Here is a 139,147-nt window from a genome sequence, read left to right on the forward strand (position 1 = left end):
TTGAAAGGATTGGCTCACACCAACAGACAGACTGTGTTTCCCTCGGCTAAATTCAAGTACAAGCTAAATTTCGTCGCCCATTCAATTCAATATGGAAGCGAAAATACTTATATATCAATCGTAGTTGTGAAAGTATATCATAAAAGCGAGGGGGATTTATCCACCAAGGATGGCTAACAGATCGGGAGAAAAAGCAATGGCCATCGTTGTCCGTTCAAAACATTCTAAGACGATGCGCAAATTTCATGTACTAGGTCAGTATACTTTGGCAAGCTTTCCTTAGTGATTTTGCCACACTGATCATTAAAATAGCTGAGATCGTTTTGATACGATTTTGAGCATATGCAGGAATTATCATGGTATGGATACTTAACTGCGGATTCTCTGGGGATGGTTTTGGACTTGAAAATATAGAGGATCATTTGCTGCCAAATTTTTCTGGACCATTTTCTTTTAAGATATCGATGAAGTATTATTTTGACACTTGTTGATATTGATGGCAACCAAAGATACACTGTATAATCCATTTGTACAGCCTGAGTTAATTTGGTAGTGAAACTGCATAAGGAGTTGCTGAGAAACACAACCATATAACTGTCACTGGATAAGGTTAAATCTAATGATTTATTCATATTTCGACGGTTCTGGTCTCCGATGACGTTTTCATTGTTAAAGGAGAAAAATTTTCCAAATGTTCCATAATAGGCTGCTGTTGTGATTGAAATATATGTTAATGGCTTTGGCAGGAAGGCTACCATTGTGCAGCAATTACTGTCGTTATATTTCAACGAGGGACTGAATAAGATCACTTATAAAAACTGCTGAATTAGATATTACACAATTGTTTATCTCATTGTTGCCAAATCTAATTTAAAACGGCTGCTACGATGACACAATACACAGCAAAGATTTGATATAAAATGCGATTTGATGTTAGGGACGCTGTCCACACTACAACCTTAGCGATTCTTTTTCTATTTCTTGAAGTGATGAAATCTGAAAAGGTGAGGTAACTACTGTATTTAGTGGAATGTTGGTAACTTATGCTACTTTGATTGTTTGTGACTTGAGGAGCTGCAATCCATAAATAAAAACTAGATGGATATCCTTTCCAGCGAATATTACTTTCTGATGTCGAAATTTTCACATTGTATGTGTTTTTCGATCAGAAATGCGTTCCATATCGTATATGTCGTCTTCCTTCATAACCACTAGTTGTAACTAATGCACAAGAATGGTTCCTGTTATTACGTCTGTATTCATATTTTTCAGTTTATATTCAGATCACGTCCACGCCCTTGTCCTGTGACACGAAATTCGTCCAGTTGGGTATATAAAATTGTCAGAAATGTATTTTAATTTCCAACTCGAACCCAATACCCGTTGTTTAACACTTTTTTCATTTTAAAAGTGGGTGACGTTCTAAAGATTTGATTCAATACCATCACTTCGGTTTTAGGTATCACTTATTCTGGTGTACATCAGATAATACGATGATTCGATTGATTGCAATCTTTGACTATATCTTGTAAGAATTCAATCTGCTTGAGAGTATGTTAATATACAACATATGTTCACATTCTTTCATTCAAAACTCTTAAAGTTCCATGAAACTAGCTTTTGTTTCAGGAGTTTCATTGAAGAAAACTTGAATGTCTTGTTTTCGATTTCTTTCTCTAAGCATGGTTCAGAAGTTCGTTTCCTGTGTCTATTTGATTTACGAAACACACTGTATGATATGTTATATATTTTCCATATAATCTCATAAAGTGCTCCAGCTTTTTTTAAGTATATGATAATTGTATCCAATTAGTTATGCGTACATCACGTCTTCACCTCGCATTAATGGTATTTCCATTGTGATCAAAATACAAGCAATAAAGTCTATGCTAACACGCATTTCCTTATCTCTTTTCATGCAATTCATGTCAGAAGAAAACGTTACACTCTCCAAATATTACATATATTGATTGGCATTACATGTGATATCAAGCCCATCTGCGAACTTTTGCGACCCTGAGCTTTCATTGCATAAGGTTCCAGTAGATCAGGGTCTATGCTGTAGAAATTGTCAGTAGAATAAGCATAGTATACCCAATTCCGGCAGCATAGTATAATCCGGTAGATCTAGGTCTATCTGGCAGTTTGGCTCAGCTTGTACATAATTTTAATCTAAGTGCAAACATTTGTTATCTCGTTTATACTAACCGTACACCACTCACGTTATCAGAAGCGTCAATATGTCAAATTCAAAAACGAGGAAGTGTTTATCATTAGTGTAAAGGACAAACTTCACTAGTTCCGGTGTTTTGCTTAGCGGTGATGGTGCAGATTTGGGTAGAGTGTAGAAGCAATTTCACTTTCTGGATGCAGGGAAAAATAGTTGTATTAATGCAGCTGAAACGGATGTCACCTTTTATGTCACTGTGACAGGTATTGACTTATATTTTGTTACCTTTATCTACATTTCTACGAAATCCAGTTATCGTTTATGAAAAACCTCGTCGTTTAGAAACTATCCGAACTACAGTCTTTTTCGTTAGGGCCAGAGATGATATAGATGTTTAAAACTGGTCTCTAAGGTCAGGCGAAGTTTGTATTCAGGAGTAAAAATGTATAGTCATATATGGCTTCTTATGATTCCCTATTCATCACAGGTTTCTGCATAGGTGAATACGGGTTACAAAGGCGCTCCGTTGATTATTGCCAGTGGGCTGCACCATCTATGTATCTTTTTTGATCTAGGCGAGTTGCGCAACTTGCTATTATAGATTTCGTGTTTGAAGCGTTAACAGTTATTTTCAAGTTTAATTTATACAAACTGGCAAACTGAAGAGTCAGTCCTTTGTTTTACAGTCATATGTACGCTGTCGATCACTAGTATGTTTTATCGTGGCTCAAACAACAACCTAAGGTTGGTGATTGTTTCACCCAACGATGATTTAATTTGTAGGACAGATTATACTGAAAAAGGTAACGTAGTCTTGTGTGAAACATACATTTTGTAGACAATAACATATTCGCGTATTATGGAATTTTGCGAATGCTGAAAATATAACAATCAGAATTAAGCATTACTACTAGTACTACTAAAATTTATACTACTACTACAACTAATAATAATAATAATAATATTAATAATAATGCTAGCGATAATGATAAAATATTCGGTTGCATGGTATTTGTTAAAAATCCAAATAAATTTGTTTTAATTAAGAAATAAGATATAAGACAGGCTTTACCAGAGACATTAGAAAAATATACTTTAACTTCTCAGCAAACAGTATACCAACGACAGCCAGTAGACTTTCATAATTTCAACACTGTCTATTGAAAAGGGTTTGAATTTTCAAGTAGAAATATGATTGCAAGAAGGGTAAACCTGACCAGAGGATAGAAGTCCAGACTGATCTGTTCATACACTGATTGTGTGGGCAAGGTTATGATACCTGTACTCGTAACATGACTTTGTCACATAATCCTTTCATAATAAAATACTGACCAATTTGATATTCGAGTTTCAATCAAATGTCTTGGAGAAAGGTGAGAAACGATTGTGTGTTTTCAAAATATAGCACACTTGCAAACAATTTTATGAAAATCATCCTGGTAAAAGTAGGTACTACCACAGTGAAGCTGTTTTGGTGAAGAAGGCGAAGTCGCACCAATTTCTTTTAGATACGCTAAGCTGATATTGGAGAAGTTCAGTTAAGCTGAAGCGCAGCTGGCAGAACTTGGTACATGTACTCCAAGAATCTCAGGTTTAGGGAACACTTTGACAGCTGCCTCAGTATGTCCTTTGGTAAGGCACTTATCCCCATTTCCTTAGCTTGGTATTGTCAATAATGTGTTAAAAGTCCAGATAAAAATAGGGAAACATATAAGCAAAAATCCCTTGGTGTCTTGTTCTGATGAACACATAAACATGTAAATCTTACGACGGCATAGACATAAAATGTACCCGTCTGGTGAGGCACTTATATTGGGGTTATTGACAAACTTTGCAATCCAGCGTGAATTTTTTTTTTGTATGTTATGACTTGTATGAAACGAAACATGCGTCTGAGCGACGGGTTCCACTTAGCCGTATTAATTTGCTTTGACTGGAAAAATGTTGTTTTTGCTAAGGTATCATGAACACTGAATCCATAAGAGATACAGTCATTATACCTTTTATATATATGAATCAATTGTGGTTTTCCTGCTAGAGAACTGTTGCCATTTGAATGACATATATAACATATTAAATAAAGTCTACGTTTCTGTCCCTATATAAGTACAAGTTTGCAATAACAGCCATGTCCTGTTGAGTCCGGTCATTTGCGGAAGCATTAGACTGAATATCAGATCAGATGCAGGATCGGGGGTCAGCTAAAACAGAACATTTGAATATTCACAGTGTCTATATATCAGGTTTATATAAAAAAACTCAAAAACTAAAACTTAATGCTTCTCACCCTTTTTCACCAGTTAGAAAATCAAAATATATAAAATAACCATCATGCTAAAATTATAATGGGATTATACATATTCATATTTTCCAGCTATAAAGATTTGGTCTTTAAATTGTCCCTCTGTTTACCTAAAGAAGAATGCCTGAAATACACCCATGCAATTCTGCATTTGAGTGTTGTGTGATTACTATCGGTAAGAAGCCATAAAATCCACATGTGACAGTTAGTATTTAGCTAATTTAGTTATTAATTAATTACAGTCGATGCTACCATTCCTATGGGTGAACGTAAGAAGATACATGACTCAAAATGTTGATCGTTTGTCAAAATCCTAAGGTTACGATTTATTTCACGTTCCCAAAAGCACATCTAATGCGCACGATCTAGTATAATGATTTCGTATTAGTTTGTTCAAGAAACGTGAACTTTTTCCAGAGCATGTAATTGTTTTTTTCTGTTGTCTAACTTTAGCTACAGGAATATGGGAAGTTTAAACAATGAAACTAATAATAGTCGTTGATGTATGCTACTTAAGTATTTGACACATATTTAAAACGATCAGAGTAAGGATTAAATGACTTTCAATGATGTAACATTAGTTTAACATATAATACTACGGAGATTCAAGACTGGAAGGGCAAACTAAAACAATCTTGACAAACATTAATGCACTATGAAGAAAAGGAATAAATTGGTTTGTGTGTTTGAGTACACGTTTTGCGTTCAGTTATGACCATTCACACCCACCCACCCACACCCACACCCACCCACCCACCCACCCACACACACACACACACACACACACATATATATATATGGTACAGAAGTTGTTCAATAATTGTGATTTCACTAATATTGGGTGCGACTGCAAGTACTTCCTGAGCATCAAAGAAAAAACATTTGCTGCTCAAGCAGGAAGAACGATGGATCTTCAAACTTTGCCATTTAATATTCCACTTTCTATGTATGTCTCGGACAACTTTCGATTGTCCTCTCCTTGGATGAACAGTATTTAAAGTTGCTTTGGGGACTTATCTGCAATTGGAACTTATAATGTATGTCTCGGATGGACGGTACACTGTTCATGGTTTGTCACATATGCCCTTTACATCTGTCTCCCATTTACGTACTTCTGTCTCTACGTCTGTCCACGAAGCTGCTACTGATCAACATTGCACCATACAGATACCATCATCACTGAAACAAAAAGAGTACTTAATATCCAAAAATATGCAACAATGGTTTTAAGATTTAATTTTGTATTAATAAGCGACTTAGGAAATTAATTTGGAATTCTTCTTGATTAATATTTCTGCTAGAGGTAGCCAGACAAAGATGTTTCAGTTCATTGAATAATCAAAAGATAAATCCATATTGCTTTAGAAGGAATAGCAGAAGAAAACATCGGCTTACAAGTCTACTCCAGCTAATATGAAGTTATGATGTAGATTGTAAAGTCTATTTATAATGTTTAAAAACAGTATAGATCATGATCTTTGGTGAATTACGCGCTTGGAAATTATTGTTATACGATGATATTAGCTGGGGTCTACTTATAAGTGAATATGTACTATAAATGTTAAAACAAAGAGTGATAATACATCCTTTCAATTGTCGCTCTAAGCTTTATTACAATGGACTTGATAAAATATATGCTTCCACATGGTCCATAATAGAATCGATATGAAACTGCATGTTAGGGATGGTTTTTGTTTCTGTTATTTTTGGTGATCTTATTATTCTTTGCGACGTCATGTTTTATTTTTTCAGGAAGATCAGCCTAAGGTGGTATGGGGTGAGCGTCTTGTAGCATAATTGCTCAGCAATTGTAACCGTGGGGGTGTTGTACACTTATTGATTTTGGTTTGGAGGGCTCATTTATTTAATATTTAAATTATTTTGGTACGAGCCATTTCTTTCGCATAGATGTGATGGTATCATTTGGAGAGTTTTAATGCACTTTAATTTCCTTAGGAGGTGAGGTGACGGTTAGGATATAACAGACGATTCGACAATTATGCATTTGGCTACACTGTTTTCCACTGAATTCCGTCTTACGCTGGGCTGGATTGTTTTACGTTTATTTTGTACATTAAAAAATGAACCTTATAAGATATTAACAAAATTAAGCAATGAAAGGTTGCGTTTTGTAGTTATTATTAAGATCTCATCAATCTTTGTTAGATACATGAATAAATCTTAATTAATTTTCCTTACGAAATTGCCATTATTTCTTTCAAATAAAGTACGAGTGAACAAACCTGCTTTAGTCCAATCAGGTAATGCTAAGAAAATGTGGAACCACAGGCAAGGATAGTCTTTGGCGCCGCCTGCTCTATTTGTTTAACTTTTACTTCCTGCGCACAACGCCTAAGTTAACCTGCTCCGAGAAACCGGTCGAGAATCCCATACATATTCTTGAAAAGTGGCTTTCTGTAAAACAATATCATAAGATTACTTGTCTAACGTAGTCCTACATATTCATTTACGTTTCTAACACTATCATTATTCTGTTTAAAGCGTTGTTTGATATTGTTTCAAAACATCTGCTCTAGTTTTGACAGTTCGCCATTGTTCTGATTCATGTTTGGAAGAAAGCCATGCAATATATATTGGCGCTATACGTCACGTCTAAGTAATATGACATTTGAGGGCACAACGAGAAATCCTGTTATAGGCCTTTTCCATGTTTAAATATTAACATATTTAAATTGTAACCGACCAAACGTTTTGATTTCTATACCGCACCATGTTTTGATTACAATCTCAGACGTTCTTCTTGATATACTATACAGCAAACTACTTACTATCCGACGAAAAGCGTAGAAGTGTTTATTCACATTCTATACTTAAATACATACCAAAATACTATCACACCAACAGTTGAGGGTGCGAGTATTTATAGACACTATACCTACACAAACTTAACATACCATAACATACAATCAAGGGCAGTAGTGTTAATAGACACACCACACCCCTCCCCTACATAAAGTAATGTGAAAGTTGGTGTCCATCATAAATGTAATCTATCACATATCATGAAACAGCAATTCAAATGATAATGCAAAGCAAAACCTGATAATTTAATGATATATCAACAAAGGCAATGATATCACCTTGCCTAGTTTTTGGACCGTATTATTTCTGCAATCCAGAACATTCATATTCGCTTAATATCATCCTTATTTTTCTTGAACAAACTATTTTTCATAGCTTCGACAACACGGGTTGGAACGTCTGTTCTTTTTATTAGACCTCACGCAAGGTTATACTTTAATCAATGGCATACCGATATGCTCTAGAAATAATAAAAAGTTTTAAACATGTTTATTCCAAATGATTTAATATGTTAATATTATATTTGGTTATTTTGTTATAGTGACAGTCGTATTTTAGTATTTTGCCCGCATGTTTGTGAACTTCACCAAGAACTGCGAGTACATCAGTTGTATCAACAACGTGAGTGTTTGGGTTTTAGCCAGATCAATGTCAAACCGAGCTGATTAGCGATGGGTGGAAACATGCTGAAGGAAAGTTGAGCTGCCTACCATGAACGTTGAGAAAAGGGGATGATTTAAAATAGTTTATTATAGGTTGATAGCAAAATCAGAGGAACAATTTGAAACAGATTATGCAGTAAGTTGATATAGGAAAGTGTTTAATAAATGTTTTGTGTAATTGAAGAACACAAACAGTGGATAGTTTAGCTTTAAAATACTATCATACATAAGAGAGGGGCAATATGTTTAAAGTTTTAAATATGCTTTTAAAACATAGACATGTACATAAACAAGCATACCCAACTGCATATATCGGCAAAGTTCGGAGTATTATCTATCTTTCATAGGGAACTGTGTTGCCCTGAAACGTGCCAGTGAAGTTTGTTAACCAAAGAGGGGTGCACATGCCATACGTCTACACATTTCGTCCTCGCAAGCTTCGCATTACTACCTGTCACTGTACTAATATCTGTTTCAGAGACCACTTCCCCTACAGATACAGCCATCATCTACATTTTGCTGTAACTGTTATCTTCGTGATGGCACGAGATGTCTTCATACAAACCAGGAAGTCCTGGTTAACAACATGCTTCAAATAATGATCGATGGTACTTGTTTTACTCACATTTTCTCAGGTTGTCTTGAGAGCAGGTCACACATTATGACAATGCGTCTATCTGCCTGTCTGTCTGTCTGTGTATATATATATTCGTAAGATTTGCTATATGGCTGATCAATCCAGCACAATGGATTGGGGACCGCCTGTCGCAGATAAATCATATACATCAGCTCAACCTAAGAGAAAAAGACCTTTTTGATCAAAGATTTCTAAATCTGATATGACTGCACCAACTCTCAAAGCCACTGAGACACTAGCAGCAACAGTTGCTGCTAGCACTACCAAAGAAGCATCAGCAACAGCAGTACGACCTGGTCATGGAGATAGATTAAGACAGTTACTGTTGATGGTGTTCCGTTCATAAGTTCTTGTGTTTGTCAATAGAAAAAGCAAACATCAACTGCCCTTTTAGGGAATACCTGTTTGTGAGCGGTGAGTGTGTAAAGGTCTTATACAAAATATCAAGACATACAGAGACAAGTTTTCCTTTTCGGTATAATCTTATGAAAGCAGAATCAAGATGCAATTTCAAATTACAGAATAAAAAGTACATAATTTCCAGAAATTTCGAATGACTGTTTAATTACATATTTGTATATGGAGCCATTTATACCTTTATGTGTTTTTCTGTTTAATTTAGTACAGTGATTTTAAACAACAAATATATATATATATATATATATATATATATATATATATATATATATATATATATATATATATATATATATATATATATATATATATATATAAACTGTTACACTTTGAAAACATTCAACGTGTATAAAATGTATTAAATGTTATATACCGTTAATGGAATCTTAGAATTTTTAACGCCACTGTTATGGCGACATTCTCCGTTCTCGAAGCGATTGACAAAAACTCATATCGTCATAGCTGGGAGATTTTGTATATTCGCATCCATTTAAAATCTCGATTGCTTATCCAAGTGGCTCGGGCTACAACGTATCAAATGTTTGAATACAAGTCACAATGTTTCGATCTATTGTATCTGAAACATTTGTGAACTTCGATGACATATTAGGAGAAGACGAAGATCGTTAATTTACGCAAACAATTCTTCATTGTAATGACAGTATTATTTATATTACTCAAAATATATTTCAACAAAGTAAAACGTATCACACCATTAGTCTCAATGTACATTATGTGTTGAAGTTTACATGTCCAAGAAACAAATCTCATGTGCAAGTGTTAATCAAACAGTTGGCAAAATATTAGTCCGTTGAAATCATATGTATTTCTTATAGTCAGGTTGATACGACGTACCCCTAATCAGTGGAGATGACTTCCAGTATAAAAATGGAAGCAGTGGAGAAGAAGATTTGTCCTCCAGAAACAAATATGATTCCATGTAGTTCATACCATCATCGTGCCAAGAAAACACCATATAAGAAAGGGATAAAATTGACACTCTCGTTAATTAGCCAAATATTAAGATTTTTTATATATACTGCTGGCCAATTCCAATGCTCCGATACGAAAGCAAATTATTTAAAAGCACCTAAAATACCATATATACCGTATGTGAATTGTGTTTGAACGTTTTGAAAGGAACTATACTTTTTAGAAGATACAGAAGCAATGTTTAGACGACATCGTCACATTCTTCGTCAAATAATGAAAAATACAATATCCATAAATCAAAACAATCATATGTTTGTTCTAGGAACAACATTCCCATCGATGTTAATAGGACCCTTCGCTAAAAGTTATTGGACATTTGTTAACATCGATTGCTGACCTCGTTTAGGAGAAGTGATGAGATGAGGAAAAGAAGATGCAAATGATATGCGTTCTGGAAAGACATCACACTTGAACTTTTGGATCTTATGAATGGACTAAAATTAAGTTCTGTACATTCCAAACGATGAAAGGAACTCAGTTGATACGAAACAGCGCACACCTCATTTATTTCCGACTTCTGAACTCACACTTGCGACAAGAATTTCAATCGTTGAAGGCGACGATGGCTGCAAGAACAATCGATGTACACGTACATAAATCCATTCCACAAAACATTTCAAACATCGGACGAATGTAATACGCACCGATCGTCAGTGCTGAATATATTGTGTAGATGTTTGGATCACAAAATATCGTTGTTTCTAAAATCAGCTTTGGCAGTTCCTTTGACCTCTAAAACAGGTTTGGAGTTATTACGAGCTTTAAAACTGTTTTTCAAGCAAAGTGTTTGCCATGCTTTGCTGGCAAAACAGTCTAATACAGGCATATTCACTTTTCACCAATGAAAATCCTGAATCAAGAGGTAGTGTCTTTAAAGGTTTTCAACAAGCTTGAAAGAACTTATGTTGAAATAGAGTACACATCAAGATGTCGTCAAATACATTAACATGTTGCAACGTCTAGTTAAATATTGAAATCAATCGTACCAACGATATATCGGATGTGCAACAGAAGTTGTCACACCTGAACAAAAGTGATGCACTTGAGCCATTTTTTGGAACGTCACAAACCCATTTGAAAAGAAGAAATGTTAAGACAGTTTATTAGTTTTGCAATGGAAGAAAATACATTTTTGAGGAAGCTTATTAACCAAAATGGACGACGACATAGTTGTTTAGTGTGACTCAAACAGCGCGTGAACATTATTATCTTGTCTATAAAAATGAAATGTTTGAAAGGAAAAACACTAAAGTGAACATTTTGTTTGCCTTAGGTACAACTAGTGAATAAGAAAAAAGACGACGTATACGATATAAAAGACAATCTCGATCGAATAAAACGTAATGTCGAAAAATGTCGGCTTCAAGAAGTGAAAGCTAAATTGAAATGATAACCACCCGGTTTTGATTCTTGGTTTGACGCAAATCATTGACTATGAAAAGAATTATAAATATCCATCACGCTTTCGAACACTGTTATCATCATATTTTAAAAATTTCTCACTCCTAGACAAGCAACCCTAGGAAGTGTATTTGGAGAACTTGTATTCAGAAAACTTAAGTATGTTTCTGCTAAGTCTTTGTGATGTATTTGTATCATCAGAGAAGCGATTGGAAATGTCATTTTGGAAAAAAGAGTTTAACAATTGTAGACTAATGTTTCAGCAGTTGTATTGGTGATCATCTTCCCAATCCGACAATAATAACAATGCTTAGACAATTTTAACATATCCTAGAAATTAGATCACAGAGAAACAGTTCTGGTAACAACATATCCATCGTAATATAACCTATAGTACAACTATTGGTAGCAATAAGAACAAATAGTGGGCTGAGATCTCAGACACAATTTGTAAGCATTGTTTGCTGGCAATGAATCCTGCAAAGCATATCACAATACAATAATTTTAGTGCACAACACATGATCATTCCATATACAAGAAGCCGACCTGTACTTGAGACGACTTACTAAGCTCAAATTCATCTCAAAGCAGGGTAAATTAGGCTCAACGATCTTTATCACTTGCAAACATTAAATTTAGGAGACAGTGTCCAGGACTCTAAACATTAAGCATAAAAATATAAATGTTCGATTTCAAGTGTTAAAGCATATTGTATATCTCTGTAATGTAAAACAAAATGGATGCTATGGAGGCTATAAGACACAACATAGATTAAGACATGAATCATCAACTATTTTCTGAAATGTTGTTAAAATGGAATGAAGAGGCGTCAGTAATGTTGACAACCTCACCAAGCTGCTACTAACACCAAGAGACACACTTTTGTAGCTCAAGTTATGATAAATATTTCATACAATTCTTTGATTAACAATTTGGGGAGATGTGAATAAATATGTACTTTTAAATAGTGGCAATGAAATTCCCCAAACCAAAATTTGACAAAATAATATTCCTGGAAGGTTTGGCTAAATATGGCTTGGTTGTTGTTGACATCAAAATATAGTTTTGATCTGGAGGGTATTGATAATAAGTTTTGTCACTTCCAAAGTTGCAGAATATAAGTTTAAGCAAAGTGTGTGATATTGAATGTGCCATTTCTCGCTTGCTATGAAGGTTCGAGTAGCCGAAACACTCTTTATAAGATTAGCCTATTTTCCCAAAATTGTCGTATGAAGAGATATTGCGTCAGATTGAATTAATGAAAGTTATTTTATAACTATTTAATGTAGTCCTAAATCCAGACTTTTTATACCACATGCACTGCCTGGATTAGAAAAGAGGCAACTGACATACATCATCTCTTGGTTTTTGGCTTTGATCTTGAAGACATGTTGAATCACTGAAAGCACGATACTGTTAAGTTCAGATACATAGCAAGGCAAAGTCTCATGAAAATATCTACATTGCATCAAATGTTATATCTGTACAAAACAGATGTCACCAACTTATATTTTCCTTAGCTGTGACATTAAGTTTGCAACAGACGTTATTCTTAGGAATGTGAAACACTCTATCGTAACGAGATATAACTGGGTATTGTTTCATTAAAATATCTTCAGAGGTACAGACATTATACTGTAGACAATTTACAAGTCACAATGACATTATACACTTCTGTGAACCTAATCTTGCGGTAGGAGTGCCTGGCTATGGTAGCCTTCATATATACACGTACAACGTTTCTTTAAAATAGTTCTAGCTTTTAGAAGAATATGGGGTACAAGTCATTATTAACAGATGGAAAGACAGACAGAAGAGAACGAACTATAGCCTAATATAATATGCCGAAGTTAATGGAGGCCATACAAAATGCATCATAATTTTAACATGACACCAAAGTTATATGTCAACAGAAATGGATGTTCCTGTCTTGACAATAATCTTAAGATATGACCTTGAACAATATATGCAGCACATTGTTGTTTCTGGTCAAACGGCTATACATCTTGGCTACTATAACTGGTAGAGGAAAACCCTAGACAAATTACCTACCCTCGTGAAAATACGTCAAGCTTTCTCTCATACCCAAAACTCGAATCCACGTGAATAGACGTGAGATGGCGGTGATCGGTAAAGACAAGCGCTTCTGATCACCAAGAGCCCCTCTTGTGTATGCATGCATTCTTCTCAATATCAAAAACAGCTTCTAAGCTATAGCCTGGATACAACAATTGAGTTCCTTGACATTCAAGATAAAACCGTGAACGGGGGTCTATGAACCACTGTAGTTAATGAAGGACATGAGCATATTACGTTTCGTGTGTATTAATATGTACCTTTTATTTCAAGACCCATTAAGAAAGTCTATACATTGTCATGTGCCATAATACTGAGACAAATATTCATAAATTCAAACTTAATTTGTTAAATTGTACAGTTTTATAATATTACCTTTAACAGATTTTAAGTTACAGTCAAGACGCTACAAGTAAGCTTAAGATTACTCTGACTTTACTTTTGGGGATTTAGTCACTGGTGCAAGAGACCTCGTCAAAAATAATTCATTAGCATTACTTAAATAGCATCCCAATTACAGTCCAGCCATGAATAATAATTTTGATCTTGACAATTGGAGTAATGAAGCATATCATGTGTGCTACAGGTCTGTGGTCTTAAACTAAGTAATAGAAAAGAGCGAAGACCAAGAAGTGTTCTTAAAGTCAACAAATAATGTATTTTCCAAGAATATAAAGTGAAAATTTAAAAAGCACGTACAGTATTATAATTAAATCCCAATTAGTTCTCAATGATCTATCACAATTCAAACCTATAGAGTATTCCGAAAAAAATCCTGTAGTGTTCCAAATTAATTCAAATCTTGCATATATTGATATACTAATAGCATGGAATAGTGTTGATGTGCTAACACTCTTGATGCATCATAATTATATAATCCAAAACGTATCTAAATATGAATTTTAAAAAATCCTAAACTAGTCTGGACACTGTTTGCACGTTATTTTACGTGGCTCGTCATACTTACCAATTAATGAGCCAGTGTAACGTTCACAAGGACAAAGGCATAACTCAGGGTTAGACTTACAATATAAGCCTTTCTACATTCATATTTATATTAGGGTATATATCCTACCATCATAAATATCAGAAGAGGATGTTTTACGTTATCTTAACACATCAAATTGATAAAAACAGGATCTCAAACGGGTAATTCTTTAATATTGAAACGCGTTGAATAATGTCAAGCTTTTGCGAGTATTGGCGAGCAAAATGAGAACATTATTGACCCAATTTAGTAAATTCAGTATTAAATCAATACACATTTGAGATTCTTTCAATAACATAGTTTTTAGTTAGAGTAGAAAGAATGAGAATGAAGAGCACATAATTGTCGGCTTTACATCGTGACTCAGACGATGCGCCTTTCAATTATTACGCATGAAAATTAGTCACAAACAAAAATTGTAGAAGTATTGAACAATTATGTAACAAATAACACTTAGAAGCGTACATTTGAAACAAATGACAATTAAAAGAGCAGCTTTCATTTTAACTGACAAACAATTTGCCGCTAACAGGATGACTTTTGCAGAACCTGCCTGCCGCTGAAAACCCGATCGCCGCTTGGTTAAATTTGCTGGGTTAGTGGAATCATGATATCCATGAATTGTTATGTGTCTGTTTATAAGGTTTGCTCTGAAAATTTTATTAATTCCACATTTATCACAATTGCAGTATTTGATATTGCAGATAAAATCTCGTCCCAATTGTTCATAATTTCTCTAAAGAGAGTTTTACTGGATGCAGAACTGTCTTGGATGCAGACGCATTGCTGATAGTTAAGTGATGATTTGCATTCATTTGACTATAGTCATTAACTTATTATTAGTAATTAGTTATAAAATAAAGTAGTTCTAATGGAGGGGTTTATCAAAATTCCAACGTTCGCGGCCAAGCAGTAATAATAATACTACACAGGAATTTCAGAAGTTTGACCAACCAGGATAAAAATGTGACATGTTAACATCTTATGATATCAAGCATATTAAACTGCACGCATTACAAACTACAAACTATATGATAATTAATAATTCAGCTTTACTATTTATTATATACCTGTTTTGAGATGTACCTCTCACTCATATGTCAGTTTACTTTGAGCCATATTTTATTCTGGGTCACGTTGTTACAAATCAGACCACCAACATAAATTCCAGACACAAAACAACTGTCACTTGATCTAATTTTTGTGTTTGATAGCGCATATGAACATAATGATATAACATGTAGGACCTTTCAAATATTTTAGGAGTGAGCATTGACATGAGCTTACCCAGAGACCATATTCTGCCAGAAGCGGTATCGGGTAAAGAGAACGCTGTAAGGAACAATAGATGTGATGTCATGGCACAATTAAAAAATCAGGTACTCTGTCTTTTATTTTAATGTCATGTGAATTGTTTCATTTTGAACATGTTTGCAAGATGTCAAAATCCAGAATTTAGATTACATAATTGTTATTGCAAAGAGAGCTTTAAACGTATCCGAGCGACTATTACATCGATTGCAAATTTATATAGTCATGAGTAGGTCTATTCAAAGTCAAATCATGTTGCAATAGTTTTTGATTATACGTTTTATAGCTGAAAGGGAATTCAGTGATGTCATGACCATAACGCTATCCCATATTACATAAATTGTTTTCATGCAAAGTGCTTTAAACAGGCGTGATGAAGTTTACCCAGAATAGATAATTAGTCAAGAAGATGCAGATGAGGGTTTTATTTTATTTTCTCGTCTTCTGTAGAATTGGATATAGTTATAGTCCCATTAGGAAGAATTTACGCCTTCTTCACTTATATAATATTTACGGGCATCTATTTCTACTGGTCACATCTTTTCAATACACTTCCTTTTCATGTCTCTTATTTATTATAACTACATGTGACACATGATTATATGATTGTAGAATTTATACGAATGTTTCAAAATACCATATTGAAAACTCAACCTAAAGTGTGCAGAAAACACCTTTGTTTGATCCCGCTAATATTTTGAAAATTGATCCCAAGGAATTCCAGTTTGATTGTTGATTGTATGTATCCCTCCGTCAGCCATGCATCAACATCCTAGTTTACATTTATGTTTATATTTTCTCAGGCACCTTTACTCGTTGACTCAGATAAGCTGATCTTTACACTTGCAATGTCGATTACTAAACGTTTTAGCGAATCATATATCACTGTAATCTCTATTTCTTGGTTAATACTTGGTTTAATAATGGTTGATATTAAATCATTATCTAACAAACCTAAATTTATTATAATGGAACTTTCAGGCTTGACATACCCAAGTAGAAGGAGACTATACCTAACTGTCGCAGTTTTAGACATTACCTTACTGGGGGTGATAACAACATTTACAGTCTGTGTTAATGTTGTAAGAAGTAAGATTTTTTGGATGGACATGATAACAAAATGTATTTTGAAAATACCATATTTTTCAGAACCCTTATTTTCAGATTAGATTGTTTCACCATAACAGGAACTTCATTGCATTCCGTGGACCATCAAATAAAGAGGAATAAGTATGAGAGTACCTAAATCACGACAATAACTTCTGAATGGAACGTTTGTTCCTGAATGGGCAGAAAATGCAATGTTATTTTAATATAAGCAATTGTGAGGATGCCATTCTCATCCATGAAAGAATAAACAAAATAGTTCCATACAGACTGCCTGTTAGTTATTGATGATTCTAACTGAGAATCATTTCAGACAGATCTCATATTGATCATGAGTGTTTTTGTTTTGCATCGCATGAAAATATAACACAAATGCCTTAGTAACAATGATAAAAAGGAACCATGAATTATATTTATGATTCAAAATCCATACCACTACACGAGCGCTTGAAAAAAGTATGACTTACGTAAGTAAAATAATTTTGAGGAAAACAATATAATTAATATAATCGTTTTTACCAGTAAACAGAACTAGTCTGCTCAGATAACCAAAACAATATCTCTATCCTAAAGTTCAGTTTGGCACACAACGAAATTGCCATGTCGCCAAAGCTCTTATAAGGCATATAAATCTATTTAGCTGCTAAATTGTACCAGTTATTGCTATTTATGGTTCTGATCTATCTGTACACAGGCATTATGGCAAATACTTGCCTGGAACATGCTGGACAAATTACGTAGGTTAACAAATGTCAACTTTCACAATAAACCGGGAAGTGTCCCAAGGTCACTTGCTGAAACGAAACAATGCACGGCATGTGTGATGATAAAGATTAGGCTGATAACAGGCTAATCTGAATTTGTTTGCACCTAAAAGAATGGAAGGTTTGAAGACAAATTGATAATATCTAAATGCTTGTAGATCATACAAGCTTAGTACTCAATCAAATTTAAAAACTTAATATCAAATCCGGTGCACTTCCATTGGATACTTTGATTACAGCGACATAAAAAGCAATACCTTTGAACGACCTTACGTTGTTCACATATAGGTCATTAAACGTTGAAAAAGCTGATAATTGCATCTTCTACCATTCAGGCTGATGGGGACATTAACCCATCATTTTCAAAGGGGTCGACCAACAGTTTTCTTGTAGTTACGGCCACTGATTACATAAAGGTTATTTAAATGAATCTACTACTAAATTATGCATGAAATCTTAATTATGTTTCTGATTGCTGGATACAATATTAATTTTGGCACAGAGTAAGAGTGCACCAAATGTCCAGTACTGCTGAATCAAAAATGTACAAACATGTATAATTTGTTTAATTTGCGGATTCGATGGAAGCAGGTTCATGGACAATGTCAGGATTCATGTCATTCATTGTTTCTGTCTCAAACATATTGACAGCAGATTCGTTTCTATCAATTCACACATGGTGAACAGCAGATGCAAACTGAAATCTAACTCCTAATACTCCTTGCTAATTTACTTATATTGTCTGCACGTTCAGCCACTCATGCTTAGTATCGCCGTAAAGGAGACATTCCAAACATATATCCATGTATGATTAAACACGTACTTAGGTTTTAATTACAACGTTCACTCTAGCTTTCTAAGTCACCTTAAACTTGAACAAATATCAAGTTGTAAACTAAATGATGACCTATCAAATGTGTTTTTGTCCTAAATGTATTAGTCTGAAATGTTATTTATGGAGCTTTCAGAGACTTATATATTGTACAAGATGTTGCACAGTTGCAAATAATTTGTATACAAAGATTTGATCAACTACATTTTTATTGTCTTGCACACAATTATCCTATGTTTTACATAGAAGAATTAAAAGTAGAACACATTTATTGTAATTTATACATTTCAGGTCTATAGTTCATGTTATGCTGATGTCAATGCACCAGAACGGCTGCATAAATTCATCATTGGCAGGAAAGGAGAAAATATCAGAAGAATTGCACAAGACTGGCCAAAGGTAAGAGAATCTCGCACATCGTACCCTTATGATTTTATTTGCCAGTTTGCAAAATTAATGTGGGTCTTTTGGCTAATTCTTCTGGTTTATATGCTGTAACTTTGCCGCAAAGATTGTGGTTAAAGAACTTTTATGTGTAAATAAGGTTTATGACTAACACTGCTAGAATGCTAGCCATAACGTTTGAGGCAAACTTTGGGGCTATTGATGTATAACATCTAGAAGATTTGCCAGAAATTGTTATTGACAGCTTTCTAGCACCTGATAACCAGAAGGTCTGGCAAACCGTTTGTAGTAAAGATTCGGGCGATGCTGACCGGAACATCACTCTAAATGTAATTAAAGTCCATAAAAATATGAATCACTATTAAACAATGGAAAAGATAGAAATAACATCTATACATCACATGAAATTTATATTTAGTTATTAATGCAGTGTCGCATTTGTATCCACCATTGTTTTCCTGGGTGGGGCTGATATCCGCTGAAATGAAATAGTACTTCATCTGTGACATCACACCAACACACACAGAGACATATGATTGGCTAGAAGCGTTGGGAAAATGTTTATGTTTGCCCCGATATATATATATATATATATATATATATATATATATATATATATATATATATATATATATATATATCATTGATTTCTCTGACTGAAATAGGCCTTGTCAGAACAGACTAAAGAAAAAGATCTGCATGATAAACACTGATATAAGGCTCATATTCTCATTTCAATGCTTCTATTGGTCATCACTACTATTTGTGAATATCACGGTAGGCTGGCACAACCCCGATTTTCCTGAAAATCAAGAAATTTCGATGCATTCGATGCGCCATCGCCGAGATCAACCTACATGTAGATTTCCGTCTATGTAAAATGTGAATGCTGAACCTCTTGTTAGTATCCGAGCGCAGCTCCACAGAGCGACCACGTACGCCACGCACAACACTGAGAACCAAATACCTGTTTCAAGCTTCACCCACCCAAACACCCGTTAGTATCTTCTGAGTTTCGTTCTTGCCTGGCAGCAATGTCACAAGAGCCGCATTGACTTTCACCATAGCAGTTCCGAATGTTCCCGATTCTGTCTCAAATGTTTGTCCAAGTAACAGTGGCAACGCAACATCAGTGAAGCAGACAAGTATACCAATGAAGATAACATTTGGAGTTAATATAAATGATACATTACTGGCCTCACGTGCAAAGTTCTTCGACTATACGCTGAAATTATAATATAAGACGCCCCATGATCGATTCATATATACATTACAACAGGAATGTTCATCTATCGTATCACGGCTTTCGCTGACGCTTGATTTTGTCATCGGAATCTCTCTGCCGTCAGTGCCAATACCGATATAATATCGAGTTGATCAACGCTTTCTTTGGTGAGGTCACCGTTAGCGATCATTAGGTCAATCATCGTGCTGATTTTACACCTACGAAAGATAAACATGTAACATACATACCTGTTCAGAAGACCATTACTAAGCCCGATAAAATTGCGAAAAGTTCACCTATGACAGATACTTTTGTTGTTCTTCAGACAAGTCCAGACGTTGATGGCAGCTAAATATGCGGTGATCACGACATGATTTAATGGAGCTGCACCAATAATCTACATGAAATAAACATATAAATAGATCTGCCGCCGATTCAATTAAGCACAGTCATAATTATAATGGAAGAATACGATCCACCCGAGACAAAACAATTCGATTATGGAGACCCTACTTATCAGTCTCCTACTATCTCTGAAACATCGCAGATGACAAGGTTAAATATATTGGTCCATTAGAGAAATAAATCATGACAATGCTCAGAAATATGTCTGATGATGGCGATACTATTTATTTTATAAATACGGATACTTATTTTAAAACAAGTGATAGATCTGTATATTTTACTACTGACAACGGCAAAGTTATGATATTGAGAATTAATGGGTGACCTGCGGATTCTCGCATAAATCCAGCACGTTTAAGGGAACTTACTGAGTTATTTACGAATCCCAAGGCATGTTATGATTATTTTTAGAACTTCGGCCTTGATAAAGGTCCTGCAATCTCTTCACATGCTACAATCACTGGTGCCTCAGACACATCAACACCTACCCGGAGATTATAATGTTGTTAGAACAACATGGCAGCCCCCGATAGTACCTCGAATCACACATCGTTGTCGAGTAAGTCAATGTCCGCTTATATTCATATTTATGAGAGAATTATAACATCGTTGATAGGTCCTGAACACCAACGATATATCAGTGTTAATATTTGTCAGTAGATAGTCGAGAATAAACATACAGTGGTTGGATCGTGAATGTGGGTAATTTCTAAATACTATTTTGTTTAAATCTGATTCTGAACTAACCAACAAATATCATCAGTTAGAGAAAATGATTTATTTTAGACAGATGTTTATAATACGAATCATGAAAATCTGATATAGACCTCAGATTAATCCATCGGTTGTTCTATCAGATCTGTGAGTCAGTTCAAAATCATTGAAAAAAGAGTAGATTAAGAACTAACCCACAATCGAGATGAAGCATTTGCCTGTCTGTTTCGAGGATCGTCAGGTCCATGATTGATTAGCGCGTCAGAGTTGAGCACGGTCATCAAGAACATGCCCGCTCGAGGACCAGGACAACGATAAAAACGAGCGATAACATCCATAGAAGACACAGTTGTATCTGAATTAGTGCAAAAATCCATGCATATATCACGCTGATTGATGTTGTGATGATTGACGAGCATAAATAAAATCATTCAGCCCAGCCAGAAATTATCGACAGTAAATAAAGCCTGAACGCATTGATCGGAAACAATAAAAAGTCACCTTAGGGCGAATCAAGAATGACATCGATGAACATGATACAAACACAACAGAATTGACCACGAATACCGCACAAAATGAATCTGACCGTAACGTTGCCTATAACGCTGTTGTGAAAATCAAAGAACACGTCGATGTAACTGTCACTGCTGATTCAACAGTGTAAACTCATTGAGAGACTCCAGATTGATAGGCAATCAATTGTATGTGATTGCCCGTGCAATTGCACCTGTTATCGCAGACATTGACACGCTCAACATCAAGATTAGAATCGGCATACAGATCCCATACCGATGCGCAAGCAATTAAAGTCGGTCAACGACAAGTTCGTCGCTGTCCGTGAGGATATCTGAAAAACACCAAATACAGATGTAATAGGAACAAAATATATACCAAAACTAATCCTGACCAAGAAACGTTTATACTTGAAAATCACGTATTTGATTTTTCCGCTCAGCGATTGAGTCTCTACGGGACAATTGTAATCTGTGATATTGTTATAATATGTACAGTGCATTGATAATCACCATCATATATATCCGATGACAAGTATACCATTCGTATGTGTTTGCATTTGACGATGATATATACCTCATATATGTAGACCCTGACGACGAAGACATAGTTTTAATTATCATTATTCCCTTGAATTTCAAGAAGCACCCGCTTAACTGAACACAGTTAACCATCGACCGCTTGAGTGAACGTAACTTGAAATGACCCTCATCAATAAAGAACTTCAGTTAGTGGCGATACCAACAGGCAAATAAGTAGATCGCAGAACTCTGAGCGATCTCAGCCGAATAAGTGGCCAAGTAAAATAAATATAATAGCAGGATTACATTGTCAGTCCGTTGGTCGCTTACTTGATCGTTCCTGCCGTTGGAATCACAGTCTCGGTAGCGATTTCAGCGGCGTCAGTGTTAAACCTGATTGCACGTCCATGGATAATGAAACTTTACGAACATACACCATTAAGCAAGTCACTGTCGTCGGAGCTGTGTGACAACGAACTATACGATCAGCAATTTTAGAACTCAATCAAATCGATCATCAGAATCGTCGGGTTGATGAACGACCTCGATGATATAGTGAATCCCCAAAATGCAAACACATACATGCTTGGATCCCCGGTGATCCATGATTCACACAATTAAGCACGCACATGTCTCAAATCGAGCCTCGATTTGTGTCTGACAGAAAACGGTGCCAAATCATCAACATTAAGAGAACATATAAATGCAACCATGTTTACATCGAATAATCCATCAACTATCGATCATTCTCAGTCGCTGACAATTCGATTTTCAAATCTAGGACCGCATGACGTTATAGTCAAAGGATCGGTGCGACTAGTATTTAAATTACTCTTAATGCAGCGTCGACGGCCAAAACAAAAACCGCTGCTCAAACATGACGTGTCGTCAATGAAAGTTGCCAGGCCATAATAAAGCGATTTGTAGTTAAGTTAGAGGCCTTAGATGTGCAGTCGATCAACGGCTAAGACGTTATCTCGCTGTATCAAGACCTATGGATGACCTAGCATGTATATCATGTAATTGCACTGAAACCGCCGAGGCTATTAATCGACGTCGCCTTGGCACAACAGGTGCCTCCTCTACCGGAAATTTAACAGAGTCTGCTTAAGATGCATTAGGGAATCGATTCTGCTTTCAGCTTGACATTGAAGTACTTGCCGATCAAATGCCGTTCTATCAAAGAGGGCTAACAGACCATCTCTAGCTCGAGATCACGTTCAACACATATGTAAGTACGATCCTCAGCACAAATACAAACGCGAAATATACAATCACTGATATCGCATTGGAATTCAAGACTCTAAACTCTCTCATATCATATCGTCAAAGCTGTCGAACACGCACAACTATTATATGCATCTGATCTTGTTTCGCCACAGATTACAACCAAATAAATCTGAAACCACATTGAATATCAACCTGGTTGTGCTCTGCAAGTCATTAGTCGCCATCGAGGCGTTATTCGAAGTTAATTCAGGAACACCACCTGGTCAAAGTCGTTCAACAGATTCATGAGTCACGGCGATCATCAAATGAAATCCTAATCAATGTATCACCATTATAATGAGATTGAACGTACATTTATATCCAAGACCAACAAATGAATAAATCTGTTCCATGTGTCGATCGTAACCTTCTACACGAATCAATATGAGTTAGTCATTGATATGGGATCCACCGAAGATAATTCATTGCATGGTACTCGACAATGCATCAAAACGTTTGCAGATAGAAGCCATGTTACTCATCGAAAAGACTGTTGAGACTGCAGAAGATGAATGTGCTCTTTATATTTGATCATCGACGCACAGTTACAAATGTCTCGATGACGTCTCGAAGCATTAATCTACTAACACTGAGATAAATCTCTGATAACATAACGGAGGTAAATGGAAACAACTTCGATTGGGAATTCTCTTGACACGTAGATTTGACAATTTAACCGTTGATAATCTCTGGTTGGAGCCTTTACTATCTTGCGAATCAATGACCATGAATACCCGTTGATGAAATAACAAATTAATAATCATATTTGCTGATTGAACTCCAAATTGTGGAATAATCGTTGGTCGTCGATTATCTGAAAGTCCGTATTTATATGTAATTCAACCGATATATTCACCAATATATTTCTGATTTGCCAGATAATCAGCATTAATCGATGATCCGTGAAATAATTCCAGATACCACAGCGTATAATCATGCTCATACTTGAGTCCGTGATGAAGTGCATGTCATTCATCCAACCGGACTTGTTGATGACATTTTATCTGTGTTGGCAAAAATAAATACACGGCGGCGGTCGAGGATCCCGCAGAAACATTGCTGCTCATCGATAACAGTGCTAATATTGGACCAGTCCACAATGCCAGATCTGTTTTGAGCTCTCTCGCATTTACAACGAAGCACGGCAAAATATGTATGTGGGTAATAGCTGTTTCAAAATATTTTTCTGTAAAGACAGAGATTCGTTCGATATGGAAATGAAAGAAAATTATATTCTGACCTCAGAACAATGAGAAGAATTTTGTTTCTATCTGTGATTATGCCATCATTCCGCAATCATCACCAGAGCAAGACCTACTTTCGCACAGGCGAGATATTAATATCAATATCGCAAGTTCTAGTATTGGAATTAAATGCGCTCAAAATATTATACAAACGTCAACGATAGATTCAGTGTCACTGCTTGACTTCGCAATCAATGTTACAGCTGTCCTAACAATATTTATATTGTTTTCCCTTAAATTATTCAACATTTATAAGATGGTATTTACATTTATAGATCAATTACTCGCAGATAGGTTAGTCGCATATAAGTCTACGTAAGGTAAATCCAGGTCAGGCAGTGTAAACAAATGTAATCCTGAAGTCCGCGCCGGGCGAGAAAAGTTACATAACATTGTTGCTCACGGACAATGCCGAAATTATATTGGCCGTAAATTAACCCCTGCATTCAAAACAATTGTCATATATTGATATTTTGAAGTTCTCTATTTCATTGACTCTGCAGTAGTTGCAGCAACGACTTTATCAATCTGAACAATCATGCTGATACTGTAGTTCTAATTGCTAACGAGATTTGTCAAGATCAATAATACAGCTCAGTTATAAGCCGATCTTGAGCAAGATGCAGTTGCTGATATCGCAGTTGGTAATATCGCAGTTCGGACATGCTATAACTTCATTATGTACTGCAGTCATCACTGTCTCTCATATTAAACCAGTTAATAAACCTCTGGCGACGAGTCGGCTGCACAGGAAATATGTGAACCGGATGTTTCTACTTAGATAAGTGATCCATAACAAATATACAAAATGAACGAATTCAATCTTCAACACAGCCTACGATTTCAACATCTACAATTCTGCCGTCGATGACTGCATTGACAGAATCCCCACAACCAATTATTGTAGTACCAATAACTAGAGTACGAGTCACCACTCCACCAAAAAAAACACTCAACTAAGAAATATGAGGCCAATTCATCAGCGGCAGGTAAACTTTCTACAGATGAACCAGTGAAACATGCACAAGCAAAAAGGCGCATCGACTAAGAAATCTGCATCCAGTAAAAAGGTGGCAGGTAAAGACGACTCAACACCTAAAGAAAACCCATCTGTGTTCTCGATTGTCATGATCGGAATAGCATCACTGGAATTCATTATGTTAATGGCAAGGATGTCAGAACCTCGAAGGATCGTTAATATTGTTAGGTCACCTGCAATAATTAAATATAATTTTACCGTCAATGACAACGATGCAATCACTACAGTTTAGTAACTGCTTCCATATAATGAAACTATTAGTACCTTACAAGATCAGCTGATGGAAACCACAGTTGTAGATGGATTTGTCATATTATACTCGAATTTGACCAAACGAATATTTAAAACATCGGTAATTTCAGACGCCATGGACATCAAAGACATTGTTAGTGTATTTCTAGTCATGTTTCCAGCGATGATATAAAAGAGATATCTTGTTCGAGCTAGCTGGTATACATAAATCGCACCAAGAACTTTTCCTGCACGACAACGAGTCGTACACGACATTGATAGGCCCAGTTAAACAACACCGTTCAAGATATAATCATGAAAATGCTAGCGATTGACGTGATGAAAATCCATTACCGTAATTGGAACAACAACATCAATATCTCATTCAATAATACTGTCCAATGAGTGTCTAGCTCAACAGCAACAACAATAGTAGGGAGCCGCGCTAGAAGCTACACAACGGCAGTTAAAACAACCATTTGACCAATATAGCCGTAATTATATTGCACGACCTGATGCTTTTGTTAAAGGCGCTACTAGACAATCCATTACCTGTTGTATTTAACAGCCATAAGAGTAACTTACTAGTGACTGTGCTGTCAAGAAAGCACGAATCAATGTAAGAGTACCATTACAACACAGTGATTTCATAATGTTCGGGTGACGGTGTATCATTACTCACTATATCGGCGCTGCCGTGATCGACGTTTCAATTCTGATTGCCAATGATCAGTGATTCACAGAGGAATCATTGATCAACTAGTTACTCAGTTTCATAAATCTACAACAGATACTTCTTTCACAAATGAATGTCGCAAATAAATCTTACACAAGTAAATTGCTGCCGAAAACACTCAAAATATAATAAAAGATCAGGTCGATAATGTATTCTAATGCATCAACGGCAACTTCAATGCTAGGTAATAAAAAAAAAGAATAATAAAATCACTGATATTATTTCTGTCACATACAGGTCCGAAATCATATACATCCATGGAAGACTCGTTGGACAATCAAATCAACACTGCAATTAAAATTTCCTCAGAAATAATCGCTGTTCTTCCTGAAGGTCCAGGGACTCCTGCAACTACCAATTCTATTTCATTCGACAACATAATTACATTTGCACTGTTGTACGCGGCACGTCCTGGAGAAATAAGCAAACTTATAATTCGCGATCAAACTGATCTGCCATGAGTTAGTGGTTGTCTCAGAAAAGATCCTGCAGAATCTCGTCGATGATACCCGGTTGTTGACGTTGTTGGCATACCTTTGGAGTTTTGTGCAGGTCTTAATTTAGATAAGATCCTAGATGCAAACTCAAGATGAAATGTCTGCCAAAATACCTCTGCGACCCAATGATCATCATGCGAACGTGCTGTTAGATGTATCAGATAAATGTGCTTTAACGAAACCATCACAAAACAATGGATATGGATATGAGTACTGTGACATAAGGGTGAAAAGAGCTTTATATTTTGTATGATAGTGTTATTTGCATTATATATATATATATATATATATATATATATATATATATATATATATATATATATATATATATATATATATATATATATATATATATATATATATATATTATACATTATATATATAAAATGCAAATAACACTATTATACAGAATATAAAGCTTATATATATGTATATATATATATATATATATATATATATATATATATATATATATATATTGTGTGTGTGTGTATGTATGTGTGTATGTCTGTGTGTATGTGTGTCTGTGTGTGAAATTTGCAGTAGTATGTATTATCTAGATTTCTCAAGCGACATAGATTCTATCCAGTTGATGCTTATCCGGATAATACAATTTTTCGCAAAATCTAAATCTTTTAATGATGGAATGAAACATAGGTATAATGAAAGATCATTTTACGTGTGGCATTTTCGACAAAAGTTTAAAAAGGTTTTGAACTAGGTTAACTCGACTGACACATATTTCTTTCACATTTGTCCACAGTGACTAACCCTTTCACCTACACATTAACTATAATTATTAATTGATAATTGTTTATCTGGATTGAACAAGACCATGCGCTTGAGCTGACCGTCATAAAGTTGTAATAATATTTAATCAGCTTTGGGTTTCTGTTTAACAAATTTAATGATGTTATTAGCATCATTCTCTTAAAAGCAATGCCGTGTCATAGAAAGAACTTTTTCTCTTAGTATCTCGCACAGTCCTTTGCTTTATTATAATTGCTTCTGCATTATTTTACGTTATACGTTAATCAGATGCTTTAGTATTCATAACATTGGCGTCATGTTTAGTAAATTAGTTTAATTGATAGTTTTCATTGTAGTAAAAAAAATCGTGCGACGGTTATATGTTCATATAGATGAAATCGACAAACCCTGCACATTTGTATTTTAAGGTTCGATTTGAATTCTTGGAAGACCAGGGCAAAATCGAGGTAGTAGGACAACCGGAAGATGTGCAGGAGGCTGCTGCAGCTCTTCAGAAAAATGTTATGGACTTGGTGAGCAATACATTTATGTGATAACCTATTTCTAGCGTTTAATTTATCTACTCTAAATTATAAGCTTTACTTGGGTTTCACCTCAAGCGTAAATGGTGTAATCTGGATCCTAACCCTTCAAATTTTACTCCATCTTTGATCTGGGAAAATAATTAATAATTGCAATTACATCTGAACCCTGGATGGTGTAATATCATTAAATCTTAAAACGTTTGTTATTCTGAAATGTCAAAATTACATGGTATTTTGTTAGCTCAACTTGTAGATGTGGCCCGAAGAGTTATGTTATGGAACATTAAGCGTTGTCAATTCACATGACTATTAGCGAAAGATGTCACTGCTTTAAAATTGTTCCGAGGATTAGCATGAACTCTTACGCACAAACTAATGTTTGGTTTGTCCTAACGGAAACGTGTCCCCAAATAAGCATTGCTGTGGCCATCTTTAAGGTTTCATCGCCGCCTTTCTCTGAATTGATTGTTGTATTGATAGAGCTTTTTCAAAAATATTTCTTACTACAACTAGATGGTCCCGAATGAAAACGGTGTATTTTTAGACGTCCAATATCAAGCCCATACTGTCCAGTTGATAATCATCTTTATTGCTACCTTCCAGACACTGTTTCATGATTTTTGAGGCTCAGAATGTGTGTTTGATGATCCCGTAGCCGGGAGTGCATGTGACCTAAACATTCAACGACATACAGTTGAGAACAAGTTATCTGGCGTTTACTCGTCAATTTTTTACATTCCAAATAACTGCACAACAACATTGCACAAAACCGTAACATCACTAAATGTTTAACTAAACATACAGAATGAGCGAAACCGCAATGTAATTTACAACAATTCCTGTTAGTCTACTTACGGTATATGATTTTGCTATTGTCGTGTGAGACGCTGAGTAAAGACACAGTCCAGGGAGGAAATGGGTTCTCTCTCGTTTTAGAGAGTTTTAAGACCCAAGGAACCCTGCATGCATATAAGGTTAGATCAAGGGTTCAACCCAGGAGAGTAGTAACTTCAAATGAGAGTAAATCGAGCCTCTTGGATATACAAAAGTTGAACCCCTCTCAACGCCCTTAACTCAGTGAAGGGAATATGCTGATTACATCTCTTTAATTTTCGAGATCCGGTAACTAGTCAGTGACGTCCAATCATCTGTCTTGGGACGGATTAGATCGATTCCACCGTGTGCACTGTATCTGTTAATTCTGTTGAAAAAAGGGAGTCGGTCTACTTGTCTGAAATGGGATGGAGATTGGATCCGCATCTTCATTTTTCCTGAGCTTCCTCTCAATTCCTCTGGTATGTGAGGACATCCATTGCAGCTTTGTTAATATTCCTTTCCCGTCACTGGATCATGAATTTTATACATTGACCTAATAGCAGTCCAGCTATTGTAGCATGAGGAGATAAAACGTCTGTTCATGTGAACGTAAAGAGCATACATGTGTTTCTACCGTCAGTAGGACAAATTACCGTTGTAGTGGCTGTCTATCCTGCAAATAATTTTATATTATAAACTTAATGCTGCGAATTATAAAAATGTACGTTTACAAACATTGACAAAGAAAATAAAAAATTATATTATTGCTCCTCCTATAGCCACATTCTAGAATCCAGTGGCAACCATGCTTCCGGGACTGAAAATGTTAAAAAGTATTGATTAACGCGTGACTCAGTAATTGAATTAAGAAGGCTAATATGTGTACTCAGGATGCTGTTAAATGATTATCTTAGTGTTTTAATCAGGATAGTCAAAGGCTAAATGTGGAGATATCTCCGAGGTGTTTGGAGTAATAAAGGTATGAAAAGTGGTAGTCCAGTTTTAAATTAAACATTTCCGACCGTATATGAGATTAAACGAGTACCCAATCATTTCAGTAGCGCTTAAGAATTGGTGCCGTTATTTCTTGTTGAATTGTTATTTCATTGTTCAAAATGTTCAAAATGTTATTAGCAGATTATTGAAAAGCAGCTCATATATTTGTATCCAATGCTTGTCCAAATACCGAAACATATATTCGATATACTAAATACTATAAAACCATCGCCTAAGTAATATAAGTTAGGAAAACATCCCAAGTCCAACTCAGAAACTGTCTCCTCGGTTTGTGCGTAGCTGATTTGTCTAAGCCAATCTTATGTATATATTGTGTTTTCACTTTCTTGTCTCAGTATATTACATATGGGCTATACATACATATTCATAATGTTGATTATTAATCATAATAGTGAACCTGTTGATAAGTTTGGGTAATTACCCATTGCTTGAATCAGTCAGATGCGTTCTGTTGAAATGACGATTATTGTGACAATGTCCCGTTGGAAGCACTGCGACTTAAGAGTCCTAACACTGCCATAATTAGTATACAAGGAGAGAGCTATTTATTCAATTAATTTGTTCTTATGCCCTATGTTCTTGTTTAAATATCAGTCTGCAGATGTATTGAATGTTGTGTTTAGATATAATTTGAGAGCAAATCATTTGTTTAGACTATTCGTTGGAATTAAAAAGTTCTCCTTAACAGATTACTCAAATCTTTATCTGGGGCCATTGTGAATTTATTCATGAAGTTGTTGACAATTCCACTGTGACGCATCAAAATTGTTGGCATTTCAACTTATTCGAGTACCTTTGAATTATTTGGAACACTCGATTATTTTTGACTTGTGTAGAAATGAAAAATGTACCGTTTTCAATCTAATTGATTATATAGTAAGTAATTCTTAACTTTTCATTACACAACTAAGTAATTAAATAATTTATTAAGTTTTACAAAACTTCATAGAGTCGCATCTTTCTAATAATTAATTTAAAACCTTAGAGTCGTAGCATCATAGACTGATGCTCATACATTTTCTATTCGTCGCAAGATAGAAAGTGCTTCAAGGGGAATATATATTTAAGCCATAAAACTTTCTAGCCTGTCAAGCTTGCAACGTTGTAATTACCATAAATGACATCAGTGATCTTATGAAGGAAACTATACAAGCTTGTTAATTTATCTAAAAATATATTTTCACTAAACGATGATATACACAAAATCATTTTCATTTCATTAGTAATATGCTGTCTAGTATTACTTATTATTGTAACATTTATATCAGACTGTCGTTCATTCTCAAAACATGATATTTTTACGATAGTATGAAGAGGATGTATAAAAAGTCAAAAGATACAATCGTTTTATTTTTATTTCCCTTAAAAACATGTGCAATATGTTTTGCTAAATATTAACTAATTTGGAAGCGAGGCTACTGATCAAAACTTGTGAATCTACTGGTTTGGTATGGTTTTGTCACATGTAGGAGAGTGTGTAACTGTTTCCGTCCCCAGACGATGTAGAAGGATATATATGAGATACCGTCCCTTTAAAGTGTCTGCTAGTTGGGATATTATAATCACTTACCACGATGAGTTGTAGAAGTAGGATATGCACTCCTCATAATTCTCGCCCTCAATAAGTAGACACTGGATTAGAAAATCTTGCTTTGCATCATAAGTGAGAACAGGACGATGACGTCCTGTGCGTTTTGGAGGATATTGAACGGGTTCATCGATAAAGTGGTCGCGATCGTCAATTTTCCTCCGTTCGGTTCCCCTGTCTGCTTCTACGTGTTGTCCCTTGCAGTGGAAGATAAATTGTTGTATGACAAGGCAATCATTAGGTTTGGATGAGAAGAGATTGCTCTCTAGTATGGAGAGAGATTCTAAGATCTCCTAATACTACTTCATTCGACAATGGTAAGAGTGTTTGCCCAAAGGTTTTCGACAAACCATGCTTTTGAGTCATCATAAGAATTTGTAACTATTTCTATCTTCGATGAAACTGTTATTTCAGCATCCAACTGCTTGGTTCACTACTTTGATTGGTTCGTAAGACCTCCATCTTTTTGAAAGCTGTAGTGTAGCAGGTGAAGATTTCGATTTGAACTTGCCTTCTCTCTCCAGTCAGGATTATGGTGCTTAAACATTGATTGCTCGTCTCCATATCGTAACATGCCATTTTTTGTGTCGGCAGCCTCCTTCGCTCTTCAAATCGTGGAGACGTTGTAATCAGCGATGATGCAGTGTTTGCTCGAGGCGATATAAATACCCAGTCTACACTACGTGACAAGTTTGTGCAGTGTTCCTCAATTGCTTTGCGTATTGTTTACTTGGAGTCAGTTATGGCAGTTATATACTTGTGGTATGGCACATGTCATCACGTGAAACTTACATTTAATATCAAGCTGTCAAAAGCTGATGAACTATCAAAATGTGTTTCTTCATAATTGAATGAGATTCTCTTTATCACTCTCTTAGAATTATATTTTTTCTTAGATGTTTACAAATTGTCTTGAGCAATATAATACAATGTTATAAAATAGAAGAATACGAGGACTCGATGGAAGACGAGACTGATTATAATTTATACTTTTCAGGCAAAAAGTATAATTCGTGCTGATGTTAATGCACCAGAATGGATGCATACATTCATCATTGGCAAGAAAGGAAAAAATATCAGGAAAATAGCTCAAAACTGCCAAAAGGTAAGAGAAACTTGGACACCGTCTTGCCCTCAAGATTTTATTAGCCAGATTGCAAAGGTAATACGGGTCGTTTGGCTAACTCGTTTGGTTTGTAAGCTGCAACCTGTCGTTTTTATGTCTTAAGTAACTTTTGTATGCAAATGAGAATTATGGCCATCACAGTCAGAATGTTAGCCAACTTACAATTGTGACAGTTTTACCAAAAACTGTTGTTATTGATGGCCAGAACGTTTATCCACAAACTATTTGTGGCAAACCCAAACACTCGTTGAAACGTAATTCAGGTCCCTTATTGTGTGAATCGAAACAAAAGACAGAAAAATATTCACAAAATTAACATGATTCATCACTTAAACTTTCTTTTCATTTAATATTTTTAATTAATGTTCCTTTCTTTCTAAGCCGATTTTATTTGGACTCATGCGACACTGTATTTCGTCTCTGACATATATCACAAAAGACGAACCTGTTTAGTATCAAGAACATATCAAAGCTATTTCTCTAATATGAAAGAAATTATTCACATTTGTTTCATAATGACTGCTTTTTAATTTACTTCTTTCGATTATCCATATTTGGGTGTGAGCTAGCGTCCACAGCCCACCCTGATCGCAAAACAATGGTGAATCTTCTTTGCATATTGTATGGTTTATATACCATCCACGGAAGGTATTACAACAACATGTACTGTGCACTCCGTGCCCAAATTTGAATATTACCATGTCAGGCGGTCCAGTGTTAGCATTTCTATGATTGTTCAACATTCCGTTATTAGAATCATATCAGTGTTTTTCATGACCTTCCTTTTATAAAGTAGTCCTAACTATAGTTTTACCTTTCATTTCGGAAACAATGATATTATTTTAAGAAATGAAAATTAAAACAAAAAAGAATCATTCAGAAAACAACATTCCAAACAATTACGAACATGTTTTAGTTAAACTTCATTGCAGGAACTTGCCGTGCGATATCCACCTTTATATGAATAATTACCGACTGACCAATTAATATTGATTGAATAGATTTTCTTTCGAAATAAAGATATTTTGTTTTACTATTACCTGATACCTTTTGCCCAGATAATGTTATGACTATGATTAGTTCTTCTATTATACAATTCTGAGCAATGGAATAGTAAATATATTTAGTCTAGAACACCTCATTTTTCTCATTAAAGTAAGGATGAAACTATCAGTAGCAGGGGAGACGAAATTTCAAGTTACTCCTTTGTCGTAGATTCATGTGAAAACGCTTGTCTTAGGGTAAACCTGCATAAACTATTCAAAATTCTGCGGTCTGTGAAAATAAATATGCCCAAAGAGAAACGTGAAAACGATAACAAATTTGCTTGTTATATACTATCTAGTAACTGTTTTGTCGGTAACTATCAAATAGATTCCTTTGATAACTAAATAATACTGATTTAGAAATGATTGACACAATGAATATGAAACACAACTGTATCAAGTAATCACATTAAACGTATTAAATCTTATGAGGTACCACTGCATCAGTATAAAGCTCCTCTTTGCATCAGCCCATGTAAAATGCATCACAGTCTTTATTTTATTTATGAACATGATAATTCCAAGACTTTCTTTCGTAGCAGTGGTCATGTGATGCACATAAGTTGATGCACATGAATTGGTATTGCTTATAAGAAACTTTCTCAAATTAACGATAAAGTTGTTACTGTTCAAATACAAATATGAACACAGTTTGAAAACGAGGCTTCCGCAAAAGTTCTTGTGTATCTTTGTCACAAATTATTTAAATGCATATTTCGTCGTCCGTAAACCACTCTTCGGACTGTCAACAATGGAAACATTCCATACCATTATCCGTTACCGAATTATGTGTTAATGGACCAGATACCGCATATTATAGCATAATCCTTTGTAGAATACATGCATGATGGGGTTAAACATTCTTAGAAAACAATCATTAATCGACGATATAAATTGGATTGGATTAAGCATGTACTAATAATATTAATACTACTGCTACTAACTTACTGCTAAATAAATAAATAAATACTACTACTACCACTACTACTAAAAAAATAATAAAAACACATACAGAAACAATTACAGATGCAGGTATTATATGCCTGATAATAGTGGAATGGATTATTAATGGAGTTTTATATAAATATATTTATTTGCCTCCCACCTTCACTGGTCAAAATTACTGATTATAAATTATTCTAATATATGGAAAGCTTTAATATAGGATGTAAAATCACAGACATTTACTTTATCGTTATTATTATTAATTTCTGTAGTAGAAGCAGTAGTGGCGGAAGAAACAATTTTGATAGTTTGCCACTGTAAAATGTATGCATTAAAATATGGTAATGATATTATTTATTTAAGAAAATGGAATTAATCAAATTAAAGAATATCATTCATGTTGCATTTAAAATATCCAGAATATTAATAAAGACGTATAATTCTCACAATCCTGGATATATATATATATATATATATATATATATATATATATATATATATATATATATATATATATATATATATATATATATATATATATATATATATATATATATAAACACACAGACATACAGACAGACAGAGACAGACAGAGAGCATTGGTTTGATAATTCGATTACTGATTATTTTCTGAATAATTTAGTCTAATAATTTTCTATTCTTTCTAAAGTAGTCTTCTTTTTTTCAAATATAGCATGTACGTAATTATTCCAGAAACAAAAGTAATGTTATTACTTATTAATAGTCTTATTTTATTCATCTTATTGAATTATTTATATGTTTTGGTAATATTTCGCTCACTATAATCTTTGAAGTAAATTTTACGAAAATATACTGATTGTTTATTGACAAAGCTGTTTGTATGTACATTAAGCCTTCAGTACAGATTCATCAAAGAATAACTTTTGGTTTGGTTGGTTGTGTTTAAGAGTACATGTTCGTAAATTTGAAGAAAGGTAAAATGATGCGTTCTGGTTTGTTTTGTTTTAGAGTACATGATACTAAATGTTAGGAAAATTAGTGATGCGTTCTGTGACAAAGTTGTGCTATTCTAAGAAAGAATAATAAACGAAGGGTTACATTTGTTATTCTAGTTAGCAGTGTAACTGGGAGTCAATTGCTGGAAAATTCGCAAAAATGTTAGACACGAATGATATCCTTAGGGTTTCTTTTGCCTAATACATGTGACAATGGAATTTATTAGCAGCTTAGGAGATGCTAGTTTGCGGCAACGAAAACATTTTTGTAAAGGTGATTGTTTCTGTCAAACAATTTGGCATCAGCATTTAAGTATGGACAGTTTAAAGAGATAAGATCGATTCGTATATATATATATATATATATATATATATATATATATATATATATATATATATATATATATTAAATGGCACGATTTGGTAATGATTTACGCATAGGAATTAGTTACCAATCAGTACGATTATATTGGTTGAATGTGTTCTGCTTGTGGCTGGTAGATCTGGTGGTGTTCACTGGAGACAAGTGACGTTTTAATTCCAAACACACCTGTAGCAGAAGTCTCCAAATTAGTGGGTCTAGCAATCGAATATCACCTAGTCACATTGAAATCAGTGACAAACAATCGTGACAAGCGGACTCTAATGTGAGTTATAAAGAATGGTACATATCATTAGACCGGAAAGATAACCCGGCATTTGCACTGGTGAGCATACTAATTATAGTTCTTTCCGCACTGATCATGAATGATATCAGCTTCAGTGTCCCATTAAGGTCGTACTTCAGCTTATCGAAATTACGTAATTTGAAGGTTTTAAACATAATTGATTTCGGCAAACAGCGAAACAATTCGTACATTACATGCTGAAAAGAATGGTCCTTATAATCCGCATTGTTCGTCCTGCAGTAATTAAAAAATCTATTTCTGATTCATCACTGAGCTTAACGGGAACCGTCGCCTGCCATAGGCAAACATACATTGTTTGCATCGTCTGCATATTTCTTTATTAACATTATACCTTAAATGTCAATGTCAACCATTCATGATACAGAAATGCACAATAATAATAATAATAATAATAATAATAATAATAATAATAATAATAATAATGATAATAATAATAATAATAATGATAATAATAATAATAATAATGATAATAATAATAATAATAATGATAATAATAATAATAATAATAATAATGATAATAATAATAATAATAATAAATGTTCCAACTGACTTTTTCATTTTATTATGTTATTTTAAACACTATTATAAATTGTTTGGAATACTTTGACTTCAGTGTATTATTTGGGATCTTTAAAAACGCAAATCAAGGTGTTTATTTATTTATTTGCACCTACACAATTATTTCCACGCCCATATTTAAGTACATAAAATAATATTAGTTATATAGAATATTTGTTTCTACTACACAAGCTCATTGCTTTCGATGCTTGCGTTTATTTACATTAATCTTTTCTAAGTAAGGCACATCATTATACTTTAAAAATGGACGAAAATGACAATTGTGCATTCTATTTTAATTATAAAAATAGCCCTGTTGTGTAAATGGAGAATAATGTACCTTCCAATACCGTTTGATCTTTGACTTTAACTTTGTACAAGTATGGTTATAAATATAATAAATTTGTCATTGACAAATATCTATACTATAGATAATTGGAAAATACTGGGTCATCTGAACCTCTCTTTGATATGACCGTCATGAAGTTTAAATAATTTGTAATGATCTTGCTACATCTGCATGAAAAGTACAGAATGTCATTAGTATTACTAGCATTCTGGTGGCAGCATTCTAGTTTGATAATACAATTTATACGTGTGTCTCCAACACTCTCAAAATTACGTATGTGTTATTCTACTTTAATAGGATAATATGGTTATTCATAATACATTCTAATTATAACTGCTTCATATTCAATTTGATTGTGCTTGTTTCATCGGTTCTAGTTTTCGTCATGAGAGAAAATTTGTTTCGTTTATACATTTTTATTGTAATACTGACTGAAATATAAACACTCTGAAAATTGGAATTCCCAGGTCCATTTTGAATTCTGCAAAGACCAGGACAAGGTCCTAGTGGAGGGCCCAGCAGAAGAAGTGAAGCTGGCTGTTGCTGCCCTTCAGGACAATGTTGATAACTTGGTGAGTTAAATTTCAGTGTAACCCTTTTTCTGGCATATGTTCATTTGAAATGTGTAAGTCATCTCTTGCAAATTATAAGTTTTTAATGCAATTTACCTCGAGTAGTTGGTTTAGTCCAATCATTTCAAATTGTATTCCATTGTCGAGATAAGCAAATAATTAACCTCCACAACAACATTTGAATTCTCCATATTTTAATCCCTTCAAATCATGCAAGTTTAGAAACTTTCCTTCCTCCATCTGCTAAAACGTTTGTAATTTAGAGAAAGCCTACGTGAACAGCATATGAAATGTTAATTCGATCCTTTTCATTTTAGCTGCACTAAATGTGCTCTGTAATAACTCCTCATCCGTTGTCAATCCGTATGTCAATTAGCAAAATATATCACTGTTCCAGAAGTGATGGGAGGATGATCATAAACCTTTACGCATTAAACAATGATTAGTTGGTCCTAAAGGAAACTTGTTTCCATTGAATAAGCATTGTAGTGGCCATCTCTAAAAATGTGTCGCCGCTTATCCTGAACGGTTTCGCTAAAAAAATTCTTATGAAGTCTGCCAAGTTCTAAAATACAGACCTGTAATTTCATCCGTATAGTGGCAAGCTGAATACTACCTTCCGTACTTTGTTTGAGGATTTTTTAGACCCAAAATGTGGTTGATGATGCTATAGCCTGGAGTGCACGTTACCAAAACAAAACAACGAAAAACACTTGAGAATAGGTTATCAAGGTATATCATCCTTTAGAAATACCAGGAAGTTCATATTTCAAGATAAAATAAAATACTTGTTTTCTTCGAAGCACTGATTATACTTTCAGAGAATAAAATCTTGTCAGACTTATTATTGTTAAATGTCATCATGATCCGCGCACAAACAAATGCACACAATTTCTTGATTTAAATTCACTTAAAATTGAGAGTTTACTTAGTTACCTTCTGCACATCTTTTGAGTTTCTAATGGAGATGATTTCAATACTTGGTAACTAAAAACAAATAAAGCGCATAAGAAATGGATTTCTCATTGGTTTCCAGGACACAATTTTGCCAGTAATGAGTCAGCGCGATTGAAGAACATTTAAAAATAAAAATGTATCAGTTGTAGCAGTAGGTATATTACAAGCTGTGTACAATAGATACGAACAGAGAAGTTTGTGTATTCTAGTCTACATTATGATCCTGCACATTTTTATCTATATTAGATTTCTCAATGTCTCCATAATGGAAAAATCTCTACATTGCACTTCATGTTCATGTCAGCAGTTTTAAAATTACTAAGCCTTTTCAATTGTTCAACTAATTGTAATTTATTGGTTGAAAGGACTAAATCATTTACGTATTTGCTATCGAGGCAATTGCTTTTTGAGATCAATGGTGGTGTTGAATTCGAATTGTAAATGTAATCACAGTGTAGCTAAAGGTCCCACTGAGAGAAAGAGACAAAGAGAGAGGGAGAGAACATTACATTGTCCTCAGTTTTACTTTGTCATGCTCTCTGGTTAGGATATGTCTGTCTTTAGAAAATGTTGTTAGAATACAAATTTGGACTAATAACAGCGGGACGAAAGTACACTTGCTTAAGCTTATAATTTCGTCATCTCTTAGGATGAAAAGTTGCAGAGCATCTAAACCAGAAAGAACACATACCTATTCTGATTCCCACATCATCTATCCGTGCAGGAAATTATTTCTCTTTTGTGTTTGGCAATGTATTATGCTTTTAGGGAGTGATAATAACCTCAATAATTTCAAAGTAAGATATTTTCCAAGCTCTCTTGCATGATCCGCGGTCTTTCTTGCCAATATTATTTTGATAATTCCCGAAATTTGGTGCAGGTTATGGCTACTTGGAATAAGTCTTTCCAATTTAAATTAGGGTATAATATATTTATCTTCATTGGAAAAGAATACTGTTTAAACCTGGGGTGATATGGGATCCTTCTCTATGTCCTGTGGCATTGAGTAAGCCAAATTCTCAGGGGGTGTGGGGACTTTTATCCTTTTTTTTTAGAGAGTTTTTATGCCCAAGGATCCATGTTGGTCGCATAGATGCTGTCATTGTCATACAGGATTCGATGCAAGGTAATTTATCTGGAGGGTAGTAACTCAGATTAATAGTGCTTCGATCGCCCAGATATGGAGAAGGGGATCCGTCTGAAAGGAACGTGCAGATCACGCCTCCTTGAAAATATGGAGGGGTCCTCTTTCAACAGGTCTTAGTTTGGTCACTGATTTTCAAGTACCGTCAAGTCAATTCATCAGTATTAGGACATGAATTAGGTCGATTCCACCATCTTCACAGTGTCGATTAATCCCGTTGGGAATGGATATGTTCTGTCTTCTTGTCTGGGAAGGGATGGTGAATGGATTAGCATCTTCTTCTTTTCGTGTACGTTTTGAATTCATATGGTCCGCTAATTGTTTTTACTTCATGACATTGGAAATGTTCAAACTGTCACAGAATTAGGCAAAGAAATAACTTGGTTTTGCTTAGAACTATTTGAGTATGTCTCGTTGTACATGCGTACAACGTTATCTAGGGTGAATACGTGTTTTTCCAGGTAAGCAACTGTGTTAACATGTACCTCGCCAGAAATTACTTGTGACGAAGGAACATTACTTTCATGATATACACGGGTATTTTACCCTGACCTTTGCTCACTCTCCTATGGATTTAAGTAAGATCAATTTCTAAAACCGACACTGGTCGTTTTGGATCACGTTAAGGAGTGTACGCTCTCCATTATTCTCGAACCATAGGGCTGATTGTGTCTGTCGCTGTGATTGTGTCTGTCGCTGTGATTGTGACTGTCGCTGTGATTGTGACTGTGAATATGACCAGAGCTGTCTGAAGCTGTCTAAAGTTGTTTAGAGCTATCTGGAGTTTCCAGAGTATTTAAGGCTGCGTGCTGTCGATACGTATGTATGTATGTACGTATGTATGTACCACGGACGTAGAAGTAGCAAATTCAAACGGGTGCTGTATGCTGTTTGTACGTGTATACGTATGACTGTGCATGTGGTGCATCCATAAAGGGTGCGAACGGCCGATAAGAGTGTGGACCAACCCATGGAATCGTGCGACTGTACAAGGGGTCTATAAGCATACGTTTGGTTATATTATTGTTCCAATTGCATTTTTATGTTCATAAGATTATTTTGAATCTTAGTTGTGTTCATAAGATTATTTTGAATCTTAGCTGTGTTCGTAAGATTATTTTGAATCTAAGTGGTGTTCATAAGATTATTTTGAATATTAGTTGTGTTCATAAGCTTAGTTTGAATCTTAGTTGTGTTCATAATATTATTTTGAATCTTAATAGGAGTTCATATTCGAGATTATGGGAATCTCTCTTGTAGTGTAAAATACTGTTTGAAGCGTATCAGTAGTCCATGAGGTTTCTTGGATCTGTACTTCATATTGATTTAATATTTTCGGTTTATTTTTGATGTGTGAATGTTGTGTAGAGTGATTTGAGTCATTCCTATGGTGAGAGCGTGAGAGAATCATTGTACTTTTACATCAAATATTATTCTTTATTAATTCATTCATAAATTTCCGTCTTTCTCACACTGTGTTTGTCTTATTCATTTAGTCCAAAGACCCACTCGGTTTCTATTCTGCTACACAAACCTTGACCTCATATCAGATTAGATGTTATACTTGCGGAGTTACAGCGTCTGTTCGTCTCGACCTAAACGCAAAGAGCATACATGTGTTTCTACCAGCAGGAGGAAAAAGTACAATTTAAATAGCCATATGCACCGCATACTGTTTAAATATTGTAAAAATTAAAAAGAATCTCTGTTTTCGAAAATTGAAAAAGGAAATAAAAGTGTTATTCTAACACCTTCTATACCGACAGTCCAGAAATCAGCGGCAACCAAGTTATCGGGGACTGAAAATGTTATAACACAATGAATATATAAATGACGCGTAGCACATTATTCGGACTAAAAGGCCAATATTGGGCTGTTGATTGGCTAACTTAGTGTTTTAATCTGGAGAGTTGCAGGCCAAATGTGATGATATATCTAAAGTGTTAGAATTAATAAAGGGAACAAGACTGGTTATGTTGTCTTTGATTAAACATTTTCTGGTATGTGATATAAAATAGAGAGGTGGTCCCAAAACATTTCGGCAGCAGTAAATTATTTTGGTCTTTATCTCCTATTTAATTTGTTTTTACGTCGTTCAGGACATTTTATTATATATATTTAAGGGCAGATCATATTTTGTTCTTTACGTGGTGTCAAATTGCCGAAATCTAAATATTAAATACTAAACATACATCCGCTAAGATGTTTGAGCCACGAATACATTTCAAGTCCAACTCAGAAACTGTCACAAGCATGAAGATCGGAGTAGATGCTATAGAAGGGAGATGCGTTCTCTGCCTTTAAAGTGTGTGCTAAGAGGAGTTGCAATATGAGGGTATGCACTACTCACAAGTCTCCCTTAAATAGTGAGACATTGGATGGAAAAAAATCCTGCTTCTCCTAATGGGTCAGTGTATGACAATAACGTCATGTTTTTTTTGTGGACTCGAACGAGTGAGCTCATTGAGACAGTCCCTTTTAATCCTTCTGGGTCCCCTGTATGGCCCACTTTGTAGGCTCATGAGGTGGAAGAGAAATATGTATGGTTGTGTGATAATGGAATCTTCTTGATTGGAGTAGAATATATTCCTATCCAGTTTCTTATAATTATATGCTGTACAAGATGTTACAAAACTACTAATACTTCATATAGTACAATTTGCTTTTGTACTTGTTTCTAGTCTGGCAAAGTATCATATTATGTTTTAAAATATTAAAACAAGGATGGCTTTATTGGAGGAAAAGGTTTATCGTAATTTATTCGTTTCAGACACATAATTTAATTGATGCACCAGAATGGATGTATAAATTCATCATTGGCAAGAAAGGAGTAACTATCAGGAACATCACGCAAGCCTGCCCAAAGGTAATAGAAACTTGCTCATTGTCTTTCCATCATGACTTTTATTTAGGCAGATTCTGGTTTATAAAATGCAACATTGCAGCATTATGTGGTGTCAAGTAGCCTTCGTATGCAAATAACAGTTTTGTCTAACACTGTCACAATGCTAGCATTGATTTATAATGGCCAGAAAGTTTGCCAAACACTTTTGACGGAGCTTTCTGGTTATTGATAGCCAGAAGGTGTGCAACACACATTCTTACAATGTTGACTGTGATTGTCTAGATCTACACATAAATCAAAGGAAATGTAATAAATATAAATTAATAATGTTTTGAAGCAGTATTTGCCATGACTATTTGGAACAGTGTTTATCGAATCTGAACATTCTTTAACACAGGTCTGCAATATAGTATTAGTTCATATTGGCTCCAATCATACTTTGTAAATGTTTGTTTACAATGAAACCTCGCACGATGGTACCATCATGTACTCGTGTGCTGTTTAAGTTCTTTGAAAATAACACTTGATAAATAAAAATATATTGCACTAATTTCAGCATACTTCTTTTTAAAAATTTCTAACGTACTGCTTTCCTTGCAGAAGTAGTTTTACATAAAATAAATAACAAAATCTTAGTGCGTATATGATTTGAATCAGATGCAAGGAATTACTAAGATAATGTCAAGGCCAATGTTTTCGAAAGCAAACTCCTGAGTAAAGATAATATATCAAAGCCATTTTCTGGAATTTGTAATAAATTCCTTACATTTGTTTCCTAAAGACAGTTTCTTTTTTATTACTTCGTTAATGAATCCATATCTGGATGTGCATGTGGATGCTGTAGAATGTAGATGTTTCGAACCAGAATTTTTATTATATTTGTACCTGAAAATGAAATAAAATTATCGCCAATAATATCATTAATATCATTAGTTCTGCTGTTCTACAAACGAGAACAATAGTAGAGTGTACTTATTTAGTCCCGAATGCCTCATTTTTCTCATCAAAGCAGGAGTGTAACTGCAAGCCTCACGACCCTTGCTATAACTGGGGAGTCGGGTGGGATGGGAGTTGTTTAAGAAGAGGGTCAAAAAGCCATCGTCTTATTACGTTGTAGGGAGAGGAGATTGGAGTGTTTCTGAAGTTTTTGCAAAGGACCCGAAATTTTAAGTTACTCCTTTGTTACAAAGCAATAGAAAAATGTTAGTCTTTGAGTACACGTGCATAAATTTGCTAAATTCAGCGTTTTGTGATATAAAACTCTCCAAATAGAAAATGGGAAGGCAATAACAAGCTTACTTGTAATATACTTACTGGTTTGTTTGTACCAAAGTTTCTTTTCTCCACGACTGAAATATACTCAAAGAGTTACATTTCGTTGCATATCCTAGCTAACAATGTAACTGGGTGATTGTCACTAGAAAATAATCAACATTGTTTGCAATAAATGGTGTCATTATGTTTATATTTGGCTATAGTACAGTGATACCGGTTATGTATGCATTCGATTCGAACTGTTTCAGTAACGGGTGCCTTTGTTGAATTAGACTGCGCATACCTCCAAATGCTGATTATTCACTTTATTTGGATTCTCCCACATCCTTATTCCCTTGTGCGGTCATTGTTTTATTTCCACGCGCCAATAAACACTCATAGCAAATTATAATGTTCAATTGTGCCTTCCCACATCATCAGATCTTTGATAACAGTTTTGCTCAAGTATGAATATAAATATTTTAAATTTGTTACTGGTATAGACAAATACTACAGAGAAGAGGAGCATATTCTGGGTCATATAACCTTCATTTGATATCCAGTGAAGCAATCCATATCCAGCCATAGTAGTTATATAAACTGAGCATATAAAACATGTTTTGATGACCGTTTAAAACCTGTTGGCACTATCACGGTGATGATAAGTTTAAACTTGAGTGTGTCTCTCAAGGATATAGTGTGTCATTATCCCACTTTTCACTTGAATTAGTTACTTCATAGTCTTTACACAAATAGTTTTAGAAGGCATATAGTAACATTAAGGTTGATCAAATGCGAGCAAAGTATAGCACAGATCAATAATCAATACTGATTTGTTTCAAAGGTATAACAGTGATTATGATGCTACTAATTTGGAAAATTCTATAATAAACTGACTTAATGACTTAATGCCAAATTGCTATACTGTCGAAATACTTCTATAAAGGATGCTTTAGAAAATATATAGCCTCCAAAATAAGCAAGTTCATTTGGATACAGATTTGAAATGAACTAAGTCATTAAAATTAAATACAAATAAGAGAATATTAAACTGTTTTTAGTTTCTGCTTAATGGTTCCTAAATGATGTGCTATGATTCGTCTTATGGGAAATAAACATATATTTCAAAGTAAACACTAGATGTGAGAATCATATCTTCTGGCATAACTTAAGTACCTATACATGTATGGAGATGCAACTGTCAATCAATCACAAGTGGGACAACTACAATAGAACCAAAGGTAGCCAAATGGGCAAGCGGATCACTGCTTAATAAACGATCGAATTTTCCACTGGACGTGCCAGAGTTGAACAATTTACTTTAAACGTATTTCAAAAGCATATAATGAATCAGATATGTTCCGCTGTATGCCGATTCGGATTGTTTTGACATAGTTACTTTGCGAAATAAATGAGTTACTTTCAGCACTATTTTTAGAAGATGATGACCTGAAAATGTATGAAGTTAAAGGCATATTTATCATCGTGGAAAGAAAGGATTCATAGATGTAATAAATTGCCAACATTGATGAGTCAGGAGAACGTATCAAGTATCAAAATAGAGGTTATTGTATATGATCTTGGTATAAAGCTTGCTGATTTTAAGGCATTGAAAACTGAATGTTTCTCATTTCTGTCAACATGCATGTGGTTAAGTACCTGAACGACATGTGGTTGCCAAGCCGGATTAGAGGTTGGCATTGCCGCACTCGCATTAATGTTGTAATAATTACGTTTGCGTTTAGAAACAATGCGCGGTTTAAATAAAGACTTGAAACATCTGTTGGAATTCTCAAAGGAACACCTGACAGCATATTACAGTGTACTGTATTAACATACTGCATCCGTTTCAAAAGGCTTTTCTGAAGGAAAAGTATGTGAAGAGTCCACAATTGCCTTATATTCATAACAGCACTTCAGTTTGTTGGCAGAAAGAGGCTTATAAGTGATAACTCTTTTAGGTGGAGATCGTAAGCATTTACAACACAGTTTTTAATTAATCCAGACAATTGGTATCAGTTACAGTTATGAATTTATATCATGGCACTACGAAAACTGTTCAGGTCTATTTGTTCTGTTCATTGATTTTCTTTAACAGTATCTGCAGGTATTAATGTTTCTTATATTTTACTAACACTGCTTGTGCCGGTAAAAGTCAGGTTTTTAAAAATAAATTGGTGATGTTGTCTGAAAAGGGTGAGTAAGGTATTAGTGCAAACTGAGTCATTCTAGCAAATCAAACAGTTCCAGTGTCATTCAGACACACTGAGTTGTGTCACTATCATTCAGGCAAACTAAGCAGTGCCACGGCCATTAAAGGAAACTGAGTAGTACCACTATCATTCAGATAAAATGAGCGGTGCCAATATCAGCAGAGTTGAAATTGATTAGTGTGCTCTTTACATCTGTAGCCTAGGAAGGCTGTGATCATGTGTTAACTAGAATTATAAAGCTACATGAATTTGATCCGGATGACCAACTCTTGAACAAAATGTATAACTGTGAATGACAGAATGATAATATAGGTGTGACAGACAGTCATTCTATCTGTTGTGTTTTGAACACAAATGTCGAAGCGCTTTGATCTAGTAAATTCTTTGACACATATTCCATTCACACACATGTTCGGTTATGAACCTTTACACTCATTTTACCACAATTGTTGATTGACAGTTAACTATGTATGCTTGGACCAGAAAATTCCTTCGATCTGAACCTTATGATGTTTTAATAGGGTTTGATTATTTTGGGATTTTAGTATGACAAATTACATAATGTCATCAGCAGCATTCACTTGGTAATGATCTGGTGTGAGAAAATATAAATGTCTCTCTTTGTATCTCACATACTCGCTTCCTATCCCATAATTACTTCTGCGTCAGTTTTACATTAGTAGGATACTGCAGACATAACATTGTAGTTATAAATCTGATATTAAATTTGATTGTGTTTTGTTTTACAGGTTCTTTTTTTTGTCGTCATGATAGGCAAGTTCGTGTTATTTCTAGATTTTCATAGTAATCGATAACAAATTCGAGCAAGGGTAATTATTTCATATGGCTGGAAACAACATCCTGCAAATTAATTTTTTCAGGTCCGTATTCAATTCTTAAAAGGCCAGGACAAAATTGACGTGAAAGGCCCTGTAAAAGAAGTGAAGCAGGCTGTTGCTGCATTTCATGATGTTATTAAGGATTTTGTGAGTATTACATTCAACGTAAAACTGTTCCTTGCACATGTTCATTTGCAGCATAAGTCATTTCTCGTAAAGTGCAAACTTGTAATATAACCACCTCAGCGGTACTTGTTAGTCAGGATCAAATCGCTTCAGAGTGTGCTCCATCTTAGATTTAGAAACAAATTAACCTCCTAACAATTACATTGGAACTCGGGATGATTTAGCCTCCTCAAACTTTGCAAGTTTAGAAACACTGCTTCCTCTGTCTCTTCAAATGTGTGTAATATACTAACGCCTATGTGAACTGGATCTTAAACATAAAATCCATGCTATTGATTTTAGCTTCACTTGCTTAAGACCAGGATAACTCTGCAATGACCCATTATCCACAATCCGTATATAAGTCTATTAGCAAAAGGCCTCATTGCTCTAAACGCTGATCCTTTACATTCAAACCAGTTGATTTTAGATTTAAACAAATCCTCTTAATAAGCATCTTGGTTGCCGTCCGAAAACAACATTAAATATACGTCTACAGACTTGATGTTACAACAAAAACAAACACAATTAGAATGAGAAAACATTCTAATTCACGTTAATTATATGCAGGCGAAAGTAGTAAACTACGTATCTTGTGACTACTGATACTTAACAGTTTAAAAATCTACAACGTGTTCAAGGAACTCATGTGATCTAACCTATCCAATGAGAAAGAACTTAAATCTTTTTAGATAAAACCTGACCTGAATGTCCAGTGGGAAAAAACCCAAACTAGTCATCATGCTTACAACTAATATTAGTTTTAATAACTGCAAACACATACGTAGTCATATGTTTATAGATTCTATGCAATTTTACTTACGCACGGACAAATTTTAGCTACAGATCATTACTACACTGTCATGTATAAAGATTATATATATGTGTGTGTGTATATATGTATATATAAAACATCAAACTTCCCCATATAAGGAAAAGAAAGTTTATGCAATAAAGCTTTCGTGTTCCATATTAATCAAGCACACACATGATAATATTAATGAAACTAAGCAGGAAGATGCATAATGCTTCTACCAATATATATATATATATACAAAATAAAGCAATTTAGAACTCCTTTTCACGTAAAAGTGTATCAGCAATCAAATTATCTTTTCCATTGATGTGCCTAATGTCGATGCTGTATTTTTGCAGCATCAGTCTCATCCTCAGCATTCACTGATTGATAATTTTCAATTTATTGATGACATTAAGATGGTTGTAATCACTGAATGCAGGAATCTGAAAAGAACATGAAAAAATATACACCTCAAAGCAGTGTTAAGCCAAAACTTGACATTTGGTGAGGCAGTTTCATGTTGGTATGCTTGCCAGAGTCCAGGACCAGAGTAACTATTCCGAACCCTTTGTAGTTATGAATGGTGTGAAACAAGGATGCGTCTTACCCCGCACTCTCTTCAGCCTTATGTTCTCTGCAATGTTGATGGATGGTTTTAAGGACAACAAAGTGGGAGTGGATCCCCGATACCGTCTGGATGGCAAGTTGTTCAACCTGAGGAGGCTCCAAGCCAAAACCAAAGTCCAAGTTGAGAACACTCGCGACCTCCTGTTTGTATATGACTGTGCCCTCAACTCCAGCATGAAGCCAGGCATGCAACAGAGTATGGACCTCTTTTCCACAGCGTGCACCAACTTGGACTCACCATCTCTACCAGCAAGACTGAGGTTCTGCTTCAGCCAGCTCCTGGAGAAGATTACCTCGAAGCATCCATCATTGTCAATTGGCAAAAGCTCAAAAATGTAGTCAGGTTCAGATACCTCGGCATCACTCTCAGAAGCAGTCCACATAGACGATGAGGTGAACACCAGGATTGCCAACGCCAGCGTAGCATTTGGCAGACTCCGCTCAAATGTCTGGGATAGGAGAGGAATCAAGCTTGCCATCAAACTCAAAGTCTACTCAGCGGTTGTTCTCCCCACCCTCCTCTATGCTTGCGAGACCTGGACTGTGTATATCCGCCATGTTAAAAAACCGAACCGCTTCCATATGAGCTCCCTGAGAAAACTACTGAAAATCAGATTGCAGGACGAGGTACAGAACACAGAGGTGCTCTCTCAGGCCGGCATGACAAGCATCCACACCATGCTGTGCAAGGCACAACTCCGATGGACTTGCCATGTTGTCCGCATGCCGGTATAACACCTACCTATGAAGGTCGTCTATGGCGAACTAGAGTAAGGCAAGAGATCTCACGGTGGTCAAAGAAGAGGTACAAGGACACCCTCAAGGCCTCGCTGAAGAACTTAGGCATTGATCCTGACAGCTGGGAGAGTGTCGCTGATATTCGATCTGCTTGGTACGGTGTAGTCAATGCTGGTGCGGCAGCCTTTGAACAGAAAATACTGGTGGACGCAGCTGAGAAACGTGATCTGCGCATATCCAGGAAAAATAGTTCCGTAACTCCCAGTCAGCAACCTGTACATTCATGTCCCCACTACAACAGACTCTTTCGGGCCCGGATCGGACTCATCAACCATCTCCGGACCCACCCCCAAAGAATCGATGACATTAAATGGTCCTCATCGACACCGATGGACGAACATCATCAAGCCAAAATTTAAAGCAAACACTACTTGTCGATAGAGGAGTAGTTTCTCTGATGCCTATTATGTCATTATTTTAGAGGAATAGCACACAGGATGATCCATACTATTTTTGTCTTCTTGAATTAATAGCCCACAACACCAGCTTCACTTTCATCGACATATAGTTTAAATGACTGGATGAAATCTATAGCTGAAAGAAGTGGTACACTATTAAGTATGGACTTTAATTTATCGAACGCCTTCTGACATTTGTCAGGGCAATAAAACTTAGTCCTTATATTCAATGAATTGGTCATGGGTTAAACAATTCAATAAAACGTTGTAAAAATTTACAATGATATCCACCTATGCTCAAAATCGCATCAGTTGCTTTTTGCTCATATGCACAAGGAATTCATATATAGCTTTATCCTTAGCTCTACATACTTATCTTCACCATGTTCTACAATATGTCCTAAATACTTAAAACAATCTCTGCAAAATTCACTTTTACTTAAATTAATTTTCACATTTGCCTCAGTCACTCACTGGTCAACTATAGCGTATTTTTTCACTGCTGCTAAGTGACAAGTTGCAAATATCCGGTTTAGTACAAAAACCTCACATGCTCTAACCCATCTAATGGGATTTAACTTTGTTCATTTTAAATACTACCTGACTGACCTCTCCAATGTGAAAAAAACGTGTTACCCTGTTTACTAATAATACTGTTATTATTAACAACTGCAAACAAGTACATAACCATCTATTTAAGGTTATTAAGCAATCTGACAATATCATAGAATGTAACCTATGACACATTCCAAATTTAGCTCCAAATATTCATTATATCATTACAATTTACAGTCTGCTATCTTAAATGTCAACTTGCCGCTAGAACGGGAGTCTCAATAAATTCCCCGGCGTTTAGTCTGTTTCAAAATTGTTTAGTAATTTTTTCCAATAAACAAAACGTTGTAAATACATTGCAACCAATTTATTGTTGTTTCTCTTCAACATAATAGCTTATTATTTTAATAAAATGTTGAACTTCCCTAATTTTGTTTACAAGATCGGCTTAGTTTGCTTAATTTCTCTTGCCTTTTATTGACATTGTTACGTTGAATTTTGTAAAACCAGCTATAAACCTGATCTAATTACTAGACTGAAATGTTGACAGAAACAGTCCAAAGTAATGTATTTCATTTCCGTAGCCCGATGGATAAACATTACATTTTGTCAAAGTTATGCGCAGAATAGGCCGACATATCGCGAGTCATGAAAATACAAGGTTGGTATCCAGAGTTTTCAAAAATAATATTATTTTAAACAAAATATTCTGGTGACTATTGGTACTTTTCAAATGGGAAGCATTGCAGTATTTTGTTTTCGTCAATCGGTCGTGTTCGGCATGCGTTTTGCTTCAATATTGGTGACGGAAACCTCACGTGCGCAGAAATGCCCGGCAGCAGTATATATATATATATATATATATATATATATATATATATATATATATATATATATATATATATATATATATATATATATATATATATATATATATATATATATATATATATATATATGTGTGTGTGTGTGTGTGTGTGTGTGTGTGTGTGTGTGTGTGTATTTAACATTTAACATTGTTGATAGATGTCTTTCACTCTTGAATGCCTAATGTCGATATAGTGTTTGCATTGTGTGCTAATACGACAGTGCTCCATCTTGATGCTGTGATTCCCATTGTCAAATATTGTCAAGCAGGAATTCTGAAATAATTTAATTTTGCTGAATTGTCCCACTAGTCACAGCTTTGTTTCAATATTGTTGCTATAGAAAGTGAATTACGCTTCTACACCGTTCCAACTGCTGAGAAAATAATTAAGTCTTGCATTTCATATAAGGGGTAAATCCTTCTTGAAGTAAACGTTAGTGTTTGTCACAAACCAACCAATAATCGTTAATAAATGTGACATTTTCTTTCATGGCTAAAATTGGGGCCCCGAGTGGCCGAGTGGTCTAAAGCGCTCACCGTTCCGGATCACTGCCATCTCACCTCTGTCTGCGTGGGTTCGAGTCCAAGGCTCGACTAGCGTGGGTACGTGGGAAAGCCTGCCAGTAGCTTCTCGTGGGTCGGTGGTTCTTCCCTGGGTTTTCCAGGGTTCTTCCTCCACCAGTTATACTGGCCGCCATGTATAGCCTATCTTGTGCTGAAAAATGGCGTTAAACCCTAGATCAACAACAACAATCATGGCTGAAATTTGTAATAACTTGTGTTTCTTAATTACACCGAATGGGAACTTCCACTAGAGACACTTTACCTATGTAGATTATCTTAATGGGCCCTAGAGTGCTCTTCAGACAAAATCACACTAGCTACTTATCCGTTCATTAAGTAATCATTTAATGATGTTTGTATATTTATAGCTGCCGGTACCTTTTAATCGCTGCCATCACAATTAATTGTATAAACTTGCGCACATTGAGGTTTCACCAAATGACTTCTTATGATGTTGAAAAGATTATAAAGAATAGAATCATGTTGAAAATCTTTTTATAAATGCTCATTAGATCTTCTTAGACCTATGGTCATACCGAGGATGGGTTTTTATTTAAACATTTTACTCTGTGCATAGTGGTTCCCCAAAATGAAAATGGTGCAGTGTGGTTAACCAGAATTTAAAGCAACAGGATATAAATGAAATGCCAAGAGAGGTAATTCTGTAGTTCACTTAGTTATCTTGTGAACATCGTTCTTTTGACATGTAACACAAAGTTTGTTACGAAATGTGGTATCTTGGACTTTCTATAGTTTATAAGAGATTGGTTCAATGCTTGGCAATTCAAAATAGTTAATGCACAGAAGAAACTGAGTTGTCTTTGTTTCCAGAAAAACGTTTAGGTCGTAAAATATTAGTCCTTGAGAGCAACCTTTGTTTTAATTTTCCACATTATAGCAGTGGGTATATTGCAAGTTGTGTACAACATATATGCACCTTGACGTTTGTTCTTCTCACATGCTCACTTGTATGCATCATGTCACCACATCTTTTAGTAAATGTTAGAATGATCCATATCCCCAAAAACAAAACAAGCTCAGCATTGCACTCACTCTTTACGTAAGCATCTTCAAAATTACAAACCTTTTGGAATTGTGTAACTAATTTGTAATCCATGTTTTGAAGGAATTAACTAATTTGATATTTATTGTGGGGGCAATAACATTGTGGTTTTAAAATGGTGTTGTACAATAAAGTATTGAAATTGTGTCGACCACGACCGTCCAGATACGGTTAATAATCTCAAAGCGACTAGCTCAGTGATGGTCAACCGGTATTAGGTTCGTCAGTTCTTGAGTAGCGGTCACTGGTCGATTCAATCATCAGTTTGAGCTTCAATAATCTGATTAAGGATGTTAATATATGCATGCAACCATCTGTTAATTAATTATCTTATTCTTTTAATCTGGCCAAATCTAGGAAATTGTCTGAAGTGTTACAAGCAATAAATAGATCAAAGGTAGTATGTGATGGCTTTCAAGTATTGGATTAAACATTTTCCTACTGTATGTGAGATAAAAAAGAGAAATTGACCCAAAATGTTCTGCAGCACTTAAGTACGTTTTGTTATTGTTTTCTTCATTAGTGTTGTTTAATATGCCTTTAGCGGAATAGTGAAGGGCAGCTCAAGTATTTGTCTTCAAGTCAAGAAACCAAAACATGAATACTAAACGCTAAATAATAAAACAAACGGCAAAGAAATATAAGCCTCAAGAATACATTTCAAGTCCACTCAGAAACTGCTTCCTCTGCGAAATCTTAGCTTGGAGTAGCAAAGCCCAGTCACAGGAAAACCTAACATTGAACACCTTTGTAGGCAGTGTTTTTTTGTGATTGCCATTCTCCGTTGGTTACAAATACAAAGTAGTACAAGGGAAATCGAATCCAAGCAACTTGATAAACTGAGACCTTGTAGTTACTATAAATTTCAATAGTGAAAGAAACTAACATTGCTTGTGATTTTTCCAACAAAAGCTTTGCACTAAACTTTGAGATACAAAACTCGTCACTTTAATGTCATGGACAAAATACTGATAATATTAAAAATTATTGTATCACTTTGTATCAGAATCTGATTCGTTTTTAAAACATGATATTTTATTATTATATGAAAATAATATATAGTCTGGCATATTATGTATATTTAATTTCTGTTTGTTACTTTTTCTTAATGCTAAAATATTATGTGTAAGTGTTCAAATCAAATTCATGTTGTACTTGATTAAAACCACCGATATTGATTTTAATTTGTAACAAAATAATACATAATAAACGTTTCACTAGGAGTGTGGGTTAAATAGTAGGACCTTTATCAATAGAGTAAACATATTTATTTGGGTCTGTGTGTAGGACATTAGCATTCAACATAAAAATACCTTGCCTACCTGAAGTTTGTTACATTCCTATTATGACTTTGGTATTTTATTATCTGATTTGATCTTGTAAACAACTTGAAATATTCTATATGAAAAATACCATTAAATCAAAGAGTATTTTCGGCAAATGCTAATTGTGACCTTGGCGAAGGAGAGGAGTTTATAATCTTGTTAGTTTGAGAAATTACTTATTCCCACAATAACATCTAAATCAGTAATCAATTTTATGGTTCTATTCAGCATTTTATTTAGGTAAAATATTTTTGTTCAAATATTTTGTTTAACGGATATACAAAGTACTGCTAAATAATATTTTTGGACAGAATTATAGTGATTTCTGACAAGGATATCAGTAATTATACAATTTTGATTAATTGGAATGCTGGTAGCACATCATCACAATTCAGGGCTTTGGTACTTAATACATTAAAAACAAGTGGCACATCACCACCTTCAGCGGTGAATCTTATTCGAACATCACTGGAATTTAATTAAAACGTTATTCATTAGGACTGGTGACAGATCTTTTTGGACTATTAGGGATGTAATTTGCAATACTGTAACTTTCTTCGCAATACTGTATGTTCCTATGAAATCTTCACTTTGTTTTCATGTATTCACTAGCTGAATTTTACACAACTTGTTGTATATTGCTTTTTTAGTATGCAAAAGATGCAATCATTTTGTTATCAAGCACCTTTAAAACATGCAAAATTATATCGATAATAATAACAACTAGTTTAGAAGCCAGGCTACTGATCAAAATTTGTAAATGTACTGGTTTGTTGTGGTTCAGTCACATGTATGAAGGGTTGGAGCAGTTATTGCCCCGAGATGATCTAGAAGTGGGAGACAAAGTCCCGCCTCTACGATCCAAATTGAATAATTGTTTGCAAACGAATTAATCCTAGCTGTCCCTCAGGGGGTAGTGGCAAACGTTCTCCCATTAAAGGTTGTAGTGCAACCTTGCCTAACACGCTCAAGTTCATTAAGGATCCAGCCATTTGCTCAAATACTCATATTACTGAACTTATAATGAATTCTGAGAATTAGCCTGCATATGAATTCCTAGGTAGGACCTCTCATGCTTTTTGCGAGTTTTGTCAAAAATCCCATATGAACCATTGGATAAAGCTTCTTTTGAAACCCTTGTCCCTATCACTCTTTTCCTTGTCTCCTTGTTTTCTGTGTGAAGGAGTGAACATCATGCCTTGCATTTTAGAAAAGGTAACTTGAGGTTCAGCAGTAATTATGAGTCCGTTTTTCTCCTTTGTCAATCTAGCTTTGTTTGCATTCCTTCGATACAACCACATACTATGAAGATCATCGGTTTAAGTGGAATCCGTGCTGGGCATGATCCAGATTGACCTATCTGCAAAGATAGTCATTTTAAATTCTATTTGGCTGCCTCAAAAGTGGGAAGATCGGGTCGGACGAGTTTTACTCGTATTTGTTAAGGGCTTTATTGATATCTAGAATCTCAGCAATTCCAGGTCGGTTGTTGAGTTCGTCCGTTCATAAGAAATAAAGCCCATGAATTTAGGGATAGTGGTGCTTTATAGACCTGTCTTAATCATTCGGCACTCGTGGATTTTGTAAGAGTTTCAATTTAGTGATCACATGCTACTTTCTTCTCCATTTACCTTCTGTCTTTATCGCACTAGAACAATGGCATGTTTTCCTTGGGCCCATGTTCATTACACAAAACGTTGCCAAATCAAAAATGCTGACAGCTTACATTAGTGGACATTCTAATGATGATGGAATTTCCATTTTATGTCAATATTTAATTTAGGTCACCAGACTCCTTCGAAAATGGCAAATTAAGCAAGGCAACAGTGACTGGTATTAAAAACCTGCTTTTAACATGTAGCTTCTTGGTAGGGGGAAACTAATTTTAATTATATAATACGAGCCTTCTCCTCATCCCGCGATACTTTGAAATCCAGAATTGGCATTTTTGGAAGTTGCACTGGGTCTGTGTTATTTTCGTTCTAGATTTTCTCGAAATTTTAATAGGAGGATGAAATTATGAGCCAGGGTGAGGGTATTTAGATCCCAGAAAAGGTATGAAATGCAATAGAGTCGTCCTATTATTACATATTACATATTTAAAACTAGCTTAACACCCACCACCCACTACTTAAACAAGGAAAAGCTACCTTTCTAAACAGAAATATTATTACTCCTTTCTTTAAAGATTATAGTTTATATGAACGATGAAATCTTTTCGCAATAACCTTCTTCGCGTATATTTCAAAGATGATTATGTTGGAAGGATATGCATTGCTGGTTTTATTTTACTCAGTTCCCTCGCGTCAATGGCCTGTATCCATCACTGGTGTTCAAAAGGCCATTCGGTGTTAACCCTGGGGTGTACAAACATACAATAAAATTTTTAGATAAAACAATATTATGGTCGATTTTCAAATTAATCCAGCACATCGCAGACTTGCTGAGTAAAATGCACTCATAGAAGCATCAAATGAGTTTTACAGTGGGTTTTGGACTAAACGAATAACGCAGACACAATGTGATGGACGATGTAAATTTATAAAATGAATATATATATATATATATATATATATATATATATATATATATATATATATATATATATATATATATATATATATACCTAGTGGTTAGAGTGTCCGCCTCGGATGCGGGAGATCGTGAGTTCGATCCCCGGCCGAGTCATACCAAAGACTTACCAAATGGTACTAACAGCTGCCTCGCCTGGCGCTCAGCATTAAGAGGTTAGTGTTAGGACTGGTCGGCCCGGTGTCAGGATAATGTGACTGGGTGGGACATCATGCTACATGTCTGCGGCATGATGCCCCAGTGCTAGACATCACTATAAACTGCCACAATGCAGACATCGTAGCGATATGACTGAAAAATTGTTAAAGCTACGTTAAAAATCACATCATATATATATATATATATATATATATATATATATATATATATATATATATATATATATATATATATATTACAAATACAATGATTCTCTCACGCTCTCAACATACAATTGATCCAATCACTCTACATAAACATTCACAAATTGATAAACGAAAATATGATTCATGTAATCTTACGTATGAAAGTAAGATTCAAATATTCTCATGAACTGCAATGCTAGAGAGATTTACATAATCTCACGTATGGAATACGATTAATATTCCAATAATCTTAAGAAATTCAAATAAGTTTCAAGTAATAATGTGCACTGTAAGTGAGATTCACATAATCTCCTATACTATGCAATGTAAGCGAGATTTCACATAATCTCCTATATGTAAATAAGATTCAAAATAATCTAATGAAATTGAAAATGTACTCAACTGAAACATCAGTTGGAACAAGCATATGCCTCTTGACAATTGTACAGTTGTATGATTCATAAACTGATTAACCACAGTTTCAGAGTCCTTGGGTTGGCCCACACTTATCGGTCACTCACATCCTTCACGGATCCACCACATGTACAGACATACGTATGCACATACATATAGACATCATACAGCACCCTTGTATTGGCTACGTCTACATTCGTGACTCCACCACATGTAAAGACACACGTATGCACATATGTATAGACAGCACGCAGCACTAAACAGCTACCGTCAGCCATACACTTCTTCAGTCAGCTCTAAACAGTACTAAATAAGTTCAGACAGCTCTACACAGCCCTGAACAGCTACAATAAAACCAAACTGGTCATAATAATGAGTTCTTATAATTCTTTAGATATATGCTAATAAATTAAACTCTAATAGTAACTTGTAATTCACAAGTTCACAACGTTTCATATCTGCGTAGTAGTAATTGCATCATTACACGATATGACTTTAAAACCCGAATAAGCTTCACATATCAAATAAAATATAAATTTAACACTTACCCCTATGGCTGTAGAACACAATGGAGAACTTTCACTCCTTGACAAGATCCAAAACGACCAGTGTCGGTTAGAAATGGAATCTACCTTAAATCCATAGGAGAGTGAGTAATAGTCAGGGTAAAATATCCGTACATATTGTGGTTTTAATGTCTCCCGTCGCAAGTAATTTTCGACGAAATATCTGCTGTACAGTCGCTTACCTGGAAAAACAATTATTCACCTAGGTAACGTTGTATGCATGTACAACGAAAGATAGTCAAATCGTTCTAAGGCAAAACAAAGTTATTTCTTGCATTATTCTGTGACACTGATAATGTTAGCTTGGGCACAATGTTTCAGCTAATGGTCAAAGAGTATTGCTGCATTTTGTTTCCAAAGTGGCAAACATGGAGGAAGAATATAAACTGTTATATCTACAATAATTTGTACAGAGGCTTGGTTACTTGCGCATGAAGAACTAAATTCCCACTATGAAATTCTTGCGACAGTAGATGATAATAGTGGTAACGAGCCATCGAGTCATTGATTTAATAATTTATGAAACAAATATCAGCTCTCCCATTATGTATTTTGATTCTTTTATTGATTCAGACTATAAAATGGAATTTTACATTTACTTTCTTACCTAAACTATCGTATCAGTGAGTCTGATTATTTCAGTGGGTAAGTAAACTGTAGAAGACAGTGGTTTAGTCAAATCATGCCAATACTGATCCAATTTCTTGAAAAAAACACGAAACAGGTCAGGATATGTGCGACTCTCGGTTTTTATTTTCTAGATGATCATAAGTATTTAATTTATAGAATGAAAACATGTGGAAAGTTATGTACATTTTATTTTCAGAGAAGTCGCATTGATTTCGCAGAACTTGAGATTGAACGGAAATATTACGGGCGAATCATCGGAGCAGCTGGTGCTACAAGTAAGTATTAAATGTAGCTTGTTCCATTTTGTTGATTGAATAACATCATTTGCTAAAATGTTGACTACAAATTATGTTAGCATCATTCTGCGCTGATTTCATAACGCACTTTCCAAAAGTAAAGTCTCATGTGAATCGGCACTGTCACACCCATCAAACCTGACGGTTTTCAGAGAGCAATTCAAGGTTACATGTTAAGTAGTGCGCGATAGCTGATGGTTATGGGTTTATTGTCTTCTTGCCCTGGTCATTATGTATTAAATGATAAACCATTAGTCATTATGTCCATCTCTTTGCTTATTACTATATTTCTACATTTGTGCATAATTTTCGCTGCAGTTCCTAGGTAATTAATATCTATGATAATTGTTGGCCACGCATATACTGCAAGCGTTCTATCAATATTGGATAGATGTTTCACGAGTAACATCCCCTTTGAAGCAATTCCTATCAGTGTCTGGTGAAGTCATTGCTAGGTTTAAACGATCAAATTCAAGTTCACAATGTCTGAGGAGACAAAAGTAGTAGGAATGAACAACATTTCTAGACATTGTTGAAATGTATACGGATAAGTGAAGAAGGCCGCAAGACTTGGCTATTACTTTCATTTCTTTACTCAGTTAGAATGATCAGGAATGAGACTGGTGTGGTGATTCTTATCCCCACTGAAGAAGATAAGAGCTCAATTATCCGCATTGAAGGAAACCGAACAGGACTTGAAAGGGCAAAGCAGTGGATCATGGAAATGGTAGCAAGTATGGTATGTTCAATAAGTGCAGAAGTCTGCTAGTAGACAATGAGACATAGTTATGATGTTTCTGCTTGCAACGGCTTCAGTGTACAAATTGTATGTTATTAGGTTTGGTTTTGTATTGGTTGGTTTCACGCAATTGTTCAGCATATGATATACCTTAGATGGCGGAGAAAGAATCTGGAAAGACCCCTTTAATAACCACCAATCAATGAGAAGCTACTGGCAAGCTTTCTCAAATACCTATGTTAGGTAAGCCGAGAGTCATGCGGACAGATATGCGATGCGCGAGTGATCTGTAAGAGCAGTGTGTGTCTTTAGTACATCATAAGCAAAATAGCTATTCACAGCAAATTTGCTTCAATGAAATCATTTGTATATGTGTTTGATTGCCTGAATTTACCAATCATGGTTTTGGTCCCCATGTTTAAAGAAATATATTTTGCAAGCACATATTTTAATACTTCCGCTTGCTATCGCACATATTTTATTAAACACATGGTTGAGGCCATTTCGATAGAGCTCGACACCACATTCATTTAGCAGGACCATTCTCAATGTCTATATTTGAGACTTTATCAGGTTCAGAGTGCAAGATTTAAAAAAAATATTTTAAAAGAAGAACAAAATTACAAGAGAATCGTTTAATTTCGGACCTGCCTTTTGCATAACCAAGCTAAACCATTCACATTAAATTATTGCAGCGTGCTGAAGGGCCTATCCAGGCAAATGGGCTGCCTGTTTCCACCCAGCCGTTCGTATAGTCTCAGCCGGCCACGCCAGGCCGGCGCTTTATTACCACAGTGCCTTTTTGCAGCTTTCTCGATAGGGGGTTATAAGACAATGAATAACTTCTTGTACTCCAAAACATAGGCTAACGAATACGTTGGTACTCAATTCGACGACCATTCATAGTTAGAATCGCATCTGAATTCAAATCCTGCCATATAAATGACTGAATGAAGCTACAAAGGTACCATAAATGAATTATTTCGAAATATGCTTTCTACGGAATGTCCCCACCACCGTTTACGATAGTGTATATTATAGAGGAGTAAGATTAAGTGCATCCATCCTTACCAAGTTTATGCCGATGTTTGAAAATTGATAAAATCGAAAATCAGCAACCGAGATAATGGCAAAGCCTTCTTTTCTACTAAGCAGCTTCCTGCCAACTTCTTTCGTAGTCATTCGGGTCCTACACTATCATCTATCAAACGATTTTGTAAACCCTTGAAAACGATTTCACTTCCATCATTATATTTTCCCCTCTTTGTTTTAAGGTTGATAGGTTTTTGAATGCCACTACCAACTTGTAAAGAATGCGGTTTTTATTCCACTGTCTTGAATTTGGCCTCTCGTTCGCTATATCGTTTGGGTGAGAAGGCAGAAAACAATAATGCGTTGGATGCTGTCCGTCGCATATCACATGCTATTAAAATGGATGTCAATTACCCTAGAGCTAACGTTCTGACAGCCTCATTTAACATGGATCAAGTTGGACGAGACACTATTCTGAGCTTTTCATTTCTCAAATTATTCAAATTATGTACAACTTTCTTTGATTCAATAGAACCTTTGGATGGATAATATATGCGAATGTAATGTCAGTTCTTGACTCTTCACAACATTGTATTCATCTGTTTATAGAATCTCTAACCCATGAAAAGCTAGTTTAAATCCTCTGGAACGCATATAATGTATTATACTAGAGCTGAAGAAAGCTTTTGCAAATGGATTTGTAACGGCGAAAATCTAGACTGCCCTCCACTCAGAATGTATATGAGGTGCGAATTACTTATTGCTTGTAAGTTGCGTCTTACTAATGACATCACACACCACATTCTGTCTTGATTGGTCAGCTTTATGATCGATTTTGTTTCATCTTTGAGGGCAAACAAATAGCAAAGATAAATATCAAGTGATAGCGGTCAATGATCTTTGATACAATCAGGTATCATAGGAGGCTTGATATTTTTCATTATAAACATCAGTCGGACTTTATGTCCAACTGTCACCTAACACGACTTCACTCTCCGCCCCTGTTCCCAAAGTGGAATCTGTCGTGGGTTTCGACATGGCATGATTTTTAATACGTTTGAGCCTCTAAACACTGTGCCACTGAAGCATCTATCGCACAAGATATGCTATAGGTCTGTTCCGATTTTTCAGTGGTTTTAATGACGCTGACAGATTTCAGAACTAAGAACAAAAACGAATCTTACGACACCTCTCTTCCTTCAATCATTCGAGAGAGGCAATAATTCAACTTTCTATTTGCGTGGCATGGCATCGCTAAACATGGTTGAATTTCGCTGGTCCTCTGGTTGCTGCCCAGACGGTCAACAGACCATGCCGTTCTGGACAACTGCAGTCTTCGGTTCCATCAATCAGCTAGATTCAGTTTAGAACGTTTTCCTTGTAATCAGGTCAAGAGAGGGAAATCACTGTGTATTTCCTATATAAACATATCCAGTGGTGTCAGCCTTCTCTGGAAAAGTTTCATCGGTGAAATTGAGAGTTAATTGACACTACTATGTGCTTTTCATGTTCTCCTCCAATTACCTATTCTGCTAACGTTGTTTAGATTGGGTAATGTGTTTAATGGAGACAAGACATTGTACATCATGTTTCTCCAAGAATACTTACACAATCACATTGCTTTAAATCACTCCTAGCATCCTGGAATTCACTTACCTAGTCTCAGATGGTTTAAAATTGCTGTATTTGGAGTACGATGTATTACCTAGCTTGGTATGGGGCGGTAATATGTAAGAACTATTCCCTTTGGGTATACAAATTATAGATTGTTAGACGTTTCCAAGCCTAAGGCAAGGTTGAATTCCAAAGTTAGTAGAAGTGATTCAATGTAATTGGGCAAGTATTCTTGGAGAAAAATAAGTTGCCATAAAAGTTCCTATTTCAGACCTCTGGTGAATTTTGATCTGAAAATTATTTATTAAATATAATTTGTACATACGAAATGACATAGTATATACAGCCATGAGTATAAACGGGAAAATTTGCACATCCCAGGAAGTTTCTAAAATGTACCAATGAGAGAGTTTGTTAGCAGAAATAACTGAAAGAAACAAATCTACTTTCAAGGTTTATTACTAAATCGTGATTCTGCCAGTATTTGTTTTTTCTACAGAAATTTGTACATCTTTCTTTTAAATATGTTTTCCTTTCGTGCAGGGTTTTTAAGTAAAGTATTTTCAGTTCCATGACACGCCTAACATTTTTTTGAAACACTTATAATATTCTCGAATTGTAAACACCTCACGCCCTCCACCAAAAGGAACCATTCCACGATAATGTGGAAAATATTGGTTCATGGCATTCGAGTTCAACCAAGAGGGCAGCAACTACAGAATGTTCAAACAAAACTAAAATCAGAGAAAAATGGCATGTACCAAGCCATACTCACCTTTTCTCAACTATACCATATATTTGTGGCAACATTGTTAGAGTTAGTGCTCCGTGGTAAAATGTTAGGCTCACATTGCAGGGAAAGTACGTCCCCAGTGCGACTGCATGATCAGTTATAATGGCAAGGGGTCAGGATTTCTTACAAATTAAACCAAGCATTTAAAACAAACAAACAAAAGACAAACTTTGAGAAACTTACCGTGGACTCGTCTAGTGTTGTCTCAGTTCACTTATTGAATGTAGGTCTCCACCAGAGATGTGGATCTTATAGATTCAATATGTAACAACGTTTCTTAAGGTTTTTGTTACTGTTTGAAAATGTATCGAATTACATTTGAAATTCAAAAGTTGGAGAATGTGTACGGGTTGTATCTAGTCTAAGTACATCTTTATACGTTGATAAAGTACAACAAACATACGATGCTGCAGTCTAAAGAGATTAACGTGGCTCTTCATAACCTTGGTAAGATTTTCGGCTCTTTCTCCAGTGTATGATTGTTCTAAATAGATACTGCTGTTTACATCAATCTTAAATTCAGAATTTTGCCAAAGGAGATTTCCCCCGTTTTGTGTAAAAAAGCGGACAAAAACATCAGTTTGTTGTTGTTGTTGATCTCTGCTTTATCTGCCTCTGTTACGTTTATTATGCTACCATTGGAAATGATCGTTTTCTTTTGCAACCGTTGTAACTGAACGTTAGGGAAACGGCGCAATACGTCTTATTTATAATATAACCTTTTTCCATAGATCCGCGAAGAGACAGAGACAACAATAGATTTTCCAAGTGAAACCAGCAATTCTGAGGTAATCGCTATCACTAGCAAAAGGCAAATGTTATTGACTTTTTCATTGTTGTATGATTGCAGAAAGAAAGTTCACGCCTCATATCCATCTAAGTCTGCTCGTCATCGTTCGGTTTCCATATTGCACTTGCTCACCACGCTATGATATTTGCAACATTAGGTTTTAATAATATGCTCTTAATTTTGTTAGATTTAATTGGTTACCAATTGGTTACCAATTTCGGTAGATTTTGTAGTTACAAGTTGGAAATTAAAAGACCCTACTAGCAACTATACGTATGTGGAAGCAGCAGGAAATTTCAACAGTCTGTAAATGAATGTATCACAACTCCAGAAATGAATTCACATGAAATTAAACAAACACACAGTATACTTCTACCAGTGACAAAAATAACTTGGATACATTACTTACTATAATGCTTTCTATCTGTTTATGTCAGCAAATTATAAAAGAAACAATGTTTACTTCCCAGTAGATTGCGCATTTAAATAACGAATGTGGCATTGTAGATGATGTCATATAAGGTCGCAATATACATGAAAGTCTCGACCCTTATGTCAATTAACGCAGAGTGATAAATTATTAATTCCAAGACCACACGATGACGTAGGCCATGCTAGAATCAAGCAATTAAAGCTCATACATATAATTATACATTGGAGAGAGAGAGAGAGAGAGAGAGAGAGAGAGAGAAGATGTTCTTTCTTTTGTTTTAGACTTGCTTGACAGTGGTGAGGGATACATATTACATTCCACATAATTTTACATTATTGTCCGTTTCATCATCAGTGGTAAAATTATGTATTGAACTTTATGAAAGCAATGTTAATTATGTTCAAGTTTTGCATTTAAATTGTATTTTACACAGTTGGTGCATTCAAAACTGCAACATAAACTATAATAATATTCTAGGCCTGATGGGTATGATAATGAATTTTGTATGATATTGAACTTAAAGAAATATTGAATAATGAATAGAAGAAAAAAAGTTGCATCTCGTGTATTTTATCTCTTTTTACTATGTTCTCAAGAAACTGGAATTTACATTCCTAGTTCGTGTGTGGCACGAGGCACGTGCGATAAATGCATTCAAGTACAGGCATTCATCAGAACCTTCAAAAATGTAACAAGGAGCCAGTCACCATATGAAACGTGTTTTGCCGATATATCTGAAATCTGCGATAAATGGGCCAATGAAATTATGGCAGACTTAGGCAAAAAGTGACAAAAAGTATCGTATCTACATTTAGCGGAGAAGGTTTATATTCTTGATTCAGTTAAGTCCTAAGAGATGTTACAAGGAAGATCCAATTTATATGAATATTAATATTTTGGAATATGTGTTTGAAATTTAACTGTATTCCAATGAAAAATATAATATAAACGTTTTTATGTTTTGTAGGCTGCTAAGTAATGCCCATTTCTCCTACCCCGTTAACAAACGCCTCTTATAAAAATACTACTTAGATGAACTTTTATACCAAAATAGGAATCAGGCAAATAAAATACGGCATTTCGGTTGGTGTACTTTAAAATTGAAATGTTTTGAGAGAGCAGACAGACTCATCCTGTGAAAGGTATGTAGTAATATGGCATTTCAGTTAGAGAGCAGACAGACTCATCCTGTGAAAGGTATGTGGCAATATGGCATTTCAGTTAGAGAGCAGACAGACTCATCATGTGAAAGGTAATATGGCATCTCAGTTAGAGAGCAGACAGACTCATCCTATGAAAGGTATGTGGTAATATGGCATTTCAGTTAGAGAGCAGACAGATCAACAATGTCACACAGTTCTAGCTTACTTTTCGAAATACTGTCATTCAGGTTTTTGACAAGATATATCTCTCTCTCTCTCTCTTTCATGTTTTTTCTGCTATGTGTACCCTTATCTTATTTCGTCGGCAGAATAGCTCGACCTATCTTAAAGTTAGTCGAGACTTCGACATCACATCCAGACTAACTCTTACTTACATCCTTCCGTGTGTATGTCTAGACACATCAATTGTTTGCAATAATAATCCATGTATAATAGTTGTAGAGCTTTCATGATTGATTTATGTGACATGACAGCAGTCCAGCAGGGAAATAATTTTTTTAAACCACTAACTCTTACCATCTTGAAACAATATATCATTATTATTATTATTACTATCATTATTATTATTATTATTATTATTCACAAAGCTTTTAAGCCTGTGCAAGTTGTGACATTTTTTTTTCTCGTTGCCAAGTCTTCGCATTAGCAATATTTCAATAAATTTAACAATCCAAAATTTCATGGATATTTTGAAAATTAAATAGAGACAACTCTTGTACTCATTAAATTTGTGTAATCATACAATCGATGACTATATTACGTTGTATGAGAAAGGGATAATCAATGTAGAAAGGAATAATATTTGTCATACAAATCTATTTACTCACAATATATAAATGTTCCTAAGCAGATTTTCTACTTCATGCTGTTTTTGCTAATCTAATTAATAATATAATTATTTATCTTTCTCTCTTATCGGTGATATATGTTGAAGTGAACTTCTCTGCAACATATTGAATTGTTTGATGACCACATCTATACATCAGTGGTATGTGGATTTGCTCTTTGACCATAACGTCATACAAAATATCGGGAGCCATTTTGAAATTATACAATCCGATTCATACTATTTGCTCGGCTGAGAAACAGTTTTTTCTTCTCAAAAGTATCAATATTTAGCCACCTTGTATCTACGATTTTAGTTTATTTCAGTCAACCAGTGAAACCGATGAAATAAGCATTGTAACTGGAAAACGTCCAAATGAGAGCGGTACGTAAAAATACTTTGCCAGTTTAGTACATATTCACCTTATCTCTATCATATTAATTCCTTCTGTGTCGCTTCACGTAAGCATTCTTCTTGGTTGGTAAACAACGTAAGCGCTGGCAGGCTGCATGAATGGTCACGAGTTGCCTTGATTTATTCAGACTGGAAGCTTGAACAGTTCTTGCAATGCAGTCTTGTGTCTACCGAGGCAAATGCGCTCTGACATCACACCCTGGCATATCTAACTTCTAAATTGGGATGGGATGGGTCGGAGAAAACTACGTCAATATCATACCCGATGCTATACGGATAAATATGTCCCCATAATGGCCCTTACGTATACATTTCAACTATTGACAATGCCGTATAGGAGAATTTATAGGGCACAAAATACTACTACTATTACTACTACTACTACTTCTACTACCAACTGTAACAAGATGAATCCGAAATGGGATTGGATTTTGCAAGGACGCTGAACACACAAGATTTTTATTTTCAATTGAAGGATTTACGATTCGGACACTCTACTCACGGCCATAACATCCCAAAAAGGATTTTGCACACCGATGGTGATGAAGTAAATTAAGCTGAATTGCAAAAATGAAACAAAATACAAAATAGTATCTTATTAATAGCTGAGAGCAAATATGATCACTTTTTACTGGTCTATGAAGGCAGTTCTTGTTCGGGATTTACTGTATATTTTGCATTGGTTGAGTGAGAAAAAACTGCACTTTATGTCTTTTCAAGAAATGTAAAGTTCATAGAAACGAGAATACAGAGATCAAATGAAGAAGGTTTGTTGCTGTCATCATTGCAGTAGCAGGTGTAATAGTATTACCTTTGTTGTTTACAAAATCATTGTATTGCAGATTTGTGCCGTAAGTTCTATAGCAGAATATATACGGATGGAAATTTAAAGATATGTTAGAAATACCAATTTTTCATGAGCATCATTGTTGTTCTTCTTACGTTAATTACTCTTTTCTCTTATCATTGTGTATTATTATTATTGGTAGCAGCTGTTGTAGAAGGATCAGTTGTAGAATTAGTTGTAGTAGTAGGATTGGTCTCCTGTCTAATAATGAAAAACATATCAAGGAAAATAATGTTTTTCGTAAAAGCAATAATAATGCAAAGTCTTTGACACAACAGTGGCTATCATATTTGTCCTTGCAATTCAGCTTCTGAGAAAATGTATTGTATCTTTTATCTAGTTCAACATAAAGTCTGCAAATAGAAGAAAATTAGTTGTCTTCAATATCTGTTATTTCGCAGCGTTGCAGGCCACGGGCGTTAATCAGCTATGTTCCTTATCACCTATTGTTGCCAGTAATAAGGTGTTCCCGTGTTTCACGAGTAAAAACAAAAATACTTCTATGTAAACATAATGTAAAAAAATCCTACACATCATTGAAAATACTTGTTTGGATTGACCGCTAAGTGACTGTGCATGGATGATAAACTCTGATAAGATCATTCAAACTGCTTGAAGATCATATTGGATCAAAATGGCTAGAACATTTCACTGTGATTTACGAGAAACAAGGACATAGCTGCATAGGTGAGCTCGGGTGATAAAGAAGCATAACAGATTATCCCCAGTGGCTTGCAACGATAGTTGTTTTATAACTTCTCACAGTGCGAGGCCTCAGCAGAAGGCTAAGAAGATTCAAGCGCAAGCGATTTGATTGATAGTCGTAAACCGTCGGTCTTGAAATGTATCGTTTGAACGTGAGAAATGAATAAAAAAAAGATGACTGAACTTTATTCATGTTTCTTTAGCGATACGCATGTGAAGCTATCCGACAAACACTGTAGGCCATATTGTGGTTTACACAATGAACACATATGTCCCCATCAACGGCAATCAGAACTTTTAAACTTGTAACTTTTCCCAAAGTTTCATGTTTTTGTTTTAGTTTATATGAATAATGACTTAATGTGTCAAATGCTAGATTTAAAGTCAACAAGTACACTTGTCGCATGAACTGTGCCCATTTTGCACAAAGTGATTCTTATAATTGCTTACAATGGTTTACAATTTTTATAAATCGTCGACTTCAAAGAAAAAAATGTGCCATTTATTTTAGATTTTGACATGCTGAATTCAAATATGACAATTAAATAACTGACTGGCTACCGTTTAAAGGATATTTAAGTTATTAGATCTTACGTCTATGTATATTGTGTAGATAGTAGAGTTTTGATCATAAATTGTAAACCTAGGCGTTTTCATGTGTTTATGGTTGCTTTACATGATAATATTTCACTTGTCCTATTTATATAACACTTCAAAAAACACCAAATGGTGATATAAATAAAATTTATTATGAAACAAAAGGCAAAAAAAACTATTATGTATATATAAGTACATAGTTTAGTCTTTATTCAGGGTCTACTTGGCGCTTCTTGCCTTGTCTCTTGTATTCATCAACGGATCATGTCTTGACACTGTCCAGCAATAGTCTGCAAGCACTGATGGGTTCTATTTGCCCTGATAGGGTTTCTTGCATTTTTGTCCTGGTTAAATTGATCGTCGTGGGTGGTAACAAAATCTTCCTAAATTCAACAAGTGGTGGATGCTGAACACTTTTCCTCCAAGGTTCCAATGACTGTCGGATTGACCAATCTCTCTCACACGACTATCCCTTTTGCAGAGAATAATGCACAGTCCGTTTTTCCTCTTTAACATACCTTTTCCAACAAGAGGCACCATGCAGAAATAACAATTGATGATGCGATCTGTTGGCTGTCTCTAACTCCTGTTCAACCACTGGCGAAAGTTTGTGGCACAAGTGTTTCAGCATGTGCGTGAGGCCCACCTCTGGCCCTGATCTCCAATTATGCAGCCAAAATAAAGGTTAGAGGTTCTGTTAACCGTGTTGATTATACTACGCTTTTGGTATGCAGAAGTGTATTCACCACAAACATAGCAGACGTTATCTGTATTATTCACACAAGTACAACATATATCTGCTCAGTTTGGCTAAACACAAATGTGTGCCATTGCAAAATCAAACACTGATAAATAAGACAGCACCACACTGTGTGATGTCTAGAGCTGATATAGGGTAATCTGTTTAGCGGAGTGATGTAATCTTAGTTATGATTGCATCATCCATGGCTTCCTGGAATAACGTGATGCAATTCATATTAAGTCTGACGCAATACTAGCTTCAAATTGCATCATTCTTTTCTTGTGGCCAAAAATGCAAGTACTGGCCAAACCCAGTCATATGTTTATTCATAAATCCAGTAAAAGCTGTATTTGAGTCATTATTGGTTTAAATTGAGATCCGTTCCCTTTATAATTCACATATCCTCCGCCATTCCCAAGTCAAGCGATGTATATACTGACCCAGTATCATATCGTTCAAACTAGAGTCAATCAACAATTTTAAGAACCATCGTCGGTCTCAGTGACCCATAATTAGTAAAGTTTGAATACATTTATTTCGGAAGCGTTTTGTTCGCTGTAGACCAGTGTATTTAATATAGTGAGAACTTTTGGATTGTACATTTAGTTTTTCGATATTTTCATCATTCTTTGTGTTTTAGATTAATTATTATGACTGAATTTTCGAAGTACAAGATTTTATGTCCGAAAGCACACCTATGATATACGACTCTTTCACAGGGTGTTCGTATCGTATTGTGATTGTTACATGTGATCAGTTTCGGGGGATGTTAATACTGATATAGTTTGGTTATTCTTGTCATTTCAGATTAAACAATGATGATATTATGTGCTGATATCAGTGAACATGTCTCAATTGCACAAAGAGTTCATTGACTTCTAATTACAATGTATGCGTGCATGTGACCTGAAGGGATTTAATCTATGATTATCTGAAAAACATGGAAAAACGTTGGTGGATAGAAAACGATACCACCTCAAATAGTGACCTGAATGTAAAGGGAGAGTGTTCTCCTTTCCTTGGCAGGCCAGTCTCCCTTCAGGTTCAAGAATGGTGGTAAAAAATATTGGTATTTATACATTGCGACAATCCATAGTGCCTCCTTTCATGCTGAATGCTGCTATTTCTGATACCCACAAGTCAGTCCAGATGGTCGACTGCTTCAATTGAACAGCAACCGAAAGTCTGTCGCACTGTCGATTCATGCAATATACCGGTTTACATGGCCAATCATATAAGCTGCACATCCCATCAAGGGAACATTGTGAGCCGATTGTCCAGAAATTTCGTCTACCGAATATCTTTAACTTTTGACTAACCACCAGATCAGTAAGGAGTCCTGCATACCAGTATGCAATTCTAATGCATGCGGACTTACAACGGGACCCGTGGAGTTGTTCTGTCTGCTTAACCATACATTCTGTCTATTCGCGTTCTGAGCAGACCATCCAGCAATCTTGACAACCGTACGTACCTGTTGACTATTAACCAAAGGTCTTCGACATTGGTGAGCCATGACACGTACCGACTTGCATTAGTGTGACGTAAGGTATATTTGGATCTGTGGTGTCGGTCCATCAGTTACACTACACATTTCATCTAGGCACTGTCAAATCAGCTGAAGTGCTTGCCATCCATCTGGTATCCAAAACCGACAATCCAGCTGGCCGTCTATCACACCGTTAGACTTCTCTTCTAGCCGTTTTGTAACAAGTAATATCGCTTGCCGGCTGACAATGCAACTGGCTGGCTAGTTATTCACGGCATATGTTGGTTAGAAAGACCATTCCACAGTGCATGAGGAATAATCTCATTAAATTGGTGTACTCAGACCTAATCTTGGAGCTTATCGAGTTAAGTTTTAAATCGGTTATGGATGAAATTTATACAGTATTGCCAATCTCTGAGCACAACGCACTGTCATATACGAGCCAGAGATATAATGTAAAGGCTTGTGTGGACTTGAAAGATGAGTACCAACTTTTCCCCCTTATTTCTACAGCATCCATGATGTTTTGTCATCCTGTTCAAGATTGATTCATCTTTCAGTTTGGAGATGATGTCATTGTCATGTAAAGAGTACCTAAAGTAGTCGTAGTATGATCAGCAATGCATGTTCTCCTAATGTTAATGTGATCAGGATTGGATTCAATGGTGAAAGCAATTACTTTATTAAACTATGTTTCTGAAAGAAAACTTACCAAAAATAAATCTAAAAAAGAAACACCTGTCACACACATTACCCCGCGAAGTGTGCATCCCAGTTGATGTGCCACAAATCTATAAACTGGTAGATAACGTGTTGATAGGTTATTAAGTAGCAGTAGGAAGTGAAAGTAATGGCTAAGTTGTTGTCGTTAATGTTGTATGAATTAACGCCATTTTCACCACAAGATAGGCTATACATGGCGGCCAGCATAAATGGTGGAGGAAGAACCCAGGAAAATTCAGGAATGAACCACCTGCCCACGAGAAGCTACTGGCAAACTTTCTTATATACCCACATTGGCCGACCCCGAGACTAAACCCAAGCAGACAAAGGTGCGATGAGAATAATCTATAACGGTGAGCGCTTTAGACACATTAGGTCACTCGGGGCCCCCGTAATTGATACAAGTTTCTTGCCTTTGTCTATATGGCATATAGATGGTTAAAAAAAAATTGCTTTTGCCTTTTCGGAATTCTTTGAATCGAGAGATAGCGAGGTTATTTATTATTACTGATATGAGTGTGACATTATTCTCGGTGAAACATATTTGTCCAGTATATTTGTTTTATAATATAAATGATGCAGAGAAGACAGCTCATGGACTAAAGAAGATGGTAAACCCTCGGCTTTGCCACTGCATGAGTGAGTAGAATTTTCAACCAGTTAATACCCTAAAGAAAGGAATAAATAGCATCAAACTAGTTGAACTCAATAATGTGCTGTATGTAGTAACGTTATGAATTGTTGCCTTTTATTAAACAATTTTCAATGTGGAAAATATCATTATGCACCAACCGTGAACGAAACGAGTTTATATTGTTAATTTACATTATAAAATCATATTTAATCATTAGAAAAATTAACAGATTATGTTCTGGAAGAACACTGTCATTTCGTCTTTGCCTTTAACAGATCCCCAACCCTCTGAGTGCAATGTCTGTGACAAGAAATACTCTACAAAGAGGGGAATGGAGCAACATAAGAAACAACATAAAGGTAAGAACAAAATATATTATTTCCATAGCTTGCATTTTTCATTTCATAATTTTAATTGTTTCCTTTTATGTCAGGTAATTTTTATGTCGTATCGCCATGAAAAGTTATGTTCCTAGAGAACACTATACAATCATCTTTGTTTAGCAGATTTCAGGCCCTGTGAGAACTGGGTTTGCAAGATAATCACCGGAAAGATAGGTGTATGGCGATATGAGGGACAGAATAGGGTACTAACTAGTAATTAGTATTATAATATATATTATTATATATTTTGGTGATGTGTGCTTAGTCGTGATGGAATGTGGACTGGTCGACTAGAGGCTGATGATTTGAAAATGTACAGAGTTAAAAGCACGTATATCATTCCCTGTTCTCTGAGGACAGAACGAAATGTTCTTATTGATATGTCTCTCTCTCTCTCTCTCTCTCTCTCTCTCTCTCTCTCTCTCTCTCTCTCTATATATATATATATATATATATATATATATATATATATATCTTCGTTTCATGTGACCCCTTATCCGCCAGGCAAAGCTTCTGTAGAATCCACTTGTAAAGTTGGGACTGCGAAATCTGAATGTACCTATAAGTCATTAGGAAACTTTATTTTCTTCAAATTCACTTAATACAGATTGTCAGTCGTTTGATGTAAACTGTTATCTTACCGTTCCAGTTAGTCTGGTATCTTCTGTTTCAGATATCGTTTCGTTTTTGTATGTTAATTTGCAAGTCTTAATAAAAGATCCATGACTCTCCTTTTCTCAGCGATGTGTATTGTTATCCAGTATACATATTGCCTGAGCATTAATTTGTTAGATTCTCGTCTGGAGCCACTGTGAACAGTCTTGACTTTATTGATTTAGGAAACAAAATTAAGTACATAAAGTGTCAGAACATGGAAAATGATATGAATTTAGTTTTTCGTGGAAAGAAAATTATTGACACTAAAATGTAATTTTTTAAATCTGCTATATGTGCTGTCAGCGATACGGAGATTATTCTTCACTTTGATAGCAATTCCCTTCCATAACTGACCAACTTAATATTTTACATGCATTTCATAGAGAATAGTTCTTTCAACTAATTAGGAACTGCCTTTAAAAGTATTGTATTTGTCAAAGCAACACACCTATGCAATTTTTTCTTTTGTCTCACTTACTGCGAATAACAAACTAGTTCACGTTAGATTACCAAGCACGAAGTGTAAGTATGATCAGGATATAAAGATGTAAGATACATAGTAATATATGATATAAAAAATATATAGTACATATTATTAAAGAAAACCTAGCATATCTCACTGTCATGCAGTTTATGATACCTTGTATTGCCTGTGATATATACATAAGAAATGCATGCACTTCACCAAAGGACGGATGTTATTCCTCGGATCCAACGATCAGTCCGTTCTGTGTCAATATCATATTTTTCTGGCTCTTGATCTGCTTTAATGCTATGATATGAGTGAACGGTCGCTTTATTGAAAAAAATCACTGAAGTCCGTAATTCCTTTGATGAAGGAATTATTATTATGCTTCACCATTCAGTAAGGGTTTTTTGTCTAAAACTTCAGTTTATCCTCCAAGTATACAAAAGAAACCTAAATGTCTCAAAATCGATTGTTTTATATGTCGCAATAGTGTGCAGTTTTCATAAGAAAAGGAGAGGCAGTTATTTTCTGTAGGTTAAAGTTTATTGGTCAAAACCCTTACAAAAGACATCAAAACCAAGCTCGTTGATACCAGTTTAAGTCCATAAATGTGGTGGCACTGTGCAGGACTCAGAGATTTAATATAATGATGTAATCTTTTCGCCCTTTTGTTTTAAGGAAGCAGAATTGTACACATTCTGTTTATGTTTATATCACTATGTTCATTCAAAATGTCAAAACAGTTTGAATTCTTATGTGTGGGAATCAATTTCACTCGGGACAAAATTATGTCATCGTACGTCATTACTTCCACAGTATATTGCATTGTCTGAAATGGTAAGGAATTGTGTTATGAGACATCATTGTTCCCAGAGAGCCTGTGAGAGCTTTTTTTCTATTTAACAGATTTCAGCCACCATGAATGCGACTTTTGTGGCAGGAGACTATCCACAAAGATGAAGATAGGGCGCCAAAAGAGTAAAGTATTTTAGATATATATGTAACATGTTTCATTGCTTTCAGGATTTCATTTCAGTTCAGGCAATATTTTGTATCGTACCCTTTCGGCGTGATATGGCCAGTAGAATGTGTTATTAGTGTCACTAAAACAACAACAACAAAATAAAATCATCAAACCAACATAACATTAATCAAGAAAACTAATGTTCTTTTATCACTTAACCCCATTGTAAATAATTTCAAGTATACTTTTCCACTTCCTATTACATTCCTCTAGAATCTCTCATTGCAAATATCTTTACCACATTTGTTATTAATATGTGACTATTAACAAATGTACTCAGAAATAAATGTGCTCAGTAATAAACGTACTCAGTAATAAATGTACTCAGTACAAATGTAGTCAGTAATAAATGTACTCAGAAATAAATATACTCAGTAATAAATGTACTCAGCAACAAATGTACTCAGAAATAAATGCCCTTTAGAACTGAAAATGTTCCAAAGGTAAATGACATAATAATAACACAGTCTCTCACACAATGAGTATAACTAGCTGATTTTAAACACGTATGCGCGATCAAGAAAACTGGCAACGGAATAATGTGAATGGTTGTAGTACTTGTTCTCTCCAACCAATCTCATTGTATCCATGATAGTAATTCTAGAGAAACGTACAGTCCAAAATGAATTATAATGTTGTTTTGTAATTCCTTGATTCTATTTAAATCGAAATACTTTATTTCTTATTGGTACATTTACATTAATCTATGCAGCACTACATTCGGAAACACCCATTTATGCTGGACAACCCAATCAGCTGATCTTTTACCGGCAATAAAATGTTCAAGTTGAAAAAAGGGCTTGATGTAATGTATTTTTAATGTTTGACCTTTGTCCACAATGTAGGATTGAGGGTTTGGTAACTAACTGATTGTGGTCATGTTTGTAAGTTTTATATAGGTTGTTTACTGATATTTGAGTTCAAGGTCAATTTTTAGTGAAACTTATGTTCTGGAAGCCACATTCTCATCCACATCCTAGTATTTGTATTGTGTCCCAGGCTTCTGTATACGTTTTTGATGAACCAACGTACTCATTTATAGCTTAATATAGAGTCCTCTTCAGTTGTGTTAAAATATAATTTGGGACCAGTAATCTATTTAAAACATATTTTCACTAAAATAACAAAAGGATCATTTACATTCTGGACACGTGTTTCATTCTATATTTCACAAGACAAAAGATTGATATATCTGTCGTATGCAACGTTTACGTTTCTTGCATTTATTCGTATTTACGCATTTTTCTAGTATGCATGTAATATCACTGTGTAGCATTCAAGTTTTCACCATCATAATTGTTTTAAACTCTTAAATGTTAGTTTGCTAAGCACTCATAAGGTCGTGTCCGAAATGTAAATTCGCCAAATTAAACAATATGCATATTTGTTTTGTGCAGTTATTGTATTTCCTTCTCTCTTACTTTGTCAGCAACTTCAAGAAGAACAGACACTTTAAATTCGTATCAGGACAATACTTAAACTTGCACAAATGATCCTCCCCACCTCTATGCAGCGTGTGTGTAATATGAAAGAGGACGCTTAGCCCAACTTCTTCAAAATTTAATAGAAGGTCCACAAAAAAGGGCATGGTCTCATTCTACTGAATAATACAGATTTACGATTCATCCGAATTTGGAATCGCTATTTAGTTTTAATTTATTTCCCTCAATATCTAAGAATTAAAACAAAATGGGTCAATTAAGATACAGTCGAAGGCGTGCCAAAAGCTTCCACTAGAAAGTTAGTGGAAGAGCATATGTTTCCCAATCTGGGACAATATATATCATCTAGAATGTCGATAAGTGGGTTGAACTATAGTAGGACTAATTTTAACCGAATATGTCAGCTCACTGGGCATAAATCCCCTTCCCAGAAGTTTGGGCTTGACTTCCGACTTTGCTGGTCGAACTGTCATGTAAGTTATACATCATTTATTGTATGTCGACTCTGCTGCCGACCCATTAGCTCAGACATCCAGATCATGAATGCAGATTTTATGTTCTGATGAATATGTCATCAGGGACTTGAGATCAACAAGTCTATGGAAAGCTCCTATGACAATTACATTATATGGCCAACATAGTCCCCTGACCTGACTGCCCGTATTCATTATACCAGTATATTGAGAACCAGCAACAAAAATCGTCAGACCCACCCAGATAAACAAACCGATATTTTTCAGAGTGGCCGTGCTCCATATTGGACATGAATCGCCCGTTCCTACTAAAAAGTATGGCAGGTGGAATGCGTTCTATGCATGGTCTATGTTTGGGCGTCATTATTGCCTATTGGAATGTTATAACCCTGGAAGAAAGAGAATCTGAGAAGAAAATTCTCCCAGTCAACGACGTAACTTAGAAAAACTTACCTAAACATTCAGATCCAAGCATGGAAAGGACAGGCTTTACCTTTAAGGTCGCAATCGAATAGATATATAGAATGTTGACTCCGTTGGGATGCCTTTCTTCTCCGGCAGTTCATACCAGGTCAAGGACAGAATTTTACCACAATTGTGAAAGATTGCAGAAATGAATGGGACTATCTCTGATAATTTTCGTGGCCCCAGTAATCGAGAGTCTTCGTTGCAGCGATTAAGATACCTGCAACATTCTCACAACACTGATACAAACCACATACCGATGATTAAAATTTGATTGCACCTAACCTAGACTAATACATTACCGCCGTAAACATGTCTAATCCAATATGTTATACAGTGGACAGAGAAGTCTTTACTGCTATGTCGAAGTTGGTCAAGAACATTATGTCAATTTCATCCATACTAGACCAGGTATCACGGGTCATTTTTACAGCAGTCATTATGGTTGCTCACGACGTGTGGTAACCATTCGTTACTTCGACTGCGTCTCCTCCTGTCTCTTTGATTGTATAATTGAATAGATGTGAAAGTAGGGAACACAATGAATTGCCACTCCAGCTCCATGCAGTTTTATATCGCTGCGCTACCACGTCAGCGTATTAGAATTTTATGTATTGGTAGTAGTAAAATCGTACGGGCATTTCTGCGCACCAACGGCTTCCTGGCAAGGCGAGTTATATGAGGCCTGATACCCCAAACTTCCTCCGGTAAAAGCATAGGTGAGACAAAACAAAGTTTTTACTCCGCCAAGCCTGAAGCCAACTGTAAATGACTTGTTGTCTCTCCCATATGTGGGCGATCCTATCACTGCGTGTTCTTGTTAAGGGGCAATACAGAGAAAGGATAAAACAGTGACAGGAAGAGCCCAGGGTAATTGTGAGCAATACTCTCATATTTTGTGATCAGGAGAGTTAAAGATGGCCATATTCTTCTAACTTATGCAGGTAGGAAGGGGAGGGTAAGCAAATAATGTTTCTCCTCTCCCATAGCCTCCCACCCACCGCAACTGGCGTGCCATACCTAACGCTCAGTGGTGACATTGCTTTGGGCGCCAGAACTCTACTGTTTCGTCAGACTTGGATCTGCAATTTCCGACAATTGATTGGGCCGTCAAAGCCATTTCGGATGAGCTACATATTTCGTTTACTAAGCCCCATTTATTTTCGGAATACCCTTATATGATGGGGTCACGAAGGTGGACATTAGGTGGGTAGTAACCTGACACCCTGATTTTCTATTCCTGATTTCGTCTACGAAAACAAATGGAAAATGGAGACATGTCATAGACTTGAACAATTTATTACTGCTCCGAAGATCAAGACGTAGATGGCACCATCTGTCTGTCGTTCTGTGCAATACGTACTTCCATAAACCTGTTTACATAATAAAACGCAAATACCTTCATTTCAGCTACCGTGGAGTAGTTTGTTATTTATGTTTTGATCGTTTCTGAAGCAGTGAATGCTGTTCGTGCGATTTTGTAATGCTGTTTGAGTATCGTAGAAAGTACTTATCCTACAAGAAACTCCGTCCTCAAGGATGCCAACGAGAAATTTGGATCAGGCGCGAGAAGGCTTTAACCCATTTTGGGAAATGTTAGGCATAAATCATCAGCTACATGCACATAGATCCTGGCAAGGCCCGTGAATGCGCAATTCATGCACATATTTTACGAATTCACTAACTTCAAAACCAGCGATATGTTCAAACTCCCACAAAAATGTTTAAATTCGTACGTATAAAAATACACACCGTGCGGTACAAGGTTTATTTAGGTGCTTAGCTGTTAAGATAAACTGAATAAACAAAAATATAACAAATTAAAATAAGGACACTTATCTGATACCCGTACATGCGTACATTCCATAGCATGCAACTGTAGGTTAATACAAGCGGATGTTTGAAAATAACACCCATTATTTATGAATAAAAAGCATGTTTAGTCAAAGGATTTTCTCTTCTCTTACATTTTCGCATATGCGCTATTTGCACCTTTTCTGATAGGTGAAAGGTATGTTGCGTAATATTTGCAAAAATAATTGGAAAATAAATCTTTGTTATCGTAAATCAGTGTTAAAATTTTAGAATGTCAACTTTACACGATTCTGAGAGATGCCAGATCACATTTAGATGCAAAGATATTAATCAAACAAACCCTGTATTTTGTGCAGACATCTACGAAACGACCATTGAACAGTTTTCCAACTTGTTGAAATGGCTACGTTACTGTCAAGTGGAGACTGAGAAACAGGGTTCCCAGCACAGAACATTATGCATATGCTGTGATTAATGTTACCGTCGATAGAGTCCATGCTGCAAGGCAAGGTATGCACTCGCAAATGATATTTGTACGCATGGAGAATGCCAGAAGTTCTAATAGAAGTTCTAATAGAAGTTCTTCCTACCGATGAAGAAAGAAAATCAAGACATTACAAGCAACCACTAGCATTGATTCATTGACTAGAGTGGATCATTAGATCATTGGCTTACTCTAATGTCTAGCAGAATAAGGTTCAACTCGAACTCGTGAAGATGTAGGCTCATGAAATGCAATTTCCTTGAATTAATGTTTCAATCCAAGAATTAGTGGACATAATTTGCTGGCATGCCCAGTTTCCTTCTCCGCGTACATGCACGAGACATGGCCATGCAGAGAAGAGACCCGAATGTCGTTAGAGCTGTCCAGACAGATGATATAAACTGATCATCACAACAGAACCTCATTCATGACATGACTATCACCGGACTTGTCCAAAACTCCAAAACTCTTGTGCTAATAAGGCCTTACCCAGGTGCATGATCTCAGAAGGAACACCTTCGCTTGCTCTAAACACGTTATCTTCGGTTGTGCGACCTTCTCATAATGAAATGTTCATCCTTTAACTAGAGCAGTTATCAGGCCTTGTAGCATGAAGTGGGTAGAGATTGAATGCTTATTAATTTTCTCCGCCTCTAAACATATTCTAATAATGTTTGTGTCAATCGGTATTGTATTTGATGGAAATTAGTTTGTAGTAAGTTATGCATTTTGAAGAATAATTACCTGATTATTCAGATTAATGACAATCCCTCACACCCTTACATGTAAATATGTGCATCTGGAGGTAGGTTTAGCTCAGGCTTAAGTTTTCTAACATCTGGCATACAGGTGTCCTCTTATATGGGACAAGGGGGTTAATTGGATACGGTTAATTTCCATCGACTTTGTGATATATAGACACAAAATGCATTTTTAAGGGAGGGGTGGATTCAGAGGGAGAAGAGGTCATTTCCTAATTGTACAGTGGTTGGATAAGTATTCTCAGGGAAACATACTTTACTAAAGACGTTTTCTTGACGTAGCCAGAAGAGATAATTATGTCTACAACAGTGTCGCTAATATGTCATGGTATCAGTTTTGTACAGACCTAATAATGCAGTTAAATGAACGTGTGTCACCTTAAAAATGTATTATTTTTTCTATATAAGTGGTACTGAAAGCATTCATTAGCTCTGGAGCAGACCCATGTTGTCTATCATATATTTACACCATTTATATGTCTTACAGTGGTTTAACAACAATTATCATCTTTCCACTATACGCCAAATGGATATGCCTGTTCACTTTAAAGTCAAGTAAATGCACTCAGTTGGAAGTTTCCTTTAAAGTTGACGAGTTTACAAATCGTTATGCTTTAAGAATACAATATTCTCTCGCCTAATTAGAATAACTAACTGATTATCAACTCATGCTGGGTTACCAAATGCAACGTCTAATTATGTTAACTGTCCAGAATAAAAGATATGGCAAGTTAAAGTCTTTAAGAAACAAGATGATGTAAAGAACATGAGAAAGTAAAGTTCTCAAGCACAGTATGACTAGTTAATACAATGTGTTTAAGTATGCAATATTCATGAATCATTTTGAAGGAAAACAATTTTGCTACAATACTAATTTGTCGCAAGAAAATGTGTTTCAAAATGGTTGAAAATTGACTGACATTTATATCAACATTAGTATCATTTGAAAGACATTTGTGATATGTTAGTTAGGTTGACATATTAAAGAATCCAAGCTTAAAGAAACAAAATCATGTTTAGGTCTACCAAAAGCTGTTCAAGGTCTTATCTGGTAATTTGAATCACTAGGTCTCACATTAAACCGGTCTATATGTCATCGTACTTTGTGCTTTTTCAGATTAACGAGTGTAATGATTCAGTTTTGGTTACTATTAAGTGTTCACATCTTTATCAAAGGCAAAGTCTCTACTCCTTGTTTGTATCAAACTGATTAAATTATGTGGAGGTCTATTGGGTGTTAGTCGTGGTGAGCAACTACTGCAAAACTAATATGAATATTATTTTGCATCTTTGGTGTAAAGAAGCACTTTCGGTATATCTTCTAATTGTTCATATCACTGAAGTTTATGAAATGATCAGGAATATTGTAGCAAACTTAATGAAAGGCTTTCTGCAGCTGCGCAAATCAAAATCCATGTCCAGCAAATGGTATTAACAATCTTCATTACTTTAACACTATATTGCATAATAGTATTAAGTCTTCATTACTTTAACACTATATTGCATAATAGTATTAACAGTCTTCATTACTTTAACACTATATTGCATAATAGTATTAACAGTCTTCATTACTTTAACACTATATTGCATAATGGTATTAACAGTCTTCATTACTTTAACACTATATTGCATAATGGTATTAACAATCTTCATTACTTTAACACTATATTGCATAATAGTATTAACAGTCTTCATTACTTTAACACTATATTGCATAATGGTATTAACAATCTTCATTACTTTAACACTATATTGCATAATAGTATTAACAATCTTCATTACTTTAACACTATATTGCATAATTAGAACGATTCAGGAGCTACGTTCTCAAACAGACCTGTAAACTCTTATTTTCATTTAACAGTTTTCAGATGCTATGAGTGCGTCGTTTGTAATGATGGATATTCAGCAAAACGGGATCCATGGCGACGTCCGTTTCTTCATAAAGGCAAGAATAATTCTTTTAAGATCTTTATCGTAATATGCTTCGTTTGATTGCTTTAAATGTATTTGCATGTTAGACATGTTTACCTTGCACCCACATTCAAAGTCGGGACATCCTATCTAATCGAAATCACAGTCATATAAGACATAATATTGCTTCAGAAAGTCTTTTGTTGTTTCTATATCAGCGGGATCAATCATTTTTGTGCAGTAAAGCAATAATGATTGCAAGTAAATATCATTTTAATGTTTCTAAATGTATTTAATCTCATGTTCCATTCTGCTAAAGAGTGAAGGAATATGCTTCAAAGGGAAATAAATGTACCTAAACAGACTTGTGTTTTGAAGTTAACGAGCTAAATGTCTTAATAATAAACTATTAGTTTGGTTAGTGTGTGTAACTACCTGATTTTCAAGTCAAGCTCGTTTACCAATTTAATATTCAGGCTGTCCAGAATACCAGGATATTGGATATATAGAGCTATAAGATATATGTAAATTATTAACTCACAATATGAATGATTTTAAAATAACTATGCTTATTTGTTCAATTGTTACAATTCCTTGGAAGAAAACATGTTTGCTTGCTAAGTAACACCAGACCTAAAATAATTGATGTTTCACAATAGTTGTAAATTGTATGATATATACAACACTTGTATTACTACTTGCATAGCGTTTGAGATTTATTAGGTATGTATATTATAGAATACAAGTATATATGCATATATAGTAAGAAATGTTCGTAACATATACAATAGAATGTAAATATCTTACACATATTTCTGGCTGTTCATATCCTTGAAAACTGATCTGAGTAATGCATCAACTTCTTTCAATAGAACTTTTTTTTGCATGATTGCTTTGATTAATTTCATTCTAGTCAAAGGGATGTAGTAAGATAAAGACTGTTCGATGTGGTGTGGTATCAACTCAAATATTTCATTCAATGAAATGAGCTAAATAGTAGTATAAACTGTTTCTCGTTTGTTTTAAGTAGCATATTAAATTTACGTTCAACAATATTATATACTATTTTAGCTTAGTTACTGAAATAAACAGGAAATACCTTTGTTGCATCATTGGGAGTTAAATATTTATAAATTATGGTAGTGTCACTGTATCACCACATTATAGTGTATTGTTTGAAATGTAGAGGAATTATGTTCTAAGATAACATTGTACAATCTTTCAACTAACAGATTTCAGACGATATGAGTGCGAATTTTGTGACATCGAATATTCATCACAGAGGGACCTGTGCCAGCATCTGCGTCTTCATAAAGGAAAGAATAGTGAATATTGTATGATCTTCTTACGTTTTTAGTTTGATTACTTTCAATGTCTTTTGTGCTGTGGTATGTATGAGAGGATAACAACAGTAAGGAGAAAAGTATGGAGGAAAGTAAGAATATGAGCATAACGAATAACGCTGGAAACCGATTTGTTGATGCAGGCCACATAAGTGACAATTGTATTGAAAATAATATTGTGTTCATAAAGTTATTTACAAAATTACTTTAAGAAACTATGTGATAAACTACTTAGTTTAAAGATGTAAACCATCAAACCAAAAACAATCCATTTTGGGAGCTGAGACAACCATAATGTACATGTAACAGTAAGACCCAAGACATTTCTTTTAAAAACATGTTTTTTAAATACATACAAATAAGAAAGGATACAACGACGTGAAAGAAACGTTTGAATAATTTGTCTACTACAGATGTGAACACCTTCATCATCAAATGTTACTACTGAGAAATTTATCAGAAGCTGCAACAAGTGATGTTCATATGATATTACGCGCCTACATTTATTTACAAAATAACTACAACATAGGAAGCTATACACCATGGCGGTTGGTGGAGTGGTAGTGGAAAATGTAAAAGTATGATCGCAAAATATATAGTCCGTGTCTCCAAGAATTCTTTTGCAAGTGACTCTAAGAATGCTGACCCTTATATTCGTACAACCTAAAACTATATTCCACTGGCTGAACGAGTCACGTGACCCCTTCCTGGGTTTGGTTGGACCCAGATGGTCTATATTGATTTATTTACAGTGCCAAACAAGACCCATTCACCCCTCATGACAAATATCCTTGCGCTAGCTCAAACAGTTTTTTTAAAAAAAAAAGTAAGCAATGCTTTGCAAGCACATGACGTGTTTCTGACTATAATCAAACCAGCAGAATAGAGAACCTAGAAAACTAATATTCTGCCAGTTCAGTTTCATGCACATTGTCTTATCAGTAATTATACAGTTATACAGTTTCCCAGTTTTTACGCCAATAGTCTGGTTATCTTATTTTGGAAATCCTTACTTATCGTTATGTTCATTTCCGAATGTTAACAAAAGGGTTGTGGCTTTATACATGGTGATTGACGTACCTAACAACAGCGTTTGTATCAGTATAAATGTATGTTTTTTATCCCTTGAAATTTTTCTCGATGTAAACGAAAAGAACAATATGTTTGTAAACAGTAATTTTGAACATGAAATAAATTCAATTTATGTGGAAGAACAATTCTTATGTTAAGGAACATATTTTAGTCTTAACTGGAATCGACTATTATTTCTACGACACGTAGGAAAGTGGTCATTAGTGTTATAGTAAATCAATATGGTCCATCTAGTATACACCCAATTTCCTCAGTCAAATAGAGTTTGATGTTAATTCGATTTTGAGGAAGAGGAAACAATGGACACGACATGAACGTCACCTTAAAGCTGAAGTGCAATGTATACAACTAACCTATTCTCAACTTGTGATAGTGTACCAAGTGTAACATTTAATTATGCTCTCTGTCTAGAACATGATAATATTAGATATAGGACTAAAGACGTACAAATGTTAAGTACATAAGGTGCTTGTTGTGGCAGATTAATTACACTGACTTCATTTGATGACATCTGTCTAACAGTAGAATATTTGTCACTTTCTGTACTTATATTAGAGACATGTATTTGCTGCTAATGAAAATGTAATATAAGAAACACAACAATGAATAGCTGTTTTCCTCATTTTGGCAGATCAAATTCAAATTGATTTAGCATATTAATGAACTTTCATGACTTTCACAGTATATAGCATTTTTATAAATTGTCATAAATTATGTTCCTTGACAGAACCTTAAGTTTATTTTATTTGCCAGTTTTCAGACGTTATGAGTGCGATATTTGTGATGAGGACTGTCAGACGAATACGGAGTTGTGGATATATTCGAATCGTAATGAAGGAAAGAAGAATTCGTTTTATATCTCCATCTTTCATATTTCATTTGATCATTATAATTTTTTTCATATCAGACATGTTCTACATTGTACCCACAGACAAAGTTGAGACTCTAACCAGCATAGTAGTAGAAAGCTAGTATTTTTCCAATTTACTTAAAGGTATAATATTGTAAGTATAAAGAGAATGTTTGTCATATGGAAATTATTTTATTATTTCTATATCAGTGACGTTGGGAGTTTTCGTTTTTTCTGCAACACAATAATATTGAGTAGCAAATAAATACTCATCTTTCTTCTTTCTATCTATTGTAATGGCAATTCCATTTTTGATAGGTATCGAATGGAGAATGTATGTAAAGTGTGAAGAGAACTGAAAAGTCAATAATGGAGTACCTTTAAAGTTGATACGATTCTAAATCTAAATAGGTTAATAATACTCTCAGCTAATGTACATAACTAACTGATTCTCAACTCATGTTATCTCCCCAAGTGAAACATTTAATTAATCATTCTGTCTTTCTAGATTATAAGGATCTTGGAAACTTGGTGTAACTTGTATGATGTAAAACAATTATTAGTAGTTGTAAAGTTTTGAAATTTATGCATTAAAATGCAGATTTAAACTAACGTTTTAGAGTACGTATGTAAAGGCACTATTGGTATAAATCCAGCTTTAATATTTAGAACATTTTTCAGGTTCTTCATGTACTTGAAAACTGTCATTTGAGCAATACAGTGTATTCGTGCATTCATTCACAAGTAAAGAAAACTTCTGTGATTGATTTTATTAATCAATTAGTATGCTAAGCAAAGGAAGGTAGTGGTATTAGGAAAGCTGGGTAGGCATGTTATGAAATCTAAGCTTACACTAAACAGTTGTCATGGTGAGTGTTTGATAAATTGGGTTAACAACAGCACTGTAGAGAATTTGGCAACATTTACATCATTATGAAGGAAAGACCAATTCTTGTTATACCCTCATAAAACCTCATATTTCAGATGATTACTTTAAATGTCTTATTTTATGTCAATTATGTTTTACCTTATACACACGCCTAAAGTTGGAACTGCACAATGTATATTAATGTCAGAATATTAACAAGAAGGTTGTGACTCTAAACAGTGGGGTCCTTTGTACTTAGCAAAGCTCTTGTATCAGCATAAATGTGTTTTTATTCACTACGAATATTTAACATGTAAACGAAATACTTTATTTACATAAAGATGTAAATAACATATCAATTGAAATTCATTATTTTCTTGTGGAACAAAAGGTCTAACGTTTAATGAGAATGCAAGTCATATTTGAAGTCTGTTTTTATTTTTATATCAGTATATGGATTATTCATTAGGTTGGCAGAAAATCAATATTGTCTATCACCTATACATTCTTGTGCATCATTCACATTGTTTTCGGTTGCAATACCAAATAAATAAAGCATGAAGCATTGAAGAGCAATAAACGGATTTGAGAGGGTATTTCCTTACAAGTGGATTGGCCTCGAAGATACGTGCTTTACAAATGAAATATTATGTCACCCAAAGAACATTACTAACTGCTTCTGAACTCATATTAGTTTACCATGTGCAACATTAATTAGGACGGGAGTCCAGATAAGATAGATAAGATAGAGCAAAATTATAATTTACATGTACAAGTTTTTTTCTTCACGTATAATTTGATTGGTTAATACAATCAATTTAGCAGTGCAATTGTAAAGTTTTTATTCTTTTTGAAGGAAACGTTGTTGCTCTCTAAGCAGTATTTTTATTTCTGGATAATGACAGGTAGTTTTTTATGTCAGTGCAAATCAAAATTCTTATTATGATGGTTCTTTACCTACACAACACTTTGTTTTGCAAACTATATTGAGAAACATGTCACGGGAGCTCACAGTAAAGTCTTTGTTTCATTTAACAGAATTCAGACTTTCGGAAATCAGAGATTTTGAAGAGATGTTATCCAAATTAAATATGGTAGAGCTATATAAGTCTCGTCAGTGCAAGGTCTGTTCCAAGAGATTCTTTCAAACCGGTGAATAGGACCAGCATAGGAGACATCATGCAGGTGAGGACATATCAGGTATATATACATCGTACATACTTCATTTAATTGTTTTTATTCTCTGGAATCCTAATAATATGAAGTTTATTGACTTAAAACAAAATGTATGCATACAAAAGGGTACAAAATCAATCGGGAAACAATATCATATATTTTTAATTCGTAATTCGCAGCACAGCCACTTAATTTAGGAGTTAATACAATTTATATAATCACTTTGGTCAATTTAGGATTATAACGTTCCGCTATAATTTTTTTTTTTTTTTGTGTGTCAACCACAAGATTCAGCCGTAATGTAAAAATCTCAATAGCAGTTGATATAAAACGTTTCAAAATCGATTGTTTTTGTATGCCACCATATACATTTTAAAGAAAAAGAAAGAGACTTAATCTCTTTTAGTTGACGTTTGGCGTTTGCATATTTAATAAAGAGAAAAATATGCCCAGTGTGCATAGCATTCCAATTAAAGGATGTGTCATAAGGCGTGTTCATTCATGTTAGTGTATTAGTGGTTAGATTTCTTGAAGTGACTTTGACACCAGATAATTTTTTTGACAATTGCATATCAATAAGTTATTCAGCATATTCTCAATGAGGTCATCATACTCAATGGGGTCATTATACGCAATGGAGTCATTATATGCAATGGGGTCATTATATTCAATGGGGTCATTATACTCAAAGGAGTCATTATACTCAATGGGGTCATTATACTTAATGGGGTCATTATACGCAATGGAGTCATTATACTCAATGGGGTCATTATACGCAATGGGGTCATTATACTCAATGAGGTCATTATACTCAATGGAGTCATTATACTCAATGGGGTCATTATACTCAGTGGGGTCATTATACTCAATGGGGTCATTATACTCAAAGGAGTCATTATACTCAATGGGATCGTTATACTCAAAGGAGTCATTATACTCAATGGGGTCGTTATACTCAATGGGGTCATTATACTCAATGGGGTCATTATATTCAATGGGGTCACTATACGCAATGGGGTCATTATATTCAATGGGGTCATTATACGCAATGGGGTCATTATATTCAATGGGGTCATTATACTCAATGGGGTCATTATACTCAATGGGGTCATTATACTCAAAGGAGTCATTATACTCAATGGGGTTATTATACTCAATGGGGTCATTATACTCAATGGGGTCATTATACGCAATGGGGTCATTATATTCAATGGGGTCATTATACGCAATGGGGTCATTATATTCAATGGGGTCATTATACTCAATGGGGTCATTATATTCAATGGGGTCATTATACTCAATGGGGTCATTATACGCAATGGGGTCATTATATTCAATGGGGTCATTATACGCAATGGGGTCATTATACGCAATGGGGTCATTATACTCAATGGGGTCATTATATTCAATGGGGTCATTATACTCAAATGAGTCATTATACTCAATGGGGTCATTATACTCAATGGGGTCATTATGTTCAATGGGGTCATTATACTCAATGGGGTCATTATACGCAATGGGGTCATTATACTCAATGGGGTCATTATATTCAGTGGGGTCATTATACTCAATGGGGTCATTATACGCAATGGGGTCATTATACTCAATTGGGTCATTATACTCAATGTGGTCATTATACTCAATGGGGTCATTATACTCAAAGGAGTCATTATACTCAATGGGGTCATTATACTCAATGGGGTCATTATACTTAATGGAGTCATTATACTCAATGGGGTCATTATACTTAATGGGGTCATTATACTCAATGGGGTCATTATACTGATGTTCATTTATCTCGAAATGAGATATCAGTAGTAGCTGAGTTATCGAAATAGAGAACGAACAGTCATTTGTTGAATTTTAAGTAGGGTACATTTTAGGTATCTCGCACATACACAGCTGGGAATACAAACTATAACTAACAGAACGAAGACCTAATACACGTTTATTCTGGCAGTCACTTACACCCATAGTGTCAGCATTTTCAAACATTCTACTATATACCTCATGATGAGAGGTTGAAATATGTATGTAGAAGATAAATTATATTGACATAGTATCATTACAACGCTGGGACAATATTACTTTTAGAACCACTTTCTTATCCCACTTAAAATATATCTGCCTTATGTATGTTATTCAAATCTTTATATCCATATGTGGGCCTGTTTCGTTCCTTTCTTTGCTCCTTCTCTGGTCTTAAAACTTTCTTTCTCACGCTTCATCAAGTTGAAGAGATCTTAAAAAAAATATCAACACCGTGTTTGGTGTTTAGGCTCTCATAAACAGTAACAGGAAAAGAGTGAAGACAACAAGCTTTGTAAACTTTAATAAATTTATTATTTCCCAAGAAAAACAAGGTAAAGAAGAAAATCCAAATATAACCCAAGAATAATCCCAGAATTAAAAATTAGAAGTCCTAGTAATAAAATGTTCTAATGAATCTGAGTCCAAAATGGATGGCGATGACGTATACTATAGCCAATATAGTATTGACGTGTCAACGGTTCTTTGTTGATACACAAACAATAATCCGGTGTTTGAATTCCGAATAAAATTTCAATAAATATCTTTGTCCAAGAATTCTGTACGAGCACTTAAATATTCTCAGGGAAAAGAATAAAACTCTTATAATCCAAATAATTTGAAGAAAAATTTAAATATTAAACCCCAACGGGTCACAACAGAATAAAACACGACCTTGACGTCGAAGTATTTCAAAAGCCCAACTGAGATTTTTTTTCAAAACATCATTATTAAACCTGATTACTGTGCTATTCCTGTAAAACCGGAATTTTGAAATAGAGGCTTTTACATGTAAAACGTCACGTGCACTACTAGTACAACGTCGATTCCACCCTAAAATCCAACACGAAGAATGAAAAAAAAAGTAATAAAAAAAGTTGTTTACTTCAACTCTTACTAATTTTGAATCAAGGTCAGGAAATAGGTCAGCATAAAGATACAAAGTTCTACTATTGGGTGTTTACCAAAAAACAGTCAGGTCAAAATAATTTCAGGAAAAAGTCAAATATCAGTAAACAAAATGACATTACTATAACATGTAAGAGAATTAAAACAATTAAATTAAATAAAATATAAATTAAATCAAATATGCATAACAACTGTAAGATCTCTCGTATACGTTTATGTAACAAATGAGGTCGTGCCATGAAAAAGGCCTGAAATGAACCCTAAAGAACAAAAGGGAGACTTCAAGTAATACTTTTAATAATTAGTTTTCCACATCAAGAATGCGAATTGTAAGTGACTGAACTTTCATAGATTGTTGATGTTCAACTTTTGTGATACTCATAGGACATCGTATGCATGTTACACCTTATCACAAATGTAAAATATTTTGTGAAAATCTCTTGTTTAGAAAGAGTGCTCATTGTTTTAAGTGGCGAATGTTACCTCGCTTCACAATTTTAACTTTGTTTTGGGGATAAATAAGTGTAGATTGGAAACCAAAATGATTGTTTTGGCTTTGTGGATTCAACATCATATATTAGCACTTGGTTGGCTGTACATGGCGGCAAGTATATTTGGTGGATTGAAAACCGGGAAGAACCTCAGATCCACAGGAAGCTTCTAGCAAGCTGTTTTACATACTCACGTTGGAAGTGACAATCACAATGTGGGTACAGTGTTTATTATCAAACAAGACTGTTGGGAAATCAAAGCTGTAAACAAAAAATTGAACCATAATCATTCAGATCTTTTCATTTAAAATCTTCCACTCTTACATCTGGTGGATACCACTGGTATGTCATATTTCTACTAACCCTCACATCATTGTGCACAATAAATGTGGTTACGAAAATATAAATCACTTCATTTTTCTTATGAAAATTACACAGTGCACCTTTGACGTCATCATGCAACTGTTACTAAAATTGGCACAGAAAGTAAATTAAATCCATATAAACTAATCTTAATATGCCTTCAAGCCCGAATAATGTAATGAAAATATACGTTTTGGCAAATATATATAAAGAGATATTTGCCTTACGAAGCAAATTTAAGTTTTTGTAACTAGAAATAGGGACATAACTGCTTTGGGAAGTGGAAATAATTTGCCTTGTCAATCGTGACTTCGCTAAAGTACAAAGTTTCTACTTCATCCATGAAAAAGTATGATAAAGGCTCCACGTGGAATGGAACCTGCACATTCTGAATATACTATTTTGATTTGCGAATAAACAATGTGTATGTCAATGTGTCAGTAAATAAAATTCAACATAGACAAGAGATCGTTTAAAATGGTACTTTTTGAAGAAAATAGTGGTTAAATATACTTCGAAATGTGCTGTTTTTCTGTATCATTGGTGTTGGTCGTATTTCATTGTCCTGCATTAAAACAACATTGTACGTCATCTATATATTTCCTTCCCTTTTCTAAAAGTATTTGACAGCAGTTCCATCTCACAAGAGACACAAAGCGTCTTAGTTTACAAAGGACAAGATTTAATTATGTTGGCTGACTAAAATATTGTGATATAGGACGATAAGATACAGTTGATAGAAACGAGTTTAAAATTAAATTTTCATACACATTATGCTTAGTTATCATACTATCTGTTTAGTATAAACATTGGTGTGAGTACTTTTGAAGAAGACAGTTTTGAGTTCTTAGAAACACCGATCTTCCTCATCTTAAACGAATTTATTTAAAACTGTTACTATTTGTATGCTTTTGATAACATAATTTATTAATGTCTGAAACGTGTTTATACAAATTTTCTGGGCAGGAATGATTCAAGCTTAAATCAAATAGCTTTTAATGTTTTGATTAAAAGCGCAGTGTAATGAAAATCCCGCATTAGCACAATCATATAATCATGATTCTTTAAGAATATGCTTGATAATTATTATACAAGGCATGTAGCCCTTTCATTGACTGATGTGATCAATCAATTCAGTATTATTATTTTCCACCATAAACTTATGTTTTATTTAGTCACCCACAATAATCTCTGCTGAAATCGGTCAATATTTAATTTCAAGTTGCTGGCAGTTATAAAAGCAAAAGGGCTCCAAATCTTCAATTTTCGATGTTACAATACTGTGGGGTATTTCATAAGACAAGGAACAAAAACCAGCCGCTTTATAGTTACCTATAGGTGTTCCCATGTTTGCCAAAGACACAAATCTACCCAGCGTGTAAATCTTTGTAACAAAAGGGACGTTACTCCAGCGATAATACTGTCAGATATCAGCATATTACATTTGATAATTTGCATTAGAGAGGCAGATTTCATTGACTACATAATTCACTAGCTTATCTTTAATTGATTTAAGTTTTCATGCTACCTTATGTCCCATATCAGCAAATGAAAGTTTATAATGGGTATTACCTGGTTGATTCAGCCTCTGTATATGAAGATCTGAATGGCTGCCAGCAGGGCTGGTTTGGGCTCTTAAGTCCTGTCCACATTTAGGGAAGTGATTGACATGTTATCCTTTTGGAAGCAGTCAGCAGGTATGACTATCCGGAGATGACAGTCACATTAAATGCATTTTGGTCGTGAACAAACAGCGAATTCAAACAGAACTGTCGTTCCACCTCTCAATAATCAGACTGCAGTATAATCTGTATTCGCTGGGATCTATAACTTACGGGTATATTTTCAGCATGGGGAAGTGCAAAATTACTCACCTTTGTCTATTAAATGTCCACAGTCCCATGGAGTTAATGTATTTTTGACTTCTTCATAAACTGAGACAGTCTGGAGGCTTACACATTATTTTCAATACCTTTGATTTTTAAGGCAATATAAAACGTAAAGGAATCAGAGTACTGTCGTATCTGATTGCTCTCCAAAATAATGGATACAAATATATTAAGTTTGGCGGTTAAATTTCCAAGGAAAAACGTATTTTCTCCTCTGTTGAATCAATCTAGCCTGCGCGTGTTTCATCTGAACCTGTACATTTGGATAATATCAAACAGACTTTCAAAGGCAAATGTGTTTTAGAACATGTGCTGAACAGAGTTGCTTGTGTGAGAACGACCAACACTCTTAAAGCATAAGTTGATACTGGTCTCTAACTATAAAAGCTAAGTTTATAAGATGAATTCTCACATATAACGAGTTAACACCTATCACAAAAAAGCCACCGTTCCATAATATCAGACTTGTTTTGTCATCACGGAAAGGAGGATATGGGCTAAAACAAATACATTTTGACTTGTCAACTGCAGGCGTTTCACCCAGATCCGTATTTTAATCATATCAAAGAATCTCTCTGGGGCAAAGATTTCCCAAAACACGTGCTATACAGAATCTCTTGGGCAGAAAGGCTCACCACTATAGGAACATATGACGGCAGTGGAGTTTTCTCCAAGTATTCTAACTAAATATTTCCGGTGACATTTTGACAATTCCAACTTAGTGTCTAGAATATAACACGTGTTGCTAGCTATCTGTGCAAATGTTGTCAGCAAGATCAATAACAAATAACTTGGTTTCAAAACAATAATGTGTTGAAAATTTTATAAGCTTAAATAGACTCTAGACAGAAGTTAAACAGAAAAGACAAGAACGGAATAACATTATTTCGGAATTCTTGTCATAGTAAAGCTCCCTTGAACGAGGAACGTAACTTATACTATCCGTGCGTGTCTCCTTATAATATCGAGCTCATGAATACTTTCGCATTGTGTCTCATCAGTTAATTTACCGTTTCTAAGTGTGTAGATCTGCACGAACACCACGTGACTCAGTGAGTTCACCCTCATCATCAACTGTATCATCTATACTTTCAAATGGACTAAACGGCTTGTTTAGTTCATCAACAGACATATCAAATAAATCAAACGCTCCAGTGTCTGCTATATGAGCATACATTGTTAACAATCAAAAGTAATTCCTAACATACGCTACTGTTTTAGATACAAGTGTCGTGCAGTATGTAACAGTGCAGTGTGGAAAACTACTGCACAATTCTGGCAATATTAAAAAATGAGTAAATAATAATGTTGTTTTTTTATCATGAAACTTCTAGTGAATATCATACTGATGTGCATGTCCTTCTAAGTTTAGATTAAGCAGATGCGTTTTCTGAGAAATGTTTCAGAAACAATTGCACTTCAATGGAATGTTTGGGTCAATGTCATATTAAAGTATAATGATTTACTCTATTTCAGGGTGGATGGACTTATTCAATGGGCAATAATGAGATGCATCTAGGTGGATGATATGTGCACCGTGAAGATGGAAAAATGGACGTTTGGCTCAAATGGTCCTGAAATTTTCTAAACAGGGAAAAATTATTTTCCTTGCCAATTATTATCCTTACTGTATATTTTTCAATCATTGTAATACTAGATGGAATAAATTATTAGCATCACAGTTTTACAACTGTTCGTTTTTCTGATGTGTAATGTATAATGTACCATGCAAAGAAAACTGTTTGATTGTTAACCTTCAGAAATATGACAGTGTAGAAAATATTACTTTCCAGCAGTTACAAGTTGTTAAAAATTCACAAATGACATTAATCAACATATTTAAAAACAGTTCTGCTGTAATATTGGCACTTTAAACCTCGTGATAATCCTGTATATGCAGTGATGTTTCTTTGCATAACACGCTATCGAACGGCCCATCTGCTTTATTAGGTATAATAGGGTACATTCCATTATATGGAACATGTATATGTGATTTTTTTCAGATTTGTAACTCATTTATTGATTGCACGTGTATATGTTGTCTTCTATACCTCATTATCGTGCATTTTTTGTCTATTTTTATATCTTAAAATCGTTAAAATAGTCAAATCTATTTAAGGTTTTATGAACTCAGTACGATAGTAAAAAAACGCCACACATAAAGCACAACCTTAGCGAAATGAAGAAAGTAGTTTGTCGCCGCATTACCAGATTTAACTTTAAGTGTGTTGGTAAAAAGAATTATAGATATTATTTAAATTGAGCATTTTATCTTTTTGATTGCTTCTTAGGAATATGTTTACCAAGCAATGACTCAAGAACGTAGCTGCATTTTGATGAATGCATATGTAAAACATGTATTATTAAGAGATTCAATGACAGTGAACCTGACATGGCCCTTGAAATATATATTGTTTATTATAAACTAAACATTTATTAATTTCGATTTACCAATATTATTTTTCATCTTCACCAGCCATAAAAATAGCGACTTTTAAATTAACATTTTCATAATTATTAGTTCACAGGCAATGTGCTGAAATTAAAATGTGTTCTACTTTTTCACAAATTAGAATATAGTCTATTCCATTTGACATGGACATGAATGACATGAGTCTTGAATTAAAATGAACACATTTGGAAATGTCCGGGACAATTACTGTCATATAAACTTATCTCAGCTCCATCGATCCCTTCATAATGAACAATCAAACAATAAGAACACATTTTAATTATTTATATTTGTAACCCATTTACATGAATATATAGCTGAAGATTGATCTTTTTTACGAAGACATTTCACATTAAAAACACTTTCCATGGAATATGTACGACTCCAGTATGTACGGATTGCCTTTATTATTTCCAAGAAAGGAATATCTCTGAAGGAGTAAATAACAGTTATTGTTCACTTTGTCCTTTTCACGCTTTACTGAAATTAAATAATATTCATGAACTCATCATGAAAGAGTGACATCATCGGTTCTATGTATTTATGTTTGCATGTATGCAAGTAGGTAGGCGATTCATAAGCTGTTCTTGTCTTGGTATCTCGGTTTCTCTAATCCTGAATGTAGCAAGTGTGAGCTAAGTTTCTCTCTGCATGTTGTTTCTATTAAAAGGAAGAAGACGAAAAGTAAAGATTTTAAGCCTTTTAGATTTTGCACGTTAATTCTTTAATGTTGTATATTTTGAAGACAGTTTTGGACAAATACAAAAATTTTCATTGATTATTGAAACATACTTTGATACGACAATCAATATAGTCAGCTTTATAACTTGAAATTAGAAGATTTTGACCTAACCAAACGTTTCTCTGCTTATAGTGTCCTTCTTGGCATTTCACAGACTCTTGGCATTGACAAATATAGTGATCTTATAAGAGATCAATTTGTAATGTTTTAGAGAAGACAAAGTAAAGGAGAAAATAACAAATAATTACTGTTCGATCTTTTTATTTACCACAAAAAGTAGTTTTCCTCTCTTATTTCACTGGCATTAAAATTAGTGAGATGCTTGGTGAAGGTCTCCTTCCTTTGATCACTTTGTAAGATACTCCCCGGTTACCTTATGACACCTTAACTTTCTTTCCATCTCATTGAGACTATTCTGTACTGTAACTAGTCTTTAAATCCCTTCCTTATCAGTTGAGACTGCTAATTGTCTCAGTGAAAATCTTTCGTTATCTCAGCATATCGTTGACAATGGAAAGATCAATATGACCATTCTGCTTTTAATTTTTTTTTCATGCGTTCATGATAATCTTTTCATCCATTTATGACAACTGTTGAATGCTATAAATAGTTTCCTCTTCCACAGCTAATTAAAGGCAGTGTGAGCAAACTCCACATATTCGGGTACAGTCTAATGTTCATTATCCAGACTCACTGGAGCAGATTTTTTTGATCTTGATAAATGTCATTCAGACGATTCATGCTTTACTGTATTGAGTTATTCTGTATAATGCTCACTTCGTACAATCATATGAAACACTCACTGCAGTCAGCCATCAGGGAAAACAATAAACAGACTGCCACCTTCACGATGGGTAAGCACACAATGAAAGTTCCCAAAATTCTTCGACATTCGCTAGCTGGTAGCCATATATATATATATATATATATATATATATATATATATATATATATATATATATATATATATATATATATATATATATATATATATATATATATATATATATATATATATATATATATATATATATATATATATATATATATATATATAGAGAGAGAGAGAGAGAGAGAGAGAGAGAGAGAACTCATGATAAGCTGTCATACGAATTTGGCACAATTAATGAGAATGGTTTCAATTCGCCACCGATTATGAAAGAGAACATAAAATCGCTGCTTAAAAAAGCCTGTAACATGCATCACACTGAGATTAGTTCAGAAAAGTAGATATTAACAAATATGAATAAATAACATACGACTGCCACTAATTTCGGAAGCAAAACAGGGTGGTAGCATTAATGAAATATAAATTTATATATTTGGATTAAATTATTTTGTGGCAGTTTAATATCACCAACCTTATCAAATACATATGAATATTCTGTGATATTATGATATTTAAATATAATCTGAAATAATACATGTGAAAATTGTTAGAAGTGCTTTTATTATAGAATGCAACAACTACAAGGTTATGAAGTGCGTGTGATTTTCTTTTAATTTTGCCATCGCTAATGCAAAAAAGCAGATTACAAGTTTTTTTTCTTCTTTCCATATGCGTCTGTTTTCTGTTTTTAAAATGTTTATTGAGTTTATGTCGTTAAATTATTTTCACATATTATGCACTATTATATTATGCACTATTTCAAGGTGTGGCTACTCTTTTGTATCTTGCTACGTCCATTGTTTATAAATGCTAGGTCTGCCACAAGGGTTGAAATTAAAGTTTTCAAAACTGATCCAAGTAACTAGCATATTAACTCTTTGGGTTGCCATTCTTTTATACTATCTACAGGATAGACAATGCATGGCGAAACCGACTGACTGCTCTTACATTTGCGACGTGTTTGGCCATTCTGCCATGTACATCGATTCTGTAAGTGGGACCAATACAAGACCCAACGAGAATCTGCCCCTATTTCGAGAGCAAGTATTCGTTTCGGGGATTAACATATGTGCGTACGGCGTACTAATTAATTTCTCGTCAATGGATCCATTATCCGACTATCTACCACTACTTAGCCTGCACAGCACGGTCTTCAGAGATTAAATTTACCATAGGCATTTGATGTTTCTCAACTAATCGTCAGGTGTGATACATGAACAACCACTTGACGACACCCATTCCAGCGTGCAAGTGTTTCTTGATGTACACCGCAAACTTTCTGGAATCATGTCTGGGCAACGCAAATGAAGATTGGTCCGGCCGGAGACTCCAAATGTGAACGAACTTTTCTGAAACGACATAAATGCATAGTCAAATTTTGCCCATTTTTATAAGCTGGGCTGTTCTCAACTACCACTTGCGTGTAAGACACATACTGTAATTAGTATGACGCTAACCAGTTGTTGATTTTCCTATTCCTTGTCAATTCAGAATTGTGTGCACTTAACGTACATATATTTTCCAAAATGGCGAGAATTAATAATCTTCAAAGATATATTTTCAATAAGAATATGGAATACTCCACTCGAGATAAAAGTCGTAATAATTGTTCTGTCTGTCAAGGCAATATATTGGGTTTAAAAAGATGTCTATAATGTCAAACCAGAGAAACACTAAGACAAGGAAAATAAGAGACTGAAGTAAAGATCGCAATCTGGAAAACAGGGCCATTGATCTGCAGAGTGTCGCAAAGGGTATTGATCTTCAGGGTGTCCCAAGAGCAAAGAGAACAGAGAGATGGAGGAGGAATGTTCTTTCGATCAACACATTCAACATGTTAACAACCAACTAAAACTTAAAGCCTCTGACGCATTGTATGTGCCATATTGTGTGGTAGCAGCAGAGAGACTGAGCCCACCAACTATTTCGTCAAACAGAACCTTCTATCGAAAACACTCTTGATAGAAGAATTGTTTTCACAAAATAAACCCTCTATTCAGAAAACACTGATAAATAGGCTTTCTCCGCTGACCAGAAGGGTTATCTCATGAAAAATATCTACCTATATAACTACTTCTCGATACAAGGGTCTACTAGACGAAACATTCGGTGTTGTTTCAGTCTCTCTGCTGCTCAAAATGCTTGCATTTCTAGTTAAAAATTGTATCTAACCCAACTCGATACCGTGTCGGAGGATCATGTAAATTTATCGTTACAAATCCGTGTGGTTTTGCCTGAGCACGACTAAAGAAATTTCTGAATTTATTTATGTCCATGTCACCGCTGCACCAAGTCTGATGAATATTTCGTAACGTGTGTGAGTCAACGCCGTTAAATACCGCGAGAACGTTACAGTTATCTCTGATCACTTTCGGAATTTGTGTATATCGCTGAGTTACATAAATCACATCAGTGTTTTTGTGTCGTCCACGTGAAAATATCCTGGTAGGGTTTGATTGTTTGTCCAACATGATATCATCGTACACGACTAAATTATTAATACTCCCATCAATATCATCGATATTCGGTGCTTCATCAATATCAGGTATAAAATCAACAACATCTTCTTCACTTATCGATTTTGCACTTTGGTTAAAATCTTTTAACACGCTGTAGTATCGCTGATCGTCCACAGATGGGGCTATCAAATATAATTTATCCCACTTCATCCACTTCATTATTAAATTAAGTAACAACTGCGTCTTACCCGACCCAGATGGGCCTATAATAATCATTCGAATTGAATTTGGTAGCACTGAGTTATGTTTGATTGGCTCTCGTCGTTTTGACGCAGAAAAGTCAGTAATCTTCATTAGATATATCATAAAAATAATAATAAACTGCGGATATGACAACAATTACAACAAAAAATAATCGACAAGCGCTTACAGGCAAGTGTGAACGATGTGGCACAAAAAAGTTTCAATTTATTATTAAAAAAAAGGAGGTGATATCGCAGCCAAGTTAGCCAAGTTACCAGGAACACCGTGGGCTAAATACCCAGGAGAAAAACATCTTCCAGGATATAATTACTGTGGTCCTGGAACCCGACTTGATATCAGACTTGATACTCAGGATCAGCCAAATCCAGGTGAGTATCCGATAAATGCTATTGATAAGGCGTGTCATGCTCATGATGTAGCTTACCGAAGTAAGGATTTGCAACAGCGCCATCTCGCGGACGTGAAATTAATTCATGCGTTAAATGCCATCACTGATAAATCTTTCAAAGAAAAGTTAGCATCCTGGTTAATAAAATCCGCAATGAAAGGTAAATTAGCGCTAGGTACTGGTATATAATGGAGTCGATTTATTATTCGCCAAAAGGATATTGGAGGGGTAGCGCAGCAATTAGTAAACTCGCTGAAGCAGCAAAAGTTACGCGCGTTACTGCTAAAAATTGGTTATCCCGACAGGCAATATGGCAAATTTACCAACCACAGCCTAAACAAATTCACTTTGCGCATTTCGATGTTAGTGTACCAAATGAGGTTCATCAGGCTGATATATTATTTCTGCCACATGATACTATCCGAAGACGTACATACAAGTACGCGTTAACTGTAGTTGATGTTGCAAGTAGATACAAAGATGCTGAACCGTTAACGACTAAAACAGCATCTGAGGTTGCTTCTGCGTTTAAATGAATTTATCAACGTGGTCTGCGATGGCCAAATCTATTACAAGTTGATCCTGGCAAAGAATTTCAGGGTGCAGTATCATTACTGATGAAACAACATAACGTCACCATCAGACGAGGACATACTGATATTCATCGCGATCAGGCAATTGTTGAGCGATTCAATCGAACACTTGCTGAGCGGTTATTTGGATATCAATACGCGAAGGAATTTATTCAAGATACGAGATCTCGTGAATGGGTTGCAAGATTACCAAGCGTGATAGCTGCACTAAATAATGAGATTACACGAACAACCAACATGAAACCTGCCATCGCGATCACAAAAAAAACATATACCCGTACGACGTGATTCTTCAGCACAGCCGATACTGGGTGATGTTACAGTTAGATATTTATATGAACCGGGTGAACTTGAAGGTGGTAAACAAAGAGCGACTGATCCTATCTGGAGTGTTACCACACACAAGATAACCACCGTGACAAGATCCACTGGTAGACCAGCAATCTATATGTTGGATTCAACTGCTCCTCAACGTGGATTCACACGTGATCAATTACAGGTGAATCCTGAGGATACGCAATTACCACCGCGATCACTTAACTAGCACCCCGACGTCGATTTCATTCAAGACAGGTCAACATGATATTATCACGTGTATGACCGCGATTGTTATCTTTTCTGTCTACGGTAAATTGTCTTGAATTTTTATTCGAATACTGCCATAACATTATACAATTACAACTCGCGCAGTGATTATTCTGCTGTTGTTTTAACTCAATAATAAATTCAACATCAAGATCAAAGTCGCGATTATTTTTTTTGTCACTCTGTTTATAACCGGCGAGTTTTTTTCTTATTATGTCGCTGTTGTTTTCATTATTAATTTTATCAGCTATTGCATCTTCCAAGACAATTCTTCGCAGTTGAGATATTCTTCTGACGCTGGACACCGCTAGGTAGACTAGGTTTGACCATTCGATGCGGTCGTCAACAATCCAGACATTTGTATCACTGATAGTTAGTCCTTGAGATGAAAAAATTGTCATTGCGTATCCTAGCGTCCACGGGGATTTATTCATTTTTAGTGCATCTTTGACAGCATTAATATCAACTAACACAATATCATTCAATACTAAATTCTGTTTCTTTGTCCCTGACGCAGTCAGGCGCCCTGGTATATCAACATCTATATTTTGTAACCGCGTATCAGCTGGTCTATAACATAATGGCACCGGCAGCATTGTAAACTTTTCCTTTTGTAATTAAAATAGCTGTTGTTGAAGTGTGTCTCTGACTATCTTTCTACTTGCCACTATCAAATCGTCTGGTTTCCACGAGCTCCAAAAGTCGCTCATCGAAGTTTCAGGAATCATCTCGCGCATAATTTCACATTGAATTTTATTCGGCAATATCTGATTAATGTTTTAAATTCTTTCAACGTTGCATGAAGTGCTTTATGATCATCAGACACTTCTTCGTAATAATCAACAAAATCTTTTAACCAATCATGCGGAGATGCGCCGACAAACGGAGGTGGTTGACCGTGATCGCCGCACATAATCACTGCAGTATTTTTCGTTAGCAGCCAATCAAGAAATGTTTTTAATGTTTCCAAGGGCACCGTACATATCTCATCCCAAATTATTTTCTCGGGAATATATTTTGTTCCCATACGATCTGACGTCCACACACCGCCGCTGTATTTGAAAAAGCTGTGATAAGTACAAGAATTGACTCCTCGCTCTTTCATCTCCCTGGCGAGCCTGTGTGTAGGTGTTAGCACAATCATATCCGATTTTTGAAATAATTCAATCGCTCGAGTTGTCTTACCAGACCCACCCGGCCCGTTTAAATAAACGGTTTTGTGTCTAGTGATTGGATCATACACAGATGGTGCGTTCGACATTTCTGACATTTCTGATTTACAATAATCATCCTTAATTGCAACATCAGCGGATTCACAATATTCGTGTAACATCTCCGCTTTTATTCTCCACGAACTCCATTCATCCGAAAATCCTGCGGATTTCATTGTAAAAGCCAGTGATTCTGAATATTTTTTATTGATATAAAATGAATCCGTTGCAACTCTAACTGCGGTGTCAGGAAATCGATTTATCATTGATAGCAAATTTATAGAAACATAACCCAGCATTGAAGATCTTAGATGTGTGTATTGAGGCGATTCTCCGTCGATATAACTTACAATTGTGCCCAACTTTTTCCCGTCAGACAAGAACACATCCTCCCGATTACAAAATATATTTCTCGCAACAGCGTCAGCAATTATAAAATCCAATTCAGCATCATCGATAATCAGTCGCGAGTGATGTAGTTTGTGATCATATGCAGCACCTTGAGTAAATTTACCAATTATTCTTCGTCCAAGATCTTTTGCTATTTTTTCACTATTGCTATGTTTGATCTTGAGAACTTTAGGAACTTCTTTAATAATGACATCCATCGGGGTATTTGGACTCTCTCGTGCATACTCGCTAATAACTTCATCTACACTGACACGCTCCGGTGTTGGCAACCAAACTGAGGTCCGCGGTTGATATGATATGATTGCTTCACTGACAGTCAACGATACCAGTATTCGGCTGTCAAGCATATATCGCAATAACACTATTGGTACCCAGCGCTTTTCACTGAAGTGTCTGCCAAACCAAACATAACAGCACGGATGAAGTCTCGCGGAGAATTCAAACGAAGTCACATGAGCAAATCCCGTCAAATCAAAGTCGGGTAAAAGACCATTTATAGCAACTCGTGTCATCGAGTTCGTGGGATGTCCAAATCGCTTACAGTATTCGCGACACTCGCCCATCCCGAGAAAGCTTCCTGGGTAGCAAGCAATCATATCCACGGAAATCATATCCCGGTAGTCATACCGGGTATTCCACAACCCGCCATGCCCATGCTCGACACAACTTAATTGTATATCCGAAAGAAACTGACTTCGAGTTGGTCTCCACGAATTTCTTTCTCTTGCGGCGTGAGCGGCAACACTTGGAACTGTAAAACAATTAACCAATAACTGCTCAATGTTTTCTTTCACATATTTCTCTGCGAGTTTTTTCATTTGTTGTTGCAACGACTCCGTCCGGTATAATTCACCGTTGGGTTTTACAAATTGATCATATTCGCCATCTTCGGAACTCTTAAATAACCACACTGACACAGGGTCAGTTTTACTCAGCGTGTAAATAACATCAAATATGTTTTCCGAGTAAAATTTTACAACATGATCTCGTGGAAATATTGTAACTGCATCAGTCCATGCATGAGAGTTGTGATCAATAATTTCAATCGGTGATCCTGACTTTTTATAATGCTTCGAATTATATGATATTTCCCCGGTTAGTGTTTTTGCTGTTATTGAAAATTTTAATTTACTTGATAGCACAGCAACATCATTTATTGATGCTCCAGTATCCTTGACTTGCTCAGCCCATGCTGTTATTTTTTCACGTCGCAGATCGGTTAAACCGTTTCATCGTTTTGCGTTTTTAAAATGTTCCATTACTCGCTCGGCTACACAATTTAACGAAGTCGTCAACGACGAAGTCATTTTCATCGGGGCGAGTTTATCAATTTTTGGTTATTTTACGAGATAGATTCCATAAACGACTGCGGTTACAGGATACGCTCGAGTGTAATATGGTTTATCAATCCCGGTCAGTATTCCTGGTTTGGAATCTTTACTTACCAGAACGGTCTTTCCGTTAGCAAGGACAGGGTCGAGTTTGTCACGGATAATCCACGTATCGGAATCTGTTTGCACAATAAATTTTATTCTGAAAAAATATTTGTTACCGCGTTGATGTTCATCACTTTGATATCCATCAGCGAGGTAACCAATAATTGTTTTTGCTCGGGCATCAGTCATTGTAGCATCGATGGCTTCGTCAACATCGATGCTGTCATCGATGATTTCGTCAATATCGCGGATAATTTTAAATGACGACCATACATGAGATGCGCCGTCGTCGCGGAATTCTTTCTTGGCATCCCTGATAATATTAAATAGATCAGTTAGATTCCGTCGTCGTGAGTCTCTGTTTAGTCTGTCAAGATCGAATCTCCCGGCGCCAAATAACTCCTTCATATTATATTTAAGACAAATATTTAAATAAGAAATATTATATATACAAATGAATAACTGCAAGTGGTTAAACGTTGGATATGTAACAGTCTGTAATAAGCCCTGCAGGAAGGAATTCTGCGGTGAACACATACAAAGCATCAAACGAGGAAGCACAGGACCCATACCGTGTCTTCGATGTGGCATTGGGGTCAGGGGTAAAACACAGTTATATGCGGGATATGGAGGTAAGCGATACCGTGAACTCAAGCGATACTACAGTAAAAAAAATAATGGAGATGGGCTGAAATCCGAGAGTGATTATATAACTAAGTTCTCAGACAAATTATAAATTAGACAAATATATTATTATATAAATGAATCAAGAATTTGTCCCATATCCAACCATTAAGAATTATGAAGCATCTCGCGAGGGAATAGTGAGACACTGTAGATTGAAAAAACCAGTTGGTGTTGTTAATAATGCTGGTTATTTAATGTTTAGGGCTGGAAAGAAACATTATTATAATCATAGGTTTGTGCACGAGTGTTTCTTTGGAAAGATCAAAGACGGCCTTGTAATTGATCACATTGATGGACAGAAACTTAATAATAATTTATCCAATCTGAGAGCTGTGACGCAGAGCGAAAATTGTAGGGCTGGTAATACTGGTTGTTATAGTAAATACGCCAAGAAGGTTGTTTCCATAAATTTAAATACAAAAGAACAAAAAACATTTCATTCGATGAATGCAGCCAGTAAGCATTTTGATATTTGTGTGGCTTCAGTACGAAAAGTCGCAGAAATTGTATATAAATCCGCGTTGTCAAAAACATATAATAAGCAGAAAATTATTTTTCATTATTGTTAGGTAATTTACTATAATCCGAGGATTTTCCAAACGGAGATAACTCTACAGCGACTGCGTGAAAGTCAATGATACAATTATTTCCCCTTGTCAGGAAGTGTTGCGCAACACTCCTTGACAGGTAAATTTATCCAGTGCGGTATTTTTTTTACATCCAACTGTATACACACTGCGTCACAGTCTCGCGTTTGTCAGTATTTTCATAAATCAGAGCTTTAATTCAATGTTTAAAATTCAGTTCAGAATTTGTTAACTGTCTGTTACCACTACAGAGGTATATTATTTTACAGGTAACAGCAGACGGTTTTCTGCACAAGGAAGTAAATAACATCCCTTCATTTTATCACCCTTCATTTTATCAAGGTGACAGCGTCAAGAATGATTTTATTCCTGACTTTGTCAGGGACAAACGCGTATTTATCTTTTTTTTTACAGACAATATCACTATTTTATTACACTTGTTCGGGTTTATGGTTCATCTGTATTTTCCATACGACCATATTTAAGAAAAAACATTTTAAACAAGTCACGCTGAGCTATTTTCGAACTCCCAAGTATCAGTCGGTTTATATACAATATCGTCCGAATAATATACGGGATTTCGAAACCCAACGAAGTTGCACAACTTTCTCCGTTATCGCCCCGTCAGGGGTGGTCTTTTACCACCCAACGGGATTGATTTTGGGGAGGGGGGTGCAACTTTGTTGGACGTAGAATATAACCCCGCATCTGTCTGTGTTGTCTATATGTTTGTACCGTCCTAGGATAAGTTAGAATTAAGTTATATGTTTGTACCGTCTCTAGGATAAGTTATATAATTGTAAATACAACTGCTGTAAATATGCTTCTACTGTAAATATTGTAAATACAACTGCTGTAAATATGCTTCTACTGTAAATATTGTAAATACTATGTGTTTGTGCCGTCTTAAGATAAGTTAGAAATAAGTTATGTGTTTGTAAGTTAGAATTAAGTACTAGGATAAGTTACATGTTATGTGTTGTCCCTATATGAACCTTGCTAGCATATCAAATGGTAAGCTAGGGGTTGACAAATGGGGAGTTTGGTAGCCTATCATATGATATATATCATATGATAAGCTAGAAGCTCAAGGAGATGTGATGTTTTTTATTTTAAATATATAAAAATATATATAAATATGAATCACGAAAATATCAATAATGTGATTGATGCTATTAAAAAATTAGAAAAACAAGGATTTAATATATCACTAAATCCTGAAGCAATTCTGTCTGATTTTGAATCATTATATGAATCTAAATGCGCAGGGCGTTATATTCTTCCTGCTCAATATCGATTCATAAAGATGATTCAAAATAATTTGTATAAATCGCTGGCCAGCGTAGAAGTAGCACAAATAAATGAATTTGTTCAATTGTCTCGTGCAATTGAAAAGGTCAGGCTGGCACTGGCAGCCGAGTATGAAACTAAAAAGATAATAAATAATCGGGTTAGAAAATTAAAGCATTGTATGTCCCTTGACAGCGTCAAGGATGAAAATGCTTGCATTAAAAATCCTTTAGGATTTTCAGAAGTCAGTGACGAGGAAGTAAATACCTCACCTTGATTTCGTCATTGACGCTGTCATCCTTGACGAAGTCAAACACTTGGAAGTGAAATCGAAAGTAAAAAAAAATATTACTTTTTTTTTACCGTCCGATTTACTAGTAAATACCCAAGAACAAAGTATTTCTGGAAATGTCTTTGACATTTCTAACGCTAGCGAAAATCCTAAAGGATTTTTACTGCAATATCTTATCAAGATGATCTCGTGAAATACACGAGTGAACATAATTCATGATTTGGTCTGGAAAACACATGATCATTGTGATATGATTCTCTTGTAGTTGATTCAACTGTGATACTGTCAATAAAAAATCATCATTACTGTATTTATCAATAACTATTTTAGCTTCACCTATCAACGACGTTCCGCTGAATACTTTCTTGATATATTCTTCAAGTACTTGTTTGTCGTGTATGAAACATTTCACGTGCTGATACATGCTATATCTTTTTTTTTTATCATTTAATATAATTTATTTTAATGGTGATGGCACTGTTATTGTTGCCGACATCACTGTCAGAGACATTTTCATCACTGTCACTAACAATAAAATCACTGTCAGAGAGATCACTGTCACTAACAATAAAATCACTGTCAGAGAGATCACTGTCACTAACAATAAAATCACTGTCAGAGAGATCACTGTCACTAACAATAAAATCACTGTCGCTGTCGGTGCAAATGTCAGAGACATTTTCATCATCATCATATTTTTTCGGAAATGCTTTGCATTTCTGGGAAGTATTTGACTTGAAAATCCAAGATTTTTTGGACATTATTATAATATGATATTATTAATTGAAAATCGTTTCACGATTTGAAAATCCTTGGAGTGTAAAACACTCTAGGATTGGAAGTCTACGACTTTACCAGCAAATTAATACTAAAGGTTCATTTCTCAGGTCCAAACGTCTACCCTGTTGGTCAGTGACTTTAAAATTCATCCTTGTCAGCGTTGGACTTAAACACTGCAGAAATACTGGATTAATGGGCTCTTGTACAATCAAAAACCCAGGTGGTTCTTTAGGAGTAAATGAGTATAGTATAAACCCTTGCTGGGCTTGATTTGATACTGTTGTGTCTATGTTGTAACTGCCATCAATTGCGTCACACACAAGATTGACCGCGACCACTTCAGTGATATTTACGACTCCCGGAGAAATATGTCTGCCATCGCTGGCTGTGGAATTGTCATGTCTGAGGATAGTTGGCGGTGGTAGTATTTTTTTGTACTGGTCAAGTATGTCATCGAAGTATTCATCGACGATATCAGTAACAAATTTGTTCAAGATGACCGGGGAAACGTATCCTGGGAATTTATAATCCGGCAACGTGGCTTCCGTCAGTGAATATGCAGCTAGAAATCTTTTCTTAATACGATCTGTGTCGGTATCAGTGTGATCAATTATTACTTTAATTACTCGCTGGTTAATATATTCCATGTCTGCGGCAAGCTGATTTAACATTTCGATTCGTGAAATGATTTCGCTGCGTGAACTTGTTATATCGAAAAGATGTTCTTGGAAGAGTCGCCGTAGTTGTTTTTGTTGTGTTTTATGTAATTGATTAATTTCTTTAAAATATTTATTAATATCTTTTAGTTGAAGAATGAAAACATCTTCTTGGGGTTTCTCATAACCAACACCAGCACCCCAAGAAGCAGGGTCTGGGACTTTTCCTTTATAACCAAAAAACCAATAAAATTCGTCCGCACTGAGGGAGCTCAAACCACTATTCAACTTTGAATTTTTCATAATGTCCAGACGGTCTTTGTATGTCGGGGTAATTTCGTGATATGACTGCGCGTCAGTGATATAATCAGACTTTTTTGGTTCTGGTGGTATCGGTGGTGTCGGTGGTGGATTTTCAGGCCATCCTAATACTGTTCTGATTGAACTGTTATAAATGTCTACGGCGTAACCCGGTGAAGCGACTTCGATGATCGTTGACAATGTTGGCTCGTGAGCACTTATTGATATTTTTGCTTCTTTTCCGGTGATACGCTTCATTTGACGCTGTATTTCTTTGTTGATTTCTTCTATCTGATAAGACCCTGTTGGTAAATGAATGACGTCCCAATCTGGAGTACCGTCGGGGTTATTCTGATATGAAAATACAAATGAATTATCTGGCAAATGTTCGTGAAATGATGTCGACCTGATGTTGGGCCAACTGTGATATACTCGTAATTGTGCCAGTGCGATTTGTTTAACTGGAATTGCAGTTGGAAAATTAATATTAAACTCTGGTTGCGTCGAAGATATTGTTATCATTGATGTTTTTACCAGAGCTGTATTTGCGGCTATCTGCTGAAGTAATTCCGTCATTATTTATCTTCATCGTTTTCAAATCAAAGTTCTTTGTGTTTTCGTAATCGTTGTATGCGCTGGACATCAACGTGAATTCGGAATCGGATATAACTGTATCATCAAGGCTGGATGATATCAACGAGGACAATTTCGAGTAGGTGCTTGTGGCCGCGCTGTTTAACTTTTCATGCTCGTGCAATTTTGTTAGCGCACACGAGGATATTTTTTTCGCAATAATATTAGCAACTCCTGCAATTGTCGTTGATATTGAAACTGTAATTGTAATCACAACTGCAGTTGTAATTGCAGTTGTCACTGGTGTCAGCGCTGATAATAGCACCCCAGTAGATGCAACTACAGCGGATACTGAATACACTATTGTGTCTAATACAGTTACACGCCGTTTGTATTTTTTTATTTTTGTTGCGCATTTGTCAATAGTGTTTTTTAACTCTGACTGCCATTCGCGTACTTGATCATATCTATATTGCTGCGCACTTAATGACTTTGTCATTAGAGTTGTCGTTGATGCCATTTTATTATTTTACGCGGTAACCAATTGAGGCGTTTCAGCTACAAATTCCAAACACCACCAGTAAGATGTTGCGGTTAATTTCTTGTCTGCGGCTTCCAGTATAAATGTTTCTTCGGTTTCCTTGTTTAATATGATAGTCACAACCCCGGAATACTTATCGGTGGAATGTCTCCAGGGATATGTTGTGAAGATCTCAAACTTAGCGGCACTGAACACAGACAGTCTATACACGCCAGTGGCTGTTGCTGTATATTTGATAGTATTATTTTGTCGGGACCATGTTGCAAATCCCGATGATACTGTATATACGATGTTGGTGATATGCCCAGAAGTAACTCCAGTGGGGACTTTAATCAGACTGCTTTTGTTAACGATCTCAGGAATACCCGATACGATATCCTGCTGTGTTTGTTTGATCGTGTCAATGCTATTTTGTATCAACGCGATTTGATCTGAAATACTTCTATCTGTTCTAACTACACCTAACCGGGTATTAATCTTGTTGATATCGTTGGCGTTATTAGTAAGATTTGGTATGATTTCAGAACGTGTCATGTCAGCGATGAGCGGAGTGCCGAAGAATTTATCTATGACCTCATCAGTTTTTTGATAACTTCTGCGAAATCTTGTAAACGCGCCCACGTGAACATCATACTCAGCCCGCAACGTGGTTAGTTTACCGTCAATGGTGTCAACATATTGTTTGTTTGCGGCATCTTCCGGGGATGTTGGAATCGCTAACGCGGTTATTTTGTTGTTGCCGAGATTGAGTTCACCTGTCATTGTATCACCGGTCTTCGCTACACGTTCCCCTGCGGCTTTTCGTGCATCATCTCGCAGCATCGCAATTGATATCGACGAATCTCTGATTCTGCCCCTGTCAGTGAATACAACGATGTTGTCCGTGGTAGGTCCAATAACCCTGCGAATTATGTCATTCCACTTAATGTTACTGGTTTTTAGCTTGCCATGTCGATCTTGAAAAATTACAACCTCATCTGGGTCTATTCCGGTTAGATTTAAAAGATTATCGATTTCATCTTTGGTCGCATACTTTGATAAATCGATATCTTTTTTTTCTTCCTTTGTTCTGCTTGATCTTCCGTAAATATCAACCATTATTAGTTATGGGATTGTTTAAATTTGGAAATCACATCTGTGATTTCAACGTGTATTCATGCACGACTTTGTGAGGAGAAATCTTTGATTTCGAGATCGCATCAGGAACATTTAATACTTCACGGTCACATATCGGAGGATCGGTCAGTGTTTGTGTTGGTAACATTGAATACCAAACTTTCCCTGTCAGGGGGATGTTTTCTGTATATCGAAGAAACTCAATTGGCGGTGCTAGCCCGTACGAATCAAAATAGATAATTCCACGTGGATCGATCGCGTAAGCAACCCAGTGAGTTCCTGGACCATCACTGTTATGAAGATTAATAATTCCGGTTTCTGGATTATTCGGTCGTGCTGGTAATTGATCTCGCATAAAGACTCCTCTGAAGTTCTTTATATTTAATTGTTTAACAGCATCAAGCAAATCAAAATTAGAAGCTGGAAGCTTCAACATCGGTGTGAAAACACTTTGTGTTTTTACGCTAGCATTTTTCAAAACACTCTGTGTTTTTAGAACCGTTTTGGGTACCATGATGGAGGAGTTCCTGGAAGTCTTAGACCGCGTCCCTTTTTTGTATCCATTTCCTGTTGCTTTCTTTAGAGCCATTCCAGCAGCTGTTCCAACAGCCCCTAACGCGGCTGCCTTTGCGACTGCGCGAGCAGCAGCAGCTATCAGTGCTGGTATCGCGGCGAGAAGAGGAAATATACTGCCGGTTTTAACTATATCTTTGACCGCGGCAGGAGAGAAATCAAGTTGAGTTCCAGTCGTTGCTTGCTTTGCTTTATTGAAATGTTTTAGTTGGGTTTTAGTTAATGACAGTTTGTTTGGACCGCCCATTAGCTGATCGTATTTTAGTGTTATTTTTGTCCCACATGTGCTCGCGTTCTTCGATTGTAATTTCTTCACCTGACCAGGAGTCAGAGTGACATTAATATGACTGTATGACATTTTATTTAATACGAGATTGATCTAATTGTTACACAATGCTTTTAGTAATGTTACATATTTTCCACTGGGGCATCAAGGACTCTCATTCGTCCACCAGCACCTTCAAGTAGCATTGTTTTATCAGAGAGTATGACCGCGATTGCTCTGTAAGGGTTACCTGAGTTTACGTTAGTTCTGAGGTGTAAATCAACAACAGATTGTTTAGCTAAATCAAGATGCTCCAGCGAAAAGTAATAAATCGGATACATGCTCGTAAAATCCAACTGTGATATTTGCAAACCAGTATCAATATTTTGATCACGTCCCATAAATGTCATCAAACGGTGATATACACGTGCTACATTATTAGTGCCAAAATTCAATATTATATCCTCGGATGGTTCTTGATGTCCGTTTATTCGCAAGGATACTGCAGTGATACCAAGTTGATCAAATATCATATGAGAACGTTCTTGATTGTTTAATCGTAAATTAAGTTGAAACGCAACAAAGACATGTCTTGGTGCCGCAACACCTTGCTGTGATGATATATGCCAAATGAATAGCCCATCAACATAATTTTGATTAACGTCAGTGGTTGTTGTTAGTCACGACAGTATTGATTTACCACCTTGATCCATGAAAGAAATTAACCGCTGTTCTTCAGCGAGTGACGGAGTCATCACCGGCATCCACAGAGCAAGTCTTTTTTTATTTACTTTACCGTCAGCAACGCCAGCTGCTCGCCAGATAGCATCATTGTCATCACCTTTTCTCACAAGTACAACTGTGTGTTTGGCTCGAAAAATGGCCTTTCTGACATTTCTACAAAATCCAAAGATGTGAGACAGTGGAATCGCACATGAAAATTCTCTATTATCACCTTTCAACATTAATTTTCGTGTTCCAAACCCTAAGTTGTATTCAGTGTTGGGAAAGGGTAAATTTTCCACATCGGCATTAGCATTTTTGGCATTGTTCTGTGGTCGCCTTACGATGCTAGGTCTTCCATCAGGAAAGTTAGAATTGTCTTTGGCGAACATCATTGTTGGGCCAGCTGATCTAGTGTAATCATCTGAATATCTTGCCAGCCCAATAATTGTCGTAGCAACATCAACATTATCTTGAATTGTCTCAATTTCTTTGCCGTCTATGAGATATCTGGCGCTGGAAAATAGTGCCATGATGCCATTATTTACAAAGCCAACTTGGACATCAGCTGCATATGGTGTATTAGCGATAACATTTGTTACGATTTCACCTGTAACTTCAATAAATGCTTCCGCGGACAAGAAATATCTATTTGTATCCTGCACTTGTAATTCAATTCTGCCCCGCTGATTTGGTTCTCGTGCTTCATAAGAATAGTACTGATAATCGCGCACAGACTCATCCTTGAGTACTGGTGTATCCATATCGAAAGCTGGATCAGACACGCGTTTAAACATTTTATAGTAAATCATAGTCATCTAAAACGAAAACCACTTCCTGATATCATGCTTGTATTTATTGGTTGATCTAGTATCTCTGCTAGTTTTTTATTTGCAGCTTGATTTATTACTTTACTGACTTCTGCAGGCATCTTTGCGGTGGCTGGTAATTTGACTCGTCTGCGTAATCGCGCTAATCTTTCCTTCATTGCAGTAAATGCCTTGCTGGCAATATTACCGATAGCACCAGGAGCTTTATCTTTAATAACATCAATAGCTTTCATTGATAGCTGTTTTGCAATCGGCGCTGCCTTGGGTGCTAGTCTTCTGAATAAACCTTGAATAACATCACCTACTCCATCTCCGTAAATTGCTCTATAAACAGGTAGTCGTGAATTTATTACCCTGACCACGACGGGTCCACGGTAAGCGTTATGTATGATCATTATTATTTATTTTTTTTATCTAACTCGATGATTTCAGTCAATGATTTCATCGATAAGTTCTCGATACGCGTGAACATCCATGATACCACCCTGAAATAATCGTTGACAAATACCAGCTGCTTCATTAATTATTTCTGGTGAGTTATTACCAGCTCGTCTGCCTCCGAAGAGAACTTCTAATCGTGATACATCATTGAGAACACTATCAGGACAAGTAATGTGACTACCAAGACCACTACCAGTAGCACCGGGAGGTCCCCCTTCTTCAAATTCCTTAGCTAACTCCCGCCGTCGTTTTTCTAATGGTGGCCGAGGTGTAGTAAGTTGATATGAAGACGGTAGAGGTGTATCAAGCTGATGTAAAGGCTGCAGGGATGGAATACGTTGAAGTGAAGGCGGTAGCTGTCTTTCTACTGATGGCGGAGGTGACTGAGTGGATAGTTGTTGTTCTGCTTGTTTCACTTTCTCATTATAAAGTCTCCCTACTTCTTTAAAAAACCCTCTGAATTCTAAATCATCATCTCTGGCTTGCTTTTTATTTTTATATATACGATATATCCATTTGATAAGACTATCATCGTTTATTTTTTCAAAGCCAGGCTTTAAGATACTGGATTTATTAAATATACTAATTAATGTTTTTTTCAGGTAGTTCCTCACTTTTAGTATTTCTAATAGCTTCGACAAACCCTTCTCTAAATTTTTTAATCATTGCAACATTTTCTTTTATTGGTTTAGGTGTAAATTTTTCTTTTACTCCAGCTACTTCAGTACGAATTTCACTGACCCCTTTAAGTATCTCTTCACCAACAGAAGGATGAGCTGCAGCTATATCAGTTGGAAGTTTTTGTAAAATCTTTTTTATTTGCTTAGTTCTCCTTGCAATTTTTTCAGTTTGCTCAGCGGTTTGTTTTAGCGTTGGAAGAATACCTTTTTTTCTTTCCTCTTCCGTAATATCTCCCAATAAAGCTCTTTCAGTGACCGCCGCAGCCTTTTCAGTAGCTGTTGTAACCGGTTTAAATAACTGTTCTGTACCCGTAGCAAATTCAACTTGTGCTTGCTGTCGTTGTTGAAGTTTTTCTCTAAAACGATCGCGGACAGGAAGAAATTTTTTAATTGCTTCTAATCGCTCTCGCGCTAATCTAACACTATATGCTTCTCCGATATTTGCCATTATTATTGATTTTATAATTTTTTAATTCACAAAAATCCTTTAGGATTAAAAATGCAAGCATTTTGAGCAGCAGAGAGACTGAAACAACACCGAATGTTTCGTCTAGTAGACCCTTGTATCGAGAAGTAGTTATATAGGTAGATATTTTTCATGAGATAACCCTTCTGGTCAGCGGAGAAAGCCTATTTATCAGTGTTTTCTGAATAGAGGGTTTATTTTGTGAAAACAATACTTCTATCAAGAGTGTTTTCGATAGAAGGTTCTGTTTGACGAAATAGTTGGTGGGCTCAGTCTCTCTGCTGCTGTGGTTATTAAGTGTCCCTAAACACCCCTTGTGCGTCATATTCATGTGTGGGTATGTAGTTGCTATAAACAGTAATCAACTTGCCTTCCGTGTTTATGACAATATGTTTGTGTGTCGGTTTAAGTTGTATATAAACACACCTACCTATGCGTGTGTGTGATAGTACGTTCACAACAATCTCGTTAGATTTTATTATGAGGCTTCGGTCACTACACACTGCGTTTTGAATCGTATGGTAAGTAGTTGTCTTAGTATTGGATGGTTGGTAAGTAAATACTGGGTAGTAGACAACTCCCATTTTGATTTCACATTGTCCTTACTAACTGTACAATTTCAATTCACATATTCGCTGAAAACGTCCTCATGTTAATCCCATTTTCGAGTTAAAATGTCCCGGGTTCAATATCCATGATCGCTCTAAACCCTTACCCAATTTATGCCAACAACTTCTCTCAATGTTAAAATATTCCCCATCCAAAATTCGGAACAATATCACATAAATTCACATCAATATCCATGATCACTATAAACCTTTACCCAATTTATGCCAACAACTTCTCTCAATGTTAAAATATTCCCCATCCAAAATTCGGAACAATATCACATAAATTCACATCAATATCCATGATCGTTCTAAACCCTTACCCAATTTATGCCAACAACTTCTCTCAATGTTAAAATATTCCCCATCCAAAATTCGGAACAATATCACATAAATTCACATCAACATCCATGATGGCTATAAACCTTTACCCAATTTATGCTAACAACTTCTCACATTGTTAAAATATTCCCCATCCTAAATTCACATTATCGCTATAAACTTTTTAACCCTTATTAATATAGGAAGCTCCATGTCTCCCAGTTGCTACATATAACTACTAACGGACGATTCTGCTATCCAAATTGTTCCCCAGTTGGCTCTCAGACTATGCCGCGAACGATTTTGAAACTAACCAACGACTTCATCGATCTTTTTGGCTGAAATTAGCTGCAACTATACGCCGCATTTTAGGTTGATTTATTATAGGAGACATTTAGATATGTAGTCTCCTTCAATCCGTTTTTCTGCTTGAGTACGAGAGATTAACACCGACAGAGTGTATGTTAAATGCCTGTACAATTAGATGTTACTATCTTCTTTAAGCTGGAATTTATTTCTTCAGATTATTTAATTCAGTGATTATTTTCTTTTGAAACACAGAGAGCTCAATAAAAAATAACATTCTTGGAGTTATATTACTCTGTTGGTACAACAGCACGATACAGGCCGCCACTGGCACATCAAGATCTTCAGCGTTAGACTTGATTTTGATTTCGACTACAGTTTATTCAGAATGTTTATTATTAGGACCTGTGTGTGTAATTCTAATATTATTTTGGGATTTGATTCGCAATACATCATTTTTTTTTCATTTTCATTTAGTTTGCGAGGGAAAAAAATTATTTGTTGAATTTTACAAAGCTTGTGGCTTTTCACACTCTTATATTACTTATTTTAAGAGCATAGATCGTAACACTATTCCTTTGAATGAGACTAGCATACGAAGGTCTTGCCTTTGTTTGTAAGAAGATTGATGGTGTTACGTGTTTAGGCTCGAATAGAGAGTAACACAACAGTAGTGAAGGGGGATATTATAGGGTCCATGGGATTTATCATTAAAAACACCCTTGGGAACATATAGGGTCTATGTAAATTTAACATGGAGAAAAATCGTGGGACAATATAGGGTCTATGGGAATTAACATGGCCAAAAACCCTGGGACAATATAGGGTCTATGTAAATTTAACATGGCCAAAAAAAACCTTGGGACTGTATAGGGTCTATGTAAAATTGAAACAGGGAGGGTCTCTATTTTTTTAAAAAAAATAAAAAATAAAATAAAAAAAGGGGTAGGCAATTCAAAGGCTATCTCTTTTCGAGAAATATGGGGGCCCTGAAAAGGGCCTTTGGGTTTTCTTCTTCTTCTTCTTCTAATTTCTTCTTTTTCTCCACCAAGTTCTTATTTTATCTCCTACACTCTTCTTCCCTTTCTTTTTTTTTCTTCTCCTCCTCCTCTTCTTTCTTCTTCTCTTCCTCCTCTTCTTTCTTCCTCTTTTCATTTTCTTCTTCTTTTTCAATTTTCTCGTTCCATTTGCGTATTCTTATTCTTTCCTCTTCATCCTCCTTCTCCTCCTTTATCTCTTTCATAACGCAACTAATCTTGTCCTTTGCTTTTCTTAAGTTATTAATTTCCATCTTTACACGATGGGGACTATAGGAATAATGGTCTTCAACCAGTCTTATTAGCATCTGTTCCATTATTCCTAAGTTGTCTAAAACGTCTTGCAAGGTTTGTATTTTGTCCATTTGGTTTGACGCCATCTTCTTTTTATTCTTTGCAGAATGGTTTGAACAACAAACACTGTGGGTTCTTATAGTGAAAGCGCGGACGTGAAGAAAAACATCCCCCTAATAACATAAAATTGATCTTACCTAGATCATGACCTAACATCGCGCGGACGTGAAGGAAAACATCCCCCTACTTTCTCACTTCATATAATATAACCACAACTATACTCTCTACATACGCTAAGAATCAATAAATAAACCCATAATCTACTATTCACACAAACTTACTTCATCATTTACAAACAAAAACACACAAACACACAAACTCATACACTCTCGCTATAAATAAAGAGTTAGTGTTTATATTCACACTACCCTACCTACACACATTGGCAAATGGATAGTTATTTCTTTTCTAGAGTATTGGGTAGCCCTTAAAAGGGCTGTTTTTTAACTCCAGATGCACCTATCTAATGGTTGCACCTTCCAGGCCTGGCGCCGCACACGCATCTTTGACTCCAGTCTCTTTTTACTTTTTGTCTTGAGAGTGCAGAGGCGGGATGATTCGCTTCAGCACCCCAATCCTCTGTCTCGGGAATATTGTATGACATCCTCTCTTCTAGTTTTTTTTCTTCCTCTTCCCTCTGTCTTCTCTCCTCTTCGTTCTTTGTTCTTGCTTCTTCTACGATAGCCTCGGCTGATAGTTCATTTACTATGCGCCTGGCATATTCCAGGTGCATCTGGAGTTCTAACAGTTTCACTATTCTGCTATTCATTCTTCTGGCTTTGTTGATCAATCAACAAGGGTAGCTGGACTGCCGAACGAGTTTCAATTTATACTGAAAGCGCGGACGTGAAGGAAAACATCCCCCTAAAAACATAAAATTCATCTTACCTAGATCGTGACCAAAATCAACAACAACGCGCGGACCTAAAAGAAACACTCACTCACTTTTTTATGCTACCCATCACTATTGTAAAATTTTTTATAAATCACTTCAATAGACTATCCACATACGCAAAACAATCCAATCTAACCCCAAATATACACCTCTAACAGCCAAAAAAACCAAACATCATTTTAATCTACTATCCATACCAAGTTACGTGAGCACTTACAAACACACAAACACATACACTTCCACTATTCATAAAGAGTTAGTGTTTATTTTCACACTACTCTACCTACACACATTGGCAAATTGATCGTTATTTCTTTTCTAGAGTATTGGGTAGCCCTGAAAAGGGCTGTTTTTTTTTGTTTGCTATGGCATTCTTTTTTTAGTTTCTAAAAATGCGATGTCCTCTGAGGATAGACTTTCTGGCGATAGGTCTGCTTCTTCGGAAAGAGAAGAAGAACTCTTTGGTGTCGATACGGCAATCGACAAAGCCTCTGTCAGCTTCAGGTTGCTGCTGCTGTTGTTGTTGTTGTTGCTGTTGTTGCTGCTGTTGCTGCTGTCTCTGAAGTCTGTACTTCTCTGTCCATTTTTCTTTCTCCCTGTTCATTTCTTCTCTGAAGAGCTCTTCTATCAGGTCTTCAGTGATTTTTAACATTCTCACATTCTCTATTTCTTCTGGCTTCGGTATCAGACTGTGTCTGACCCTATGCAAATTCACGTAGGCTTTGTTGAGCTTAGCTAGTTTGGAGCACATCTTCGTAGGAGGATGAGTCGACAATGGATGGTTAGACTGGGAACAAACCGGTTCTTAAAGTCAAAGCGCGGACGTGAAGGAAAACATCCCCCACACGGTTTTTCGAGCCGCAACGTTCATGAGAGGGATAGTAAGAAATGAAAGAGCATCAATCCAACATTCTTATAGCTAAACAAAAGACAAAAGCATTTTTTCAAAACACAACATTTTTTATTCAAAAAATCACTTAACACTAAACAACAACTCTAACATTTTTAACAATAATCCAACATGATAACATCAAACATTTTTTTCAAATCACAAACATTTTTTTCTCAATTAACAATCTACTTAGAACAGGGCTGACAACGTTGTGAATGAAATTGTGATTTCCACTGTTGGAAATCATTAGGCCATTGATGGACACTACGTTTCCTAGCTTGAGACAAAAGATAAGCATAATGGTCACAAAACCATCGATCTACTTTCACATCGTTTCTAGCAGAAGAACGAGGATCAAAATGAGTCACTAAATGTTCTAAGGAATAGCCTAGGCTGCGATGATGCAGAAAATACACACAGTATTGTCCACACACCAAGGAATCTGTGCCTTGTAATTTCACATTATTGAATCGGGTGGTTTGAGCATTTCTTCTCATAAAGTCGATGATATCGTCTTCCAAAGGGGGCAATCCGTACGAATCGAAATATTCCACACATCCTTCTTGAGGAAAGTAGACGGCTACCCAGTGGGTTCCTGGGAGATGACTGTCGTCCGTGTTGATCACGTAAGCTTGATGGTCTTTAGGTTTGCGATGAGGAAGTTCATCTTTAGCACAGACGACAGGATTCCAAGAAGCCGTATACGAACTGTGGTTCAAAAGGTAATAAAGTTCCCAGGTATCCATGTTTTGTGTGTGCTTTTTTTCTTCTTCACAGGTAATAATAAGTCGTCAATTCGATCCTGACTTTTTGCTTCAAAAAGTCTGACGAATAAACGGTTATTCGTTCTGTTTCCTCACTCTGATTCAGGAGAGCTTCGATACGATGGATCTCTTGAGTGGTTAATGGTGGACAAGAATGTTCACGCAAGTCTTTATACCACTGATGCAACACGTCTTTGTTCGAGATGAGACTCCAAGCTTCGTCCAGATACTCGTCCAATTTTTCTTCTTGACTTAACATCAGGCATTTATCGTGTTGAATTTGACTGGGATGATCGTTTTGACATCCATAACAATTTTTCTTGATCAATTCCGTCATTTTATCGACCAAGTGTTTGGCAAAACAGGAGACTAAATGGGCTTCTTGTTCTGGCCATCTCGATTTCATCATGATCACTTCTTCTTTTTCCACGGTCTCCTCACATTCTATCTTTAAAGTTTCTCCACTAGGTAAAGAGGGATAACAGTCTTCCATGGCTTCTAATAATCTAGAATGACTTCTCTCAAACTGTTGATTTCTATGGTATTATCGAATTCTGCATACAGGATGACGTTCAACGTTGGATTAGCAGGGTCTCGGATTGCAAACTGAATTTCCACACGAATCTGTCCGGATTTTATAGGGTGGAAATGTCCCTCGTCGCTGCCTTGGTCTGGAGTGAAATCAAAACCCCACAAAGTGTAGCCTCCTGCATAATCCTCGTACGTAATGCCGTGACTGGTGTTGGTTCCTAACTGTCCCGTGGCTTCGTACAGGGACAAGTACGATCTCAAATAATTGTTCTGGGTAAAGTTAGGCTCAAAGGGTCGGGTACACAAGACCTTACCGTCGCGACTGACTTCGATCTTGGACACGCCAAAGTGTTGAAACTCAAAAGGATTTTCGTTGTGGACTCCATTGAAAGATGAATTCCTGACGATACCAACGATCAAACGTTTGGGTAACTGTCCTTGGAACAGATGATCTTCGATCATGGATCGCTGTCCAGTGGGAATGGTGAAGGTTTTCACTTCCACGCGTCGAATCGGATACTTGGCGGTCGTTCTGCTCAACGTCTGACTGACTTCGTTTCCTACTTTAGGTAACACTTCCACACGACGCACGTAGAGCCTGGCTTCTTGAATGATAGTTTTGTATTCGTTGTTAAAGGCCATCAGATGGAAAGTGGCACTGCTACGATTCAGTCTCAGACGGATATCCACCCCGTTCAGCAAATACTTTTCTTGTAACCACATGTCCAAATGCAAACGATCCATCAGTTCTAAACTTCGCCCTTGCAGAATTTTAGTTCTACGTGTGTTAAACCCCACATTGTGAGGATTGTCAGCTTCTGTCAGTGCTGTGTCGTTAAACGTGTTTGCACCGGACGTGTCAGGTTTCCATACTACGCAAGCATCCAGATGAGTATTCTTGGCTTCTTTTCCGTACGTCAAGAGATTTTCCAGGTAGGCACGATATGGGTAAGTATCCATGCTGCTGCTGACCAGTTTGTTATTCAAGTACAAGTCCACTTCACTGAACAAGGAATGCATGAAATTGTTAACAGGAGCTACCCTATCATTGTTTCCAGGATTGCTGTTGTCCGCCGCTTTGACCACTTTCACTTTCAAGTATAGGTAACTGCTATTCAGATCGATGTAATCTTCGGGCTGTCCTTTGATTTCAAACTCGATGGGAGCGGAATCGGTCAATGAGGAGACCGGGTGAAATTCCACCCACTGGGATTCTTGCATCGTCATCATCGTGGGGGGGGCATGGCAAACAGATCCAGTTCCGTCTTGGAACAAGCGCAAGACTCTCGGTGCATCATTTTTTTCTGTGTTTCAATAATCGAAAACGTCTAAGTCTCGAACGGTTCTTCTTTTCTTGGCCTTTCTCGCTTGAAGTCTGGTGAAAGGGTGTTTTCTTCGTCGTCTCTTTCTGCCTTGTCCTTGCTGAATGCCTGACTCGGTAGCGTGCAGGGCATTTATAGGTGTGTCTCGTCGGCCCAAAATGTCTTTGCCCGTTTGCAGCAAGACATTTTTGCCTGCCCTCATGAAGGCTTCTTTAGGGTTTTGTTTGTCGATGATGACATTTTGGAGAAATTCTTTGCCTTGTGTCAGTGCCGCATCTTTCAAGACGTGCAATCCGCGTGTCACCATCGGTTTCAACACCGGGGCCACCGAACGAAAGGCCGATTTTAACATGTCTCCTAAACCGTGTCCTCGCTGTCGTGCAACCCCTCGGTACACTGGATACATGACTTACTTACGAGTCGTGAGAGAACCGTTTTCGAAAATGGAGTTTCACCGTGACTTTTCCTTTGGTGAATGGAATATTTTGTCCCAGATCTCCTTTTATAGCAATGTTGATCGTGTCCAAATAAGACTTGCTGACAGGCAAATAGTGAGGATGGACAAATTCGCGGTGGATGTGGTAAGTGTTTCCACCTTCCTCGTCAGTGACCGTGGCAGAATTTACTTTGAAAGGAATGACACGTAGTAACGGTACGGAGGTGTGTCCCACCACGTTGTACTCCACCACATCGGAGTACACGAAGATCAAATTCAGTCCTTGGTTCAGTTCTACCGGGTAACGAAAATACCTTGCAAAATGCCCGTCGTTGTCAATCTCTGCCCTTTTAATCTTTTTGGTGTCCTTATCCGTGACCATTTTGAGGTCTCCACCCAAAATGTCATACAATACAGGGCAAAATTTAATACGTATACTTCTTTCCTCACTTTCAAATTTGATGAGTAGACGGTGAGACAGTTTGTGGTACTCGATGGTGACACGTTTTTTTTGTCCGATCAGAACTTTGTCAAAGGTTGCATAGAATTTGTCAGCGATGGCTTCCACCAGATGTTGACCACTAAAATAATGGCCTGGGTTAATTTTAAAGTGATAAACGAAAAGAGGAGGAGGAGGAGGAGAAGAAGAGTCACTGCTGCGGGGTAATAGCTCCTTTGCAGAATGTGAGTTATGTTGAGGACTGCCCGTCATCTTTTGCTGCAGTGCTGGGTCCAAAATTTCGACGTCAAAAGTGTTTTGACCTTCAATGATGTTTTGGATTTGTGTTGGGTGAATCATTTCTACCAAAGCCACTTCCCAATGGGCTTCGTGATCTAAGGGGATGGCCTGAGTTAATTTGGCCGTGTAACAGCACAACGTGTTGTGGGGAAACACCTCCATGGAACTGTCACTGGGTAAAGTTAAGTAAAATTGGTTTTGGTGACTCATAATTCCAGAGTTCTGTGGCTGTCCGAGGGGTTAGTGGATGTCAGAGGCGTGTCTCCGCCCAAAATGGGGTTCTGATTGTGATTGGAGTGGTGACTGGCACTGGCACTGGACACAACGTTCCCGTTCGAGGAGAATTTCAGGGAGGGATTGGGAAGCAGGTAACCGATGCAACTGCTCAATAAAATGGTCCACAATTGTTTGTCTCCTTGTTGCAAACTCAAATTGGCAATGGCTGCCCAAATGACACAATACACGACGAAGATTTGGCAGAAAAAGACGATTTGCGTTTTAGGCACACGTTCTCCACACCACACCCACAAGGGTTGTTTTTGTAAATCTTGCACAGAAGAACTAGGTGAAGAAGGACTGGTCGACGTAGCTGCGTCTGCTGTGTGAAAGGGCATGATGGTCACTTCTTCTTTTTATAGTCGATGACTTGCGAAGCGTCGATCCAAGAATCGAAACTGGGTGGATATCCTTTCCAACGTACTTTGACTTCTTTGACACGTCGTTTGCCCACTTTACGGGTTCTGCGTTCGAGAATGCTTTCGATGTCGTACACGTCGTCTTCTTTTTTGGTGACACGTTGTAACTCGGGCAAATAGAACGTTCCTTTGAGTACTTCTCCGTTCATGTCTTCCAATTTATAGACGGCAGGATGACGGCCATGCACTCGTCCAGTGACGCGAAACAATTCGGTCGTCCAGTTAGGTAAGTAACCTTTGTCGAAAGTGCGTTTGGTTTTGCCAATGCGCACCCAATCTCCTACGGCCAACTCTCCACTTTTCTTGGGGACAGCCCTCGTCGGGGACGTACCGAACAGGCGCTCAAACACCAGCACTTCGTTGTCCGGAGTCACGTCTTGCGGGGCACGTCCGATGCTTCGATGGTAAGATTGGTTGTACGCTTGCACCAGGTGCGGTAATATGTCGATGTACTTCAGAGTGTGGTGATGCGTAAAATATTTCCACATGCGTTCTTTCAAAGTGCGTTGAAAACGTTCCACGATGCTGGCTTTGGTTTCGGGATTCTCGGTGGTAAAAAAATGAATGTCACGTTTCTTTAATTCTTTTTGGAAAGCTTGGTTCAGAAATTCGGTGCCTTTGTCCGTTTGCCATCGAAGAGGGTGACGACCGCTTTGTTTCAACACCCGTTGCAGGGCTCGCACTAACTCGTTGCTAGATTTGGAAGTCAAGGGCACGACCCAGGCAAATTTGGAAAAGACGTCGATGACACAAAACAAATATTTGTAACCACGATTGTAGCTGGCCAAATGAGAGACATCGGCTAAATCGGCTTGCCATTGATGATCGATGCCTTCCACTCGGGTGCGACTTCTGGCAAACTTGCGTCGAATGGGTTTGTGTAAAGTGTAGGTAGCTTGTTCTTGTAACCATCGTTGCACTTGAGGTAAACGGAGACTTTTCAGTCGCGTTTTGGCAGCACGATACAATTTTTGAACTCCTGCGTAACCTGCAGGATGCGAGGGATCGTAGTAAATGCTGGCTAAGACTTTTTCCATTTTTTATTTTGTGTTGGTGTGTTAATAAGTCACCCACTCTTCGGTGATGCTACTTTGGGTGGTTCGAAAGGGTGGTTTGGAAACGGATTTACGTGTCCGATGGGCTACGGGAGTAGAAGTCGAAGGTAGTGATGGTGGCGGTGGTGGAGGTGGCAATGGAATGGCTTTGGTTTTCTTTTCTTTTTTCGCTTCTGGTTTCCCTTCTTTCTTTTTCACTTCTGTCGAAGGAGGCGTGGACATCATCTTTTTAACCCAAGCTTTCATTTCTTCTCGTTGGGGTGTGGGGGACGGGGTCAACAAGGATGCTGCAATCTTACTCGAAATGGGAGCTGCTGACGGTGTTTGAAACACTTCGCGCATCTCTTCTTCCTCAGGTCTTTGTGGGGTAGCATCTCTGGTGACCCTTGGGGATGGAAGTGGTGGTGGTGGTGGTGGTGGTGGTAATGATGATGATGGTGCTGGACTTTTCATCAAGGTCTTAAAATCTTTTAGAGTGGGTAAAGCTGTTTCGTCTAAAGCTTTCTGGTGAAAGAGTTGCAGTCGTTGCAAGAGTTGACCGTACTTTTGCGATTTTTCTGTTTCGGACAAATCTTGGCGATCCATCAAGGATTGCAATTCGTGTTGTAACTGGGACATCTCGCTCAAATTGGGATTGGGAGGTAAATGCGGGGTGCGTTGTTCTTGCCACCGATGGTATTCCATCCATCGTTTGTAAGGCACTAAAGCTAGTTTTCGTCCTTCCATGGGGTTGTCAGCGGTGAATTCTGAGATCTTGGGACTTCCGAGGGCCTTTTTATCTTGCTCCCACCAGTCCTCCCAACATGGTTCCCAAGACTCCTTTCAGTATGGGGCCTAACAAGAGAGGTAAAATGCCTCCACGTTGGACCAACATCTTCTTTTTTTGACGAATGGAAATTTTCTTTTGAACCATTTTCCGAAGAACGTGACGATGTTTGCCTAAGCATTGTTTCTGGTGTTTGGACAAAGGGATCGTGCCTTTCAAAACGTTCAAACAACATTCGCACACGGTATCGATGACCTCTTTGGAGGCCGTTTGAATGAGTTTTTTTCGTAGGGGTGGAGAAGCTTTGGACAGGACAGATAACATGTCCCCATGTTTGGCTAAACGTGGTGGTAGTCCTTTCCTTTTCTTTCCTTGGGGTTTTCTGGAGGGTGACATCTTTGCTTGTGGGTTCCGGGACATTCACCAAACAGACACTAACGTCGATGACTTAACACACACCCTTTTATCTTTTTTTTTTTTTTGGGACTATCGCTTTGTCATAAAGGTGACAATGTTTTTCCCAAAATCGCCAAGGAATCCTCCCCTTTGTTGACGCCTCTTTTTCTTGGAACGACTGTGTCTTTTCTTAGGGTAACGTCGATGCTTGGCTAAGCGCTTTGTCGGATGACGCGTCTGCCTTTGTCTCTTTCTTTTGTGGCTTCTTGGAGGTGACATCTTTTACAAGTTCACTGATACCCCGACTTGGTCATAGGTCTTTTTATACTGGAACGCGTCGCCACTGATTGTCTTTACGTCGTATCAGTTTGAGGACAGGCATGACACGTCGTGCAGGGGTACATAACGGACTAAATCGAGCCAGTTCTTGCTTGGACAAATCCAGTAAACTTTGTAACATGCCCGATCTTTCATGGACTTTGATTTTGGGAGAAGGTACTTTGTGAGCAGCAGCCACTACCGCTAAATTGTAGGGTCCTGCCACTGGGGAAGTTCTTTTGGGGGGTCATCAACGGAGAAGTTCTTGGTGTGATCAACGTCTCCAAGTACTCTTCAGTTCCTGGTGACATCAACGGAGAAGTGGACAAACGTGAGGCTGTCGGAGACGCAGTCACCGCTGTGGCAGGTCGTGGTTTGCGAGTGTAAAGTTGCGTCCTGGCCGAAATGACTCTCTTGCGACTAGTTTTCTTCTGTGGACTTTTCTTTTTCTGAGGACTTTTTCTCTGTTTCTTTTTCTGGGGGCTTCTTTTCTTTTTCCGGGGTAGTGGTGTCTGGTAAGAGGAGGGTCCTGCCACTGGAGAAGTTATTCTTCTTGGGGACCTGGTCTTTTTCTTTTTCTTCTTGGGGCTTCGTTGGACTTTTGTCTTGGGGATAACTTTGGGGGCATTAGGATCCCATCTTAAGAGTGAGCGAATGATGACCCCTCCTAGAGTACCGCTCCCTCCAGGTTTCAAAATGATTTGTTTTTTGGTTTGAGTGTCGATGCGGGGATCGGCCAGTTGGACCAAAGCGACTTTGTTTCGATCGAAAAAGCGTTGGGTTTGATGAGGAATCTGAATGATTCCTTGGAGTATTTGACGTGCAGTCACCGTGAACCATCGTAAGACTTCTTTGAGACTAGCTTCTAAGACACGAGCTCGTGTTTGTGGATTTTTTTCTCGACTGATGCCATACAAGGCACGAATCAATTTGACGGGAAGATGCGACTGAAGGGACGTCATGTTCACACTGTGTGAGACAGACGAAAAAGGGTCTGAGGTTTTTATAGATTTTTTTTATGGGGAGTGAAATGAAGTCGAGGACGGAGACGTGTACAGGACAGGCCCTCCGTCTTGGCACCAGTGGTGAAACAAGTGGGTACGAAATCGCAAATCCTCGGGGGTCGTAGGTTTCAAATCGACGAGTAAATAGGCGTGTGGCGTTTGAGTGGCATCGTCGTACGCCTGAGTCAGCCAAGGCGTTCCTAACTGTTTGGCTAAGACTTGCACTTGCGATTTATCTCGAGGGCTTTTAAACAAGACCACGTAATGTGCATTGAGACTGATGGTGCGATGGGCTTTACTTTGTTGAAACAAATTTTGGGTGATGTAAATGACACTGGCATTACGGTGATGCCCTTTGCGCGTGAACCACAATTTAATTTCTTCTTCGTCTTCTCCTAACATGTCGTCGAAAATGACCAAATGGGTTTGACGGGAGTCAGAGACGATGCCGTCGTCTTCTTTAGGAATGCCTTCCACAAACACGATGGAATCGCCTTGACTTTCTCGCAAGAGGCTGTACGCCGATTGCCACTCTTTGTAACACCACACGATCCGTTGAGGGGGCCGATCGATCAAATGATGTTTATGTTCGATCAAACGTTTGACGAATTCGGTTTTGCCAGAACCGCTAGGTCCAGCAATGAGCATGTTAAAGGGATGGCGAAGATACAAAGCCTCCCAACTGGCACGATCTAAGTGTTCGTCGATGACTTTGACAGTAGAGGAAGAGGGAGCAGAGACAGCAGAGGTAGCCATGGTGTGAGAAATGTCACTTGTGACACGAAAAAACAAACAAGACAAGAGTTTATACACTTTTTCAGAACACGTTTATTGAATGTTTCAAACATGAATACGAAAGACAAAAATACATAAAAGCCAAAGGCTTAAGTACAACAATAAAAGGCACATGATAACGATGAACGTGGAATAAACACAAGTGTCTGTACAACATGTTTTGGGTAATGTTCTAACCAGTTCTATAGTAGGGGGTAAGGTCACACAAGTGTCCTCCCGAAAGGGTCTTTCAGGTCTGTCCACGACAGTCCTGTCCTGGGTGACGGGTTCTTCTGGCACCGTCACTAACACGGGTTGAAAAGTAACTTTTTTCCTTGAACAACTCTCGTGCATACTGGGCCACTTCTTGGGTCCAAGCCTCAAAACCCCATTCTTTCCAGGCACGGACATCTGTCCAATGGGGATGTAAGTTATAAGCTACACACACATCGTCATACACGTCTTGGGTAGCTAAAAGTTGACGAATCTTTTTTTCCTGTTGAGGTCGAGAAGTATCCAGATGAAAACGCAAGGCTTTGAGCAAAAGGAGTTTTTCGTGACCATTTAAGGCCATTGAGGTGGTAAGTACTGATCGTAAAGAGTCCACAAAGAATCGGCTGGTAAACGAAATCCCAAAAAACAAGTCACTAAGACACACACCACTTGTCGTCCCAAATTAAATGGATACAGTTCTTGTAATAATCGATGATAATGATCCACGGTTTGAATATGGTCATTGAGTTCCTTCCACGGAATCTGTTGGATTACATACGACATAAGTCGTGTCATAGCAGCCTGTTTTTATAGCCTCTTTGTTTCGAAAAGAATACACGTACTTTCTAGCCAGTGATGTTCGTTTTCCAGTTGGGAATGTAAATCTTGCATACTGTAACCGAAACGTCAGAGTTCGATTAGAAGTTTCCTCTTCCGCTAAGTAGATTCCACGTAACAAATGTTGGTAATCCTTTACTTGTCTTCCTCAATGTATTGCTCTAGGTGAATCTCGAAGTAACCAAAATGATCAACACGTGAATCATCGGGGGCCTGGAAATATTGAACAAGGTCTGACCACTGAAACAATTTCTGACGAATCAGTTCTCTTATACCATTCAGGTACCAGTGGTTAAAGATCTGGTGACGTAACGGATGCAATTGTTCTTTACGTTTCACTTGTATTTTCACCAGCTCTCGGTAAATGCGTTCTCTCAACTCCACAGGCAAAGCACGAATGTTCTCTAGCAAAGTATCCATGAATAGGTCATACTAAATCCTCTTTGGTCTGACACAAGAAATGTACTCTTTGCACAAACATGGTTTCACTTCAGTGTCGAATTTAAATCGTTGAGTCACTAATCTACACATTACAATTCGTTCAGAAGTTTCCTCTTTCACTAAGTTGACATTGTGTTCAAGATGTTGGTAATTCGTTAACTCTTCCTCTGGAATTCGATGCAGTACGTTTACAATGATGTAACTACAATCGTCCATACCAAACCAATCCTTTTTAAAACTAGAGGATCGTTCATCAATGTCTGTCCGATGGAACACTTTCAATTGAATCAATCCTTGTATAGCCTTCAGGTACCAGTGGTTCAAACACCGGTGACGTAACGGATGCAATTGTTCTTTACGTTTCACTTGTATTTTGACCAGCTCTCGGTAAATGCGTTCTCTCAACTCCACAGGCAAAGCACGAATGTTCTCTTGTAAAGTATCCATGAACAGATTATTATGGTAAGAAGTTACTTCAATGTCTCGGTCCCACTAAGGGTAAGTAATGACAATTCGGTGACCATCGAGCATGTTCTACGTAGGCCGAATCTTGCGGTTCCCAGTGGTGAAGTGACACACCGCAACTGAAGCACTTGACTTTATCTCCTTCGCCCAAGTAGAAAAATCCGGCTCTGGCTAATTCTTCGGGGGTCGGTCCTCCCAGATACTTAGGCCATTTTCCTTTGAACGATTGAAGACGATTTTCAAAGTCGCAGTATTCCGACAAACGCACAGGAAACGAATATTCGTCTTTCACAGGTTCGTTTCGATGAGGGTTGGGTGACAGGAACAGGAGTTTGCTCAGGGCTGGATGACATCCGTAGGGAGGTAAAAGTGAAGGTGAACATTCCCCTTTAAAACGAAACCCAGTAAAATGTCCAAGAGGACGAGCGGCATCGCTTTCGCATCCCACAGGTTTGACACGCACAGCATCACTTTCCATGACAGGGGCAGTGAGAACAAAGTTCCCATGATGCTTTACGGCATCGCTCAGGTCACAACGTACAGCATCGTAGCCATCGCAAGGCTCACAATCGCACTCGTCTGCAAACTCCGTTACGCAGTTACAATGGTAACCACATGGACTATCGTAGTTTCCTTCCGGACATTTTCCGTCGCAATGCCTGGGTCTTATCCATCCAGTATTAGTCACACTAGAGGAAGATACAACTTTTTTACAATCCCCAAACTGGAACGATGTCTCTTTCAAAGTATTCATCTTGTTCGCTCGGTCTTGGTAGTCACAATGAACTATCGATCTTGACCATAGGCCCCTTTTTATACTAGTCGCAATGCAGTCTCCAGCTTGTACATCTTTCCTTTTTTACGTTTTTTATGTCTTGTTTCGGAAGGTACCGTCTCTAAGGTACCGTCAACATTGTACCGTAGTGTGATGGGTGGAAAGGCCATAGAAAGGTAAGGGCAGTGCGGAGACCATCGAGTATGTTCCAGAATAGCTGAATCTTTATAGATACATAGATCCATTCGTAACTTCAGTCCGGAAGCGAAACACTGTACCTCGTATCCCAATCCTGACTCAGGTCCCAAGTAGACAAATCCTGTTCTAGCTAAAACATGCGAAGAAGGTAATCCTTCCCTATCCGTAGGCCATTTCTGAAACGTGTCCAATCGACGGGCACAATCACAATAGTCAGGTAAGAAGACTGGAAAATGGTAGGGTTTGAACTTGGAGTTCTCATCGGGTTTCTCACTCGATTCTTGCTGTGGCGAAGTCATCTTTCTGGTGGGTGGATATCCTCTTACAACCAATGTTTTATACCAACGTGTCCATACGGTAAGGTGAAATGATTGGGAAGTCGAACTCGCTTCTGGTACACGATTTGATAAACTTTTTCCAAAGGTCGACTGACGATGTGGTGAGTGGGTAAACGTACAATCTTGTTCGGTTGGTAAGTGGTCACTTTAAAGTTTCCATCTTCTTCCGATTGCAAGGCTTCTTTCAATACCCCAAAGTTGACCACTCGACTGGTACGATAATTCAGAGTCAGTCCTTTCACTTTGCACGTCGTGTGCACTTCTCCTTGTTTGTCCCGGTATTAGTAGCCGTAATTTTTGGGACCGCCACTGACGAAACTTAGAATCTTGTCGTCGGGATGCTCGTCTGTCCAGGCTCCTAAACGGTCTCCTTCGATGTTAGGGTGATGTTGAATCGGGTGATGGATGTAAATGCAACTGTCCGTGTCAAAGTACAGGACGCGTTCTTCTAACAGTTCTAAAGCTTCGTACAATTTTAAGCGAGCATGGGCTGTCACGTAAGCCGCAATGATGACATTTCCAAAAGGGTCGTCTTATACAAAGTCCAGATCTTCTTCGTAATTGACCAAGATTAAATTCTCTCGAACGAGTCCACGTGTTTCATGTATTTGGTTTTGTCGTGAATCATCTGGAAGTAGCGGGAAGGTTCTGTCAAATATTCCGTCTTGGGTAAACACGGTCGTTGTGCCATTTTACCCCACAAGCAATTTAACATCACTTTGTCAAACGATCGCCTGCCTTCGTTTTTCTCGATGTGGTCTAAAGTGATGCCTTCTTGTTCGTAGTATTTCTCTTTGAATTGTATTTGGTCTTCGGGAGTGTGACACCAGGAAGGATAGCCGCTGGCTTCTTGTTTCAGTTTCAAAAAGGCATCCACGTAGTCGGCGAAAATGCCTTTCTGAGTAGGGTCACCCTTGTGGTGTTGTTGTGTCTTGGGAAAGTGGCAAATTTCGTACACTTCTAACAGTTGGTATCCCATGTCCATAGCTTTGAACAATTCTACGCTGACCCAGGTTCCCGTCAAGGCCCGTTCTTCCTGGCTGTGCTGACAAGGTTGGTCTTGGTTGCACGTTTCGGCACAAGTACGGCACAAGGGAAACATCAGTTTGCCTTGACAATGGTGAGGTAAGACGGGATGGTATAGGTTCGTGGGAGGCAAAACTTTACACTTGATCAAGCCTTCGTATTGTCGAATGTTTTTCAGGTCGATGTGTTCCGTTAACAATTGCGGGTGCCCTACAGGAAAGCGACAATATTTGCACACGTAGGGATACAGCGAACACACGTCCAAGTATTTGATTTCTTCTCCTTTCTCTTCGTCGGCTTGGTACAGCAAACAGGTGGCATTGGTCCTTCCTCCGTACAAACTATCCCTCGGGTTCAGCGGGTCCATGAACTGGTAACTTTCCACGAGGCGTTTAAACTCGGGATCGGTTTTCATACGGTGATCGTACTCGTGTTCCCACATTTCCACCACTTGGTATCCTTGCTGTTCTAACTTTAGGCGCCGCTGACAAGTGTCCTGGTACAAGTCTTCCATGGTTCGTTGCAAAAGCTGATTTTTAGTGCCACGGTCAGGGTAACAGACGGGACATCCGTGAAATAAGCAACCGTTAAACTCGTAGACGATCTTGGGGTTTTCTAAGTCCCAGCCATCGACCGAATACGTTCCGATGGTCTTTTCGCCCCCTCCGTTGCGGGCATGCTGAATCCACTTGTCTTCCTTATCGCACAAGTAATGTAACCAACGTAGGGCTTTGACCGAGTATTGACGCTTGACAAAGTGGGTCGTTTGAGGACTGATGACAGCCACGGTGTTTTCAGGCATGAATCGTTGTCGATACACTAAGGAACACGCTTTGGCAATGGTGCAAGCTTCTTTCAAAGGATCGACCCCTCCGTGTTCCATGAACAGTTCTCGAAATTTTCCACAGCAACGTCGTAAAATGTCCACGTCGGAACGACAATACTTTAACATTTCTTCCTGAAAGTCGAAAGGGTCCGAGGCGTGAGCCTGGTACCAAGCGTAGAAAGCTTCTCGTTGTTCGGTACGCATGTTGTCGGGGTCGTAATAGTGAGACTCGGGCAAATGGGGTAGAACGGCGTGTTGATTGGCTTCCGTATTGAAAAAGTGTGGAAAGTACCCTTTAGCCATTTCTGTCATTCCAAACGTTTTAGGCATTCGACTCAAAGGCATGGCCAAATAGCTCATCGAATCTTTAAACTGTACTTGTCCCACTTGCATGAAAATGATTTTGGCTCCGTTCAAAGTCACTTTAGGACGTTCGGTGCCTTGCTCCGTATAGTACCTCAAAAGAAACTGTCCATCGTATCCGGAGAAATTGTGAGCCATCACCGTGGCATGACGATGACAATCTCCGTAAAGTTCGATGTCCTCTTGGCCCCACGTCTTGTCGATGGGGTCTAAGACCCATTGGGCAAAATCGGCTAACGTGTTCGGTCCCCGAAAGATTTTTTCACGCCCTCCAGGAATCTTGCTACAGTGAGGACAATGACTGAAGATAGGTTCTTGAATGCACTTCTCGCACGCTCGATGAGCCACGCAGAAATTAGGAATGTGAATGCCGGTCTCTTGCATGCATTCGAAATCGAAAAAGATGAAATTGCCTTTCTTCTTGTGACCATCCTCTTTCTCTGGTGGGGGCTGGTATTTTTGCACGTAGCATTGGTGTTCCAAGTCCACGATGTGGTGACAAATGTGACATTTTTTCTTTCCTGAACATACGTGTGCCTTGGTATTATTGGTACGTATGACTTGTTCACACGTAGGGCACAATCTCAGGAGTTGACAAGCGCATTTCTTCTGTGAACCTTGCGTTTTCAGATGTTGTTGGTAACAGGTAGGACTAACAAACGTGCGCAGACAAGTTGAACAAGGCACTGGTTCTTCGCTCAGACAGGGTGAAGAGGCCAAACATCCTGAGCATTTCGATCCACAATGCTTGTGTTGCTCTAGATTATTATAACCATGGTCACATTTCTCACAGTAATAACCGTATCCCAGGAATCCGGTGATAGTGGTAATGGTATCGAAATGGTCATCGTGATAATAGACATGAATGTATTTTCCGTCCTTAAAGTCTTGCCCTCGAAACAACAAAGGCCCGCGCACTTCTTGAGGGTGCACTTTCAAGGTGTAGCGTGGAGCTAGGGCATCTTGCAATTTTTGCATCTCAGGAATGCCACAGGGTGCGTCTTTGGACATGCCAGCTTGTCGTAACAGGAGTTCTGCTTCACTTCGTTGTTTGGCTCGGTCCGATTGTCGAATGTTCTCCCAGTCTCTTTTCCATTCTACCGTGTCGTTCTTGTTGGCATAGGTTCGTCCCACCACGATGGCACGGGCTAAACACATCTGGTCATGAGGATTGTGAATTTGGACAAGGCTACGCTTAATGCTGCGAAGCTCGTTCACCAATAACATCTTTTTGCGTCCGGTCCCTTGAGGAGGAGAGACGTGGGTCATGTCCAATGTGGCTTTTCCATCGGTGATGTCAAACTGGTCATTAGATTGTTGCACGTGTTGAATCTTGTCCATGACTTTGGAAGCGGTCAATTCTGCAGGGGTGCTAAACTGGATCCAAACAGGGGATTTCAAACCGTCGTGTTATATGGAAAGTCTCAAGCGATCGTCTTCTTTGGGTTGACATTGTCGCTTGAGTGCAGTGAGCAGAGAATCCCACACTCTGGTGATGAACCCTTCTGCTTTCTCTAACGGTACTTCGGACTTGAAATCTTTAAACTTCACTGTGTATTTGTAAGCCGTGGTTCTAAATTTTCTAGAGGAGCGCTTTTCCGTCTCTCGAATGGAATAGTATTTTTCAGGGTTGACTAAGGGTGGTGAACTTGGTTTAGAGGGTTCTGATTCTGGTTCACTCATGTCCTCTTCAAAATCACTGGCATGAATTTGTGCCAAGATTTCAGCCCTGGTACGAGGCGATAGATCACGTTTCTGCCTCTTACTTTCTTTTTCTTCTTCTTTCTTCTCGAATGAATTAGATCGTTTCATCTTGAAAGCAAAAAGTCAAATGACTCAAGTTCAAACACCATGAGCTACTTTATAGTCACAGCAGACCAGCGTATATAAAAGGGTGTGTGTCTTATCCTTTCACTATTCATTTCACTCTCAAGCCGAGCACAACGATGGAAGAGACTAACCAGATGGAACGTTTCGTCAGAGCTTTGCGAGGGGTCATTAGAAAATTCTCTTCAGACCAGCCTACGGACTACTCTCCTTCCTTTAGAGATAAAAGTCAAGATACTTGCTATATCTGCCAGAAGAAAGGGCATTGGTCTTCAGAGTGTCCAGACCGTCAAAAAAGAACAAAAACAGGGGCTAAAAAAGACAAAAGTCAAGATACCTGTTATTATTGTAAAGAAAAAGGACATTGGTCTCCAGATTGCCCAAAAAAGAAACAAGAGGAGTCAGAAGAAAAGAAGGATTCTTCAGAAGAAGAGAGGGATTCTTCAGAAGAAGAGAGGGATCCTTCAGAGGAAGAAAGCAGACAGGTGAAGAAAAAGAAACAGGAGAAGAAAAGAAGAAGGGAAGAAAGTGAGGAGGAAGAAGAGGAAAAGAGTGTGACAGTGAAGAAATTCAAAAAACAGAGAGACTAAAAAAGGAGAAAGAAGAAGTCAATGAACTTTAAATTAAAGTGTTGAGTTGTGAATTGGATTGTAAAAAATGGAGAAAAGAATAAATGAATGATATAAGGTAAGAGTCTTTGAGTTTTGATTTTAAAATAAGAAGCTACACTCACGCACTCATACAAAGACACGTACTATAGGGTAAAATGGGTGGGTTATTTTTTTTTTTTTTTTTTTTTTTGAGTTATTGGCAAATTGAAATTGTATTTCTTTTCGAGATATGTGGGTGGCCCTGAAAAGGGCCTTTTTTCTTTATGATGTAGGGGTGAGTTTAAGCAATCAACTTTAACTGCCTTATGCCTTTGCCACGGCCAAGGCCTACTTCTGGACTGCGTAATGTTGATGATGATGATAATGATTGGGTTGAAATCACTAAGGGTGGTACGGTAGGCTTAGTCACAGGGTTGACGTGTTTAGCTCGGGAAGGTCGTATTCTCTTCGGTCGTAATAAAGAAGTCTGATACATTTGTTTCAGACTTCTTAACTCCGCTAAAATGTCCAACAGTACCGTGACCGTTTGATTTTCACCCTCTTGTTTCTTTGCTGCTACTTCTTCTTGCTGTTGTTGCTGTTGTTTTTTTCTTACCTCTTCTTCTTGTTGCTGTTGCTGTAGAAGAAAAGCCTGTTCCGCTTCCTTTTGTCGTTGTATAAATTTCTCCAATTCTTCTTTCTGTCTCTGTCTAAAATTCTCCACTTGCGGTAATGAAGAAGGTAACGCAGGTTCCGGAACAAATTCTTGCGAGGAGAGAAAATCCACAAAATCCCAATTCACCTCTTCTGAAAGTAAGTCCGGGTTCCCTTGGGCGGTCTCCCCTGCTGGTGCACCCCATTGGATTGTTTTCTGAGTTTCCTTCATGTTGAATCACTGTCGCATAGATTGACTGCACACAAGCGCTAGCGAATCTATATAGACTACGTGACGTCACAGACTGCTCTCTTCGGATTGGATGCGGGCTGACTGAATTCTGTAACGCGTGTTAGGATTGGTGAATGAACTCAATCCGTTTCAATCCTTTCTGTCCCTATAAATAAGCGCAGTTCACTGCATTGATTCACCTATTGTCGGAGCCTCAACATGTGGACAGACGTTGAATCTTCAACCCTTGTGTCAACAATGATGTTCAGGACGGACATGCTCATGTATGTCCGATCCAAGTGGACCGTTGTCCACAGGACCAGCAGCAGCCTGTGGATAAGAAGAGTCTATATAGAGAGACAAGGTTGCCTCAAGAGGACTCTGATGTATGGCCCTGCTGTAAGACGAAGTTTGAGGACAAGAAGATGTCGCAAATGCCCTTTATGTTAAGGGCATATTAACATAAACCAAAGGCCCTTTTCAGGGCCAGCCATATTTCTCGAAAAGAGATAGTCTTTCCATTGCCTACCCCTTTTTTTATTTTATTTTTTATTTTTTTTAAAAAAAATAGAGACCCTCCCTGTTTCAATTTTACATAGACCCTCTACAGTCCCAAGGTTTTTTTTGGCCATGTTAAATTTACATAGACCCTATATTGTCCCAGGGTTTTTGGCCATGTTAATTCCCATAGACCCTATATTGTCCCAGGGTTTTTGGCCATGTTAATTCCCATAGACCCTATATTGTCCCACGATTTTTCTCCATGTTAAATTTACATAGACCCTATATGTTCCCAAGGGTGTTTTTAATGATAAATCCCATAGACCCTATAATATCCCCCTTCACTACTCACAACAAAGAGCGAAAACAACAAGCTTTGAGAAAAGAAAATGCAAAATTATTTCCCTGAAAAAATTCTGTAAAAAGGAAAAAATAGGAACTTACGATTTTAAGAATCAAATCCAAAAAGGATCCAAGAATCATCCACGAATAAAATTTTAGTTGTCCTAATTAACAAAATGTTCTACAGATTTCAAGTTTGAATATCGACGAAGAATCTTAGATGGAAGACGATGACATATGCTGTAACCTGTAGTGCTGAAGTCTACAGTACCTTGTGGAAACAAGAATTATCACTCCGGTTTTGGAAATCTAAATTAATTTTTTTTTTTTTAAATGAACTG

At 36.6% G+C, this 139,147-nt stretch overlaps 1 protein-coding gene across 4 annotated transcripts; it reads left to right on the top strand.

The window, feature by feature from the left end:
* Positions 1-2,294: 2,294 nt before the first annotated feature.
* On the top strand, positions 2,295-98,044 carry LOC149776051 (vigilin-like). 4 transcript variants are annotated; one of them, XM_089940874.1, is made up of 19 exons: positions 2,295-2,433; positions 15,734-15,849; positions 18,776-18,883; positions 28,462-28,566; positions 32,997-33,104; positions 38,157-38,261; positions 43,133-43,228; positions 47,556-47,660; positions 59,418-59,496; positions 60,117-60,256; positions 64,427-64,483; positions 67,234-67,291; positions 73,334-73,417; positions 75,474-75,545; positions 82,896-82,979; positions 84,178-84,279; positions 86,134-86,215; positions 88,135-88,298; positions 95,431-98,044. In XM_089940874.1, exons 2-18 carry the CDS (start codon positions 15,748-15,750, stop codon positions 88,256-88,258), a joined length of 1,611 nt encoding a protein of 536 aa, XP_089797000.1. In that variant the 5' UTR covers positions 2,295-2,433; positions 15,734-15,747; the 3' UTR covers positions 88,259-88,298; positions 95,431-98,044. The 4 variants fall into 4 exon arrangements, with proteins under 4 accessions (XP_089797000.1, XP_089796997.1, XP_089796998.1 ...); XM_089940871.1 differs by lacking the exon at positions 2,295-2,433 and adding an exon at positions 8,481-8,565; XM_089940872.1 differs by lacking the exon at positions 2,295-2,433 and adding an exon at positions 8,481-8,565 and having other exon boundaries at positions 88,135-88,283.
* The last annotated feature ends 41,103 nt before the right edge of the window (positions 98,045-139,147 follow it).

This window comes from Sinohyriopsis cumingii, chromosome 18 (assembly GCF_028554795.1).
Source record: "Sinohyriopsis cumingii isolate HCF-2022 chromosome 18, ASM2855479v2, whole genome shotgun sequence".
Lineage (NCBI taxonomy): Eukaryota > Metazoa > Mollusca > Bivalvia > Unionida > Unionidae > Sinohyriopsis > Sinohyriopsis cumingii.

Bases quoted from the DNA above. Each gene is read 5' to 3' on its own strand.
- LOC149776051 (XM_089940871.1), top strand. From the start codon at position 8,544: ATGCTTCAAATAATGATCGATG. The intron at 15,850-18,775 runs GTACTCTGTCTT...TATACATTTCAG, and splicing joins TGGCACAATTAAAAAATCAG to GTCTATAGTTCATGTTATGC. The intron at 75,546-82,895 runs GTAAAGTATTTT...TTCATTTAACAG, and splicing joins GAAGATAGGGCGCCAAAAGA to TTTTCAGATGCTATGAGTGC.